Consider the following 121,896-nt stretch of genomic DNA (forward strand, 5'->3'; position numbering starts at 1 on the left):
AGAGTGAACAATGGGGGGTGAAGCAAGGAGGGTGAGGGGCCCTGGAGAAGGGGCAGGCAAGGGGAAAACCTTGGTGAAAGGGTGGGGGGAGGTTCCTGAAATTCTTTTAAGTAAAATGGGGGTCCTTGGCGTGTTCAAATCTGAAAACCCCTCGTTTGTAACAGTCAGCAGCGTGCAGGTGAGCAGTGCAATGAAGGGGCCAGTAATACCCACGGCAGTTCTCTGCTATGATCTGTCAGTGTGCTGAACCTGGGGCACTGGAAGTGCAGCACCAGTGTTCCCTGTAAGTTAAGCACTTGATTGGCCACCCACTGTTAGCCTGAAACAGTTTGATTTCAGTGGTCAGAAGATGGGCTTCCTGCAGTGCCCGACCCCCTCTGCATCTATTGTCTGCGTTTAGTGTAGTTAAGATGCAGGCAGGTTAGGTTAAAACAACTAGACCTTTATGGAATAGCACAAGAAGAAATTAGGCCTCCCTGCAACATAACAATAGTGGCTTAGATGTTAGCACAGATTTTACTGTAGGGATGAACCCCAGAGCCCAGACCCTTACAATAGGAACCCAGGTGAAAGGGAGAACAACACCATGTCCTGGAGATGCTGGGATGACACAGGAAAGGACACAGGAACACCAGGAACTGGATTCCAGGAACCTCTAAGACTGGGAAGTGGACTTCCCTCAGCCTCCAGTCTTCTAACAGAACAAATCAGCAGCCATGTACACTTTAAAGAGTAACAAAATAATTTATTACATGATGAGCTTTTGTGGGACGGACCCACTTCTTCAGATCTTCACTTCTTCTTTTGTGGGTCTGTCCAATAAAAGTTCATCACCTAATAAATTATTTTGTTAATCGTTAAAGTGCTACAGGACTGCTGTTTGTTTTGTTAGAAGACAGACTAACACGGCTACCTCTCTGTAACTATTCTCCTGTCTTGTTTCATCTATTCTTGACACGCCGTCCTGCGTGTGGTCTGTGGACACTCCCTATCTCATTTGTGTGTGGAGTAAGCTAAACGGCCCCTTCTAGGTGTCATCCCCTCTGGCTCCAGCTTTCAGCAAAGCTGGCTCTCTGTAGGAGGTCTCTGTGTGCCACTGGGATGACTTGCTTGCACAGCATCCAGAGACACAGAACACTGTCTGTGACAGACACTCCCCAGGGCAGATTTGCTGTCACATGACACTCCATGGCCCCACCCTTCCCTCTGCTTTGGTGCCCAACTGGAAAAAGGGCACCAAAAGCCTGGAGAAGAAGGGGCACCAGGGTGGAGGCCCGGTTGTCCTTTTCCCCATTTAAGATGGCAACCTAACCAAAATAGCAACTGTATCAATCAAACATGCATTTAACCTCTTTCTCTCCAACACCAGTAGAGATTTAAATGCTGTCCAGCTGATAGGCAGAGTGCTCACAATGTCCACAGCTGTCAGTAGTGTTTGTACGGGTAGTTCATGTCCTCCCATGCCTTGGTGCACATAACAAAATTTATTCCACACTTAGATGGAAGTAGTTAGAGGGAACATTGAGCAGCGCCCCTGGGATGAAGTGGTTTCCATCACATACAGGGTTTGCAGTTTTGTTCGGTGGCTCTCAGCACGCCCACTATAACAACCATTCCAATGCCACTGCTGTAACTGCCATTTCCTAAGGGGCCAGGAGAGAAGCAGCTCCAGGCCCACTGCTGGGCAGGGCAAAGGGGACAACCCAAAGGGGCTCAGGGTTCCCAGATGCTGCTACTACAGCAGTGACAGTGGCCAGAACCCAGGGCCCTTTAAGTCACTGCTAGAGTGCCGCTGGAGTGCTGCATTGAGTGCTCTGGGCATCTCTGAGGGCGGGAGGGACATGCTGTGGTCCAGACAGCGTGGAGGGCTGCCGGCTACTGGCTCTGCCCTTTCCAGGAGTATGGGGCAAGGCTCCCCCAACCCTTGCACAGGGCCCCGATGTGGCTGTTGGTTCCCCTGAGCAGCACTTTGCAGGCTGAGCGTGCCTTCGCACAACACTCAGTGTCTGAGCTCAGCTGTGACCACCAAACATAACTACACCCAAGTGCCTTCCCCTTTATAACTCCCAAATATCCTTCATGAACCAGAGCCAGGACTGCTTGTCGCAGTGTTGCTGGGACCATAAGGCTCCTCTGCATAAGATGTGTTGAGCAGCACAAGTCTTCACCAGGATCTCGGAATGAATTTTGTAGAACACAGGTAAGTTGTCTTAAGAACAAGCTCCATCCAGCCTGTCTGTGCAGCACGTCCCACCTGGCACTGTTGAGCATCTTGAAGAGTGGTGCCAGTGGTCCGCCCTAAGTCATTCAACCCATCTTTTGGAATCCAATTCATTTGGTCCTTAGAGATCCACTCTGCTTTTGAGCAACTGAAAAAAGCATCTCCTCCAATTAAAAAAAAAACATATGGTGCGATTCATGGTTCTACGTGTGGGGGCTCTAAGCCAGCAGAACTTCTCAAAAGTGCATCAGCAAGAAAATTACATCTTCTTTTGCTATGTTCCAAATTAGTCATTTGTGCAAATCTATGAATGATAATTTACATGAAATCTGACTGGCTGATGAAAATTCCAACCCTTAAGTGATATCCAGGCCTAGGTACCAGAAATAGGGGTGCCATCTGAGAGGGACTGCTGCACGAAGGGTTTTCCGTCTTATGAAGGCTTTACAGTATGATTCAATGGTTCTCTGCACCCTCACTATACAAAAGGTTCAAGCACCCCTGGCTCCTGGTCAGCATTCTTATAAGTATCATGTACCCGCATACCCAACCAGTCAGTTATGTCATTGTGCCCTTCCATATTTTTTTCAGTTTGTTTTTGAATTTATTGGGTTCTAGTGGTAGATTTTTGTAAATCTTTTCAGGAATAGTAACTAAGTGAAGCTAATTCCATAAGCATTTTAAAAGTAGAAAGTGCTCATGATCCAAACCATACGATTTTGCTGCTCCTCCTGACTTTTAGATCATCATCAAATTAAAAGGTGAATCAAATAAGCCAGTGACCAAATTAAGAGAGAAACTGTAATTGAAATGTAAGGAATGTGCCAGCAGGAGCTCAATACTGCTGCAGGAATTGGGAAATGTGTCTGTCAGTGATCATTTCATAAAAATGCAAAGGTGTGCATGCGTAACGCCTTGTAAACAAAACCTGATGGGGGCGGGCAAAGCAATGAGTTGTTGTCTATTGTAAACAATATGTTATTGTAAGGTCACAATTTATGCTATCACCCAGTGTAAGAACTGTGGAGTCTCAACAATGCTTGAAGTTGTTGTGGGGATACAGGGCAGCCATCACTACTGTGTAAGATATGGATTACAGAGGGCTCCCTCCTTCTAAGTATTGTGAGGGTGAAAGGGAGGAGGCATAGTGGCTGGACCAGCTGGCTGGAAGCCTTTTGGATATACAGCTGTAAGACTGGTTTGACTAGTTCTCCCCACACTTTGCAGGCAAACCTAAGGATGGGTCTATAGTTATTCTTTGAGACTCTACCCTGGTGGATACTGAGATACTGTGGCTAGGCCCAGAGCTGAATACCACTATGAGCTAAAATCACTGAGAGTTGGAATCACAAGGTTTTGCCTCCAGCAAAACCCACAAGATAGCAACAGGCAGGTGGCTGGTGGGAGGAGCAGCAGACAGATGGCAGGCTCGGCGGGTGGGAGGAGCAGGGGACGGACAGCAGGCATGACCGGCGGCCAGCCGGTAGGAGAAGCAGTGGGTGGCCAGCAGATGTGACCAGTGGGCGGCTGCTGGGGCAGCTGGCAGGGAGCAAGCAGAACCCAGATCAACGCAAATGTGGTATTGCCTCAGGTTCAATTAGGGAATGCATCAGGGTGATGTGTCAGGGCCTGCACAGACGGGACTGAGTTGTAAGTGGGGCATCTGAAAGTGGGGTATGAAGAAAGTTTGAGTGTGTGGATTGGCTGTTTACAGTATTGGACTGGTGAGCCTGAGAGGCAAAGGAACTAAGGACACTGCTCAATCCATTTGAGCTGGGACAGTTACCTGAGGATTGGTTATGAACTCTGGGTGTGGTATTTTCCCAAGCTTATGCCATATTACTTTTCTGCCTCTTTCATTAGAAGTTTCTTTTCTACACTCAGAATCTGTGCTTGCGAGTGGGGAAGCATTGACTCTCCAAGGTGCCCGGGGTGTGTGAATTTCTCAGGCTGCTGGGTGGGGGCTCGAGCCAGTTCTGTGTGAGATGGATGAAAAGGAACCCCTAGATGTTGAACCCGGCCGTGGTTGCTGCTATCTCCTTTAGGCAGCAGGGTTACAGAAACACTGGAAATATTGCTTGTTTCACTGGTTTCTGGTTACTCTGACAGATTATGCAGTAGAACCATGTAAGTTTCAAAGGTTTACCCTTCCTTCCTAGAATTAACATACCATGATGCCATTCATAGATTCTAAGACCAGAAAGAACCATTCTGATCATGTAGTCTGACCTTCTGTATGCCACAGAACATAGAACCTCGCCTGGTAATTCCTGAGGCAAGTGTATAACTTCTGGTTAAACTAGAGAACAATACTGAAAAAGCTCTCTGGTCTTGATTTAAGGACTTAAAGTCATGGAAAATCCACCATGTCTCTAGGAAAGTGGTTCTAATGGTTAATCACCCTCACTGTTACATGCAAATTTTTGCCTTCAGTTTCCAACTATTTAATTTTCTTGTGCCTTTTTATGCTAAAGAGCCATCTACCAGCAGGAATCTCCTTGCCATGTAGCTACTTACAAAATGCTTCTTACTTTCTCTTGTATAAGCTAAATAGGTTGAGGTTCTTAAGTCTCTCACTATGAGCATCTTTCCCAGACTGAATCACTCCTGTAGCTCCTTTCTAGGTTCTCAGCAATTAGTGGACTCCACTAGATGGGATTCAACTAGCTCAGCTATGCCCAGCCTATGGACTGGGACCCAAACATGGGTTCCAATTGGATTTGGTAAGAGTTGACAGTTGGGTCACTCTGAAGCACAGGTGGCTCTTAAAGGAGTCATTTGAGGCTCTGCCGCCACTCACTTCTTTGGCTCCCAGCCCTGCCCTGCCTTGCCATGCTGAAATAAAACTCAATTTAATTGGTTTAATGGCCGGCAGGAGGGATCTGGCCATTAAAGCAATTAAGTTGAGTCCCATTTCAGTGCAGCAGGGCAGCGAACGTCCTGCACTGCAGGGGGGGGAAGGGAACAGGAGGTCTGGAGGGAGCTGTGCAGAGGAGGATGCAGTGGTGGCACAGTGAAGGAGTACTGTGGGGCGGCAGTGGCAGTGTGCAGAACTTGTGTGAGGTAGGTGGGCTGAGAGGTGCTTAAGCCTTGGGATAGACAGGGGCTGAGAACCAGCTAGGGCTCCCTGCCCCAGCCAGGTCCCAGCCATGGAGCTGTGGGGTACCTCCCCCGCCCCACCCGGCTGGGGATCCTGCAGCTGGCACTGCCGACCAGGGCTCCACACCCCAGCCAGCTCCCAGCCGCAAGGCTATGGGGTACTCCCACCGCCCTGGGCCAGGGATCCTGCAGCTGGCACTGCCAGCCTGAGGGAGGTGCATTTTGTGTCTGAGAAGGGTTTACACTGGCAGCGGGGGGAGTGAAAGGGAAATGCATTTTTCCCAGGGGAAACCCTCCCCATTTTGAATTGGCTTGGGGTCACTAAGTCTTCCCAAATTGTCAAAATCAGTCTCTGGCTGCATCTACACTACAAAATAAATTCGAATTTAAGGCAGTTAGCTCGATATTACCACATGACAATCTTCACTGTAAATACCATTAGCTTGATTTTGGGAGCACTAATATTGAGATTAAAAACTGCAGTCAACTGATGGGTCTAGCAGCAAGCTCAAATTCAGAAATTTGATTAAAGGCCACTGTGGAAGCGCCACATCTTAAAAGTGAATTTATTAGCCTGTGTCTTGTATGTAACTCACAATGCCCCTCACTACTCCGCTCTGGCCGCTGCTGTGCAGGTGTACAGGAATTAGGTAACAGGAAAACCATGAATTGCAAAGCTTACCAGCAGCTGTGAGGTCATGTTTATATGAGAGCCTGAGAGATGCCTTTCTTCCTTTCTTTCTTTCTTTCTTTCTTTCTTTGCAGTTAGTGCTGTGAGTGCATCTGCCCATTACAAATATCCCACACAGGGAGAGGTTAAAGATACTGGGACTTTTCAGTTTAGAAAAGAGGAGATTGAGGGGGGATATGATAGAGGTGAATAAAATCACGAGCCGGGTGGAGAGGGTGAATAAAGAAGTTATTTACTTGTTTCAATAATATAAGAACTAGAGGACACCAAATAAAATCAATGGGTAGCAGGTTTAAAACTAATAAAAGAAAGTTCTTTTTCACACTGTGCACAGTCAACTTGTGGAACTCCTTGCCAGAGGACCCTGTGGAGGCTAGGACTGTAAAAGAGTTCAAAGAAGAGCTAGATAAATTCATGCAGATTAGGTCCATAAAAGGATATTAGCCAGGGGGTAGGACTGGTGTCCCTGGCCTGTTTGTCAGAGGCTGTAGATGGATGGCAGGAGACACATTGCTTGATCATTGTCTTCGGTCCACCCCCTCTGAGGCACCTAGCATTGGCCACTGTCGGCAGACGGGATGCTGGGCTAGATGGACGTTTGGTCTGACCCAATGGCCATTCTTATGTTCTTATGTTCTGTCTCTACACTTTTTTTTTTTTTTTTGCACTGCCTGGCAGCAGCTGCTGCCCTGCCGCACTACATGACAACAAGAATGTTGTGAGGGGTCACGCTTGCATAAGATGCCAATAAACTTCTTCTCAGTAGTTTACATTTGTGCGCAAACCCCCTTCCCTCCCCACAGGCACCACACAGTCAAGTCCTTTCCCGCACTCAGCTGCATCATGTGGGTAGTTCCCAACCCAATAAAAGGATGTGCCTGCCATTTGGTGCTGACCATGCTGCCAGGCAGTGCCATGTCCTAGCTTGCACACATTTAGGGCTCCAAGGGTGAGAAAGATATTCGGGGGCTTGCTGCCACTGGGGGGAAATCTCTCCCGGTGGCTAAGATAGTTGGGGAGGACCACTTCAACTGCCCCCCCCCCACTAAACCTCCCCATACCCATAGCATAGGACCACTGGGTCTTGCAGCCACTGGAGGGAAGTCTCCCTAGCGAGTAAGATACTCGGGGGCAAGCTGCTGCTGGGGGGAGGAAGTCTCCCCCATTGGCTACTATAGCCAGGGGAACTACTTCAGCTACTTCAACATTCCAAGCAGCCCTGCAGCCACAGACCACAGCACCCACTACACACTGCTCCAAAAATATTTTCAGGGCTTGCTGTCCATTGCAGACACCTGCTGCTTTGATCTTTCGGTTATAAAATCTTTTTGCTAACATCTCCTATTTGTCTTCATGCTTTGAGCCCCTCAGAAACATGGGGTGGGCGGGGAACTAGTTGAGATTCCTCTTTCCATTAGAAGTTCAGTGTATGAGACTTCACTGCCATCCCTTGTGTTGGCAATACCTGTGTAATGAAGAGGGAAGTCAAATTTTTTTCCTAGACTTTTCTATCCTCTTTCTTCTAACTTTCAGAATACAGTCCACGTCCCTGTATTACTTTCAGGGATCAGATGTTATCATGGGATGGGGGGACACTCAGTGGAAGGCCAGTTGAGAATTCAGCTACAGAAGAAACTTTTTTGCTACCTCTGTGGATGCCTTACTTTTCCTTCCTTCCAACAGGAAAAATGGATGTTTGCTTGTCACAGGAGGGGAATGAGGAAAATGCAACTTGAGAAGATGATCTCAAAGACCAGCGAGCATAAAATGCTACAGGGATGAGGGAACTGTGGGACAGGTTCCCACAGTGCACTGTTGCAACAGTCGATGTTTGCCATTGAGGGTAGCAGCAATAAGTTGACTTTGGGAGGAGCACGTGGGGAGCTCAGGATGGTCAAATTCAAACGTACTCATTCCAGAATTACAAAATCAATATCAATAAATTCAAATTTATCTTGTAGTGTAGATGCAGCCTCTGTCTTGAAAAGATTGGGAACCTCTGAACAAGAGAAAATACACAAGTAGGATAGACAATTAGTTATTTACCTGGACATTCAGGGAGTGTAGGGGAAGAGGAAGAGTTGTGGTGTGCTATGTGAAGAGGTGACTTCTACTGAGATGTTTTCTGGGCCCATCATTTATTGTGCAAAATGGTGGACTATTCTTGGAGCACACCAGCCTTTGCTTTTCACAAAATGTGTATTTTTCTCAAATCATTATCATCTTTTGAGGATGCAATTTCTGATGGTCATTCTTGGCTCAGGAGGGCTAGAAGAACTAGAATAGAAAGCTTCTGAACAATCGGTTTTTCCACTGCTCTGACTCTAAACTGGAAGATGAGCATGTTGCGACTGTTACAAAATTTTTCAGACTTGTTTCTTTGCACTTTGAACTTGGATACTGCTTTGAACTGCTTCTTATATTCAGCTCACCTTTCAGCATTTCCTCCTCCCAGATTAAAAATATTTCATAGATGTAGCTCCATTGATCATTTATAATCCTCTCATGTGTATGGGCTATCAAAATACTAGTCCTTCTATCATCCATTCTGGTTGTAGAAATGTACCATTTGCCCAGCCAAGTATTCAATTATCTCTATAACACAACTAGGCTGATTGCTCCTGAATATCTAATTTTCAGAGCAGATTTATAAGCACAAAGGAAGTTTCTCCTTTCCACCACTGATGTCATTTTCCATAACCCCCTGCTAGGCATGTGCAGTGTGCCTGTGTCTCTAGACAGGAACTCACTGTCCTGTACGCACCAGGCTAATCTTTTGTGTGCTTACTGCTTGACAGTCACAGTGATGTGCTGCAGACTGATTGTCACCTCTCTGAGAGGACTGGATCCACATTTCTGTGTCTCATCCAGCTGGTGGCCGCTGAGGAGACAGTGGGTCCTAATGATTCCTAGTTCATCCTCAGCAGGGGATCACTGACAGGTGTGTCATACTGAGCACTTTGTAATGGTGTCATTCTGGTGTAGGGACCATCACAAACGTGTGTGTGTCTAAAGCACAAGTGAGCAAATGGCTTCAGTGCAATAGTCTCCAGGCCAGCCCTCCTGCCTTCTTAAGTCAAATAGGCCCCAGTGGTGTTCAGGAGGGAGCCCAGAAGTGACTTATCTCTGCTTCCTGAGCCCATGTGACATAAGGGATGTTGGACTAACTGATGACTGAGCAGTGGGGCTGGGGAGCAGGAGCGGGTGATTGGAAAGGGCAGCAGGCAGGTGGCTGTGGCAATGGGGTGGCTGATCTGGATGGGAGAGGGAAGGGGCTGGAGCGAAATGGCTGGAGGTAGTAGTGGTGGCAGGACGGAAGGAAGAGGGTGGGCGGGATGACACCTGCTGGAGGGAGGCGGTTGGGGTAGCTGGGCCCAGGGGGAGTGGCAATAATGGGAGGCGAAGGGGCTGGCTGGAGAGGGCAAGGACAGGAGGGGGAAGGGCGGGAGGGCTGGCGGGGCAGGCTGGGAGAAGAGGGAGCTGTGGGGAGTCGGGCAGTGAGCGGGGCCGGAGGGGGGAGGCTGTGGGCGGACAGGCGGGGGAGCTGCCGGGCTGCTGGGCGCGAGGGGCTGAACGGGCCGGCTCGGGCCAGCAGGGGGCGGCCGGGCCGCGGGGCCGGCGCCGGGGCAGGGGGAGGCGGGAGGCGGCGCTGGGGGCTGTGAGGGGCGGGAGGAGGCGGTTGGCGGCGCTGGGACCTGCAAGGCGGGGGCGGGGGGTCGGCGTCAGCCCCCCGGCCCGGCGCTGCAGTGCTGCGAGCCGCCGCTCCGGGCCGCGGGCGGGAGCCAGGCGCTGCCAGCGGAGGGCGAGAGCCGGGCGGAGGTCGGCGGAGGCGGTGCCATGCCCCGGCTGCCCGGGCGGCGGGGCGGCGAGCGGCGGGCGGGGCCGCGGGCCGTGCCCGGCCGGGGAGCGGCAGGAGCCCGGCGGGGCCCCGCGGGGCAGTGAGATGTTCTCCGCCGGGCGCGCGGCCCCCCAGGGGCGGGAGGAGCCCGCAGCTGTCCCGGCCGCGCTGTCACTGCCCGGGGCAGAGTCGGGCGGCCGGCCCGCCGCGCTCCCGTGAGCGGCGCAGGAAGGACCCGCCGGGCAGGACTCGCTCCGCAGATTCATGTGCCGGGGAGCCCGCGGGCTGCTGGTGCGCCGAGAGCCGCGCTGCCCCGGAGGCTGGCCATGGAGACCTGGGCCGGGCTCCTGGTGCTTCTGGGCTGCTCCGCGGGAGCTGCAGGTTGGTCTTCTCGGGGTCTCTTCCTTCCTCCCAGCCCGGCGCCTCTGCAGAGGGCGCTGCTGGGGAACGGGGGCTCGGCCCTGCACTCGCCGCGTGTTCCTCCTGCCGCGGTGAATAGACGCGAGCCGGGCGCCCAGGGCAGCGAGCGCCCTGGCGCTCGTTAGCCAGTCAAGCCGATCTCGGTCGCTGGGCGAACAAAGAGTCGCTCTGACCGTGCGCACCGCCGGGTAACAAACGGGCACCCCGCGCCTGGCCCTGGACAGGTGCCCGGCCCCGGCAGCCTCCCGCGGCGCGGGGGCGCGGGGGGGTGGACACTGGCTGTGCAGCCGTGCGATCGGCTCCGGAAGGAGCTCGTAAGAGGACAGGAGAGCCAGGGAGGGGCAGTGACTCCGGGGAGCAAGGATGACAGGAGAGCACGCTGGTTCAGGGCGCTGCGCTGCTCTTTAAGACTCAGCCCGTTGCTCCGGACAGGAGCTACCTGAGCAGGAGAGAGAATAAAGGACTTGCATTATTTTAGCTGTAGCCGGAAAAGCCCACGAAGGGAAGAGGCTCAGCTCTTCTGTTACCAGAGAGTGGTGCTTCTCCATACCCCGTAATGGGTAGGCTTAATCATATCCTATTTCATAGGCTGCAGCACTCTGCACCCCTCAATCCAATTTTCTTCATATGGGGAAAAATACTTATTTCACGATCAAGAACAGAGTTGCTGAGAAGTGGCCATTCAGATCTCAGGGGGGTTGTTTATTTAACGTGGGTGTTGTATTGATTCCTTGGACAGAGGTCCTCAAAGGGTAAAATGTTCTATGTTCAAGTCACCTTTCTCTCCACTCTTCACCTTCCTTTCCTGCGAGCTCCTGGACATACTACGTGTGTATTTCCCACCTCAGTTCTCCTTTTGCCAGCATGTATTTTCAGGAATGCAAATTACATTCCATATGGGGCAGCTTGTCACATGGCTCCCTGTCCAACTCTGCATATATAGGCACACCTGCAGTGCTGTGTCCATCTCCCCAGGCTCAGCAGTATGGGGAGTTTTTGAAGGCTAAAGGTACAGCCTGGCTGTGCAGAATCTTAGAGGAGAGGTGGTAACTGTCTGGAATTGCTCAGAAAGGGATATAATTGGGAGGTAATGAGAGTGGAAGTGCAGAAAGAAATATGTTAGTAGAACGAGAAAAGCTGCAGTTGCCCTGGTAGTGGGTGTCCTGATAAGTGTTTTCCAGCTGGGGTTTCAACCTGCTATCATCCCTTCATCACATCTGACTCTGAGGGGAAAGTCAGACTCCTACATTCTTTCTGAAGTATCTGCTACTTCAAGTTTGTGCACAAGCAAAGCGATCTAAAGATCTCAGATCAGATAAACATGCCTGGACTTCACTGACCCTTAGACCTGACACCCCATAGTGCTTACGCTCATGTTGCTCATAGCACCTTTACCTGAAATAAAGAGAAGATAGCTTTCCTTCACTCCTTTTGGCTGATTTATTTATTTAGAAGTTTCTTGGTATCTGGTTAGCGTAAGTACAACTGTGTGGCACTGAGATTGCTCCTTACTGCTTGTTCTGAGTCCTCCCGGCAAAGATCTACAAGATAATGTCAGTGTCAGTTAAAATTCTTGGGGTGTGGAAACCATTACTTCTGTATTGGAGAGGAGTGAGGAAAGCAAAATTCACAATGCAGTAAATACAAGTTTTTGCTCATGCTTATAATTATGAGAATATAAGAATGGCCATATTGGGTCACAGCAAAGGTATATCCAGATCAATATCCTGTCTTCTGACAGTGGCCAATGCCAGATGCCCCAGAGGGAGTGAACAGAACAGGTCATCATCTCTTGCCAGCCTCTGACAAACAGCTGAATTATTTTTACAGTGCTGATAGCAAAACAAGAATACAGGTAAACCAAAGCCTTTAAACCCCTTTCCTACTCTTGACAAATGTATCTTGTATAATAAACACTTTGCACGTACAAGGATCTCGAAATGCTTCACAATTAAGCTTTAATATTGTCAAAACAAAAATGCAGTCCAGGAGCACTTTAAAGACTAACAAAATCATTTATTAGGAGATGAGCATTTGTGGGACAGACCCACTTCTTCAGTTCTGACTAAGACCAGGAGCAGGTCTGTCCCACAAAAGCTCATCACCTAATAAATGATTTTTTAAATCTTTAAAGTGCTACAGGACTGCTTTTTTGCTTTGTGAAGATACAGATTAACATAGCTACCTCAAAAAAGCAGTCCAGTAGCACTTTAAAGGCTAACAAAATAAGTTATTAGGGTGGTGAGATCAGCTGCACCCAAAGACTGCAATGAGATGGGTACCGGCAGAGGGAAGAAGGAAGAGAGGCAGGCCACTCAAGACCTGGCGCACCGCATTTAAGGAAGACTTATTAAACACTGGTGTATCATGGGAGGAGGTGGAATTATTTGCAGCCGACCAAAATCGCTGGTGAGCACTTGTTGCCCAATGTGCCCAGATGGACAGGCGGACCTAAGTCTAAGTGGTGAGCTTTCATGGGACAGACCCACTTCGTCAAACCACACAAAAGCTCACCACCTAATAAATTATTTTGTTAGTCTTTAAAGTGCTACTGGACTGCTTTCTTGTTTTGATAGAATATAGACTAACACAGCTATCTCTCTGTTACTATACAGCTACCTCTCTGTAGCTACGGTTACACTACGGCGCTCTGTTGGCAGAAGTAACTGTCAGAAGAGATTTCCCAACAAAACTTCTATCGACTGAGTGAGGCCACAAGGAAAAGCCAATCAAAAGAGCCCTCTGCTTTGTTGACAGAGCTGCCGGACTGACTGGCCACTTTCTAAACAAAACAGGCATCAGGACGCACAGCAGACAGGGCTGCCCATTGTCCTGGACACAATATCTGTCTGCCAAGAGAAGGCCCCCCCAGAGCATCCACACAGCTTTAGCAGCATTATGCGCCTGGCTTTGAGGCAGAACACTGCCGACAAAAGTGCTGCTGAGTTTTGTTGACACAAATGGATTTTGTGTGTGGACGTTCCACCAGTTTTGTCAACAAAATTGGGGTTTTATCGGCAAAACTCTCAAGTGTAACTGTAGCCTGTGACTTTAATATTGTTTTATACAACCTCTTTATATAATGTTTCCTTGTAGCCTTTTTAAGCTGAGGGCTGATTTTCTTTTTGAACAACGCTCATTATCAGCTTGTTATGGAAAAATTATATAAACAATTGCAAGAGCGCACGTGAAGGGTTAAAAGGCAAGGGCACCCACTGAAAAAATGCTTACAACAGGAAGCAAATGATAGGCCTGGAGATTTTACAGGTGAGTCATGGTGTACCTTGTGTCCTCTTGTCCATTACTAATGATGGCTGTTCAGTGGCATGCACAGGATACAGGATATGAAATAGGATGTGATTAAGTGTAACCATTAAGGCGTATGGAGAAGCACCACTTTCTGGTAACAGAAGAGTTAATGTTAGTTTGTGGCTGACATTGTGAAAATCTTAATGCTCCAGTCTGTCAGTTTTGCTGCATTCTTGTAGCAAGCGGCACTAAGCCAGAAAACTGTCACACTGCACAAATTCCGGCACTCTGCACCCATCAGTCCAATTTTCTTCATTTGGGGGGAAAAAAGCTATTATTCAAAAGTTCTTTTTTTCTGCCAATGTAAGTGGCAAGTGCCTGAACCTGTCCCCATTGACTCCAATGGAAGCAAGATCCCACATGAAGAATGAAAACTGCAGGCCTGATGCAAGCCTCCTGGAAGTATAAGAGTTAGGCTTTGATGCTAGCAGGGGCTAAGCACCTCTGAGTATCTTCACCACCATGAGGTTTAATGGGAGTTATGTGTTCAGGGTGGCTTGGACAAGCTCAGATTTCCACAGGACTGAACTCTGAGGAGACAGGCCTACCAGAGGACTACAAAAAGTTTTGACATTAATCCATTTGTCAATTTACATATGTTGCATTTGCAGCTGAACAGTTAATGGAAGCTTCTCAACTTCCCATTGATTTTAGCATGGCAATGCTGTTCCCATTTTCCTCTATATATGATCCCATACAGAGCGCAAAGATAGAACTTGATCAATATGGATAGTAATTAAAAATCATTGGAGTTCTGACGAAGAACTGACATATTTATTGCCTCATAAAACTGCTTTCTATTAGAGGTAGTAATTTGAAGTATAATGGTGGGCGCGCACTGCAGGAAACATTCTTGTTTGTTTCATGGGTAACTTTACCACACTACTGTAGCTAAGTGGTGGGCAACCAGAAGCCCAAGGGCTGCAGGCAGCCCATTGGTGCTCTACCTGTGGACCCCTCGCTGACCCCCTTCCCTCACGCACCTCTCATGCATGGGGCCACCAGATACCCTCACTTCCTATGCCCTCCCAACACTTTCAGAGCAGCACGAATCGCCTGATTCATGCTCCTTCCTTGCTCACCCCCCTCCCTCCCAGAGCTGGAATTCTAAAAATCAGCTGTTTGTGGTGTTCCGGCTGTGGGAGGGAGTGGGGGGAGTGGGAATGGAGTTTAAATCAGGTGATTCCCACACATTCAGAACTGCTGGCAGGGAGGGGAGGAACAGGTAAGTGTGGGGCTCCAGTGTACGAGAGGTGTGGGGGAGGGGGAAGGAGGGCACACAGGGAGGCTGCAGGGCTGCAGATAGACTCTCTGTGGCCCACTGGGTGAAGGAGGGCCATTCATGCAGCCCACCCACTACTTCTGGTTGTCCATCCCTGCTGTCGCTAAACCAGGGGTGAGCACCAAAGGGGTGGGCCCCTTTTGGGGGTGTGTGAAATATCATAAGGGGGCGCGGCATGATCAGTTGCTGGGTGTCAGGCTCATCCAGCTCATTAAAAATGTTGAAATGTGTTACTTTTTATGTACGTGTACATTTATGTAACAATTAAGTTTTTACATTCTACATGCCTATTTTCTGACGTGCCAAAAGGGTTTTTTTCATACGAACATCACCAACATTTCCACCAATTTGATTTACATTAGACATGTTGGGGAGCCCTGCTAATTGCAGGGATGAAAAGTGGGGCCTGACCTAAAAAGTTTGCTCACCCCTGAGCTAAAAAATACAGGGAAGTGGCCAGCATGTAAATTAAGTCAGCCTATGGTAGGCCTATCTGATAAGGTACGTGGTAAAATACTTCCCTGCCACAGGAGAGCTGTGTAGAATAGTTTATGTTTGTACAGTGCTTTGAAAGGATCTCTATATGGGTTAAGTATTATTCTGTGAATTTTACAGTTAGATTTATTCACTGTTATAGGCATAAGTATATTTTGTAAATTTTGTAAATTTGGGACTGTGTTATTTTAGTTCTTGCATGAATGGTCTTTTTATTGCTCTAAATTTCTTATTCCTATAGGGGATTTATTTCCCAGGGGATTGTGATCACTTACATCTTTCCAAGATATTTTTTAGCCAATGCAATCTGCGCATTTGTAAGTGCTTTGTAATAAAGGTGGGAAAGCTGTGTTCCACTGCTTTCCTAAGTAATCTTATAAAAAGGCTGCATAAATTCTCGGTGTTGGAAATGGTGGGGGAAGGGGAGATTTATCAGATCACTAAATCTACCTCCTTGCTAAAATGGGATAGAACTCCAGTGTAACTGTGGGACGTTATACTAAAGATGAACAATTATAAGAGCCCCCAGGTAAATGATGTACTGGATATTAAACCAAAATGACACTTGTATTTCCCAAAGAGACCAAGAAAACACTATAATCTTTAATGCATAAAACTTACTGTGTGTGTTTGGCCCAGTGATAAAGAACACATTATGCGTCTCAGATGTTTTTGCACTCCCATTTTTAAGTTATCAGAGCTGTTTTGTTTATGTTTTAATGTTAAATGGTTATGGGTCATAAAATACAATCGAGTTCCTGTCAGACTGCCAGCTTAATTAATAGGTGGAAAGTTTATAATAAAAATTACCAAGCCATGACTGTAGCTTTGCAAAAGGTTTTATACTGAACTCCTGTGGTGATTTTATTTTCTGTTTGGACACTGTAACTGTGTGAGTTTTAAATCAACAAGACTTCTAGACAAACCTGAACAAAACCCACATAGACGAAATTGCAGGGCAACTTGCCAGCACCATTTCAACAGTGGAATTTTTTCTTTACACAGCATTAGTGACAACCTTCCAAAATATGAACCAGTGTACTAGCTAAATCCTGACCTCCGCAGCACCTGGTGGTTCAATGTTCCTACTGTGCAAGCAGTCTCAAGGTTCAGTAGGACCATTTGAAGCACCCCATTTTAATATCCCTGCACAACTCTCCTCCCTGTCTCCTACACAAAACGCAGCTACTCTACTGCCCTTACTGGGTATCTGCTGCCCTGGGCTTAGCGTAGCATCCCTTGCAGAAGGAGAGGGAGTTAGGCTGAGGCAAAGGGGTTGTAGGGCTGTTGTAAGCTCCCCCTCTCTTCCAGTGGAATAACCAGAGGCATAATGGAACCAGGACAAAACATAGCTGGGTCAGGCCTGGGATCCAGGTATTCACTGAAACAGGTGCAGTCCTGAGGGCTGCTCAAACCTGCAGCAGCTCCCTTCAGCCCCTGATTCCGAGCTTCTTTCCCTGTTTTCTGTGTTGGCCAGTGCAGAATTTAGCTCCATTTTTGTGAGGGTTTCACAGGGGACTGGTTTACATGGCAGAATGAATGCAGTCGTCTGAGAGCAATGTCGTTCATGATAGGTTGCTTTAGGTTAACCCATATTTTCCTCTGCCTAGGACTGAGCAGTGTTGTCGGAGTTGGATCCCACTGCGCAAAAGCATGCAACCCTCGGATGGGAAACCTAGCCTATGGAAGGAGGTTGTGGACAGATACCTCATGTGGGCACAACGCCACCGAATTTTACTGTTCATACAGTGAAAATGCAGACCTGACATGCAAGAGGCCCAAGTGTGACAAATGCAACGCAGCTCACACCCATCTGGCTCACCCGCCCTCTGCCATGGCCGACTCTTCCTTCCGATTGCCTCGCACTTGGTGGCAGTCTGCTGAGGACATGCCCAAGGAGAAGATCCAGCTGGATCTGGAAGCTGAGTTTTACTTTACTCACATAATCATAGTTTTTAAGTCACCAAGACCAGCTGCCATGGTTCTCGAGCGATCCCAGGATTTTGGAAAAACGTGGAAACCTTACAAGTATTTTTCCACTAACTGCTCAGCAACCTTTGGCCTAGAAGATGATGTGACAAAGAAAGGAGCAATTTGCACTTCAAGATACTCGAGTCCCGTTCCTTGCACTGGGGGAGAGGTAAGTTCACGGGCATTCTAAGGGTTACTGTCAGGTAATGCTGGCCCCACATTCAATCTGTTTATAATCCTTACAACCTTTGCACCATAATTTATATTTCATGTCTTAAAGTGCCCCTTTCAGACTGAAATCTACTTAAGTTCAATAAAAGAGTTAAAAGTAGTTGTAAGTACTGCACCTGGCCTTGACTCCCTCCACCAATCTTGGTGGTTTTATCACATGTTCCTACTTTTAAAAATGTTTCTCTCTCCCCATTTACTTGGTGAAAGACCTGGCAAGCAACAGGGGAATTGGCTATACTGGTATCAGAGAGGTAGCTGTGTTAGTCAGTATCTGCAAAAACAATGAGAAGTCCTGTGGCACCTTATAAACAGACAGATTTTTGGAGCATAAGCTTTCATGGGCAAAGGCCCGTTTCGTCAGATGCATTTGCTAAAAGAAAAACGGCAATATTCAAAAGAGTTCATCTTCACCATGACAGACAGCAAAAAAGAGAGAACATAGCTCTGATACACAGTCCACTGTTTTGGTTTTTGCTCACATTGATAATGCAACTAGCGGTCTGAACTAATACACAAATTAAGATATTTTATGTTGCTGTCTCCGGGTTTACACTTTCGTTAGTGATGAGGTATCCTCAGTGGCCTGCTGGTAAGATCTGCTCCCTCTAGTGGTCTTTCAAGAGTTAAGTGATCAGTTTACAGTGCTTTTCAGAGGTGGTTTGTTTGCTAAATTAGGCTTTAGATTTTACCTTCGGAATAAAAGAGAGAATAGGATGAGTTAGTAACATGAAGAAAGATCAGTTTTATTCTGTTAGACCATGTTGATTATTTTGTTTGAAATGAGGCTTCTCATAACCCTGTGCTGAGGATTAATAAATAAGGGCTTATCTACACTACAAAGGCATTGTTGGAATAGCTATGCCAGCAGAGCCTTCATGTGTACATTTAGTGTACACAGCAGGAGGTTTTTGCTGGCATAACAACACCACTTCCCTGAAGATACTAGTGATGTCGAGAGAAGCACTCGTATTGGCATACTTGCATCTACCCTGGGGTTTTGTCAACATAGCTATGTCAGTGGAGAGTGTGATCTCTCCCAACCCCACCATACCGCACACTTTTAGCCAACTTAGCCATGCTGGAAAAACTTTGTGGTAAGGATTAAGCCTCAGTAAATCTTCTGTTGATATAGAGTATCTCCTCAGCTTCCCACCATCCCAGCAGTTCGTGATTCAGTTCATAGACATTTAGGGCCAAATTTCCACTCTTGGGCTACATCTACACTGACCGTGGAAGATCGGCTGCCAGGTTGCTTAATGACTTCTTTGTTTCAGTCTTCACTGAGAAGTCTGATGAAGGAAGGCTCAACATAGCGAATGCTAGTGGGAAAGGGGTAGGGTTAGATGCTGAAATAAAAAAAAGAACAAGTTAAAAATCACTTAGAAAAATTAGGTGTTTGCTAGTCACCAGGGCCTGATGAAATGCATCCTAGAATACTCAAGGAGCTGATAGAGGAGGTATCTGAGCCTTTATCTATCATCTTTGGAAAATCATGGGAGACAGGAGAGATTCCAGAAGACCAGAAAAGGGCAAATATAGTGCCCATCTAGAAAAAGGGGAATAAGAATAACCCAGGAAACTACAGGCCAGTCAGCTTAACTTCAGTGCCAGGAAAGATAATGGAGTAGGTACTTAAAGAAATCATCTGCAAGCACTTGGAAGGTGGTAAGGTGATAGGGAACAGCCAGCATGGTTTTGTAAAGAACAAATCATGCCAAACTAATCTGATAGCTTTCTTTGATAGGATAATGAGCCTTGTGGAAAGGGGAGAAGCGGTAGATGTGGTATACCTAGACTTTAGTAAAGCATTTGATACGGTCTTGCATGATATTCTTATAAAAAAACTAGACAAATACAATTTAGATGAGGCTACTATAAGGTGGGTGCAAAACTGGCTGGATAACTGTACCCAGAGAGTAGTACTTATTGGTTCTCAATCCTGCTGGAAAAGTATAACAAGTGGGGTTCTGCCGGTGTCAGTGTTAGGACCGGTTCTGTTCAATATCTTCTTCAATGATTTAGATATTGGCATAGAAAGTACAATTATTAAGTTTGCAGATGATACCAAGCTGGGAGAGGTTGCAACTGCTTTGGAGGATAGCGTCATAATTCAAAATGATCTGGATAAATTGGAGAAATGGTCTGAGGTAAACAGGATGAAGTTTAATAAGGACAAATACACAGTGCTCCACTTGGGAAGGAACAATCAGTTTCACACATACAGAATGGGGAGAGACTGTCTAGGAATGACTACAGCAGAAAGGGATCTAGTGATTATAGTGGACCACAAGCTAAATATGAGTCAACAGTGTGATGCTGTTGCAAAAAAAGCAAACATGACTCTGGGATGCATTAACAGGTGTGCTGTGAACAAGACACAAGAAGTCATTCTTCTGCTCTACTCTGCGCTGGTTAGGCCTCAGCTGGAGTATTGCGTCCAGTTCTGGGCACCACAATTCACGAAAGATATGGAGAAACTAGAGAGGGTCCAGAAAAGAGCGACAAGAATGATTAAAGGTCTAGAGAATGTGACCTATGAAGAAAGGCTGAAAGAATTGGGCTTGTTTAGTTTGGAAAAGAGAAGATTGAGGGGCATCATGATAGCGGTTTTCAGGTATCTAAAAGGATGTCATAAGGAGGAGGGAGAAAACGTGTTCTTCTTGGCCTCTGAGGATAGAACAAGAGGCAATGGACTTACACTGCACAAGGGAGGTTTAGGTTGGACATTAGGAAAAATTTCCTAACTGTCAGGGTGGTCAAACAGTGGAATAAATTGCCAAGGGAGGTTGTAGAATCCCCATCACTGGAGATATTTAAGAACAGGTTAGATAGTTGTCGATCAGGGATAGTTTAGACAGTACTTGGTCCTGCCATTGGGGCAGGGGGCTGGACTTGATGGCCTCTCGAAGTCCCTTCCGGTCCTAGTATTCTATGATTCTATGATTCCAAGGTGCCGTTTCATGCATGTGCGAAACAGTGCATTCCAAGGGTCAACACTGACCCCAGAACTCCTTGCAAGCTGCAAGGATTAAGGAAGGTTGATGGGAGGAGTGCTTCTGTCAACCTTGTGCCATGAAGACAGGCATGGAAGTTAATGGTGGAAAATTGATTTTAGGTATATAACTGGCATGCCTAAAATTGCATATCAGCCACCAACCATCCAGGTGAGTATAAACACAGCCTTGGATATGTTCATAGAATTCACACAGAATTCACTGAGAATTTTGCCAGTGGTTCTCACTGAATTCAGTGCAAATCACATCTAGATATCCCAGTGTAAATGCAATTTTTAAATGAAAAGATCAAATATGAATCAATTAAGTTGTGATTTAATTTTGCTTAAATTTTGCATTCAAAGGGAGGATTCTTTGTACAGTTTCCATTTTATGTTTGTTTTGTTCACAGAGAATACATTAGCTCCATAGAAGGGCTTTGATAGTGTTTGAATGTAAAGGGCCAGAACCTAAGCTGGCACCCATAGGTATTGTGTTATGCTGGTTTACCCCAGCTGAGGATCCAGCCTACAAGCAATTACCTTGCTGAAAGCAGTTACCTTGCTAAATGGCCATAAGGAGTGTCACTATTAAAAATTAACAGTACATGTGAAGAGTCAAACACTGGAGTTATTTAGAGTCAGATCTTTCCAAGATTGGTTCCCAGTTTGGTTAAGAAAAGAGTAAGGAGTATCTGAGTAAAGAAATACATCAGTCTGTTCACTAATGTGCACCCTCTGTAAAAAGTCATGGCTGGCAGCAGCTGTTCTGTTTGAAAACAAACTTTTCAGCGCGTTCTTTTCACTGAAGGAATGAAAGCCTCTGGACTCACTGGAGAGGCCAGTATCCTTAGCAGTTACTTTATTAATCTGATTAAGAATGAAAATAAGGGGACCACAAGGGGCAACTGCTTCCTGCTCCCCTTCCTTTGATAAAAACAGAGAGAGGCCACGTCTACACGTGCCGCTTACTTCGAAGTAGCAGTGCCAACTTCGAAATAGCGCCCGTCACGGCTACACATGTTGGGCGCTATTTCGAAGTTAACATCGACGTAAGGTGGCGAGACGTCAAAGTCGCTAACCCCATGAGGGGATGGGAATAGCGCCCGACTTCGATGTTCAACGTCGAAGTAGGGAACGTGCAGTCGTTGCGCGTCCCGCAACATCGAAATAGCGGGGTCCTTCATGGCAGCCATCAGCTGAGGGGTTGAGAGACACTCTGCCCAGCCCCTGAGCTCGATGTTGTCCACGTGCAGCGGCCCCTTAAAGCTCCCTGCCCCCTGCCTTCCTGTGCAGGAAGCTGAGAGAGCATGCAGGCAGCAGCATTGCCACGCGGCCAGCCTGCACGCTCCCCCGCAGCCACCCACACCCACACCCGACGCGATGGCCACCCCGCAAGGGGAGCCAGGGCTCCCAGCCCAGCCGCCAGGTGGGGAAGCAGCAGCGGGGCCCCTCCTGGACGGAGGCCGAGCTTCGGGACCTGCTGGGGCTCTGGAGTGAGGAGGAGGTGCTCCAGGTAATGGGGAGCAAGAGGCGGAACACGGATGCATTCGCTCGGCTGGCTGAGGGCCTGGCCGCCCGGGGTCACCCTGCCCACACTCTGGATCATGTCCGGAGTAAAGTGAAGGAGCTGCGGCAGGGTTACGCCCAGGCCCGGGATGCGGCCGGCCGATCTGGGGCCGCCCCCGTCACTTGCCCCTTTTACAGGGAGCTCAGGAACATCCTGGGTCCCCGATACACCTCCTCCCCTCCAGCCACGCTTGATACCTCGGCTGACGAGCCCCAGCAGGCCCCGGAGATGGAGCCCGCCCCGGAGGCAAGCCCCGCACCCTGGGGGCCGACCCAGGAGCCCACCCCTGGGGCACTGGAGGAGGAGGAGGAGGAGGAGGGGGAGTCCTCCTCCAGGAACGCCGGCCTGCGGATCGCCATCCCATCGCGGAGCTCCAGCCGGGTGTCCGCCCACCGGTTGTCCCTGACCGTGGGAGTGGACCATCAGGTATGTACCCCCCCGGTGCACACCCCCGGGGTTGAGGGGCGGGGGTAATAGATATGACCATGGCCCCAAGGACAGCAGTGGCATGTCCCTCAGAAGAGTGCATCAGCCCCTGCCCCCCAGCATGACAGTGCCATGCCCCATCCCCGGGGCTGGGGGGAGCGGAACCTCTAGGGTCACCCGGGGGAACGGGGTGGGACACCCATCAGCAGCAGCATCTCCCGGGCACAGGGATGGGGAACCTGCAGCACAGGGATGGGGGGACAAGGGCCACGGCTCGGGGCCCACACTAACGGCTGTCTCCACTCTTCTTCCCCCCCGCCCCGTGTTCCGCAGCTGCACCATCGGAAGGACCGGAGAGCACCGACGAGGTGTCAGTGGTCCCGGACAGCCCACCGGGTCCATCACTCCAGGCCAGCCCCTCGGCAGAGGACCAACCAGCCCCACGGCGGGGAAGACAGCGGACCCAGCACCACCACCCGACAGCGACGGGCCCCCAGCTGCTGGCCATCCATCATCGGCAGCTGGAGGTTGCTGAGCAGCAGCTGCAGGTGGAGGAGCACCGCCTCCAGCTGCAGGAGCGGGCGCTGGCCTGGCGCCAGGAGGCATGGGGGGCCTTCATGCGGACCTTCGACCGTATCGCCGACTACCTGGCCCCCCATGCCGCGCCGGCTGCCACTGCGCCCGCCCTGCCTGCTCCACCCGCTGCTCCACCCGCTGCGCCGTCCGCCGTTGCACCGCCACCTGCCACCGAGGGCCCTTCCGCTGAGGGGTACCTGGGGCCAGCTGACACCCGCCGGCCATATCTACCGGTCCACCCGGCCCCCAGCCAGCCCCGGCTAGGGCTGAGGCCGAGGCGTGGGTCACGGCTGCCCACCCCCAGCGCTGGACATTAGGCGGTGTGGGGCCCAGGACGTGCCCCCCCCCGCTTTGTATATATTCCCCCCAGTTTCATGTAATTTTGTAAATAGTTTTTGTATGAGACCCCTGTTGTTATGCTGATCCTTGCCCCCCCATGTACATAGTTCTCCCCTTCCTTGTCTTCCCCTTTCATCTTATCCTTATTTATAATACATATATATATAAGTTTGATTTTGCCTGTAAATAGTTAGTCTTGATAATAATAATGAATTCAACAGATATTTGATTTGATGAACAAATGTCTGCTTTTATTTACAAGAAAAGTGGGGGGGTGTGCTCTTGGGTGCTCTGTGGTGTGGGCGTAGGGGCAGGGAGTGTTGTGGAGGACGTGGGGCGGTGCAGTGGGGGGCCTGCCAGCGTTCACCCCGCGGCCTCGTTGAACTGGGCCCGCAGGGCCTTCCGGAGCTGGGTCCCTTCGGGGTCCACCTGGCGACTGGGGGCAGCGGGTGGCTGCACATCAGCCCTGCCGGCCTCCAGAGCCCAGCCCTGAAAGAAGGCCTCCCCCTTGCTCTCCACCAGGTTGTGGAGGGCGCTGCACGCGCCCACAATCTGGGGGATGTTGGTGGCGCCCGCATCAAGGCGGGTGAGGAGACACCTCCAGTGCCCTTTGAGGCGCCCAAATGTGCGCTCTACCACCTGGTGTGCGTGGTTCAGGCGCAAGTTGAAGCGCTCCTGACTGGCTGACAGATGGCTCGTGTAAGGGTGCATGAGCCAGGGCCGGAGGGGTATGCCACATCTGCGATGACGCAGAGGGTCATGGTGGTGTCCCCCACAGGGATCTCCTGCTGGGGGATGTAGGTCCCCGCCTCCAGCTGGCGGCACAGGCCCGAGTTCCGGAATACCTGGGCGTCGTGGGTGCTGCCAGGCCAGCCCACGTAAATGTTCAGGAAACGGCCCCGGCTGTCCACCAAGGCCTGGAGGACCACTGAGTGGTAGCCCTTCCTGTTTAAGTAGCATCCTCCACTGTGCTCCAGGGCGCGGATGGGGATGTGAGTCCCATCCAGAGCCCCGAAGCAATTGGGGAAGCCCAGGGTGGCAAAGCCCGCGATGGCGGCATTCGGGTCCCCAAGCCTCACGAGCCTGTGGAGGAGCAGGGCGTTGATGGCGTGGACGACCTGCAGAGGAAGCACATGGGAGAGCACCAATGAGGGGTGTGCAGGGTGTGTGTAGGCCTCCCCTGCCAGGGCCTCCCTCCCCTCCCCTCCCCTGCCAGGGCTACCTCCCCCCCCCCTCCCCCCATGGGTCCTCTTACCTCCATGAGGACAGCCCCGACAGTGGCCTTGCCCATGCCAAACTGCTGGCCCACGGATCGGTAGCTGTCTGGAGTGGCCAGCTTCCAGACAGCGATGCCGACCCGTTTCTCGACGCTGAGGGCACGCTGCATGGCGGTGTCCTGGTGCCTCAGTGCGGGGGTGGGCCACTGGCATAGCTCCAGAAATGTCTGCTGGCTCATGCAAAAGTTCTGGAGCCAGCGGTCATCGTCCCACTCTCCAAGCACCAGCCGCTCCCACCAGTCGGTCCTCGTGGGGTAGCTCCACAGCCGGCGGCGTATGAGGCGGGGGAGGGGGGTGCTGCAGGGTTGGGGGTTGCGTCCTCCTCCCCTGCGGGCAGCTCCTCCTCTGTGGCAAGGATGTGCTCAGCTGCCTCCTGCATGGCATGGAGCAGGGTGAGCGCTGCTCCTGCAGGGGCGGCTGGGTGGACCTCTGGCTGCTGCTGCTGCTGCTGCTGCTGCTGGGGGTCCATGACTGCGTCGCTCGAGGTGTGCGTGCCTATGGCTCTGCAGACCGTGTGCTGTGCAGGCTGTGTGTGTCTGGGAGGGGCCCTTTAAGGGAGCGGTTAGCTGTTGCCCCGGAAGCGCTAGTCCGCCCTGTGACCCTGCCTGCAGCTGTTCCTGGCACCCTTATTTCGATGTGTGCTAGTTTGGCGTTTACACGCTCCACCGCAGCGCCTACTTCGATGTGGTGCTGCCCAACGTCGACTTTGAACGTCGACGTTGCCAGCCCTGGAGGACATGTAGACGTTATTCATCGAAATAGCCTATTTCGATGTCGCTACATCAAAATAAGCTATTTCGATGTAGCGTGCACGTGTAGACGTAGCCAGAGAGAGAGAGAGAGAGAGAGAGAGAGAGAGAGAGAGAGAGAGAGAGAGAGAGAGAGAGCGCTTCCCTTCATGAGGGGGCTGAGGCATTCTAAGCAGGGGAATCAGCAGAAGAAGCCTCAGAAAGAGGTGCCAGGCTGCTTCTGAGGCTCTCAACAGCTCTGCTAGCTGTGTCCCCTCCTCTCAAGGCTAAGTAATGCTACAATATGTCATAATGTTGAGCTCTATGGCAATGGGCTTAAATTGCAGCAAGGGAGATTTAGGTTGGACGTTAGGAAAAAATTCTTAATGGTCAGGTTGGCTAAGTACTGGAATAAATTGCTTAGTGTGATTGTAGAATATCCATCACTGGGGATATTTAAGAACAGGTTGGATAACTGTCTAACAGGGATGATGTAGATGGTGCTTGGTCCTGCTGTGAGAGCAGGGTACTGGACTTGATGAGCTCCTGAGGTCCCTTCCAGTTCTAGTGTTCTGTAATTCTATGAATAGCCACATCAGGATCACCACTCCCTTTTAGTCTGACCACAGGGTAGTACGATTTATGTGCTCTCACTTGTATGATCCCTTCTTAATCTTTCTACCAGTGATGCTCAGAGTGAAGAAATTTAACCCTAACTTCAATAGGCTTGCAAGGAGTGTAAACCAGGGCAGGATTTGACTCATCTGAGGTTGATTCTGTAGCTATTACGTGTATATTCAGTTCACACTGAAATAATCCCAGTAAAGTGTGTCCACATACAGGTGTGCAAATCCAGGCTTTGACTCAATCTGCGTGCAAGTCAATGGAATTTTTGCATGTGCAACAGCTGGGAGATTGAGCGACCCCTATTTGGATACAAAATTTTATCCACCCATGATCTGCAAACATGGTCCGCAGCTATCTGAAGGTTTGCAGAGCTCTAGATAGAAAATTTGGATCTGCATCCATCCACTGATGTCTGCAGATATAAAGTGGATAACTGCAAATTTTCAGGGTTCCAGAGATTGAAACCAGTACATTTAGAAATTAGTAAATACCTTATATAAAGGAGGGAATTCGGTATCATTCAGAGTAATTGAGATAGCATGCTACAAAGCAGTCCTTTCATAGAATGGCCTTATTGTTGCAGTATCTAATATGCTGGCTTCATTTGATTGTCATTTGTGATAATTGCAAAGAAAGGAGGTCTCCAATTCCAAATTGTCTTATTATTTCATGTTTGAAAACTAATGTTGAGTCTAAGGGGCTGGAGCCCTAAATCATTTGGGAGTTTATGCATATGGCACACTTCAGTTCCTGGCATTTAAACACCACTTGTATTTACGTGCAAAGTAATAACAGAAACCCTCTGGCAACCAGATGGCAAACCTGCATGCTTAGCATAGATCACATTTAATTTATTACAGTGTGCTACATTCCATCAATTACTTCTAACTGCCAATAGCAATGTGTATCTCACCTAAAGCAACACCAGAGTTTTGTGTGCTGTTTTGAATTATGCACTGCGGACTCCCATTAATCGTAGCACCTAGTTTCAGACATATGGAAACGGTTTCAGTTGAAACGGGAGTTTCAAATATGCAGCTGTCTTAAAATATCCCGCTTGAAAGGGTATTATTTAATTGCACCTAAGTTGTCCCCGTATTCTTTAAACCATCAATGGAAAGGCTGAACTGTTAACAGGTCTCTTTAATATAAGGCAACTACTGTATAGGATGACCACCAACTGTGCACAAGCCCCTTGGAGCACCACTCAAAAATGTTTCAGTATCATATATAAAAGTCAAGGTACAACAACCACAGGCTGCATGTGATTGTGTAAAAACAGTGTGGTCTAAACATGACTGGAAGTCAAGGTTCTCGTTCTCCTGAGGCTTGATGGAGGCCAGAGGTTGGAACCCGGGTCTTCCAGCAACAAATAGGCCATGGCATTCAGATGCACCCGCTGGCTCAATTGCTAAAATGGAACAGCTTCAGCAGGAGGGCTTGGGTGCTCCACCTCAGGCTAAACAAGTGGTGAGGACACTTCTGCGGGAGGTGCAAGATCTGTGCTCAAGGCCCTATCCAACTTCAGTCAAAACAGGGATTAAAATGGGAATCTCCCACATTTGGGACAGGGCTCTATACTGTGGGCTACAGCAGAAGAGGAGGCTGGAACCATAATTTCACTCTCTTTCTTTTGTGTGTGTGAGAGAGAGCAGCTTAGATATCTAACTCCAAGGATTCTCAGCTATGAATTTTAATTTCATTTCCTTTTGGGTAGGTTAGGTGGCTGTCTGCCCGTAGCCTGGTCTTTGTGACTTCCATTCTTAGGTGTTTAACTCTTCAGTCCCCATGCACCTAACTTGAGCATTCCAATACCGAGCCCAACATCTCTTTGCAGCTCTAGCCTTTGGGAACTAGAGGTAACAGGGATGTAAGATACTTCATAGTTAAGCTTGGTAAGAATAGCTTAACTGAAGATGGAAAAATCAACAAGCTTTTCAACCCTAAGCAGGATGGCAGAAGGGGAGGATGAGAGGGCTAGATGGAGAAGAAAATCAAGATCAGGCCTGGCCCAAATGGATTAGAGAAATTACATTTTAAATGGAGATTCAGTGCACTTCCAGGCTACGTAAATAAAGGACTGTGGCTTTCCTCTACACTCCTTTACACAAGTGAAAGCCTCCTCCAAGTTAATGACCAGAGTATAAGCCAATGTCCTGAGTATAAGCAGCTCAAACCTTTGCACACTCATTGAATGTACTCTTTTAAGGAGACTGAGGCAATGAATTTGGGCCAAAATACAGGTTTTTTTAAAAGACAAAGGTTTATGAATAAAAATTAGGCTGCTAGCTGGTCTAGCCTGATTCTTATGTCAGAAAATCTCCTTTATTGCATCTTTACCTTGGTGCTGAGTCTCAGAGATTTATGGCACCACAAGAGGCAAAGTGCCAAGTGTGTGAGTTCACTTTTAAGGCACAAAGCTCAACTTTTATGGAGAAATAAGAGATATTGAATTGGCCCTGGGAGCTGCCTTTCATCTTTTTCTTTAATAGAGCAGCTTTGTATTTCCTATTCTGGCACAGCGACTGGGAGCTGAGCATAGGAATGTTGAAAAAGGAACAGGGCCAAGAAAAGGCCGCTAGGTAATGGATGTTGCTTCATTCTTTCCCAATCCCAATCCTATTCTTCACTCTGATGTGGCTACTTGTCTTCCAGAGAGAGGACCACAAACTCTTCCAGCCTTGTACTGTAATACACTTCAACTACACCAGCCAATAAGCCTTGCCACCAGTCCCTGCTCTCCCAGTTTTGCTGCTTTTTCATTTATTTTCCACAATTGCATCTCCAATTATCTCATTTTAAGCCTTATCTGTATATTCTCTTGCTTACCTTCCACTCGAGCATTTGCAAAGTCCCTGTGTCTAACTCTCTGTTATTTTTCATCAAGTCAATTAATTTACCTCCACTCTGGAGAGACAAGGAGTGGGATGTTAGGGAACAAGTTGGAGAAGAAGAGATGAGATTGGAGAAGAAGAGGGCAGAGTGGTGTAAAATAAAGCTGATGAGCATTTTTTCATTGAGATGCAAAGGTAAGTGACTTTTCATCAACAATGAAAACTCATAGAATTTTCATTTTTGACTTTCTTCACAAAAAACTGAAATTTTCAGTAAAATCTTTTAGTTTTTAAAACCAAGCATTTTAAACAACAGATGAAAAAAAATTTAAAAAATTATCAACTGTAGACTTATTATTATTATTATTATTATTATTATTATTATTATTATTATTAAGAAACCAAAGACTTCTGCAGGGAATTTCAGAGGAAATGGGGAAACAATTTTTTTTAAATTTCCCGTGAAAAGGACTGGTATATTTTTATCTAGCCATAATATAAAATGAGTAAGTGGCAAATTCTAATTTGGGAATGTCTTATAGTCATCGTTCTTTACAGCCATGCACAATGAACATAAAAAACCACCAAACCAGAATTCTCCATTCACACTCGCATGGCAGCATTTCACATCCATTTTGATCCTCTTTGCACAAATGACTCCTCATGGTGCAAGGTAGCAAAGAGTCAGATCCTGACCCTTGGAGATTTTCCATGGCGTCTCCTGCTCCCTTTCCAATCTTAGCAATTCCTTTTCTTCATTTTGATGCCTGTTCTGTCAAGGTACCAGTCTCCCATTCTTTTTCTCCCCACATGGGTGTAACTGGCAAAACAAGGTGCAGACAATGAAGAATCAGCTCAAGCACAATTCAGAGAGGTGTGTGCATTGAATCATGAGCACAGCCACTGATTTATACCTTAAGGAAGTACAGCATGTGGCCAGTTTAGAAAGTGACAGGTCACTGGCTCTCTCTCCTCCGCATCCCAGTTCAGGTAGCTAACACTGGTCTGACACAGTCCTTGCACGCATATAACCTGAAAAAATTATAAACCTTCCTTTGTGCTGGGTCTCCCTTAGGGGTCATAAATAGGGAAGCTCTGTACTCACAGACTCCTTTGTAAAGCAGCTGGCCATGGTCTAACACTGTGTGATTTATAGGAACCTATGTAGTTTACTCCTATTTGCACATGTAGACTGTGATTAAACTGAAGTGTTCTGTGATGCTGTTACTGTGAAGCAGGCCCACTTTGTAGTCAGCCAGTATACAAGTGCACACCTGAAAACCACCAAGCTGAGGGAAAGCAAGACAGAAGATCTTGATCCTAATTCTAATTCCAGCCAATGCAGAGACGTTGCTCTGCAGACCTTCCATGACAGGAGCCCTGGAAGGGCATTCCAGGGTGAGGTATAGTCCAGACATTTTGACAGAAGTAGAATGAAGAGGAGGGACTGCAAAGGGAGTTCTTTTGCTGGGAACAGAAGCACAAAATATTATTAGTTATTTCTGTTTCACTCTAGATGTGCATGGTGACAAATCAGAGATGAAGTCCCCAAGATGAGAAGTCTGTGGATATTGTTTTCACAGCATTAATGTGCCTCCATCTTGTATCCAGTTACACAAATGTCCAGAATTTGACCCATTCACTGTGTTAAGTTACGGCTTGTAAAATGGTTCTCAGTGAACTTCTTAGGTCTTCTCCACTGGAGAAATTAGCACCAAGGATCTGACTCACAGTCAAACTCCAGCATATGCTATACTATGGCCCCTTTTCATCTTGAGAGACAGTGGTTAGCAGCAACGGTGAGAATTTATGGGCAGTGTTTGAGCCTGCAGCTTCTCTCATGGCTTATCCATCCAGTACTGGATTTGCACAGTTGATTACAATAACTGCATGTCAGTCTATTCACGACTTCTTGAGTCTGAGAGTTTTTCCTTCTAAGACAAAGTTCTTTTGTGTGGCTTGCACATATACTATCAAAGGATGATGTGCCCTGTCATAGCAGTTGTCACCAGGTATTTCTGTCCGATGATGTAGATTCCCAGGATTTTGGATCAATGTTGAATTTTTTCATGGCATTTTTGCATGTATCCTTGAATCTGAGCTTCGGTCTTTCTCTTGTTCACAACCCACATGACAGTTCACCAAAGAGGATTTCTTTGGGAAGATGTTCTTCGCCCATTTTTCTCACATGACCAAGCCATCATAGTCTTCTGCTGTTGAGGATCGCTGTGAGGCTGGGTATGCCTGATCTTGACAAGACATCTGCATTTGAAACTTTATCTTGTCAGTTGATATTCATAATTCTGCGGAGGCAGTGAAGACGGAAGCTGTTCAGTTTTTTTCTCTTAGTTCAAGTAGGTGGTCCCTGCCTCAGAATCATATAACAGGATACTCAAAACACATGCCTGTTAGATTAGTATCTTTGTTTTCACTGTCAGCTTAGGATTGTTCCATGGTCATTTCATAAGTCTGCCAAAAATAGTAGCTGCCTTCTCAATTCTGATGTTCAGTTCTTCACCCATGGATAGGTTTGTGGTGACAGTAGATCCAAGGTAACAGAATTGTTGAACCACATCTAATGGGCTGCTATCCAGAATGACATTGGTTCGCTGAGGTATACCTTGAGCAAATACAACAATTTTCCTTTATGCTTATGTAAAGGGAAAACAACTTGCAGGCTCTGGATAGAGAATCCATCGGTGACTATAGCATGTCTTCATTATGAGCAATGAGAGCTGCATCATCTGTGAAGAGGATTTCCCTAATGAGGACTTTCTTGACCTTAGTTTGGCCTTGAGTCTTGCCAGGATGTAGAGAGAGCTATATAATCTTGGGTGGAGAAATACATCGCTGCATGAGTTTTGAAATGCACAATTTAATAGAACTGAGAAGAATATGCCAAAGAGAGTAGGGGCAAGAATACACCCTTGTTTGATTCCACTTTTCATTGCAAATGGTTCCGATGTAGATCCATCATATTGCACTGTTGCTTTCATGTTTTCGTGAAAGGATGTTACGAGCTTGAGTAGGGTCAGTGGGCAGCCAATTGGTTAATGCTCTGTACAGTCCTGAACTACTAACTCTGTCAAACGCCTTTGTTAAGTCTACAAATGCTATGAGTAACAGCCTTCCTTGTTCTCTGCAGTTTTCCTGTAGTTGTCGAAGTGAAAAAATCATGTCCATTATTGACCTTCCAGTCCTGGAGCCACATTGTGTTTCTGGATAGGCTCGATCTGCGAGTTTTTGCAGGCGTTTGAGAATGACACAGGCAAATGCTTTATCTGTGATGCTCAGTAACAAGATGCCTCTGTAGTTGTTGCAGTCATCCTTGTCACCTTTGTTTTTGTAGAGAGTGATGATGTTTGCATCCTTCATGTCATGTGGAACATCTCCTGCTCTCCAACATTTTAGGAGTAAATGATAGAGGAAGGGGAAAAGCACAGCCTAGTTTTCCTTCAGGACTTCAGCGGGGATTCTGTCGTTTCCTGGTGCTTTTCCACTGGATAGAGCATCAAGAGCTTGAGAAAGTTCCTTCTCCTTAGGCTCTGCATCTAACTCAGACTTTTCTGGAAGAGTTGGGATGAGGTTGTCAAGTTCAGGTTGTATTGTACACTCGTGGGAATAAAGACTTAAGTAGTGTTCCACCCATCTGGACATCTGCAGCTTTTTGTCTGTGATGAACTGTTCATTTAAATTCTTCAGTGGGGTGACTTTGATAATATTTGGTCCAAGTGCTTTCTTCGGTCTATCATACATGGTTTTCAGGTCACCCAAATCAGATGCCTTCTGAATATTAGAACATAGATCAGCACAATACTTGTTTGTACAATGCCTGGATTCTCTCTGAAGAGCAGATCTTGCATGTCAAATTTGATCTCTTTTGGTTTGAGATGGATTCTTTATGTTATTCAGGTGTGCCTTGTGTTTTTCTTCAAGAAAAGGCCTAAGAATGTCAGCATTTTCATCGATCCAGTCTTTGTTTGAGAATTTACGTGTTCCAAAGGCAGATTTGGCACATTCATAAATTGCATCTCTCAGCATGGACCATGATTCATCTACAGTTTGTTGGTCAGATTTGTGTTCCATTTTTCAAGTGAAATCATCTGCGAAGACAGAGCATTTCAATGCATCTCTAAGGTGGACCTGGGGGCACTGAGAGCAGCTGGGGGGAGAGGGGCCAGTGCAGTGAGGAGGGCGGACATGGGAGCAGATGGGGGTAGTGGGTTGGGGAGGGTCCTATAGTGATGATAGCTGGGGGGAGGGGTGGTGAAAGGCGGGGAGGAGGGTCCTGGGGATATGAGGTCATTGCTCTGCAGGGAGCTATGGTGACTCGTGGTGACAGAGAGGTATGAAGTAGCGGGATCCTTAACCACATTCTCCACACCCCACTGCCTTGTGGGTTATCCTGGGAAGGAGCAAGGCTAAGGGAGTAAACCCTGACAGAAAATCCGGAGTGGAGTCCGAAGGCGGTTCGGTGTCAACTTCTGGCACTGTCCCGGCAACTCCTGCAGCTGAGCTGGTACCAGACGTGGAGGTTATCCTCTCCTTTGGACTATATCAGTAAAGCCGAGAGGGGGACACTGGTGTCTGGGCAGCCCAGAGTCTCCATAATAAGTGCCCAGGCTTGCGCCCGGAGAGGTACTCCGGCATCGCTGAACAGCGTTGCATCAACACGGGAGGCAACAGATACCAGTTATAAGTTCTTGCTCGATTGGTGTAGAGAACGAGCACCAGGGGTTGCCTTCGACGGTGGGAGAGATCCTCGCATCTCACTGGACAGTCACCGCCTGCCTCAAGCTGGGCACCCCTGGCCAATAGGGTACTGTTGCACCACAGTTCACCTGCCTCGCTGGGTGCATGAGGCTTAAGGTTCCTGAACCTGACAAGTGACTGAAATTTGGGCACCAGGCAAACCAATAAGAAAATCAACAAGAAATGAGAAACATCAACAATTTAAGCTTGCTTGCTGGAATGTGCAGACCATGCTGACTGGCTTGACTGAAGATCTTCAGGCCATCAGTGACACCCGCAAGACCGCTGTCATCAACGAGGAACTGAAGAGGCTCACAGTTGATATCGCTGCACTGCAAGAGACGCGACTCGCAGATTTGGGATCTCTAAAGGAAAAGGACTACACCTTTTTCTGGCAGGGTAAAGCCCAAGAAGAACCCAGAGAGCATGGTGTTGGCCTTGCTGTCAGAAACACCCTTCTACAAATGGTTGATTTAGTCATGGGCGGATCAGAAAGACTTCTTCGGATCACGCTTCAAGCTTGCGCCGGTCCCGTCCACCTGATCAGCGCTGATGCTCCAACCCTGTACGCCACACCAGAAGTAAAAGACAAGTTCTATGACGTGCTTAGCGTTGCTGTAGCACAAATACCTGCTCATGTACAACTGTACATCTTGGGTGACTTCAATGCAAGAGTTGGAGCTGATTGGGCCTCATGGCCTTCCTGCTTAGGACACTTTGGTGTGGGAAAAATGAATGACAGTGGACAGCGTCTCCTTGAACTGTGCACGTACCACAATCTGTGCATCACAAACACATTCTTCCAAACGAAGCCACAGCACAGAGTGTCCTGGAGACACCCACGCTCGAAGCACTGGCATCAACTAGATGTGGTCATCACTAGGCGTAATAACCTCAAAAGCATCCTTCTGACACGCAGCTATCATAGTGCTGACTGTGATACAGATCACTCGCTAGTTTGCTCCAAGCTCAAGCTGAGACCCAAGAAGCTGTACCACTCTAAACCTGCTGGAAGGCCCCGCATTGATGCCAGAAAGACGGCAAACTCGGAGAAAGCTGAAAAGTTCAGAGAGACCCTCCAGGAAAATCTGCGCAGCGGCCCTGGGGTTGCCGATGCGACATCCAAATGGCAACATCTGAGGGATACAGTTTACAACACGGCCTTGTCGGTGTTTGGAAGAAGAGCTAGAAATACGAACGACTGGTTCGAAGCTAACTCCAATGAGATGATTCCAGTCATTGAAAAGAAGCGCGCTGCACTCCTGGAGTACAAACGCTCACCGAGCCAGAGTACCCAGGAAGCACTTAGAGCGGCCAGAAGAACAGTACAGCAGACAGCCAGGTGCTGTGCCAACAACCACTGGCTCCAGCTATGCAGCAGCATCCAGACCTGTGCTGACTTTGGTAATCTCAGAGGAATGTACGAGGGTATGAGGAAGGCATTAGGACCCACCCAGAACAAGATGGCACCTCTGAAATCCAAATCTGGTGAAGTCATTGCTGACAAAGCCAAACAGATGGAGCGCTGGGTTGAGCACTACTCCGAGTTGTACTCACGCGAGAACGTTGTGGTTGACGCAGCCCTACCAGTAATGGACGAACTGGACCAAGAGCCGACTGTGGATGAACTGAAGAGAGCCATCGACAGCATTGCAGCTGGAAAGGCCCCTGGTCAGGATGGTATACCACCAGAGGTAATCAAGTGTGATGCAGACACACTCCTGGAACCCATACATGAGCTACTGTGCCTGTGCTGGAAAGAGGGTGAGGTTCCACAGGATATGCGCGACGCTAACGTTGTAACGTTGTATAAGAACAAAGGAGACAGAAGCGACTGCAACAACTACCGTGGAATCTCCCTCCTAAGCATCACTGGTAAACTGTTCGCTCGCGTCATCCTTGGCAGACTCCAGAAGATTGCTGAGAGGGTGTACCCCGAATCACAGTGTGGATTCCGTGCAGAGAGGTCTACCGTTGACATGGTCTTCTCTCTAAGGCAGCTGCAGGAGAAGTGCAGGGAGCAGAGAAAGCCACTATACATAGCCTTCATCAACCTGACCAAGGCCTTTGACTTGGTCAGCAGGGATGGTCTGTTCAAACTGCTCCACAAGATAGGCTGTCCTCCACGGTTACTCAAGATGATCCAGTCATTCCACGAAGACATGAGAGGAACCATCCAATATGACGGTGCATTATCAGATGCTTTCAGAATCAGGAGCGGCGTCAAACAAGGATGCGTGCTTGCTCCGACATTCTTCGGGATCTTCTTCGCACTCCTCCTGAAGCATGCCTTTGGATCTTCAACAGAGGGCATCTTGCTGCACACAAGATCTGATGGGAAACTGTTTAACCTTGCAAGGCTGAAAGCTAAGTCTAAGGTGCGAGAAGTCCTCATCAGAGACATGCTGTTCGCAGACGATGCTGCTGTAGTGTCTCACACAGAAGACCAGCTTCAAAAACTACTGGATCAGATCTCCAAAGCGTGCAAGGACTTTGGGCTTACCATCAGCCTAAAGAAGACAAACGTACTCGGTCAGGATGTTGCTGAATCCCCATCAATCAGCATTGACAACTATACGTTAGAGGTCGCCCACGAGCTCATTTACCTCGGGTCCACCATCACTGTCATTGGAGACTGAGCTAAATAGGAGGATCGGAAAAGCAGCCACAACTCTGCCCAGACTCAGCAAGAGAGTGTGGAATAACAACAAGCTGTACACTCACACCAAAATGCAAGTCTACAGAGCCTGCATCCTCAGCACCCTCCTTTATGGCAGTGAGACTTGGACCCTGTATGCCTGCCAGGAAAAGAGGCTGAACGTCTTCCACTTGCGCTGCCTCAGGTGCATCCTTGGAATATCATGGAAGGACAGAGTGACCAACACCACCGTCCTCGAGCAAGCTGGAATCCCAAACATGCACACCCTCCTCAGGCAGCGTCGGCTCCGCTGGCTTGGCCACATCCACAGGATGAATGATGGAAGGATTCCAAAAGACATCCTGTATGGTGAGCTAGCCTCTGGCAAAAGACCTCCCGGATGCCCCCAGTTGCGCTACAAAGATGTCTGCAAGAGAGACCTCAGAGAGGTAAACATCGAGCTGGACAACTGGGAAGAACTAGCAGATGACCGCAGCAGATGGAGGCAGGGGTTACACAAGGGCCTTCAGAAGGGCGAGATGAAGATCAGACAGCTAGCAGAGGAGAAGCGAGCGCACAAAAAGCACAATAAGGACTTGCCAGACACCCACTACATCTGCAAGAGATGCAGCAAGGACTGTCACTCTCGTGTGGGTCTTCATAGTCACAACAGACGCTGTAAATGAAGTCCTCAACTGAAACTTTAAAGGGCGTGATCCATAGTCTATGCAGACTGAAGGATGCCTACTACATTCCTTTGTCATATAGAGTTTCTTTGGGATCATTTTCACTCTGCTGATTATCAAGGAGTGATCAGTGTCACAATCTGCGCTGTGATACATGCGTGTAAATTTGACAGCACTGAGATGTTTCCTGTGTACCAGTACAAGGTCAAGTTGATGCCAGTGACTGGATCTGGGGTGGCACCATGACAGCCTTTGACATTTTTTCAAGTTAAAGGGAGTGTTAGTGATGTGGAGCTGATTCTGAGAGCTGAATTCAAGAAGCCTTTGACCATTTTCATTAATTTTCCCAAAACCACGATGGTTGCAGCAGACAGGCCAGAACTGACGATCACGTCCAACTTTTGCATTGAAGTCACCAAGGATGCACAGTTTGCCTGTTGGAAAGGAGTCAATAGCTTTCTGAAGATTATAATAAAAGAAGTCCTTGTCTTCAGTGCATGATGCAAATGTGGGTGCATAAGCACTGATGGTGTTGACACATCCTGACTAGGTACAGAACTTCCAGGATACAATGCATTCTGATTCAGCTGTGGGCATATTGATAGATTTCAGCATGTTGCTCCGAACAGCAAATCCAACTCCATAGAGGCGGTGTTCCTCTGAATGCAAGCCCATCCAGAAGGAAGTGTAGTTGGTTTCTTTCACTTACCCAGCATCTGACAGCCTGGTTTCCTAGAGAGCAGCAATGTCAATGTGCTGTTTGTGTAGCGGTTAATCTATGAGTGCTGTTTGGATATTGAGTCACTGTTCATAAGGTCATGGGCAGATTCAAGTCCTAGACACATGGTCTACACATTCCAGCTACGAAGCCAGAGGCAAATTGATTTATTATTTCATTTTTTGGTGAGTATGTCATTTACATCTACTTTTCAATTTTTGGTCTATCCCCATCCATCCATTGAGGAAGGCAGATGTGGCAGGTCAGCACCTTATTGACCACAGGCTGCCCAGGATGAGGTGGGTGGTGGCTGACCAGTGGAGTGTGATGACTCCTCCCACCAACAAAAGTGACCTGTGGCATCTTTCTGTTCGCCACTTGAGGGCTTATAACCCATAACTGCCACTTCCCATGTTGTTTACATGCTATCAGCAAGGATTGAGTGTTCTTTCTGTTTGGCACCCTCTTACACGCTGCATTGTCTAGGCTAGTGTATGGAGTAAGTGTGTTGCCCAAGTGGCATTATTTCCCTCATGGTCACCCCAGTTGAATCCAAAGGAAGGACAGAAGTCAGTACATTTGGAACTGAGATGACTGCCAGGAGATGCCGGAAAGCAGGTTTGATGAATCATCCCTGCTAACCAGCCACCTTAGGGTCTCCATTCCTGATTTTCTGTCTGGGTTTACTCCCCTAGCCTTTGGATCTCCTGAATATACGCATAAGGCGGTGAGGAATCTCTGACAAGGTTGTCTTCCTTGGGATGATGTAAGGAGTCATGCTCCCTTGGATGCCGGTGACCAAATCATGGTTCATATGCCATTGGATTATCCAAAATAATCCAGAGACCAAAGTATCCCAGACCCTCATCTCATGCAGAATGAGGGGGCACAAGCTACTCAGTCCATCCACCTGCCACCATGCTCGGGGATCTGTGATGCCCCCATGGCACTCGCAGGCTGCTGGCGCTGCTGCCCCTGCTCAGGGCTCGCAGAGGACCAAGGGAGCAAGAAGAAATTCTTCTTGTTCAAGCTCCAGCATATAAATTTGCTTATGATGGGTCGAGGGGTGAGTGTGGGAATGAGGAGCACATATCATAAGCCTAATTGTTCCCATGACAAACACAGTAATTTCCTGAAATTTTCTTGAAAGACCTTGCTGTATTATGTGTATGTATTATTGTGGGCCAGGTTGTATGTAACCATTCTAGGGGGACTTACAAGAGAGGTAAGGCTTGGGGGAGTTCAAAAGAAAATGTGCCTGACAGATATGGACTTTTGGCATAATAAGTGGATTTCTCATGGAATTCTTAGTGGGGAGGGTTAATGCAAATGACCCAACTCTAGTTATACAAAACCCCAGCCTTTAGAAACTATCCCAGAAGGGCGGCTCCTTATCACCTGATTATCTGATACAGAAGTCCAAGATCAAAGGCTAGAGATATATAAGAAATGGCTGATCCTCCTAGTCTGGGTTTGGGTTCAGGATCTAAGACAGATGAACCTGTAACTGGGAGGAAACTCAGTGGTGTGTCTGAAGGCCTAAAATCTTCCAGAGTCTTAGGCTGGAGTGGGGTGAACTCTGATAAGCTTTTTAGCATGTGTGTAGGTTCTTCTGTTGTTTCAGTGTTTTGTGTGGCCTACTTTTACCAAAAAAATAAATGTGCTTACTTAGAAGGAGCTGCATAGTATCTCACAACTGCTGCAGTACACTCATCATAGCCCTCCCAGAGAAATCAAAGCATGGGCACTAGCCTTTCAGGCCATCTGGCTTGTGGGAGATATCACAGATGAAGGCAGGGAGCTCAGCCCTTTTAAAATCTGTTGTCAGGACTCAGGAGGGAGAGAGATAAGTGTGTCCATCTAAGAGTGGTGATACCTAAGTTGAGTGCCCTTGGACCACAAAGGAAAATACAAGTACAGCTGCCTGAAACTCTGATAGTCCTTGCTGTCTCTTACTTTTCTTGCTTTACATGGGGGTAACTTAATTGATTCCTGATATGCATCGTTTTAAGCACAAGGAGAATTAGGTCCAAGAAGTATGGTCTACAAAGAGGAAAACATTTGGGGCTTAATTATGTTAATATGGCAACGATGGAACAGATTTCCATAACAATGGGACAGCAGCCTGAATAATGTTAATATCTTTTTGTCAATTAATTATTGTATGTCTAGCAATCACAGTTTATACAACAGAATACTCCACAATGTACACAAAGGATGCACTGATGCATTAGAAATAGGGCCTCACAATTAATAGTTAGCCATTCTTAAAATATTACCTTTAGGAACATTAACATTTGAACAAATTTTGACTTAATCTTCAGAGGAGTATATTGCATCTCAAAAGCTGGAATCAAACTGCCAGCAAGTTCAGTTTCTTGTAAAGAGTCATTATTAGGCATTTTATTGTTGTCATGATGCAGTTTGCATTTTACGGTTTAGTTGCTTGCTTGCAACGTATTTGCATGGGCTTTGTATAATGTCTCATTGCTCTATGTTGCTTCTGCTTGAAAAACTATCTGCTGAGTCTGAGGGCTTGTTTATACTTAATCACAGACCCCAAAGAACATGTAGTACAAAGGAATGCAAATCCCATATGGACTGATCCATTATTCTTCAACATAATTTACCATGTAGCAGCCTTTTTTTGAGTGTTGACATGAAAAAGCTGTCTTCTTTCTTCTGGATAGTGACAGACCTTTTCATACAAGAAGTATATATTAATAGTTTAAAGGGATCTGTTGGTAAAGGATGGAATTAAGCAAATATTGCTTTTTCTTCATTTTGGTTCCATCCTGCAATAAATGAGACCCTTTTTTGTGTGTGTAAGTATTAAAAAACTCTTAGAATAAAGCCTCACAAAAATGATAGTGAATGGAGGGCTTTTATAACCAAGTTGGTATAAGTCCACTGATTTGGAACTCACTGATTTCACTAGCTTAGGGAGTGGGCATTTGAGAAAAGCAGTAGCTCTTGGCTGTGAAAGTGTGATAATTGTGGAGACCCTCATTGATTAGCTCTTTGTGCTAAATATGATTGTTGAAATAAATAAAACCTTTTTATTGAGCTGTAAAATGATAATGAATCATTATCTAGTGAAGGCAGAGGGTGTATTCTGATCTCATTGATATCACTGTAAACAACATAACACCAGTAGAGTTAACTGAGTGACAGTGGAATCACTGTAATGTAAGGTCTGGATTCAGCGATACACATAAACACATGCTTAACTTTAAGTGCATGTTTAAGTACTTAGTTGAATTGGAGTAAACTTAAGCACACACTTAAGTGCTTTGCCCAACTGGGTTTTAAGTGAGAACAGAATCTGGCATCCAGTTTGGTAGCGTGGGTTTCTCTTTTCCCACTTCAGTCTGGGCTCAAATAAAGCGGAATTATTTCAAGGGCAAGATAAAATAGTGCATGCACCTGTGAGCCAAGAGAAGTGTTTTAACCCCTTCATAAAGAGAAAAGACTGGAGAGATCCAGAAGTAAGCAGTGGCAAGCTTCTGTGCAGAGTTCTCAGATCCTCTCTCTTGTGTTCCCTGTGCAGGAACTTGTCTCTGTTTCAGCCCTTGTAGTCTTCCGGGACTTTTGCCTGATTAAAAATGGAAGTCCAGGTTCTCCTCAACTGTAGGGGGAGTTTTTTGGGCCATACGATTATTGTGCTACCAGTGAGCAAGAAGAGAGGAGGAGCCCCTGTACACCTGGTTTGGGCTTCTGTCAGATTCCAGAAGATCTGCCAGTTTAAAATATCAAAACTTTAGTTGATGCTGTGGTGGTGCAGATGGCAATCTCTGTCCCCAGCCTGGAACAATCTGGCTAAACTCTGTGTGTGGAGGAAAATCTCTGCAGCATTTGTAAGCTCTGATCCCATGGTCTTTTTTTTTTTTTCCCATGGGAGTAGGGAATGTGGCTGTGGTAAAGTGGCCAAGTTTGGCTGCATGCTTTAATCGTAATAAGATTAGCCTAAGGAGCCAGGTTTTAATTTCAATCATGCTACAGGCTCAGCCTCTCTAGTCTGGCACCCTTAGGACCTGAACAGTGCTGAACCAGAGAATTTGCCAAACCACAGGTCAATATTGTCTAGTAGCATTATTAACACTTCCACTGCTTCCTGGGCTCATAGGAGACATTTAGGGGTAAATTAAAACTAAATAACAGCACAGAACACTGACAGCCAGGACTGGAGGCTGTAAACAAACTTTATAGGACCATGGGAAACTTAGCCACACCATAATAACTGGAAATCCAGCCAAGTAAAATTATGGCAGATTAAGGATGTTGCTCAACCAGAGAGTGCCAGACTAGAAAGGTTCATCCTGTAGTATGTTGCAAATCCAGAGTAACTTCAGTGCCTTTATTCAAGCTGCTTCTCAGTCACCTTGGTGTAGTGGGAATTGGACACAGATGCTACCATTAGAGATAGTAAAATGCAAATTAAAATGGTATTTCCCAAAAGCTGGAGACATAAAATCTTTCCACTGAATGTTCAGGTTGAAAAACCTCCTCTAGTGCAACTGGACGTCTTTCTCTTTCATTCCTCCCACCCTCCCTGGCTCATATTAAAGCTGCTTAATTATGGTCCACATCTTAAACTTATCCTAGTCCAGAGCTCAGCATTAAGATAAAAGGCGCCAATGTAGCTGAGTGCCCTCTACCATGTTTTAATGTCTAGCCTTTAACTGTTCATAAATTCAGGATGATGCTTCGACAATCTTATTCATTGTCACTATTTGCTGTTGATAGTCTCCTTGACACTGACGCACTACGCACCTTTTCCTGGTGTGTTTGTGCTTTTCCGTAGTTGATTAATATTATTTGCTGTGGCGGATTAGTCTTCATTTACCTCCAGAAGTGCCCAGTGGCAGAGGCTGGGCTATGCCACACTTGTGGTGAGCAAGCTGCACCATCCAAAGGACAGTGCAGCCTGCCCAGTGTGCCTTTGCCGTGGGCTCCTCAGAAAGGGATTAGGCTTTGGAGAGGCACAGCCACTTGCTAAACTTGGCTGGGAGCAGTATGACTGCACTGCACCCTCCCTAGGCCACTGGCTAAATGCCCCTGACCCTTCACAGGACTGCCCAGCTGCAACTTCTGCTGGACTGGACTGCAGAATGGTCTTTTGTCCTATTTTGTCCCTGGGTTTTCTGGCAGGCACCTATGTTTATGGCTGTTGGAGTTTGGCTCTTCACCTTCCCAGCTGTTGAAATGCAGCCATCTCTGGGATGGAGCATGGCAAACGTGTTAGGCAGCAGTACCCCGTGTAGAACAGGAAGTGAAGAACATTGTATCCAACTGAAATGAGCCCTGATCCCCAGGCTGCCATTGACAAGTAGCTTGGAATCATTTAATGACTAAAGAAGTCAGGCCCTTGATTTGACATCTCATAGATAGCACTTCTAGCAACCCTGTGCACAGTGGTCCAGTATTAACTCATAGGGAAGACTGACTCCCCTATTCAGCTTTCTATAGCACACAGGTTCAACATGGAGGGCTCCCACACTGGGCTCTAGTAAGATGATAGCCCAGATAACACTGCCGATTCCCAACAAGGTCCCTGGTGGGCTGACATAGGACCCTATCCTGCCACCAAACTACATGCTAAACTCCCAGGTTTCTACTTCCTGTGTCACACTGTATGTCCGAAGGTAGGAAGATGGTGACTTCCCACTTCTTCAATACATTTCAATTTTTATTCTGTCATTTAGATTTAACATTTTTTCCGTTCCTGTATTAGATGTCACCTGCCATCAATGGAATGACTCTCAGACTTGCTTTAATCCTGCAAATTACAGACACGAAACTTTTAGTTGCATGCATTGACATTCTTTATGATATTTTCCAGACCTGAAAAAGAGCCCTGGGTAAGCTCGAAAGCTTGTCTTTCTCACTAATAAAAGATATCCCCTTACCCACCTTGTCTCTTTAATATCCATGGCCACAAGAACACTGCTTGTTATATGAACTAGCATATTCAAAATATTTTGGGAAAACATATTACGCTTGGGCTACAAAGGAATTCCCTTGATCCCCTGGCCCCCTTGCAGGTGTTCTCACTGGAACTCTCTAACTGAACACCCTGTCTTGCAGGCTTGTGAAGTTGTGTGTCATGCTCGGAGGATATTCTGTGGTTCTGGGGAGCGAGCCAGCTTTTTTGATGGCACTGCTTTTGAACAAGCAAGTGCAGCTCTCTATCTGTCTCATCCTTGGGATGAAGCTCCAAGATTAGTTGATTTTACATACACTAAACAGGTACTGCAGGCAGGCCAAACTTGAGAACATAAATTTTACTGGGGAAGACTGGGGGGAGACAAAGTGGCCTAAGGAAAGAATATTTAAATATCATGTTTCTTGCCAGCAGACCAAAGGGGTTCTTCTGTGATCTGTTCTTTTCCCTATGCCATACGGTGCAGCCTTGCAAATTTTAACTTTGGAAAAGAGGAATCATGATTAAAGGACTAATTGAAATGAAAACTTTGCCTTTAATAAAGCATATCTGATGATGCTGTAAATCTAAAAGGGTTTGCAAGCCAGGAAACTAAACCAAAGTGTATGTATATGTGTTTGATGTAGTCTTACAACAGTTACAGTATAAAGATCCAAGTTTTTATCTATTTATTTTTGATAATTTTCACTTTTTACTTTTTTACTTGGCGGTCACTTGAAAACGAGTAGGACGTCTTCAGGTTACCCTCCTATTTGTGAGTCCGATGATGTCTAAACAGCCCAATTCTGGAGCCACAAAGCTTATCACAGAAGAGACAGGTGTTGGTAGCTGTTGAAGAGGTACAGGGCAGTTTTTAATGATCTTTTCTTCTCCTCCATCTGTCCTCGCTTGCACTGTGGCAGGACCTCTCAAATTGCACCACACCCTCATGGATTACCATTCTTCAGTGGGGACAGTCTTGGACAAGGTTCTCCCAAGTGTCAACACTGATGCTTCAGTGTTTCATGCGCGACGTTAGCATGTCCTTATATTGCTTCCACTGCCCGCCCCCCCACCAACGCTCCTCTCCTTCCTCCAACTCAGAAAACAGAATCTGTTTTGGGAGGCACTGATCAGACCTCCGACCCACTTGACCAGTCCAGCAAAGTTGTTGATGCTTGATAACGGCTTCAATGCTGGTCACATTCGATTCTTCCAGGACGCTAGTGCTCATGCACCTATCCTCCCAAGAGATATTTAGTATTCTCCTGAGGCAGCATTGATTATATTGTTCAAGTGCCTTCAGATGACACTTGTATGTTGTCCAAGTTTTACATGCATATGTTGGAACAACCACTGCCAGGTATAGCATTGGAACAATAACTTGCATGGTATACAAGGAGCTTTGTCCTGGGATAGATGTCCTGTTTCTCAAAGACCCTGTGTCTCAGGGGGGTGAAAGCAGAGCTTGCATGGTTCAGATGATGCTGGATTTCTGCATCAATGTCAACTTTAGTGGAAAGATGACTTCCAAGATATGAGAAGTGCTCCACATTTTCAGCTGTTCTCCAGTGACTTTGATAGAAGATGCATGACATTGTCCTGTTGATGAAGGTTAGCGGAGCACCTTGGTCTTTTTGATGTTCAGTGTGAGGCCAAGATTCTCATATGCTTTAGCAAAGGCACTTAAGATGGTCTGAAGGGCTGTGGGAGAAAGAGCAACAACCATATTGTCATCCGCCTACTGGAGCTCCATGATCGAGGTTGTGGAGGTCTTGCTTTTAGCCTTCAGTTTCCTGAGAGTGAAAAGCTTCCCATTTATTCTGTAGATAATCTTCACACCCTCTGGAATTTTAACATCAATGAGGTGAAAAGTCATGGCAATGAAGATGCAGACCAGTGATGGGGCAATGACACAGCCTTGCTTGACTCTTGTTTTGACCTAAAAGGGTCACTTTGGGATCCGTTGTTGCTCAATACTGTGGCAGTCATGTTGTCATGAAGCAGCCTTAAAATTCTAATGAATTTTTGGGAGCAGATGATCTTTGAGAGGAGGGTTCACAGGGCAGTACGACTGACTGAGTTGAAAGCTTTGGTCAGGTCAATGAAACTCAAAGGCTTGGTTGTGTTCATGCCATTTTTCTTGCAGTTGCTGGGCCATGAAGATCATGTCCACTGTTCCTCGGAATGGTCAGAAGCCAAACTGGGATTCTGGGAGAATTTCTTCTGAGTGGCAGGTATCGGTTTGCAAGGGTTTGAGCTAAGATTTTCCCTGTTGCTGCCAGGAGGGAGATGCCACAATAGTTTCCACAGTCCAGCTTGTCACCCTTCTTGAAAAAACTGACAATCAGTGTGTCTCTGAAATCTTGTGGCATCTGCTCCCTATCCCAGGTATTGAGAATTGGGAAGTGGAGCTGTTTGTGGAGCTCTGGCCCACCTTCTTTGAAGACTTTGGTGGGGACTCCACCTAGTCTGGTTGCCTTGTTGCACTTCATGACTTCAGTGGTAGCTTGGACCTCACTCAGAGTAGGAAGTGTTGGAAAATCATCTCTAAGCAGTAGCTGAGGTATTTGGTCAACGGATTCTAGGACCACAGTGGAGAGGTGGTTCAAGAGCTCATTATAGTGCTCCCTCCAATGACAAGCAATAGTTTCATTGTCTTTCAAGAGTTGGGTACCATCCGTTGATCTCAGGGGATAGATTTCATGGTTTCTTGGTCCATAAACAGCTTTGGCAGCATTGAAGAAACCTTTTGGATTGTTAAAGTCTGGGAGATGCTGAAGATCTCGCGCCTTCTCAGTCCACCACTGCTTTTTCAGTCCTTGTTTTATATTGCACTTGTGCCTTGGCCTTGACATGCACTTCTCTCTCTGTCATGCAATTGATGTTGCTTTGCCAGGCCCTAAAGGCTTTTCTTTTTGCCTGAATCAAGTGTTAAGTTTCCACATCGTTCTCATCAAACTAGTCCTGATGCTTCCTGGTCCAGCAGCCAGTGGTTTGTCCACAAGCTGAAATTATGGGATTTTTCAATTGACACCAGTGTTCTTCCACATCTTCAGGGTGCACTTTTGGCAGCTTCCTTTTGAGCACTATCTGGAAGTCCCTTCTTCTAATTGGTCCTTTAAACCTTGTACATTGATCTTTCGTTGGATTGGTTTCCTCTGACTTCTCCATTTGGTGACAACCCTAATCATCACTGTAGATTGAATAAGGCAGTGATCAGTCCAGCAGTCATCAGCAATAGTCATTGCACATGTGGGAAAGACATCCTGCGAATCCCGAGCGTGGATGATGACATAGTCTATGAGGTGCCAGTGCTTCGATTGAGGATGTTGCCATGAGGTCTTAAATTTGTTTTTCTGGCAAAATAGGGTGTTCGTGATGACTAGATCACGTTCCACACATTTTGTAAGGAGGAGCACTCCATTAGAGTCGCTTTTGCGGACTCCTTCTTTCCCAATGGTAGTTTGCCAGAGAAACACGTCTCTTCTGACCCTGGCATTGAAATCCCCCAAGAGAGTAATCTTGTCTTCTTTGGGTATGTCTTTCAGGATTGTGTCCAGCTGAGTGTAGAACTTCTCCTTCACATCATCTTTGGCATCTAGAGTTGGTGCATAAGCACTAATGATGGTTGCCTGTTTGGTTTTTGGCAAGCTTCAGGTGGAGAGTCATGAGATGCTCATTGATGCCGACAGGGACTTCAGATAGGATCTTTGTCAGTTCATTTTTGATGGCAAATCCTACTCCATAAATTCATTTTTACTCCTTTGGGGTTCCTTTCTAGAAAAATGTGTCCCCTCTGCCTTCTTCTCTTAGCTGTCCTTAGTCTGGTCTATGGGTTTCTGCCAGGGCAGTGGTATCGATGTTGGTTTGTCTTAGCTCGCGTGCGACTATTGAGGTGCTCTTTTGAGTCTCTCACTGTCTGGGATGTGCATTAGAGTCCTAATATTCCATGTTCAAAGTTTACTGTTCAATTTCTACTGCATGGAGGTGAACCCACTGGACGTGGTTATCCAGTCAGGGGGACTGAGGTGGACTATGTTGAGGCACCTTTTATAGGCCTCTCCCCATGGGAGTGAGCCGAGTGGATCGTAAATAGGGCTGCTCAGTCATGGATTCAGCAGCTGGACCATTCTACCACCTCAGTCCTCGAAACAGAATGACTGATACATACATCCATGGCCTATATGCTGCTTCATGACTAAAAGCTTCCAGATTTCATAATCCTGCTCCCGTTGCCATTTGCCAGTTGCTGTAGGGCTTAAGTTTAGGAGAGTAATAGTGTCCTGTGGGAAATTCTCGATTAAGTGAAGGAAGCCATTTTGGGAACAAACTCTGAATTTGTTAGTCTCTCAGGCACTACTGAACTACTTGTTATTTGTGAAGCTACAGACGAACACAGCTACCCCTCTGAGACTCTTTGTTCAAGAATCAAAATCCTAAAGTTTTGAGTTATCTACATTAAAGTGATATTTCTATGGTGTGAATGTTGTTTTATATGTGTAATTACTGTGGCAGTGTCAATCCCAAGCTGTGAGAGAGGCAAGGTAGGTAAGGTAATATTTTACTGATCCAGCTTCTGTTGGTGAGAGAGATAAGTTTTTAATCATTCAGAGCTCTTCTTCATGACAGAGTCCAGAAGAAGGTCAGACAAGAAAAAGACCCCTATGTACTCTTCATAGATTGTCTCTCTTGCCCACAGAAGTTGGTCCAATAAAATATTACCTTTACACATCTTGTCTCTCATTTATTGGTGTAGGATATGAATGAAGACTAGCATGATTTAGCAGTGTGCTATACTAAGATTGTACCAACAAAGCATTGTGGTCTTGAAAGGAAGGAGTGAAGAAGCTATCACCTGATTATACAGGTTTCTATGGAATCATTGAGGTTTTGTGTAACTTTCACTCATGCTTTTCTCAGGCTATTATCTGACCAAGGTTCCCCCTAAATTTTTCCAGTACATAAGCAGAATAAATTTCATGTGCACCAAGGCATGTGCAGATGTACATTGTTGGCTGTGGGTGCTCTGCTAATCAGCTGGCCAGTATATAAATAATCTTTGGCTGGCCTCCCAAGCGCGGCTTACAGGGAATGCTGTACCTGATCCCTACATTTCATACTCTTTGAGGCTGAAAGTACGTTGAGTTTCATGAAGCACATATGGGGTGGGTGGTCCCTGGTATGAGTTGCACATCCGATGAAAATGTTACATGTTGTTACTACCCATGTTGTGTTATTATTACTACTACATGTTGTTACAGCTCCTGATTGGCTCCATTGTTGACCACCTACAGCGCTGCACAGCTCTGGAAATATGTTATGACACAGAGCATCTATGACCCTAGATATTTATTGACAAAGTTGAGATATGTTAGTTCCTTGAAACTATGAAAACAAATTCAAACACTCTAACTAAATACTGTAATGGAATAGTTTGATCAGTTTTATAAAGCCACCAGAAAGATCAGTTATTTGAAATTTATGGAATTTGCATTTGATTTTTGTTAAAATTGTTAACATTTTAATTGTGATGAATAAATTGTGGTTAGTGGTTAGAAACTGTTTGCCTAATTTTATCTCTGTATCATAAGGGTTACCAAAGGGATTGATGGGAATCATCTACTCTGAATTGTCATCTTTGTCACTGGAGTAAGCAGTCACCTGTCTTAAAGACCACAAAATGCATCATCTCTAGTGTGTTTCATTGATGGATTCTGATGAACTGCCTTTGGTCATGCACAGCAAAATTCCTATTGCTACAAATAGGGGTTTCCTGCAGAGATCTAGTGCTCTCTATAACCCATAGGCTACGTCTACACGTGCAGCCAACATCGAAATAGCTTATTTCGATGTTGCGACATCGAAATAGTCTATTTCGATGAATAACGTCTACACGTCCTCCAGGGCTGGCAACGTCGATGTTCAACTTCGACGTTGCTCAGCCCAACATCGAAATAGGCGCAGCGAGGGAACGTCTACACGTCAAAGTAGCACACATCGAAATAGGGATGCCAGGCACAGCTGCAGACAGGGTCACAGGGCGGACTCAACAGCAAGCCGCTCCCTTAAAGGGCCCCTCCCAGACACAATTGCACTAAACAACACAAGATCCACAGAGCTGACAACTGGTTGCAGACCCTGTGCCTGCAGCATAGATCCCCAGCTGCCGCAGAAGCAGCCAGAAGCCCTGGGCTAAGGGCTGCTGCCCACGGTGACCATAGAGCCCCGCAGGGGCTGGAGAGAGAGCATCTCTCAACCCCCCAGCTGATGGCCGCCATGGAGGACCCAGCAATTTCAACGTTGCGGGACGTGGATCGTCTACACTGTCCCTACTTCGACGTTGAACGTCGAAGTAGGGCGCTATTCCTATCTCCTCATGAGGTTAGCGACTTCGACGTCTCGCCGCCTAACGTCGAAGTTAACTTCGAAATAGCGCCCGACGCGTGTAGACGTGATGGGCGCTATTTCGAAGTTGGTGCCGCTACTTCGAAGTAGCGTGCACGTGTAGACGCAGCCATAAGGAGATATATATGTACCTAACATTAATAATGCCAAAGTGCATGATGTGAATGTGTGAATACAGGTTATGTTAATACTTTTCACTGGAAAAAGGGAGGTATCTCTCTTGTAGAGTCAACTTTATCTGACAGACAGGCAAATAAATCCCTTATTAGAGAAGAACTCTGTGAGCAATACCTGCCCACTTTAAGCTTGCTGAACTTCCCACATTTTGTTAATCACTGACAGCGTCTGCCAGTATTTTTTAAGCCAGAGCATGATGTACAATGCATAAGGTTCTCTTTTAGTGGCATTTAAAGTTCAGGTGGATGTGCCAAGTTAGATAAACCTTTGGTACTGCAAAGAAAAGTTAATTGCTTGGGAAATATTATAGGTGTTTTATTGCTATTGCCGCTATTAATGAGAGCAGAAATTTGTGAGGTCATATTTTTGCTAAGACAAAAATGGCTTGATAGGAGAGAACTAAAGAATGTAAAATTAAGCTGTTGAGAGCAGCTGTCAAATTAAATTCAAGGTCTCAGCCCTTATCTTCAAAGCACTCAATGGTTTGGGCCCAGCATATCTGAAGGTTTGCCGAACGCTCTGAGGTGACAGTTGTGGTTGACAGTTCCTCTCCTCAGGCCCAATGGAGATCCCAGCCATAAGGGAGCAATTTGTCTGTGCAGGTAGCGGGCCCACTGGAACTCCCTGCCAGAGGATGTTATGAAGGCCAAGACGTAAACAGGGTGCATAAAAGAACTAGATAAGTTAATGGGGGATAGCTCCATTAGGTAGGAATGATGTCCCAAGCCTCTGTTTGTCAGAAGCTGGAAACAGTTAACAGGGGATGGACCACTTGATGATTATCTGTTCTGTTCATTCCCTCTGAGGAACCTTTCAGAAGACAGGATACTGAACTAGATGGATCTTTGGACTGAATCAGTGTGGCTATTTTTATGTTCTTAACTGTTTACACGACAGAGGACAGACTAAAGAAGTGCACCTTGGAGTAAATTATGCTAACATCTGTGATGGTCCTTAATTACTGGGGGACTTTGTTGCACAGTCTCAGACTGGTCCTTGATATTGCTGTGTTCCACTGACTGTCCTCGGTCCACCAAGTTCTCTGATGACTGTTATATCAATAGCCTCCTTCAATACGAGGCACTAGCTCACCCATCTTATTATTTACATTTTTAGCGTTTGTATATAAGCACTTTAAAAACTTACCACTGTTTAGCTGTCTGCCATTACAAGATGAGTTTGAATGGGACTCTTTTCCGCATGACTGTGTTTTAGCAGATCTAACCTGTATTTTATCGTCTTCCGTCCTCTCCTCCTTAGTAGGACATAGAGAGTCTCCATTAATATAGCCTCCCTTAAGAGATATCTCTCTTCATTCCATGCGCTCCTCTGCACCTGTTAGCTTTCTCCCAGCCCTGAGTTTAAAAACTTCTGTATGACCTTTTTAATTTTAAGTGCTGGCAAGCTTCTTCCAGCCTATCACTCCTATATGCGATCCTTTTTTCCCAAAAGTTTATCCAGTTCCTAATAAATGTAAACCTCTCCTCCTTACACCATCATCTCACCCATTCATAGAGACCCAGAGTTTCTGCCTGTCTATCTGGCCCTGCGTGTGGAACTGGAAGCATTTCAGAGAATGCTACCATGGAGTCCCTGGACTTCAATCTCTTACCTACCAGCCTAAATCTGGCCTCCATTACCTTTTTCCCATCCTTCCCCTTGTTGTTGGTACCTATATGCACCACAACTACTGGATCCTCCCTAGCACTACACATAAGTCTATGTAGATATCTGCAAACTTCACAATAGGCAGGCAAGTCACCATGCAGTTCTTCTGATCATTGCAAACCCAGCTGTCTAGGTTTATAATGATCAGATCTACCAATACTATCTAATACCCATCTCTTCCTAATAACTGGAGTTCCCTCTCCTGGAGAAGTATCCTCAGTGCAAGATTTAGCCAGTATGTGCCTGCTAAAATACCCACATCCTTCCAGAACAAAACACTTACCTCTGAATCCATGGTGCTGAGGACCCCTTTGTAGAATGTTGGAGGAAATAATTTGGCTGCCAAGTGTCATTTTGCTCTAGAGTTCAGAACAGAAGACTGGCAGTCAGAATGCCTGGGTTCTGTTCCTTGACTTCCAGTGCAGTGTAACTTTGGGCAAGTCACTAAACTTCCATGTCTCAGTGTACCCATCAGTGAAAAAGGGAATGATCATCTGTAGTTCACAGAAGTTCTGTGAATGATAACACATGTGTGCTGCTTGGATGAAAGGTGCTCTGCATATGTACCCATTACTATGGGTTATTATTACAATGGGAGTCTGGCTCTTGAGGACAGGAGTGATGCAGCAGAACTTGGAAGTCACTGGGATGGGAATTTCCTGAGTCACTATCGGGGCTCGTCTGCATACTTGGCTTAATCTAATTCTTGACCTTCCCCCCCGCACCCTTCCACTCTCTGATTTCCTCTCCTTGATCATTTTTTTCTGATTTGTCCTCCTTGATTACTGTTTTTGGTTCTCTGTGCCTTAAATATTGAGTCTGTTCTGGTCTGGCTGTGGTCTGAAGAAGTGGGTCTGTCCCACGAAAGCTCACCTAATAAATTATTTTGCTAGTCTTTAAAGTGCTACTTGACTGCTTTTTGTTTTGATAGTATATAGACTAGCACGGCCCCCTCCCTGTTACTGTTTACAGATGATGTCAGGATTTCCATTTCCTTTAACAGTTCCAGCTGAGACTACCATAGGCTTGCTCCTAGGAACATAGTTTACCCCAGCTATATAGTGACCAAAGTTTGTATTTTGTGACTGTGGAGATGTGTCAATCCCCAGTTGTGCCAAGGCAGAGAAGTCGACAGTTCTGGACACGCATGGTCAAGAAGGATGCATATAACCTGGAACAGGCAAAGAGAAAAGCTATTAAGACGATCAGGGGAATTGAAGGTAAATGAGCTCGTTTAGTCTAGCCAAAGGATGTTTCAGAGGGGATAGGATTAATTTCGGTTGCTGGATGCTGGTTCTGGGTGATGCTGATGACCTGTGAGATACAGGAAATCAGACTAGATGATCTGATGGCCTGAAACTCTGACTCTCAGTTTCAGTTGTTGATTACCCAGAGATTTCCCACCCTTATTTACACCTGTTTAGTTTCACTTTTGTCTTTTATTAATGTGCTGGTGGGTCTATGTCATAATTACTATGAACAGGCAGGTGCAGATAGGGGAGTATAGAAACTGTGAAGCTATTTTGCATCTTCACAAGAACTAAACAAGAAGCACAGATGTGAGGCCAAACCTGCATTTTAGGTTTTCTTGCGGGGGAGAGGGAGGGCTCAGTAGAGAGGTTGGGAGCCTCTTTGAAGTGGGACTGGATGGCTGGGATGGGTTTCCACAGCGTTCCCTCACCATCATGGCTAAGTTTACATTTTACGTTGTATTTTAAAGCTCGATTAAGTCTTTTTTCTTTTTTCCTCTCCCAATCCGATTTTCTTGGATGAAAGTTGAAAGCAGCCACTGCTGCAGGCTCACATTAAGGAAAGTCCCCATCGGCACACAAGTTGCACCAAAACAATTACCAGTTCTACAAATCACCTTAATTACCAGCTGGGAGATTTTCTATCCACTCACCCAGGGAGGTGACTGCTTTTAAGTTTTACATCTCTTTTTATAAAGAGAGTTTAATTGACCCAATAAAATCTCCTGTTTCAGCTTTTTTAAATAAGAAAACTAAAGGTTGCAAGCAGTTGCCACTGTGGTCTGTTGCTAGAAGAGAACATGCTATTGGAAGATTAGCTCTGGGCTGGGAGGCTGGCCGGATCTGTGGGGCTGTAGGAGCAGAGGAAGTAGTTTGTAGGGTTTGCAGAGCACTGGGAACCTGATTTTCAGAAGATCTGAGCCATGTTAGTACCCTTGTACCACCAGGGGAAAGTCCTGCCTGACCAGTCTGATTAGCTTCTGTGACAAGGTAACAGGCTCCATGGACATGGGGCAGTCAGTGGATTTGACATACCTTGACTTCAGCAAAGCTTTTGATACAGTCTTCCACAACATTCTTGCCCACAAGTTAAGAAAATATGGATTGGATCCTTGGACTATAAGATGGATAGAAAGCTGGCTTGATGGTTGGGCCCAATGAGTAGTCAGTGGGTCAGTATCTGGATGGCGGTTGGTTTCAAGCGGAGTGCTGCAAGGCTCGGTTCTGGGGCCAGTGTTGTTCAACATCTTTATTAATGACCTGGATGAGGGACTGGATTGCACCCTCAGCAAATTTGCAAATGGCACAAAACGAGGGGGAGAGGTAGATACGTTGGAGGGTAAGAACATAAGAACAGCCATACTGGGTCAGACCAAAGGTTCATCCAGCCCAGTAGCCTGTTTGCCGACAGTGGCCAGTGCCAGGTGTCCCAGAGGGGGTGGACTGAAGACAATGATCAAGTGATTTGTCTCCTGCCATCCGTCTCCAGCCTCTGACAATCAGAGGCCAGGTACACCATTCCTACCCTTGGCTAATAGGCTTTTATGGACCTAACATCCATGAATCTATCTAGCTCTTCCTTAAATTCTGTTATAGTCCTAGCCTTCACAGTCCTAGCCTTCACAGCAGAGAGAGAATCCAGAGTGACCTGGATAAATTGGAGGACTGGGCCAAAAGAAATCTGACGTGGTTCAACAAGGAGAAGTGTAGAGTCCTGCAGCTGGGGTGGAAGAATCCCGAGCATTGGTATAGGCTGGGGACCAACTGGCTCAGCAGCAGTACAACAGAAAGGGGCCTGGGGTGGATGAAAGACTGGATATGAGTAAACAGTGTGCCCTTGTAGCCAAGAAGGCTAATGGCATACTAAGGTGCATTAGGGGGAGCATTTTGAGCAGATCTAGAGAAGTAGTTGTTCTGCTCTGTTCGGCACTGGTGAGGCCACATCTAGAATATTGTGTGCAGTTTTGGGCCCCCCCCAGTATAAAAAGGATGTGGATGTGCTGGAGCAGGTTCAGTGGAGGGCAACAAAAATTACTAGGGGGCTGGAGCACAAGAGGTATGGGGACAGGCTGAGAGATTTGGGCTTGTTTGTTTACAGAAGAGAAGACTTAGGGGAAATTTAATAGCAGCCTTCAACTTACTGAAGGGGAGCTCTAAAGAGGAGGGTGAGAAACTGTTCTCAGTGGTGTCAAATGGCATAACAAGGAGTAATGGCCTGAAGTTGAAGAGGGAGAGGTGTAGGTTAAATATGAGGAAAAACTACTTCACCAGGAGGGTGGTGAAGCATTGGAATGTGTTGCCTAGAGACATGGTGGATTCTCCATCCCTCGAGGTTTTTAAGTCCCAGCTGGACAAGGTCCTGGCTGGGATGACTTAGTGGGGTTTGATCCTGCTTGAAGCAGGGGGCTGGACTAAATGACCTCCTGAGGTCCCTTCCAGCCCTATGATTCTATGACTTGTGAAGCCCAAGGAGACTAGGGCTGGTTATTTATGGGATTAGCCTCAGGAGGAGTGGACCAAGAAATTGGTTTTTGGAAGGCACCTATGAATTACAAGAGGTTACTAAGAATTATATGGAAATACTCAACTCACTTGCCAGGACGTACTGGGGTATCATCTCTGCTGTACATTTCCCATCATTCCCACTATTGATGGTAGCTCTACTGGTGGGAACACTCGTATGGAAGGTGCCCCAGCAGAGCACTGACCCTGTAAGCCCCATTTTATCTGCCCTCATTCAGAGTAGGCCTGTCCCCCATGGTAGTTACAGTGCTGATGGTTGCTTATGGCCTTAGCGGTTGCTGGCAGAGGCAGCAGCGGGAAGTGCAACAACTCCTAGTGTCGACCAGGCCATGCCATCCTCCACTGTTTTTATGGAGCAATTCTGCTGGGACCATCTAAACTACAAAGAAGCCTTGAATAAAAATAACAGCTTTACATAGGGCAAAGTCTGCCTCTGTGAATGGAGGACTTGGATTGCGACCACACTGCCCCCCTGCCACCAAGCAAGGCATGGGAGGATGCTGGTGTGCATTCAGGGGGCTGCACACCCATAAACTACAAAGCAGTGCTGGGGCAGGCCCAGAGAATGGACTGATGCACCAAGTATTTGCACTGAACTGTGAGCTGGGTCAAAGTGAGCCGTATCTTTTCAGGTTTGCACAGTCACAAGCTCACGCTTAGGGCAATGCACAGGCATAAGCTGCTGATGTTCACACCGCTACAGATCCTGTGGCCTGGGGACAAGGATTCCTCCTTCCCCTGCCCTGCAGAATTCCTTAGCCTGTGGCTGGCATAGTTACAAGGGCGAGTTAGGTATATTTATGCTTAATATCAGGCACCCACAAAACCGACAGATTTCTCTAATGTAAACTTTGTGATTTTTGCTAAACAATTTAGTGCACATTTTATTCCTTCTTCTTTATCTGTGTATGTTTCTTGTTTTTTACCTAAAGCCTAGTTTACAACTAAAACTTATATTGGCATAGCCACATCAGGCAGGCATGTGAAAAAATTACCTCTCCCCCAGTGACTTAGCTGTGCCAACAAAACCCCTTGTGTAAATGCAACTGCACAGTCAAAAGTATGCTTCTCTCTGCATAGCTGATGGCATTTGGGGAGGTGATGTTTGTACACTAGAAGAAACACTCCTGCCTGTGCCTGCATATGCTTCCCCCTCCCAGGAGACTATGCTGTCATAGGCTCTGTAATGTAAATATAGCCTCACTTTCCCATCTGAGAAGATAGCAAATCTTACATAGTTTTCCTGTTGCATTTTTTTCCTGTATTCATATAAGATACATGAAATGCAGTAATAAACAATGAAATAAAAAACTTAATGGGATCAGCATTCAACCACACCAAATGCCAAGGGTCCAACTGGGAAGATATTTAGTAGAACAAAGAGGTTTACATTTAAATTTTCAGCATGATTTTTGTCTACTATGTGGGATGAGTAAAATTACACAGACCTGGTGCTGTCCTGCAGCCTTTTGCATGCTGCAGTGTGCGCCTCCCACTGTATGTGAAATCCACTGATGCATGTGTGTACGGTCTCTCTCCGCAAAGTGCATATGTGCCAGATGAGTTATGAAGAGGAGGTGTCCCGAAGGATCATGCAGGTCTCTTAAAGTGACGAATCGTAAGATAGGGTATGGGCAGGCACAAACTCAGGGCCCCCATTTCCCCCAGTAGTATGTTAATCTTGTTGGTTTTGATGGCAGTCCCTGGCATCGGGCCAGGAAAGAATCAGGCTCCAGGAGGTCAAGTTAATGGAAGCTCTGAAGATCTAAACATAGCTAGGATTCATCTGGAAAGTCATGCTAGTTATGTATTGTTTGCTATTTTTGTTGATTTTCTTGGGTGACTGACTTCAGAACCTCTTTCTTGTGTTCTCAGTGCCCTTTCCCCTCTCTCTATAGATACATAAAAAGCTGCTCTTTTATTGCTACACAAGTGTAAACATAGTTGGGAACTTGCAATAAGACTTTTATGTATGTATAAATGGAGGGTATTAAGTTACAGGCTGGTTTCTTGAGTGCAGCACATTCTCAGACATTGTTTTATTTACATGTGGGGCTGTGTGGTCACATTTTAGTGCAAGTTGGTAAGGCTCTCTGTCCTTGAAAAAGATGAAATAATCATTAGATCAGTTGTCACCCATTCAAGAGAGTGAGGGAAAGGGCTGCATGTGTAAGCAGGGGAATAGTCCCCCTGTTGTGAGGCACTTTCCTGTATTATCCTCTGCCTTGGTGGAATTGGCTAGTGAAAGGATCTGAGTCCTGGCTCCCACTCCTTTTACCCAGAGGTTTGCCTGACCTCAAGGACTCCCTTTCATCTCCTGTGTGCCAGAGTCCTCGTAACAAGGCTCGGCCCAGGATTCTGTGGAGGCAGAGGGAGGACTCAACCCCCCACCCTTGTGGTCACTGAGGGCAAGGACTAGTGTGTACCAACTCCAGGATGCGCGCTCTGGTCTGGGCATTTCGATGAGCCACTGATGAGTGGGTAGAGTTCAAACAAATCTCTTTTATTAAGCAGCAACCAATTTAAAAAATAAGGAAAAAAATGGGAAAGGTTAAAGGAAACCATATAACCCTGCTCTGGGGCATGGGGGCATCACAGACGGCTTCTCTGGAATGTCAGGGCAGTTCATAGCCTATTCCCTCACCTCCCAGGCTTCCTTCCCAGGGATATGACACCTGCTCTGGCAGAGGCCATACGCTCTAGGTGGCAGGACCCTTCCTTCCAGCATCAGCCTCCCAATTTGCTGTTGAGGTTATAGTTCCCTCCCCGCAAGTCTGCCCTGCAAGGCCTATTGTCTGTGGGCGTCTCCCAGTGCTAGACCTGTTCAGGATCTGCCTTGCCCTCCCCAGCTGCTGCCCATGCTCAGCTCCAGACTGCTCCAGCTCTACTTTGCTTCAGAGCTGCTCTGCTTCCCACACAGCTCCATGGGCTGTTTCTCTGACCCCTCTGCCTGCTGCTGCTCTGTTCATCTCAGGCTGCTTCTCTGGTTCCCTCTGCCTCTCCCCAGCTCAGCACAGGCGCCTGCTTCCTCCTTAGCTCAGGCCTGCTCTGAGGGAGGCAAATCTAGGTGACATGGAGAAATCAGACCCCAGGCCTCCGGACTATTCGTTAGCCTGACTGCCCTGTCAATCAGGCTGACCTGAAGTGTTGGCCTCTTCCATTGCTCCTGGGGACTCTCAGTCTCCGGGTCATGGTTTCCTTTTGACCCAGCCCCTTCCTTTAGGTACTAGGGTGAGAGGGTGCAAGAGGGTGGAAGCTAACCAAAAACCCCATGATGTTTTAGTAAGGGCACCATTCCCCTTACACAGGAGTAGGGTTGCCAGCTGTCCAATAACACGCCTCAAACAACCTTGCTTCACTCCTCCCTGAAACCCCACTCCGCTCACACCATCCCTCCTCCTGCGTTGCTCACTCTCCCCGCCCTCACTCGCTTTTACCAGCCGTGGGCAGGAGGCTGAGGTTGGAAGGGGGCACTGGAGGGGCTCAGGGATGGGGAAGGAGGAGGTGAAGGATGCGAGCAGGCACGGCATCCGCAGCTTCCTTTGGCTGCAGTTGGTGGCTGATGGGAGCTCAGAGTCAGGGTTCGGGGTGTGGCAGTGTGCACAGATCTCCAGCTCTCTCCCCCAGGGACTTCAGGTATGTGCTGGCTACTTCTGAGAGCAGCACAGAGCCAGGACAGGCAACGAGCTCTTCTTAACCCCTCTGTGCTGGCGGGCTTTTAACAGTCTGAAACCTACCAGCATGGGCAGTGGCTATTGTAGGCTGTACCTCTCCAAACAGCCCACCATGGCCTTGCCCAGGTCTTGTCCCAAGGCCAGACCCCCTCCTACTGTTCCCAAGAACTATCCGGCTTGCCTTCTGCATAGAGGTCTGGTTCTGGGGCCTCACTGCCCACAGTGCCCCAGGGCTTTCCACCCAAGCACCAGGAGAGGGGGCTGCCCAGAGCATGGGTCTGAGAACGTGGTGACCCCACCACACCACCCGGCCATCTGGAGCACCAAGTCTGGGAGCACAGTGATTGCACAACCCAGCTGCCCAAAGCACGGCGATGGGGATGCAGGGTCTGCAGTCTGTCCATCCAGAGCTCTGGGGCTGGGACTGCTGTGGTTGTGCCATGAAGGGCTGGGGGCACTGAGGCTGGGGCTGGGGCCTCACTCCCACAGCTGCTCAGCACTGGGCCTGGGGTCCATGGTGCAGTTTCTTTGGGATCCTGCAAGGGAGGGCAGAGGGGATACACAGGGGGAGGGGCAGGGCCTTGTGCATAATGGGAGGGGCCAGGGGCTAGCTTCCCCAAGCAGCTGGGTCACTGGCCACCCATGTCTCCCACTTTGGCTTCACTAACCTCCAGAGGTTGAGCCCAGATCTGGGAGACTCCCAGCAAAATGGGGAAGGTTGGCAACAATGCACAGCAGACAGAAGAAACATGCACATGCACAGCCGGGATTTTCCTTAAAGGGACAGTGAGCCTAAGATCTGTATGATATTTGCTACCTTTTTTTGTGGGGGGCAAGTACATCGAACTGCAAAATAGGGCTGGTTGAAGAATTTCCACTGAAACGTTTTTCACAAACTGATTTTCCCACTAAACTAAGTTCTTCACAAAAAATATCTGCTTTCTGCAGAAATGTTTAATTTTTTTGTCTAAAGAATAATGCCTGAAAACCAAACCAGCTATCTGGAACCGTAATATTTGGATTCCAAAATTCTGGAAAATGTATTCTGGGAGTTGTAGTTCATATCCTGGTGCTCTGTTTCCTCTGTGTACTGGGCTGCCAAGTCTAGTTCACCTTGGCTACGTCTACACGTGAAGCCTACATCGAAATAGCTTATTTCGATGTAGCAACGGCTATTTCGATGAATAACGTCTACACGTCCTCCAGGGCTGGCAACATCGATGTTCAACTTCAACATTGCGCAGCACCACATCGAAATAGGCGCTGCGAGGGAACGTCTACACACCAAAGTGGCACACATCGAAATAAGGGTGCCAGGCACAGCTGCAGACAGGGTCACAGGGCAGACTCAACAGCAAGCCGCTCCCTTAAAGGGCCCCTCCCAGACACAGTTGCACTAAACAACACAAGATACACAGAGCCGACAACTGGTTGCAGACCCTGTGCCTGCAGCATGGATCCCCAGCTGCCGCAGCAGCAGTCAGAAGCCCTGGGTTAAGGGCTGCTGCCCACGGTGACCATAGAGCCCCGCAGGGGCTCGCGAGAGAGGGTCTCTCAACCCCTCAGCTGATGGCCGCCATGGCAGACCCCACTATTTCGAAGTTGCGGGACGCGCAATGACTACACGGTCCCTACTTCGACGTTGAACGTCGAAGTAGGGCGCTATCCCCATCTCCTGATGAGGATAGCGACTTCGACGTCTCGCCGCCTAACGTCGAAGTTAGTGCCGCTACTTCGAAGTAGTGTGCACGTGTAGACACGGCTCTTGTCACTAAAAGAGTGCATCTTGGGAGCCTTGCTTATAGTGGGGAACAGGAGCATAAAGCATCAGAATTCCAGATGCCTTGAGGCCCTTCAGCATTATTTCCAGATTGTAATAGTTCAGGCTATGGATGAAAAGTTTTGGGTTTTAATTTTTTGCTTAAACTTTTTTTTTTTTTTCATTTTAATTAAAATACTCCCTTAGGGATGGGAGCATTTTCTGACCAACTCTACCATGAGGTTTTTGTTTTGTTTTTTTCAAACAGGATCTTGATTGCACATAGAAGTTGCTCTCAGGAAGATGGAAAATCTCATCTGATTTTTAAAAGGCTGTTGGATTGACATTGCTTTCTATCTTATTTATTAGACTAGGGAGCTAACAGAAGTATTTCATGTGATGTGGGAGGAATGCATCTCTTATATAAAGCAAACACAGATGTTGAACTGACAGGTGCACAAGATTCATTGTTTTCCATGGAAATGCTCCAGATTTACCCTGGAGGGAATTCATAATCAAGCCCCACAACAGGACTGACACTCAGGCAGGAAAGACTGTGTTCATGACCATGGTGAAACGATGCCCCCTAGGTTTATAGATGAAGGTCGTCCAATTAACTCAGTTGCATTTGTTGCCGTTCTTGTTTTGGGGCCCAGGTAGACAGACTGACAGGTACGGTGAACGCAATACACTCATCCCTCGTTAAACCAGTACTTCACTTACGAGTACTCACTTAAACGAGGGACACATTTACTTACCGTAGTTCACTCTACAAGTGAACTCCCCCCACTAATAAGAGGCTAATCCCCTCCCGCTGGTTCCAACCTGCCCTAGTCTGCCCCCCCGCACTGGCCCCACAGCCCCTGCCCGCGGCAGCCTGACCCCCCAGCCTCCGCCGGGCCACAGCACCCTGACACCCCACCCCCGCCAGCCCCGCAGCAGCCTGATCCCCTGCAGGCCCCACAGTGCCTACCCTCGGTGCCTGACCCTTGTCCTCCACCAGCCCCGCAGCAGCCTGATCTCTTGCTGGCCCCACAGTGCCTACGCACAGCAGCCTGACCCCTGTCCCCTGGTCCTGCAGCAGCTTGACCCCCGCACCTCCACCAGCTCCAGAGCAGCCTGATCCGCTGCTGGCCCCACAGTGCCTACTCACAGCAGCCTGACCCCTGTCCGCCGGCCCCACGGCAGCCTGACCCCCGCACCTCCACCGGCTCCGCAGCAGCCTGACCCCCACCTGCTCTGCAGTGCCTACCCGTGGCAACCTAACACCCGCCCCCTGCTGGCAACATGGTAGCCTGATCCCCGCCCTCTGCCAGCCCCGCAGCAGCCTGAACTCCCCCACCGCTCGCCCCACGGCAGCCTGACCCCTTCCCTCTGCCAGCCCAGCGGCAGTCTGACCCCTGTGCTGGCCCCATGGCCCCAACCCATGGCAGTATTAACCCCCCCACCCCCTGCCAGCCCCACAGATTGACCCCATGGCAGCCTGACCCCTGTCTCCCCCCCTTACCCCAACAGACCACACACCCAACCTTCAGCAGCCTGAACCCCCCCACACACACTCCAGGGACCCAACCAGCCACCAGGTTTTAACCCTCCCTCCCACTCATACCCCTAAACTGCCTCCAGCCTTTAAACTCCCTCACCCCCCGCAAACCCAAGGCTCACTTACCTCCCAAAAGCCGCGCCACCTGCTGCTGCTCCTTCACCGAGCTCTAGGAACCAGTCAGAGACTTTACGTGTATTCTAATGAGAATTTAGTGTCCCTCTTGTGAGTTTTTGCCTACGAGCACAAAGTTGGGAACCAGTTGTAGTCATAGTGCGAGGGACGAGTGTATTGCCAATCCCAACTGTTCAGAACTCCTGAGTCAGGCCGAAAATCATACAATTTACTTAAAAATCAAGAGGTTTTTTTTTTTTATAAAAAAAGCAACCTGGGGTCTTCTGGGTTTTGAGCCTCTGGGGGGCACTCGGCTCACAATTCCTCTACAAACATGGGGGCTGGCAACTTCCTTGTAAAAAGAGAAAGTTGAGATTGTCACATCTCAGGAAGCTGAAAGTCTGAAGGAAAACACCTAAGCCGTGTCTACACGTGCACGCTACTTCGAAGTAGCGGCACTAACTTCGAAATAGCGCCCGTCACGGCTACACATGTTGGGCGCTATTTCGATGTTAACATCGACGTTAGGCGGCGAGACGTCGAAGCCGCTAACCCCATGAGGGGATAGGAATAGCGCCCTACTTCCACATTCAACGTCGAAGTAGGGACCGTGTAGTCGTTGCACATCCCGCAACATCGAAATTGCGGGGTCCTCCATGGCGGCCATCAGCTGAGGGGTTGAGAGACGCTCTCTCTCGAGCCCCTGTGGGGCTCTATGGTCACCGTGTGCAGCAGCCCTTAGCCCAGGGCTTCTGGCTGCTGCTGCTGCAGCTGGGGATCCATGCTGCATGCACAGGGTCTGCAACCAGTTGTCGGGTCTGTGTATCTTGTGTTGTTTAGTGCAAGTGTGTCTGGGAGGGGCCCTTTAAGGGAGCGGCTTGCTGTTGAATCCGCCCTGTGACCCTGTCTGCAGCTGTGCCTGGCACCCTTATTTCGATGTGTGCTCCTGTGGCGTGTAGACGTTCCCTCGCAGCGCCTATTTCGATGTGGTACTGCGCAACGTCGATGTTGAACGTCGACGTTGCCAGCCCTGGAGGACGTATAGACATTATTCATCGAAATAGCCTATTTTGATGTAGCGTTCACATGTAGACGTAGCCCTAATGACACAAAACTTGTGATGCAGATATGAGCTTTGGCAACACTCTGAATGGAAAAGTCTTTATAGAGGGTTATATTATGGGGCATCTCTTTATTGTTATGTTGCAGGTACTAGGTGCTGTACAGAACACAAACATAAAGGAAGTCCCTGCTCTGAACATCAGACAGTGCAAGGATTCAGTCCTACAAATGCTCTCTGTGCAGTATAATGCTTACAACCATGACTAGTCTCATTATCTTCACAGTAATGGCTATGTCTACACATGAACGCTACATCAAAATAGGCTATTTCGATGAATAACATCTACACGTCCTCCAGGGCTGGCAACGTCGACGTTCAACATCGATGTTGCGCAGCACCACATCGAAATAGGCGCTGCAAGGGAACGTCTACACGCCAAAGTAGCACACATCGAAATAAGGGTGCCAGGCACAGCTGCAGACAGGGTCACAGGGCGGACTCAACAGCAAGTCGCTCCCTTATAGGGCCCCTCCCAGACACAGTTGCACTAAACAACACAAGATCCACAGAGCCAACAACTTGTTGCAGACCCTGTGCATGCAGCATGGATCCCCAGCTGCAGCAGCAGCAGCAGCCAGAAGCCCTGGGCTAAGGGCTGCTGCACACGGTGACCATAGAGCCCCACAGGGGCTGGAGAGAGAGCGTCTCTCAACCCCTCAGCTGATGGCCGCCATGGAGGACCCCGCAATTTCGATGTTGCGGGACGCGCAACAACTACACGGTCCCTACTTCGACGTTGAACGTCGAAATAGGGCGCTATTCCTATCCCCTCATGGGGTTAGCGGCTTCGACGTCTCGCTGCTTAACGTCGATGTTAACATCAAAATAGCGCCCAACACGTGTAGCCGTGACGGGCGCTATTTCGAAGTTAGTGCCGCTACTTCGAAGTAGCGTGCACGTGTAGACACGGCTTAATGAGTGCTGTAATAGGATTTAGTATATACAGAATCAGAGCCTGAAAGACACACAAAGAGGGAGTGCCTGGGGAAATACAATGCTGGGCATTAGTTAGTGTTGGTTTGTTTGTGGGGTTTTTTTAAATGATAAGAGCCACTCTTGTGGACCTGACTGAATATACATTTTAAAGGAGTTTTGAATACCACGGCCATGCTTATTCAAAACCTCACCCCCTGAGTAAGTTTCACTGGAACCTACGGGACAAGCCTCAGAGCAAGGGACTGTTTGATATAAGAATGGTCTGAAGCAGCAGAAAATAGCTACAGTATACTGATGAATCTGGTCCTTAGAGTCTCCTGGGAATTACATAAAAAGAAATGAACCTTTTAGGAAACCGGATGAAATACTGGCTGCACTGAAGCCCATCTTAAAACTCCTATTGATTTCCGGGGAGCCAACATTTCACCTAATAGTAATACTTTTTTTTTCCCCCTTTTAATTTTTTTCCACCACCTAGTCAAGACTACGTTTGTAAATATTGACCACCTTCTTGGTTTCAAATGGGCTTGACTGGCAAGAGTAATTGAGAATGATTGGAACAAAAGCCATGCCTATATCTATGCCTAGAAGGAGTTATTCTCTGTTTCATATTTCCTTCACTACTCTGATCTGAACCAGAAAGGACTTTCACAAGCTATTTTTACTGGTCTTTAATCATGTGGAACCCAAAGTGTTAGTTTTTACTGAAAATTCTCAGCCTGCTTTCTCCATCTCCTCAGCAAAAAGGAAATGAATGTCTAGAACCTGGATGTTTTCCAGCCGGTTTTCTTTCCATATCTGAAGGCATCTCACGTTCATGAAGCCCCTAAAATGCTATTATTTAGCTTTAAATTTGGGTAAATAATACATCCTGGGGATTAGTGCAGGTCCTGACATTGGGATGTGTTTGTACCTGCCTGATTTATTTTTCTTTCTTCTGGAGGAGTATAAAAGAGGTGAGGTGTTATTGAAATAGAGACAAAAGGCCTTTTGAAGCGTGTAACTAATTATTTATACCCCTCATCCAAGACTCAACACTTTTATTCATGGTGAACACAACTCAGAGGCCTGTCCTCCCATTGCCTCTCCCATCCTATCCTAGTCCTTTTCATATGGTCTGTTAGGTAAAGGGAATTAGGCACTTGCCTACCTCTAAAGCTGCCATATAGACCCTCGGTGCAACTTGACACGAACGTGCTCTGGACACAGAAGCAGCACATTCACCATTGTTCACTTTGCCTTTGTGGAAGGCTGGCACGGTGGTGTTATTTGCTTTCTAACGTGCAACGTCAAGTACTAGGACGTCCAAATTGCTGCTGTCACTGATTGCTGCTGTCACATTTGGCAGGCGGACAAGGCTCACAAAGCAGACTGCCACTATTCAACTCAGAATTGTAAAGAGCTCCAAATCTCCTTCATCCTTCTGACAAGGCTTCCTCTGGCTGGAATTTGGCAGTTCTGGAAAAGTGCCAGGTAGTGAGCGTAGGCGGAGCTCTGGGGGTGAGGGAGCCAGGAGAGGCAACGGCACTAGTCTGGTCAGTTGGCAGTACCAGGAGCCAATATTAGTATTGCCTGCATATAGTCATTCTCTTCAAATCACAGTGAAAGCCTGATCAATACCCTTCGATAACAGCTGGGTTGGTTTGGTTTGGTTTGGTTTTTTAAGGCAGTGTTTTCCAAATAGTGTTCCATGGAAAGTGAAAATAAGGGTTCTGCAAGAATGATCAGAGGTCATCAACCTGCGGCTCCGGAGCTGCGTACCATTCAAAGGAGTCATTTGTGGCCCTGGATGATGATGCTGCTGCTCCTTACTCATCTGCGGCTCCCTGCCCTGCCGCCGCTGAAACCGTAGAACTAAATTTAATTGGTTTAACAGCTAGCAGGGCAGAGGGAGAGATCTGGCCATTCAGTGGTGGCAGGGCAGGGAGCTGCAGAGAGCCCCTCAATCACAAAGTAGCTGGTGCATGTGATATGGGGGCAGGGCAAGGGGAGCCAATGGCTATCCAGAAAGGGAGCCTGATGGGTTCTGCCATTCCTGCATCATCCTCACCTTTCATTGGCTGCAACTGGCCTCTTGCATTGCCATAGGGTGGCCAATGAAATTGGGCCCTCGGGACTAGAGTTGGAGGAGCAGCCGTGGTCGTGTTGTCATCCACAATTTTGGGTGAGGTAATGGGAGGAGCTAACTCAGATGGACTTTGGTCAGGCAGAGTTAAGCTGGGGGCCTCTTTGGGTGGATTGGTTAGTCCCTGGGGCTGGTTGGGGCTGAGGCAGGTTAATCCTGGGGATGGGGAGGCGGCTTTGGGGCTGAGGGGTTAATTCATATGTAAGACAGTTATTAGGGCCTCCACAATATTCTTTTGAGTTTAAAAGGGTGCTGTAGCCAGAGGAAATTGGGAAGCACTGTTTTAAGGCACAGCTCAGCTATGTGGCTCATTACTTTATTTCCCGACTATCAAGGATGGAGCTAAGGGAAAAGAGACAGGGGACCAAGGAAGAGGCAAAGGACTGGGGCACAGGGGAAAGAGTAAAATTTAGCATCTGGCCCACCTGAAGTGCTCCAGCTTAACTGCTCCCCTCGTGCACCTTGTACTCTGCCTCTTCTCCAGTTTCGTCCTGCTGAGCTCCACCACTGCTGGGTAATAATCACATTTGTGTTTACAGCCCACTCCAGACAAGGATCTCAAATTGCTCTATAAAACATTCACGTACTTAGACACCACCAGGGAGGTAGATGGAGTATGTTTTATGAACCCCATTTTACCACTGGGAAAGCTGAGGTTTGGAGAAGCTGTGCTTACTTCCCAAAAGTGACACAGGAAGTTTGTGGCATGGCTGGGAATTAAACCCAACTTTATTGAGCTCCAGCTGTGTGGGTTAGTTGTAAGGCCTCCTTGCCTGAGCCCTGAGAGAATCAAGAACATACGTGAAGGCACAACTAGGTTCTCCATCCTCTGGGTTTCCCTGTGTCTGACTTGCATGTCTGTCTAGTTTAGGCCTGCAGTTGGTGGTATGGGGACTGATAGCTACACTCAGCCATTGCTCCATTGACTTGAATGGGGGTTCCCCCAGGCTGACCAATCCATGTCCATAGGTGCTATCAACAGCAGGATCAGGACCTATGATTGTGAGGTTCTGGGTTGGGGAGTGTCTGTTGCACATTGTATCTTGCTCAGTTTTGAGCATATAGCCAACAGTCCATTAATGACAGTTAGTGGTCATAAGCTGTGTCTACACGTGCACGCTACTTCGAAGTAGCAGCACTAACTTTGAAATAGCGCCCGTCGCGGCTACACGTGTTGGGCGCTATTTCGAAGTTAACTTCGACGTTAGGTGGCGAGACGTCGAAGTCGCTAACCTCATGAGGGGATCGGAATAGCGCCCTACTTCAACGTTCAACGTCGAAGTAGGGACCGTGTAGTTGTTGCGCGTCCCGCAACATCGAAATTGCCGGGTCCTCCATGGCGGCCATCAGCTGAGGGGTTGAGAGACGCTCTCTCTCCAGCCCCTGCGGGGCTCTATGGTCACCGTGGGCAGCAGCCCTTAGCCCAGGGCTTCTGGCTGCTGCTGCGGCAGCTGGGGATCCATGCTGCAGGCACAGGGTCTGCAACCAGTTGTCGGCTCTGTGTATCTTGTGTTGTTTAGTGCAACCGTGTCTGGGAGGGGCCCTTTACGGGAGTGGCTTGCTGTTGAGTCCGCCCTGTGACCCTGTCTGCAGCTGTGCCTGGCACCCTTATTTCGATGTGTGCTACTTTGGCGTGTAGACGTTCCCTCGCAGCGCCTATTTCGATGTGGTGCTGCGCAACGTCGAAGTTGAACATCGACGTTGCCAGCCCTGGAGGACGTGTAGACGTTATTCATCGAAATAGCCTATTTCGATGTTGCTACATCGAAATAAGCTATTTCGATGTTGGCTTCACGTGTAGACGTAGCCATAGTGTACTAAGGATACATGTGTACATTTATGAACAGTTTATAAATGACTGTTATGAGCATGGTAGATATATATGGCTAGTATGTGTGATAGATGGTTATGAGTACATCCATCAAAGGCGGTTAGATGTTTATAAACAATTAATAAACTATTCATTCAAATATTATTTTTAAAATATTATCTATTATCCCTTTATAAGAGATTTATAAATGTATCCTTAATATAAAGTGTGACATCATACCAATTATAATGAATTAATTGATGTAATTAACATTGCATGTATTTGGTATCACATTGTGCAGACAAGTACATTCAGAAGTTCCAAATAAACCTCTTGAGGAAAGGTAATTATTTTTATCTAATGCTCTCCAGTTTAATCAATTTTTGCCTATTCAGTCCTACTGAAGTAGTATTTGCTTAACCTTAAAAGGCCCTCCACCCAGTTTTTCTTTCTTTCTTATCTCAGCCCTTTGGATTATCTTCTTGCTTTTATTACTGACCACACCTCATCTGTTTTACATGAGGAAGCACCCTGGGTCTGACATGAGCCAAATAGATGGAAATCACTGTTTTATTTGCCAAAAAATACACCCAGTATTGGGAGTGGGCATTAATAAGCAAATAGACAAAAACTTTTTTTTCATTCTTAGGGCCTAGTCAAGTACTGCTTACTTTTGAAATAAACCCATTGGCTTTAAAAATTGGGGGAAGGATAACTCAGTGGCTTTGAGCATGGGTCTTACAAATCCAGGGTTGTGAGTTCAATCCTTGAGGGAGCCATTTAGGGATCAGGGCAAATAGAGTTTAAAAAAAATCTGTGAAGGATGGTGATAGGGCCTGCTGAGAGGGTAGGGGATTGGACACAGTGACCTCTTGAGGTCCCTTCCGGTTCTGTGAGATAGGCATGTCTCCAGTATTGTTCATGGTAATGTATTATGCCAGTTTAGTAAGAGTGAAATGCTGGCCCTCCTGAAGTCAATAGAAATATTCTCAATGACTTCAGTGGGGTGAGGATTTCACCCTAAGGATTTGTCTACACCACAGTTGAACACCTGCAGCTGGCCCATGTTAGCTAACTTGAATTCATGGGGCTGTTTAATTGCAATGCAGACATTTGGTCTCAGGCTGGAGCCCAAGTTCTGGAACCGCCTCCCCTTTCTGGGGGTCCCAAAGCCTGAACTGCAGCCTGGGTCTGAATGTCTTCAGTTCAGTAAATAGACCCTTAACTTGAGCCCGAATCAGGTGGCGCAGGCCAGCTGTGCTTTTTAAATGCAGTGTAGACCTACTCGAAGGATTGGGCTCTGACTGTTTAAAAAGAAGAACAAGAATGCTTCACCTCTGGGTAAAACTGACTTTGCTGCCCTACTACCTTGCAGACAGGAGAAACCACGCCAGGAATCTCATTACACTCATCCCTTGTTAAATGAGTACTTACTTACAAGTTGTCGCTTAAACGAGGGACACATATACTACCCCTGTTCACTAGACAAGTGAACTCCCCCATCTAATACGAGCCTGACCCCACTCTCTCCGCAGACCCAACCTGCTGCAGCCTGACCCCCCCCACCAGCCCCACAGACCCAACCCGCCACAGCCTGACCCACACCAGCCCCACACACCCAACCCACCATAGTTTGATCCCCCCCACTGGCCCCACGGCCCCAACCTTCCACAGCCTGAACCCCCAGCCAGCCCCCAAGACCCAACCCGCTGCAGCCTGACCCCCTCGCTGGCCCCACGGCCCCAACCCACCACAGCCTGACTCCCCCACAGCCCCAACCCGCAGCAGCCTGAACTGCCCCCCCCACCCGCCCCATGGACCCAACCCACCACAGCCTTAACCCCCACACCCGCCCCATGGACCCAACCCACCACTGCCTTAACCCCCACACCCGCCCCATGGACCCAACCCACCACTGGCTTTTAACCCTTCCTCCCGCTCATGGCCCCAAACTGCACCCAGCCTTTAAACGCCCCCCCACCCAACTCAAGGTTCACTTACCTTTGAAAAGCAGCACCACATGCTGCCGCTCCTTCGCTGAGTTAGGAGCACTTGGAACAAATCAGAGACTTGTAGGTGCATTTAATGGGAATTTAGTGTCCCTCTTACGAGTTTGCACCTACGAGCAGAAAGCTGGGAACCGATTGTGCTCGTATAGCGATGGATGAATGTACAAGGTCCACCAACAGGGGAGCAGGGGAGGAGGCGGAGACAAGGGGATAGTTGCCACAGGGCCTGGTAATTCAAAAGGGCCCAGAACTCCTGACCGCCATTGCTGCTACTGTGGTAGCAGTGGCAGCTGCTGGACCCCTTGGCCCTTTAAATAGCTGCCAGAGCCCTGGTGGCACATTCTGGGAGGCACCAAGGGCTGGCTGGGGATGGGGATGCAACATGCTCTTGGCAGCACTGAAGGCTGTCTGCCTCCAGCCCGGACCCTTCTGCCTGAGGGCCTGCCGCTTCTGGGATTACGGAGTCAATCCCTGCCCCATCTTGCCCAGGGACTAGCAAATCTGTCAGTCCCACTGCTCATTATTTAACTCATTGCTTGCCTTCATGCAGCATGGGGGACAGGTGTTCCACAACATAACAGAGGGCCGTCCTTCCCCAGGGGTGATAAGCTCTAAAAACCTCATCACTTCTTAATGTCTTCTCAGTTCCAGATGTCACAGGCAGCCCTGTAAATCAAACCGGAGGCAAAAGGGTCAGAGAGTGCAGAGCTCGCAGACAGCACATTGCAACCCTTGAAAAAGGCTCCAGATCACATCCCCTGTTCTTCATTTCTGTGTCTCTGCTTTCCTTTGTTCAGGTTATATACCGAGCTCTGTCACCCCCTTACTCGGCTGAGGATCCATACAGCACTGAAGCTCAGGCACAGCTGAAGATCACCAATCTTCGAGTGCAGCTGCTTAAGCGACAGGCCTGTCCCTGCCAGGGCAATGACCTGAATGCAAAGCCTCAGCAGTTCCTACACTATGCAATCTATGATTTCATTGTTAAGGGGAGCTGCTTTTGTAATGGGCACGCTGATCACTGCGCACCAGTTGCTGGATTTAGACCTGTCAAGGCAGCAGGAGTCTTCCAAGTGGTATGTATGACCTGTATACGCGTTGCCCTAAAATAGACAAGAAATGCAGCAGTGCTATTTTCTGTTTGCTTGTTTTTACTTTATAATCATAGGTTCCAAGGCCAGAAGGGGCCACTGTGATCGTGTAGTTTGACCTCCTGGATAACACCAGCCAGAAGAATTCCCCAAAATAATTCCTAGAGCAGAGCTTTTAGAAAAACAACCAATCTTAATTTTTAAATTATCTGTGATGGAGAAGCCACCACAATTGGTGGTAAATTGTTCCATTAGTGATTAATTACCATCATGGACAAAACTGTACACCTTGTTTTCAGCCGGAATTTGTCTAGCTTCAACTTCCAATGTAATTTATAAGTATAACCCCCAAGGCAAATGACACTGCCTGAAATCAAAGCAAATTGACCCAAAGCAATGTTCTAATAGGGGATGGCTGAGTGGTTTAAGCATCAGGGGCCATAGTTGAAAACCATGCAAGGTCACTTCAGATCCGCATCCTTCCAAAGCAGCTAAGCCTGCAGTATGCCCTTCTACCTAAACCCTTAACTGGAAATAAAGAGGAAGTTAATACAATCCAACCAAATAAAACTTACCCGAAGCACAGGACAGAAGAGAGAGGGACTCCATGAAGTCTGCTGGGGATTTTGATTTGCTATTACATAGAAGGCACTCAGATACTGCAGTGATGGGTGGCAATAAAAACCCCAACACAAAGACAGAAGCTAGATGCTGGCTCTGTATAGACTTTAAAGTTCCCACAGCGCTTGTTGTAAAGAGTCACATTTGTCACTTTATTCTTCAGCAGGCTGCGCACCAGTTGGCTGCCAACCTCTGTTCTAAAGGTGGTTGCACATGTGTAGTTTGGGAGAGGCTCTGAGATCTTTTGCTATATTACCAACCAGTTTATATAGACTCAAGATTTTTAAACTGGCAGGTTAAAACATAAAAGCCTGTATCTGCCTTGCCTTTAGTAAAGTGGAACAAGGACATACTCAGAACAGGTGACACGTGAACCTGCAAGTCTAACTGGACACTTCAAATGTTAAGTGAAGGTTAAAGTAAATAAGATATTGGTCACCTGCATTCTAACTATCTTCTCACCCAATTTAATCTTAAACCAGTGACTTAGTTACTAGAGGGCTGATCCAAAGCCCAGGAAAGTCAAGGGGAATCTTTCCAGTGACTTTAGTGGACTTTCAATCGTGCCCTTACTGAGGATATCCTTTGCTGGCTTCCAACAGTACAACAACCTTCTCAGCAAGTACTGGCACAGGCATAAAAAGATTGGAGAAGGACAGGTTAGCCTGGTGCTGTATGTAAGGAAATCTATCATCTGGCCAGCTCCTTGGTGAAAGAATAGAACACTCTCATATGAGTTAAATTGTAGCTTCAAACATGAAGAAGATGGTGTTTCCCACACAACAGAGCTAATCGTGTGACATCTGAAGAATCGCTAATCTGAAAGCATGCCATGGTTTGGTAAAGTTTGTTTCAAACAACCATACCCTAGTTTTCATAGGTGTCTTCAGAGTGAAAGTCTTTGAAAGGATCTGTTTCCTTGGGATTATTTCTTAACTACACAGTTGTGTGGGATCATGCCCAAGAGCAAAGCTGAAAGTTTTTATGACAGAAGTGGCAGCCATACATACAGCAGTGCTTTGATTTACGTGAGGGTTCCATTCCCACACACCCTCAAGTAACTGGAATTTTGCCTAAGTTGCGGGGGCAGCTTTTTCCCCAGCGGACTGCACATTCTGCAGCTGGAGAAGCAGCAGGAGCACCCGGAGCTCCTTTTGAAAGGTAAATCCTGGGGCTGCACATGGGGGTGGTGAGGCAGAGCTGCGCATGGGGGGTGGGTTAAGCCAGAGCGGTGCATGGGCGGGGTGGTTGAATGCAGGGGGATGAGCTAGAGCTGTGTGCGGGGGTGGTGAGCTGGAGCCATGCTCAGGTGGGGAACCAGGCCACGGGGGGGTTGAACCAGGGGTGGTGGGATTGAGCTGGAGTCTCACATGAGAGGTGGTGAGCTGGAGCCAGAGCTGGGTACAGGGATAGGGAGGTGAGCCGGAGCCATGCGCGGGTGGTGAGCGGGGCCAGGGAGTGGTGAACCAGGGCCGGTGGGAGCAAGATTTTACGTTGCACATAACTTCACTTTAATGCACGTTAAGCTCAAGTAGAACTCACGCATTTCGAGGGTTTACTGTACTTTATATGTGACTATATTTGTAGAAATAATAGTGCGCAAGCAACCATGAACAATAAGGGAAAAACCAGAGGCCAAACGAGAAGCAGTGCCTCCACTCCAGTGAATGGGATTTTAAATAGAGAATTTAAATACACAAATGCCAGGATATTCAAATGACAAGTTCCTACAGCAAAGTTAAGTGAGGCAGATTGCGTGTATATGCTGCACGTTAGAGCCTAGTGTGCTAGTCCATTCCAGCCAGCACAGAAGCAGCCCCAAGGCTTGTGTCAGGCACTGTTTCAGCATCTAGCCAACCCTAGGAAGAGACTGACGAGTTAAAAAACAGTTTAGAACCACCCAGCTCTCTTCCAGTTCACTTGAGAATTGAGCCTCATGGACCAGATCCAAATCAGCTGAGTTCCAAGTACTTTAGTGGAGTTACGTTAGCTGAGGATCTGGCCTTATGTGTTTAATTTTAATATTTCAGAAGGGCTTTATATTGGAGACATTACCTTCTATGGGGGGAGGAGTGTAGGGAATGGGAGGTTTGTGGGGACAGAAGGGAGGAGAACTCAAAGAAATATCAAGAAAACAAATTCATGGAGAGGGAGCATTTCACTTAGAAATGTAGGTAGAAAGTTTAAGTAAGCTGTGAAAAGTTATTGTGCCAGATTAGAAGAGAAAATTCAGTCATTAAAGTTTGAACCAGAGGGATGTTATTCCTGCTTTCAGTGCATACCTTAACACAACTTTAGCCTCAGATTTGTCACTAACATCTGCATGGTAAAAGTAATTTTCAGAAGAGGAAATATGGAAGCTCTAGTTTACCAATAAATAATATTGCACAATTTGACACAAAAGCTACTTGTCATAGCCAGCACTCTCAAATGGGTTCCTGGAGTTAGAGATCGATAGCCATATTTCCAAAAAGTTTCCTCCTAAGATAAAACTTTCGTTGCTTGGATTCTAAGGTAAAGTTTTGTAGGAATGTGTCATGTAGAATCCATTCAAGCATCAACATGAGGGGAAATTATACTCTTGCTTTTAAATATACGACGTGGGCACGCATATAACTGCTTTAAATGGCAACATCTTAAAACTTCAGATGTCACATGAAGCTAGTACTCAATGGGGAACAGTCATTTGGCAAGTGTGAATTTTTGTTTCTTAGATAAAATTTTTGCATTATTTCTAAATTGCGCTGTTTGTGACTGCGCAGTAAACATATTCCAGTAAGTTTTTAGTTACATTTTGCATGACTTTATAGTATGCATAATATATGTACTATAGGCATGTGTCTGTACATATCTATAAATGTGCAACATACTACTTACAGTACTTAACATGTTTATGACATGCTATGCATCAGAGAGATTCACCCGTAACTGTGATTACTTTTAGGAAATTGTCAGTGGTTTCATCCCATTGCCAGCAAACCAATCCTATACAAAGTGTATTGATAAAAAAGGGAGAGAAACATTTCCAACATTTCAAAATCTAGGCTGTGTTTCAGCTCCCAGTTAATTATGGCTTTCAAAGCTGGACAGTGAAAGAGCAGGATGTGTTGCTGGCAGACTCAGTTCTGCAGGGCAAGGGAGTGAACTGAAGAATAACAAATGTGTGTGTTTAGTAGCTCAGGGTGATTCTGACAGGTCTCAGATAGATCTAGCAAAGCAAGCTGAAGTATTCCAGTCATGTCACACTCAGCAAGCTGGAAAAGGTGATACTACAGAGCTGAACATCAGATACGTGGGAAACTGGTGGATGAGTGCTAAGGAAGTTGGTGAAGACTAATATTTGTATTGGGGTGGGATTTGATATGGAGATGTAAGGACTATAATTCAGATTATTAATATTCCACTGTGGCTACACAGCTCCTCCCCAGCCCCTGAAAATCTGTTTTGTGGCCTTGTGTGTTGGGAGCCCAACTTTAAAAAAATCTCGTGTAGGAGTTGCGCTTTTTGGCAAGAAGCATGGCCAGAAGTTTGACTCAGGGCTGTGGAGGTGGGAGCAGACACTGTACAGAACCTGGGTCATGAACATGGACATGGACATGGTCATGCAGGGGTTATTTCACTCTTGGTGTGAGCAGATATAATTCCAGGGAATTTAGTGGGGTTCCAGTCCTTCCACTATGTCTGAATCTGAATCTGGACTCTGGGTCACTTTTCTACATCAGCCAGGCCAAGTGACTACCAAGACAGCTACTGTGGACATCCTATAAGCTGCTCTAAAAATACTTTCAAGTTTGTTTCTAGTATATAAAGCAGTAGTCAAGAATGATATAAGACAAGAGACTGTACTCCCAGGCATTAATTTTTTCTGTATGCAGAGATCTATATGTTCCCCACAGGCCACTCCATTAATTTTCACTGTTGTGGTAGCTATGAGCTTCAGTAATTACTTAATATGATTATGCATGCATTATTGGGCAGATATCTGCTTCTGCTTGCTCCTGTAGGGCAACCCCACAGGAAGCACTGTGCCTCTTAAAGATACCTTCATTTTGATCAGGAGATGGTAAACTTAGGTAAAAAGGTGATGGTGAAGGGCTTATGATAGATATACATAATAAATAAGAAATAATGTTGGATATGAAACTGCCAGGTTTGTGAGGGATTTAGAAACAGATTTATTTTATTGTCAGTACCAAGGACTGCTATGGCTTTGAGACATGTGGGTCATTATGATTATTTTGGTCATAGGACTGAGGCAATTGATTACTTAATTATTTACCTTTAATAAAACATTTGCTAAACTGCAGTGCACAGTTAGACATAATGTCAAATCTGTTTACATTATTATTGCATCTTGACTAATGATTATTTGTCTCAAGTAAGTGGCAGGGTTTTTTGGGTTTTTTTGGGTTTGTTTTTTGTGCTGATAATTCTTAGTTGTTCAAGTTGATCTACTGATTTTATGAATTACCTCAATGGTCTACACATTATTAAAGGAAAATTGTTCATATCCAGTGTGTACATTTGTTACTGCACCTGTGCTATTTTTACAAAGCTTCTGGAATTACATATAGCATAAATGCCCACTAGGGTTTTACCAAATAATCGTGGACGTTGGGGACAGCAGAGACTTGTTAGTTTATCTAGGTCAATTCTGGCCAATGGATGATTGCTTTTGACAGCACATTGAAGTGCTTGGCACAATCTAGTTTAAAATAATATAATAATATTTAGCTCTGTAGAGTGTTTTTCAACCACTGATTCAAAGCACTGCACAGAGGAAGTGAACTCAGCTCTGTATCTTGTAGCAGAAAGTTTCTCTGCCAGCTGGACCTGCTGTGAGAGCCAGGACCAGAAATTGGGCCTCAACGTGACAGATAATAAGCTGTGACCAGCATCCTTCATTGGTGCTTTGTGCTCTGCATTGGTTATCCTTCCACTCCTGTGTCCTGTTCAAGGTACAGGGGTTCTCATCTGCAAAGCCCTGGCTTTGTCTCCATGATCCAGCCCAGCAGCTGAGATTCCTGAGTGGCCTTAAGTGTTAGTCCAAGCTATCAGCTTCCACAGGCTGGGTTTTTGACATATAGTTGTCAAGCTGTCTGGAGTAGTTCACGACCAAGAATGCCAATATCAGGGCACTCTCCAAAACCAAGGCTGAAGCCCTAAGCTGGTGGTATGTGCTATAAGTAGATTTCACCAACCCTGTAGCAAATGTGAACTCCTGAAGCACTGTAAGTTTGGCCTGGGGAGCTCTGTTTTTGTATTTAGCTCTGGCCCTTGTGAGATTCCAAAAAGCAAAGAGGGAAATTTTGTATGTGTCCAGGTTTTATCCTCTTCTTCCAGCACTCAGGCTTTTGTGGGGTGGGAGGGAACTTTCGTGTGCAGGGCAGCTTAATGGGCATGATAGAGCTGTTTACCCCATCTTTGTATGATGACATTCAGCCATGGCCAGCTTGGTTTTGATAGTCATTGGTGGATGGAAACAGTGTCTCCTGCCCTGATTTGCAAGTTCAGAGCAGGCATTTTTACAGTTATAAAACAAAACTTATTGCCTTATAGCATGGGATACAAACATTGCAAATAAGATTAATGCATGCAGCAATTTATAAGCATTGTATGGAATTTAAACAGTAAATATGTCTTTATAAGTATATTGCCTGTCTTGAATAATGCTACTATACAAGTGAGCTAGTCTGGATTCAGGCTATGAATTTGCTAATGTTCAGCTGGAATCCATCTTCAACATGCATAACAAGAGCCGAAAATCAGTCCTTTTTGTGGAGTTGGTGATTTCCAAAGCAGGATTCCAGCCTAAATGCAGTTGTTGGAACCAGGTTTTGACCTGTATATTGCATAGCCAGGTCAGGTTACCGAGGAAATTTAAAACCATTGCAACCTTTCTAGACCCATCATCAGACTATGATACAGTCTGAATTAAAGGCTTGATACAAAAACTCACAAGGATTGCCCTCTGCTGCAAAACACTATTCCTGCTATGAATGATGCTATGCAATAGGTGGCTATGTATCCAGTTGGGAAACAAAATCAATTCTCCCCAGTTCTTCAACACTGGACTGCTGCAAGGCTCAGTACTTGCACTGACACTTTTTGGTATTTACACGGGTGAGATGCCTCCAACAAAGACACACAAGTTGGCATATGTGGATGATCTTGCCCTGGCAACACAGCCAGTCATGTTCCATGACATCAACTCCACTTGAACAGGGACCTGAATACTATGGAGACACGTTTCTGAAAACTGAGGCTCAAGCCAAATCCTCATGAGACAGCAAGCACTGCATTCCGGCTTGATAACAGGAATACTGAGCACACCCCGAAAGTGACCTTCTGTAGTAACACTGGTGGCAGAACCCCTCTCTGACCCATCTAAGAGTGAAGCTGGATTGCACATAACCTTCCAGGGCCAGCTGAAGAAGATAGCTAACAAGATGAAGACAAGGGTCAGCATGGTCCAGAAACCAGCAAGCACAAACCCTTATGTTACAGACATCAGTGATGGCCCTTGTGGACACCATAAACCTAGTGCTGTGCAGTGGTGTGGCCCAGAAGTAGCCATACTTGGTTTGTTGAGATCCAACTGAATACTGCAGTGTGGAGCATCATGGGATTCCACACATCGACCCCATCACCTTGGCTGCTAGTGCTGTGACACAACGCTTCCCACCCATTTGCCATGATTCCGCAACCCTTTGGGAATTCCAGAAGGTCATGGAAATTGAACATCTTCGCATCCACCAGGACCTTTAAAAAACATCACTCCCCACCACTTGCAGTTGCATAACCTATTTTGGACCCATGCATTTAACCTTCCCAAATGCACCTGCAACCTGGATGGAGCTTGGAAAGGCCAAATGGAGTTCACAAGAAGTCAAAAATAAATACTTTGTGAAAGAGCAAATGCAGAAGATCTCTGGGTTTGATCTCCCACAGAGCTCATGGGCAACTGTAAACTGCATCTGCACAACCCTTGATAATGCGAATATTTGCTGACCAAATAGAAAATTGAAAATGCTGCAGTGTGCAACAGTGGTCACCCAGAGCAGACCATGGAACATATAGTGACTTCTTGCCTTATTCACAGATATGAAGGTGGCATCACAGTGATACACTCTGCCACTCTAGACAAAATTCTCTGACTTAACAATGTGAATATAAAATGACAGCTGTTACTCTACATCTACATGAGCCATAATCCCAACCATGCACACCCTCCTCAGGCAGCATCGGCTCCGCTGGCTTGGCCACGTCCACAGGATGAATGATGGAAGGATTCCAAAAAACATCCTGTATGGTGAGCTAGCCTCTGGCAAAAGACCTCCCGGACGCCCCCAGTTGCGCTACAAAGATGTCTGCAAGAGAGACTCAGAGAGGTAGACATCGAGCTGGACAACTGGGAAGAACTACCAGACGACCGCAGCAGGTGGAGACGGGTTACACAAGGGCCTTCAGAAGGGCGAGATGAGGCTCAGACAGCTAGCAGAGGAGAAGCGAGCGCACAGAAAGCACACTGAGGACTTGCCAGACACCCACCACATCTGCAAGAGACGCAGCAAGGACTGTCACTCTCGTGTGGGTCTTCATAGTCACAGTAGACACTGTAAATGAAGTCCTCAATTGAAACTATAAAGGGCGCGATCCATAGTCTATGCAGACTGAAGGATGCCTACTACTACATGAGCCATAGGAAGAAGTGCTCAGTGGGTGACTACGGACAAAAGCTGGCATCTCAACAGTGTTCCCATTGTTCCTCCTCACACACAATTAGATACCCATTTTCCTGGGAGCCAGCATTATCCACTATGTTCACCCCATCCTGTAATTGCTGCCCATAATCGTCACGTTCCCTTGCATTGCAATGGGAGAACAAACAAGCAGGGTGTTCAGATTTGTTCTCTTATTGCTCAAAGAGGCAACACTCATAATGTGATACAGTATGTTTATATTTAGTCTTACTAAAAGACTTGAGAGATGGCCACAGGCAGGGGATCACAACAGAGTTTGGTTATAATCAAGGTGTTGACTTCATAGCTCTCCTTAATATGCTGAGGCACTATGTCGAGTCCCAAAAGACGTGTTTCATTTTCAAAGTTGAGCCAAGAAATTGACAGCATTTTTTGGCCTGTCAGTGAGCATAGCTTGGACACTGCCTGACCTGACAGCAAACGACATATAACATTCAACAAGAGCATCGAACTAGCACCCGCACAGCATATTCTGAGAGTGAGACACTAAGGACAGTCACTCATCTGGTGTGAGCTGGCTTATTTCCACTGAACCCACTGAACAAGTGGCTGCTCCTCTGCAAAAGGCTTTTTATTTCCTAGCAAGAAATAGGCTGTGGAAATCAGAGAAATCTCAGTACTAAGTTTAGCTGCTCAGGGCCAGGTCTGCCAAGGTGTATAGGCTCCTAACTTCTACTGCTTTCAATGGACGTTAGTACCTAAATACCTGCAAAGATCTAATCCGTGGAGCTTAGATATCAACCGTGTAGGTGACTTGCTAAACACTGAAAACAGGTACAAAACCAATACTGGGTCTCAAATCAGGTGCCATGGTGATGGCTAATTCGAGGACAGGGAATAACTTCAGTAAGGGAGCAGCCTGCAAAACTGAGTGGCATGCTAATTAGTGTAAAATGTACAAAAATAAAAGCTATGGTGGAGAATGGCCATGTGTTAAAATCTTTGCATCGGCACTTGCGTCTTGCATGCGTCATGCAAAAAAAATAAATGAAAATGCACATTTAAGAGTTAAAGAAAAGAAGCAGTTGTCAAAGTCATTTTTGCTCCCATCCATTATCTGTATTGTCTGTTTAGATGGGAAGATCTTTGAGACTACGGTTTTCTGTTCATTTTAGGCACTGTGCTGCTGGGGCTCTGGTCTTGGCTGCACACTCAGGAACTGCTGTAGGCACATCTACGCTGCAGAAAAAGGACCCATGGCAGTGAGTCCCAACTGATGCAGGCTCACACTGCAGGGCTCCCGCTTTGGGCTAGAAATAGCAGTCTAGACATTCCCAAGACCCACAAACTCACATCAGTTGATCCTGCTTCTGAGACTTGTTGCCAATGGTCTTTTTTTGCAGTGTAGCTACACCCAGAAATACAAATTAATGAATAACAAGTGACCTGACACATACATTACTTGTAGACAGCACTTTCTTCTCGCTCACTCAGTGAATTCTGGACTGTAATAAATCACACTGAAAGTATTTTATAAAGATTTACCAAAACACAAGCATATTTGCAATCTGAAAAGAAGCATGGGGTGGTATTAATTCAGCAACAAAAGGCAATGGAAGGGAACATGCCCTAGCAACTGTCTTTGTGCATAGAAATCAGTCGCTCATTTATCTTACACAAGTCAACTTTTGTAACACTGTTTGCATTGTATGGCATGACAAGTGACATTGCAGCAGAGCTGTCACGCTAAGAAGGGAAATAGAGTGAAAGGCCAGGACAGAAAGAAAATTAATGGGAAAAGGAATTTCTGGTTAAATGAACCAATAGCTGTGTGAGTGCTTGAAGCAGTGAAAGGAATCAAGAATTGTGTTTGTGTATTTAGCAGTGCTCCATCTTGATCCCAGATGGAAAAGGCTTATAACTGCAAATGTAAGTTAAAGGAAATGAAAAAAACATGCTTCTTTTGTCAGCAAGGAATATGGGCCAAGCGCTGCATTCAGGAGAACATGGGGCTTCCACGGAAATCACTGGGAGCCTGTGTGTGCCTTCAGCATCAGAATCTGTCTGTATCAGATTATCAGCTATTTGTTATTAACTTTACCTCTCTAACCACCTTTATACTCTGCTCCTAATTCCACAGCTGCTTTCCCATTGATTGTTGTATTATTGGTGACGGTAGGCTCTATCTGCCACATTGTATGTCATGTTGGTAGCATGCAGAATGAGCGGTAGGAGTTCTTCTTCCTCTAGCCATTTTCCTTTCACTCTGCTTCCCCTTCATTTGTTCTTTCTCCGCATTCATTGGCAGGTTTTAAAGTACCTCTTTATGATACAAATGCGTGTCCATGTTGTGTGTGTCTAGAACAAGCTGATTTGCAGGTGCTTAGTTCTCCAGCTGTTGCCACTGAATGAGAATCAGGAAGCACATCTGGAACAAGGTGTATGGTTTTGTATACTGAACTGAAAGTTGACACAGGCATGGGAAGGTGTTTGTAACTCCAGTGCTATCAGACAGGGAAGAGGGATGAGGCAGGAGGCCTCTGTTTATCTATAGAACCATAAAGCACAAGCTTCTCTCCACTGCCATCTATGCTCTGAGGGAGGATCTCAAAGGCTGATAAAGATCCTTAGGGTCTGGATCTTTCAGCTGAAATCCCTAATGGTGGTGCTAACTAGTGCCTGTTGTGTTGGTAGTTTTGGTTAAGCAGCCCTCTGTCCATGTTAATGTAGAGAGGGTCCAGCAAGCTCATTACACTCAAGCCCCCAAACAGCTATCTAGAGGTAACGGCTTCCACTCTCCACTGTCATGTGCTGGATGGTCTTGTTTTGGAACAGGGATAATGTGAGGGTTGTGGGAGAGTCTTACAAAGATGCTGATTCAACTCAGCAAGATAAGCCTTGAAAAAGGGGACTGCTTGGCAATATGCTCCTGATGCCTGAAGGAGGTCCCGAAAAGGGCTTACCGAGAGGAAATAATGCATTTACAATATGGGACAAACTCAGAACCCAGGGGCACAAATTGAGACTTAGAAGTGGGGAGATGTCCCCTGAATATCAGCAAAGATTTGGTGTGAGGTCTAGTTCACCTTGCCACATAGCAGGAGCTGATATAGTCCAATGGAAGTGGCACAGGTGAGCCAGGGCAGTGTGTGGTCCTGCCTTACCTGTGATCAAAGCTAACAAGTGAGCTCTGCAGAGCCTGAGACATCCTGTTTAGTTCTGTAACACAGACACAGCAGCAGTGTGGCTGGAACAGCAATTCCATTCCTCATTCTTCCTTCTTCCTTTCTGCCTTTTCCCCATCCTGCTTGATGGCTCCCTTGTACCCTGCCTCACCCCAGCACTCAGGAACATGTTCCCTCTCTTTGTCTTTGCAGTCTTGCAGCTGTTCTGTTTACAAGCCAGTATCACTCCTGGCTGGCTGCAAGCAGCTGGCCAAGATTGTAACCTCTGACTTCCTCCTCCTATGGAGCTGCTGGAGTGTTTTGCTGCTGCTGCTATATAAGCCAATGCTGTCACTACACAGGCCCATGCATCAGTTGTGCCTGTGTGGCTAGTTAAACTCCAGTAAACACACGTACAAACTCCAGTAAGCACACGTACGGTGCTGTGATGCCACTGAATGAATCAAGCAGCAGCAGGAGTCTTGCAAGAGAAGAGAGAGCCTCCATCTCTGGTTAATCAGAGAAAGTGCTGTCAATGCATATCAACCCTCTTCAGCAATTAAGCCTTCCCTCTGTTATTGAAGTTCTAGGTCTGTCAAAAGCTACTAATCCTACATAGCACGGTACTCCCACTACATGCATCAACCCACCCCCAGCCTTTTTGTTTGCAATTGTTTGGCGTTATAGTTTATCACACAAGGGATCCATGCCTTAAAAAGTCACAGAGGAGTCATGCATCTACTCTGCCACTTTGGAGTTGTGCCAATTAAACTACCTCAGGAGCTGGCTTTTATGGGGTGCTCATCACCCTAGCACCTGAAAGATCACAGAACATCATCACAGCAGTAGAAATGCCCTCACACTTTCCCCTGCCCTTGATAGTTTAGCCCTAAAAATAGTAGGTTGAATATTCATTGAGAACCATTGTCAGCACGAGTGCAAATAACATAGTTAGTTAAGTCATTCAGAGAGCTCTTCTCAACAGTGACTGTTCATCACTATGACCCCAACTGTGTCTCTCTGTGTCTTATACCTATCTTTGTTTTATGGCTACTCACACGTTTCTCCAGAGGTCAAGTATAAATTAAGGAAGTCAGTTCAAAATTATTCAGTGGCTGACATTCTTGCAAGATATACCATATTAATGGGCAAGACCTGAGACACACAACCCGCACTATTTATCTCTGCCCCTTCTTCCCGCATGTCCTGGCAGTACAGTGGAAAACGTTATAAGGTAGTAACACATACAAATCATTGCAGAAATGGGGGGCTACGCTTTAGGACCGTGTGACCTTTCATGTCCATGTTAAAATATGTTTCTGTTTTTATGTGTGTCATCACATTTATATATATATGAAGTTTTTACATTGTACAGACTTATTTTCGTACACATATGCAAAAGAGGCTTGTTTGTTTTTTCCATGTGAACATGACTAAAATTTCAGTCGGTTTGGATTCAATTAGATGGGTTGGGGGGTCCTTGCTAATTTCAGGGACAAAATGGGGGCCTGACGTAAAAAAAAGTTTGCTCACCTCTGCCCTACAGCAGCGCAGCTGCTGCTCAAGGAGGATGGTAACAGAGGCAGCCATGTTAGTCTGTATTCTAACAAAACAAACCAGCAATCCTGTAGTACTTTAAAGGCTTACAAAATGGTTTATTAGGTGATGAGCTGTCATGGGACAGTGGGTCTGTCCCTCAAAAGCTCATCACCTAATAAACCATTTTGTTAGTCATTACAGTGCCATAGGACTGCTGGTTTGTTTTGTGAAGGAGGAAGTGTGGAGCCAAGGCTGCACTCAGTCCCCACCCACTCCCTGATTGCTAGACCCAGGGAGGTGTGTGCTCAGACTACCCTGCTAAGAGGTAAGGGTGGGGAGGAGGTTTACACCTTACTGGCCTGTGCAGATATGCAGTTCAAGTCACGACCTAACACTAAATAAGTCATCCTCATGCAGCATGTGTTTGTAAAGCTCTGTAATGCTAGCTCAACAGTGCTCCAGCCAAACTGTGGCATCGTGGCTGCAAAAACCCTACAGATTCATCATGCAACGAACCTAATCCTAATTCAGACAACACTGTTCCTTTTACCATGGCCACAGAACAGTGTCCCTAATAACCGTGTCAGTCACATGGGAAGTGCCTCTAAACATGCGGAAGGATTTCTTTGACACAAAGATGGTCTAAGAAGTTAGCTACGTAAGTGCCAAACAGCTGAAGTCTTACACAATACCCAGCAATATAAATATCATTGAAGTGTTTCATACCACTGTGGGGCTGGACAGCTTTGAGATGAGTATTTATGTAAAACCTGTTTGCCCATTCCATCTGGGTGTGTGCGTGTTTGTACCAAGGAGGGGTTGTTTACATCATGTTCAAGGCCTCTTGCTGTTTACTTTTTTTCAGGAGTACATGTTTACAGGAGACCCATGTGTACTTACATTTTTTCTGCAGAATCTTTTTTTAATTGAGAGGCCCCATGGCCAACAGTGCACTGAGAACTACAGTTATTAAAGCACAAACAAGAGAATTTAAGGCACCATTTTACAGCAGTAATTAAAAACCTGTCCAGATATTAAGCTCGATTCAGCAGCAAACTTTGGTTGCTTTCAGTTGCTCCTGCAGTCTAAAGCAGCCATAAATCTGGCATAACTAGCTGGTCAAACTGGCTTTGCAGCTGCTGTGCAATGTTGAAGCCGCACAAATCAACCAGAGAGGACCAGCGAGTCCAGCTCATTATTTTAATAGGAAGTAATCTAAGCAAGCTTGTTTGATTTATTAGCTCCTGTTCTATATAATTTTAAGTGTAGCTGGAGAAGGGAACAAGTCAAGTAATTAGGTGCTGTTCAGCTCTCATTATGAGCAAAAATGAAACACTGAAAGAGCTTTTGGTCTTGGATAGCAGTCAGATATCTAAGGAAAGACTTTGAATAGTGTTTGGCATTTATCTTTGTACTACTGCCCTTGGTTAATTTTTCATTTAAAAATAAAACACCTCTGTTTGGTCAACTCAATTTTGATGGCAGAAGGCCTGTACCAATTTCGTCATGTGGAAGTTAAAAGATAGTTGCAAGCACTTTGGAGGATAGGACTAGAATTCAAAACAAACTGAACCGTCTGGAGCAGGGGTGAGCAAACTTTTTCCATCGGGTCCCACTTTTTGTCTCTGCAATTAGCAGGGGCCTCCCAATCTGTCTAATGTCATCCAAACCGATGGCAATCTCGTTTATGTTTATATGAAAAAAACCCTTTTCAGCATGTATAAGAGAATAAGTCTATAGAATGTGAAAACTTCATAAGCGGTATATAAATGTGAACACACAGACATAAAAACAGTAACATAGTTCAGCATTTTAAGGTGATGGATGAGCCTGAGACTCGGCAGCCGATTATGCTGCGCCCCCCCGACTTATGAAATTTCATGCCTCCCCAGGAGGCTGGCACCCCATTTTGAGCTCTTCTGATTTGAAGAACTGGTCTGAAATCAACAAGGTGAAATTCAATAAAAACAGCTGCAAAGTACCACACATAGGAAGGAAAAATCAAGTGCACAATTAATTACACGATTGAAAATAAATTAGCTAGGTGGTAGTCTTGCTCAAAAGGATCTGAGGGTTATAGCAGATCACAACTTTAATATGAGTCAACAATGTGATGCAGTTACACAAAAGGCCAATACCGGAGTGTAGTAAGAGGAATATTGTGTGGAAAACAAAGGAGTCGTCTTGTACTAGGCACTGGTGAGGCCGCAGCTGGAGAACTGCGTTCAAATCCTCATGCCACACTTCAGGAAAGACGCGGACAAATTGAAGAGAGTCCAGGGACAGCACCAAAAATGATAAAAAGTTTAGAAAACCTGACCTATGAAAAAAGATTTTAGAAACTGGGCATCTTTAGTCTTGGGAAAAGAAGATTGAAGGGGAAACCTGAAAATATTCTTCAAATCTTTAAAGGCTGTTATAAAGAGCTAGTGATCCTTAGTTTCCAAAGTCCACTGAAGGTAAGAGAAGAAGTGCTAGATTTAATTAGCATCAAGGGAGAGTTAGGTTAGATATTAGGAAGGCTTTCTGAGATCATTAGTATAAAGATAACTAAACTCTGGCCTAGGCTTCTCCCATATTGGAGGTTTTTAAGAAAAATTTGTACAAACATGGTCAGGGCTGGTCTAATTTTATTTGGTCCTACCTCAGCACCTGGGCTGGACTTGATGGTCTCTCAAGGTCCCTTCTGGCCCTCTGTTTCTATTCTTCTAAATGCTCCAAACAGTCAGCATTGATTACAATAGCAAAGTCTTCATTAAAGATTTTTGATCACATGGGATAATTGAGGAGGTTGCTTCCCATATTAGGAGGTGTGCCTGGTAGACCTGCAATCTCTTGCAGGTCATCTTTGATTCATGCCCTGGTTACAACTGAGCACCAGGCCACATTTTCAGTTTGCAGGTACTTACAGAGCTCAAGGCTCACCTAAGATGTATCTGGCTGCAATAATCCTCAAGGGGCCATACTGAGAATAGCCATAGTACAGTCATACACTGGCCCCACCCACTTTTCCTGGGTCATACGAGGGGCTGGAAGAGTGCTGGCTTGACATCCCCTGACAGTTCCCCTTGCACTAAGCTTTCCAGATGCTATGCACCACTGCCCATCTTTAAAAAAAGAAAGAAGGACAATCCAGGGAACTATAGACCCATCAGCCTTACCTCAATCCCTGGGAAAATAATGGAAGGAATCCTCAAGGAATCCATTCTGAAGCACTTGGAAGAGGGGAAAGTGATCAAAAGTAGCCAACATGGATTCACCAGGGGCAAGTCCTGCCTCACCAATCTGATTAGCTTCTTTGACAAGGTAACAAGTTCTGTGGACATGAGGAAGTCAGTGGATGTGAAACACCTTGACTTCAGCAAGGCTTATGATATGGTCTTCCACAACATTCTTGTCCATAAGTTAACGAAATATGGATTGGATCCTTGGACTATAAGATGGATAGAAAGCTGGCTTGATGGTCGGGCCCAATGGGTAGTGGTCAATGTCTCAATATCTGGATGGCGGTCTGTTTCAAGCGGAGTGCCGCAAGGCTCGGTTCTGGGGCCGGTGTTATTCAACATCTTTATTAATGACCTGGATGAGGGACTGGGTTGCACCCTTCAGCAAGTTTGCAGATGACACAAAACTAGGGGGAGAGGTAGATATGTTGGAGGGTAGAGAGAGAATCCAGAGGGACCTGGATAAATTGGAGGACTGGGCCAAAAGAAATCTGATGTGGTTCAATAAGGAGAAGAGCAGAGTCCTGCACCTGGGGCAGAAGAATCCCAAACATTGTTGCAGGCTGGGGACCGACTGGCTCAGCAGCAGTACGATGGAAAGGGACCTAGGGGTTATGGTGGATGAAAGGCTGGATATGAGTAAATAGTGTGCCCTTGTAGCCAAGAAGGCTAACGGCATACTGGGGTGTATTAGGAGGAGCATTTCGAGCAGATCTAGAGAAGTAGTTATTCCTCTTTATTCAGCACTGGTGAGGCCACATCTGGAATATTGTGCCCAATTTTTGGCCCCCCAGTATAAAAAGGATGTGGATTTGTTTGAGCAGGTTCAGCAAAGGGCAACAAAAATGATTAAGGGTCTGGAGCACAAGACCCATGAGGATAGGCTGAGGGATTTGGGCTTTTTTAGTTTACAGAAGAGAAGACTTAGAGGTGATTTAATATCAGCCTTCAACTTCCTGAAGGGGAGCTCTAAAAAGGAGGGTGAGAAACTGTTCTCAGTGGTGTCAGATGGCAGAACAAGGAGTAATGGTCAGAAGTTGAAGAGGGAGAGGTGTAGGTTAGATATTAGGAAAAACTTCTTCACCAGGCAGGTGGTGAATCATTGGAATGTGTTGCCTGGAGAGGTGGTGGATTCTCCATCCCTTGAGGTTTTCAAGTCCCGGCTGGACAAGGTCCTGGCTGGGATGACTTAGTAGGGGTTGATCCTGTTTGAAGCAGGAGGCTGGACTATATGACCTCCTGAGGTCCCTTCCAGCCCTCTGATTCTGTGATTCTGAGAAAGCAGCCTGAAGGACTGGTTCAAAGCGTGTACTGAGACTTATTGCTTTCATAGAAAGGCACATGATATAAAACTATGGCAAACAAGAGGGTATGCTACTGAAACTGCACTCTATTATGCAATCTATCTGTTTTGGGATTTTATACTGCTGCCCATCACCATGGTAGCTGTGCACCTTCCACATTGAATAATAGCAACACATCCTTAGTGGATTTCATAGTGTCTGGAGTTCTTCTCCCTTTGCTGGATGAAAACTCTGCCTCTGTACGTGTGTGTGTGTGTGTGAGAGAGAGAGAGAGAGAACGTGTGTGTGTGTGTGTGTGTGAGAGAGAGAGAGAGAACGTGTGTGTGTGTGAGAGAGAGAGAGAGAGATTGGTTAGTCAGTTGAGTGCTTGATAATCTTTTCAGTTTTTTTAATTTATTTTTATTTCTTTTTACTTATTTTGGAGGGCTAGATGGCTGGGGTGTCTGTGTTGTTAGTGCCATTCTTACTGTGGGGGAAATACTATTTTTTCAAAGGAAGGTTTTGGAGTCTTTTCAAAAGACAGATTTTGGTTTTACCTAATCTTCTCTGGAAGGTCCTCAGCTAATAATTCTTGGGGAAGCACAAGAAGAGTTTGGGATGTTGTATATTTGTACATATGGCTGAAAGCGTAAGTGCAGACTATTTACCTATTTAACCACAGTAGTGAAGCAGGCACTATGCAGGCACTTTTTCTGTTATATGTTATTTAATATTACAGTGGTGCCCAGACGCAAGGGCATGGCTCCACTGCACTGAGTGCTTTACAAACACAAAAAAAGACACAGTCCCTGCTCCCAGAGCCCTTGCAGTCTATGCCCTGAATGATCCTTGTTCTGTTTTCCTTCCTAGGTCCATGGAAGGTGCATGTGTAAACATAATACAGCAGGCCTTCACTGTCAGCACTGCGCTCCACTCTACAATGACCAGCCCTGGCAGGCTGCAAATGGCAAAACTGGAGACCCAAAAGAATGCCGATGTAAGTAACCGGTTCATGACCATGCCTCGAGACTATCAGCATAAGTGAAATTCCCTACCACATACTTTTCTCTGATATTTCAAAAAGGTGGCCAATAGCCAGACAACAAACAGCTGTCTGTGAAGTAACTTAGTGAGTAGAGAACTGACGTCAGCACCCACTGCGTGTTTAAACATTGGTAACTGCCCTGCTTACAAAGCTGCTAGCATGGAAATTCTACCAAGAACACGTTAGGTATTTGCTTGGCTTTCTTGTGCAATCAAAGCACAAATGCTTGAGATGTTGGGCTTCTGCTACAGGCAAAATGCAGCTCAGCAGAACGTATTGAACACTGGAGGAGAAATAGAATTACGGATAAAGAGTTAGGACAGCTTTAATTTTCTGGCTTTTCAGTAAAAAGTAGAATCAGCCACAGCTAACAACCATTCGGGTGATATAGTATAAATAAATGAAGATATATATTTGTTGCAGTGGGGATTGTTTTGTCATTTTCAGTATTGTTAGAAGATTTTAAGGCCAACGTTTTTAAAGTGTCCACTAATTTGGTGTGCGGGAAGTTCTTGGTGCCTCACTTGTCATTTTTAGGACTGTATTTCAGAGTTTCTAAGCATTCATAATTCCCAATAAAGTCAGTAAGAGTTGTAGGCATTCAGCAACTCTAGAAGAATTAGCTCTGAGGTGTCTTAGGTGGTCACAATATGTCCACAACTCTAGTTTCTATACACTGGGTGTTCTCTAGAAAGGACTCAGGACTTTGGAATGCCATCCTGCCATCATCTGAAATAGCTCAGATTTGCCATTTTCCATGTTTTGCTGAGGCATTAGGCGAGAACGAAAAACACTTGCCCATATGCTGCTGTGGTATTATTTGTACATAGAGCTGCTCCTGAAAAAGGGGTGAGCTGAATGCAACTTACATTTCATTTTAGAATATTCAATGGTTGGAAGAATGCTCAGAGCTTGTCTGTGTGTAACCCTGGTGTTTTATTCTGCAGGAGTTTATTTCTCAGTTCAAAAGTAATCCTTCTGCCCATGAATCACGTCTCCCAGTTACACTTTTATTTATGTAATGCCAACAGGCAGAACTGAACTGGGGACCTCTTTTGCTTAGAACATGAGCCTCTACTGCTTGAGCTGTAAGAGAGACTTTCTCTTTGCAACTGGTCTAGGTGTCATTACCCAGTACAGTGAACCATACCCAACAGGTAATCTCAGAGAGGTAGCCATGTTAGTCTGTATCTTTGCAAAAAAAATCAAGCAGTCCTGTAGCACCTGAGATACTAACAATATTATTGACCAGGGATGAGCTTTTGTGGGAAAGACCCACTTCTACAGATTCTGGAGCAGAACCAGTAAGTGTGTGGGTTATATTCATAACATTTTCTGCAGAGCTCTGTTTGGCTCACAGCTATGAGACAGATTATATAAGACCCGCCTGAGCATAATGATGTCTTTCTATGAAGATTTAAGAAATCTACAGAGTCTGTTCAGTAGCTACTACATACTTGAATGTCTCCGGCCATTCCTAGCTGAGTCTCTGGCTCTGCTCTGGCCCCGCGCAGGGCCAAATGTTGGAAAAAACCCTCTGTGAAGACATCTCTTCTTCCTCGTGGAACAAGGATGTCAACAGAATGCTCCCAACCAGTAGATCTCTTCCCACAGAAATTTTGTGGACAGAAGCCTGCAGTTTAGACATAGCTCTAGTTACCCTGGAAATGCAAGTGCTGATATAACTGGGTACTTTTTTAAAGACAAGTATCAGAGAGGGAGCTGAGTTAATCTGTATCTTCAAAACAACAAGAATCCCTGTGGCACCTTATAGACTAACAGATATTTTGGAGCAGAAGTTTTCGTGGGCTTATGCTCCAAAATATCTGTTAGTCTATAAGATGCCACAGGACTTCTTGTTGTTTTTTAAAGACATCTCCTACTCTGTATCTACATTTCACTTACTGCTGTATATGCATTTTTCAGTATTTGCACTAAGCTTTTATACATGCCATAATCATTCCATTTTTAATGAGTCTTTTTGTTCTCTGTGGCTTGATCCCAGCCTGTAAATGTAATGGGCATGCTGACACTTGTCATTTTGACATGGACACATGGCTGGCCTCAGGGAATCGCAGTGGTGGAATCTGTGATAATTGTCAACACAATACTGAAGGACAGCATTGCCAACGTTGCAAGCCAGGCTTCTACCGAGACCTCAGAAGGCCTTTCTCTGCCCCAGATGCCTGCAAATGTAAGTCACTGTCAATTAATTAATAAGCTACCTACTGAAACTTCAGGGTTAAATACTGGAAGACAAGATCCTCCCATCTGTCATTTGTGCTGCTTTAAGAGATGACTGTAAGCTCTCAACATTATAATAACTTCTTCATCTATGGGTTTGTTTAATATTGTTTTTTAAAAAAAAAGTGGAGCTTGCCAGACTAAGGGTCAGCAGATGCCGTTGACAAATCAGCATTCTGGCAGCCCATAATTTAGTATTACTTATACACTGAAAGGGCCAACACCAGCCTCTGCGCTTCAATGAGGATTCTCCTGCTATTTCTGGAGACCAGATCTCCGTATTGGCACATGTTCTGCATTAGTGTTGGCAGAAGCCCTGCAATGGGTGGTTTGGTCAAAAGTGGATGGAATTAGGAGAAACCTACAACTCTAATTTATCTGACTCTCGGAAGCAGGTGGATCTGAAGGGAGGCATTAGAGTGTGAGTTAGCATTAGTCCAAGAAGCAGAGGTGAAATTAAGCAGGTGTGCCCTGGTGCACAGGTCTGGCAAGAGCTGGCTGACCTGTGGCAAAAGCCAACATGGAGGTATTTAAAGAGCTGGCAGAGACCTGGTTTGCAATAGGACAGTACCTGCAAGAAATTATAAGTTACTTTTGCCCCTGCCAACAAGCTTGACTCTGAGGAGACTTCTGAGCTATGTAGTCCATAGGGAGCTCCTAAGGCAAAAATCCCCCAGGAACATTCCGAGGATTTGTGACTTGTACAAACTACACTGAGTGCATTACAATGAAAGAGAAAATTAGTGAGCTAATTATAGCTACAGTCTCAGCTACACAGCTACAAACCTCACTGACTTCATTGGCACAAAAGAGCATAATCTGCTGCAGTCTGCTCATATGTGGCAGGCAGAGTCGCACTCCTATAATGCTGGTGGCTACATCTACAAGAGAAGCCTTTGTTGACCAAAAGTCACTGTTGGAAGAGATTTCCCAGCCAAACTTCTGTCGACTGATTGTGTCCACACATAAAAGCCAGCTAGGGCTGGCTAGGAAATTATTTTCACTAGCCTGTTAGAATTTGAGATTTTACATTTTTTTTCTCTCTCTCTCTTCCAGAAGAGTACAAAAATCAAAATCTCAGAACTTTTCACATGCTGATAAGCCATATAATGAACTAATTAAGTAAATAGATACATAGGCAAACTTGCATTGGATGAATAGCAACATTTTGTTTCAATAATTTTGAAGCATGTTGTTTAAATTTTGACCTTTTAACTTTATTTTAGTATAAACTACAATTTTGAAACAAAATCATTTTAGACAATAAATGATTCGTTTTGAAGCCATGGAAATATGGGGCATTTTGATCATTTTGAAACTTTTTTTTAATTGAGCAGGAAGTTGGTCAGAACTGACCCTTTCTTGCAAATAGTTTTTGTTTTGGTGAATCAATATTTACTGATAAAAAATGCTTCTGTGGAAAACTCCCAGTGGCAACCCCATCTCAGTGACTCCTTCGAAGTGATATTGGCGAGCCCTCCATTCTTGTCTAGATTTCTCCATCCCACCCTTATAAGCAGCTGTCTTCATCTGTGCGGAGCCCACAGTACCGTAATGAGGAATGGGAGTCACGGAAAATGTAACGTTGCAGGTGAGACTGGTATTTCTTGTATGGAAATTTTCTGGTACCCCAAAGGTTTTTCAGAGTCTTCCTCATACAGGCTTAGTGGTATTTTGGATAGCTCCAGCTGAACGGCAAATGAATGAACACTCTTAGCTGAACCTACATAATTCTGATTATAGTCTGTGCATGAAATGTTTCAAAGTCTTGGTCGTGCTTGATTTGTAGTAACAGGGGACATGTCTGATAACCTTTTATTCTTACAGAAAGGAATGTCAAATGCTTCATTTAGCTCAAGTCAACGTTATTGCCCAACCACAAAATAGCAATGAAAATTAAAACGGCACCAAGGTCAAAGTAAATAAAGGAGTTATTAGGCCATAATCTTTAAAGATACTTTTAGGTTAGCAGTATCATATTTGCTCAGGAATAGGTGTGTACCAGATAAAACAGGGCATTCTACCATTGAGCATAGCAATCTGTCTGAAGGTAACTCCTTCCCCCGCCAACCTCCTCCTCTAGCTCCAGTTTTATTTTATATCCCCCATGGATTTTAAAATCCCAGCTACATTATAACCAGGCACAAGAAATCAGGTTTCACAATTGCTGCGTTGACTTTTGCTTTTACACTCCAGGATCTTAAGGTGGAGATATTTGGTGTTTCCAAAGGTAACTGACAGTTCCAGAAACCAAAACCTTTATTAATAACACAGAGCTAGGGAGGAAGTACGTGACCTCTTTGGAGTCTATGGGAGTTTTCAATGACTTCAGTGAGAAAACACCCACTGGCTTCAGCTGGGTCAGGATTTCAGCCTAGGTGTTTCCCCACACAATCACAGTCCCATGCAGCAACTCTAAAGCATAGACTGAAGCTGGTTAATATTTGCACTTTGTAGATACTAAGCTCCAGGGCTGATGATAGAAAAGGGAGAAGGGACAGCTGCCCCAGGGCCCAGTGATCTAAAAGACCCAGGGTTCCCAGTCACCAGTGCTGCTACTGAAGCAGCAGCCAGAGCCTTGGGCCCTTTAAAGTGCTGCTGGGGCCAGCATGGCACAGTCCAGGCAAGGATGAAGGCTGGCTGTGGGAGGCTAGCCCCCTAACGCCACCCCTTCTGGGAGCCCTGAACCCAAGCCACCACACAAACATCGTTCAGGCCTCTGACAAGTGTGTTGCTCTCCCTGTTGAGCTCTAAATATTTGTAGGTATTACACTGCATGTTGGCATCTCAATGCCATCACATATGACTGGGAGGACGAGAATGCTCTGTCGCCTGGTGAGTTTAATCATAGCTAGCCCTGAAGCTCAGACTGACAGTCTAATAGCCTCTTCCCTTTCATACTTCCAGACATCTATGGCCCTTGGCATTGTGCACGGTAAAGCCACATTCTACCTGTGTGATAAGAAATCCCCTGAACCTTCTCTCTAAGGTTATAAACATGTTCTCGAAGAAGTAGCACTCCATCTACCTATGCCACAGATTTTCACTGCTCTAGTGGCCTCTGCTGCTTTATTGTTTTCCCCGCCTTCTTCAGGGGGCTTCGAAAGATGTTGTATATAGGGACAGGATCTCTTGGTTGAAGAACACAGAGTCCAGAAGCAGCTCTGAGAGGAGCAGATCATCAGGCCACAGACAGAAGTAGCTATAACTGCCAAGCTCCCAGGCATCGGTCCTTTAGAATTAATTTCCTGCTGTGTCCTGACCTTACACACACTTAAACATTTCTTCCTTTCACATGACGTTCTTGAGGTGTGTGGGTGTTTAGTTATGTGTTTGTCTCTGTGCTGTGGAGGCCCTATTGCGTGTATTCTGCACAGTTGTGGGAGACAATTTATTTCTTTACAGTGTTTCACAGTAGGCGCCTACCGTAAACTCCAGTCATAAATGCATTACACACAGTGATCATATTTTCAAAACTACATGCAAAAATGTCCACCTGAACTCAGCATCAGCCTTTCAGCTCCCCCAGTATTGCAGCCAGCTGGAAACTGGTTAGGCTCTTAGTGTCACACAGAACAGCCTCAAAGGACCATCTGCTCTTGAAGCGTTCTGAGACATAACCTGCACTAGAAAAAGTGGTCCATCCTGGGAAGTCTGCCTCGCATAGCCATGCCTTATTCCAGCAAAAGATGGCTTTAGCTAGAGTCACTTGTGCCAGTTTCCCAAACATGAGCTGTACCAGGAAAAGCACCTTTTGGCCAGTGTAAATGCATGCAGATTAGGGAGTTAGCCAGTATAAAAACACCATAAAAATCACCTTCCAAACTGACATTGATATGCCACCAAGCAATCAGGGGTACCCCAGAATGATGGGACAGGACAGCCACATTCTCTTTCCCCCATTCACATCCTCTAGGCTGGGCCCCAGGACAGGGATTGGTGCAGTGAATCCTGCAGGTAGTTAGCTAAGAGAGTTAAAGCCCCTTTCCACTACTGGTGTGGTGGAAAGGGCCCATAGCAGGGCCAAGGATCAAATCCAGCAGGTGGGGCTGAGGACAGAAATACAGGGCCTCTAAGAAGTGGGGGGCCGGGAGAGGGAGTGGCTCTGGGCCCTCCCTGAAGGGGCAGGGCTGGGGCTAGCCTACTCCAGCCTCTTTCAGTGCAGGCTGTGACAGCAATTTAAAGGTCCTGGAGCTCTGGCTGCTGCTGTGGCTGCAGTGGCAATGGCAGTGGCTGGAGCCCCAGGCCCTTTTAAATTGACAGACCCAGGTCAGCTGCCTGCCCTCTTTGCTTCCCCACCCTGCCATTGGCAGCCCTGCCGGCAGGTGTGAAACAAACATTGCAGCCACGCCAAGGAGGCGGAAGTTGTATCTTGAAAGGTAGAGAGGAAAGCAACTAATTACCTACCTCTATTTTGTCACACGCCTTCTTGGTGCTTTGCCTGATAACCCACCTGCTTTTTCTTCTTGGCCCTATAACTTACACTTATTTTTTCCAGCTACTGGGCCAGATCCTAGGGGCCAGTTTCTGTGCACCCGGGACATCCCAGGAGCAAAAAGGGTACAAAGGGCTGCAGGGCACTGGGATGGATGCCAGGCATAACAGAAGTCAGCCTCCAAGGCCTTTCCAGCCAATCACAAAAGTGTACTTGTATTCCAGCCACTGGCAATGTGAATTGCTCTATGGGGAAAATTCAGGCGACCTTTCAGATAGAATTGGTAGCTGTTTCACACCGGTACAAAGCAGCCTTAGCAGATATAAACCTGATGGTCTGAATGCCAGTTCAGTGGACTTTATACCCCATTTTCCTCCTTACATCATTTTCTGACCATATTACATCAATGTGTAGCTTTTGCACAACAGTTTGCATCCTCCGTGGAATTTGACCCGACAGCTTCCTAGGGAGTTGCATCCCATTAGACCAGCTCTGGAGCACTGATCTGATCATCCTAGTGAAGATTATCAAATAGGGTGAATTTGTTTGAATAATCTTTCTGAACCTTTGTCTCTAGGAATTTAAAATGTTTCCTTTTTGGGGGAGAAGAGAGGTTGATATCTCATTTGAAAGACACCTTATATCATTTGCCCTGCAGCTTTGCAACTTCCCAAGGCAACTCTGACCTGTCCAAAGAAACTTTGCAGATACTCCTGCCTCAAATTGCTGAAGGAAAAATGATTCTGCAGTCAAACTATACTTCTGAGCTGCAATGTCAAGAATATTTGTGAATGCTAATTTTAGGGACAAATTGCCAGGAGCTACTTCTAGATCTCAAAATATAAATGCACAAAAATGTACGTGAGCAAATGTGAGGATGAAAATGGGCTGTTACTGGCTGTAAAATGGAAAAAATAAAATAAAATCAATGAAATGTGCCCCTCTGATTCAGTTCCTTCTTACGCTCAGACTGGATTTTTTTCCTAAGAGCTTTCATGGGTTAATGTTAGCTAGCGGTCATGATATTGCAAAACCCATCAAGCTCTGGGACTTGGGTCTCCAAACAACAGCTCTGAGGAAAAAGTGGAGAAAATGTTAGCTAAAATATAACCTGCTGAACCAGATTCATCCCTGGCCTGAGGCAATCCAATTCCATTGACTTCAGCAGAGTTGAATCCATGTATGTCACTGGTGAATTTAGCCTACTCAGTGCATAAGACCAGAAGAGCGTAGGGTACTTCATTACCCCTTAAGGGGGTTGAGAAATGCCATAAATATCCATTGCGTCGAGTAAGAAAATAGCATGTTTGGATGCGTGTGTCAAGTGTAAAATACCTGACAGCCTTCAGGAGAAAGGTATGCATGCCACAGTGAGCACTGCTGGAAACTATGCTATTAAAGGTACTAGAGTTGATTGCCTGCAGCTAGTTATGCAGTTTGTGCAGAGGATTTTTAATCTTATTTTCTATAATTATATTTGTTTGGGAAGAAGGGGCTGCAGTGGAGAGGGGGTTGTTTTGGCATTGTTGGGTTTTGGCCTTTTTTTTGTTTTTTGAAGATTCTGAAACCACAGTCAACATTAAGAGAACAACGAGAAGTGTTGTGGCACCTTATAGACTAACAGTTATTCTGGAGCATAAGCTTTCGTGGGCAAAGACCCGCTTCATCAGATGCATGAGTGATGATACCATACTTCTGTATGATATCAGCACTCACGGTCCATACTGTGAATTGACTGCCTCTATTAAAGGCTGATGTAATATGTAAAAACTGCAGTTCAAGTACGTCAAACCCCAAAAACGTCAGAGATCAGAATCAAAGCTATGTGCCTAATAATGAGTGTTCTAAGGTAAGCCGTGGCTGTGTGCTGTGTAGTGCGTTGCCTTATAGTGCCTCCACAGCAGCAAAGGAAAATTTCTGGACGGTTGAAAATGTTCCGTATATTCTCCCTTTTTTGGCAGAAATTGCAGTTTCAGCTAAATGAAAGTTTTCATTTCCTCTTCAAAACGTTGATTTTTTTTTTTTTTTGTCAAATAAAGAATGCCTGAAAACTGAAATACTAAGATTTGGAAATGAAGCTATGGTGCCCAGTGGATTGACTCAGGTCTGCATTCAGCTATAGGGGCTGGGATTCTTGGCTGAAATACATTTCCCTTGATGCACCACACTCAGGAACTCGCAGGATGTACAGTCTCCCCTCTCTATAAAGATTGTAATGCATCATGGGAGATGAGCACTGACCAGGGAGCCGCTGCCTATAATGAAGAAAAAGGGCTTGAGGCACCCAAATGACAGCTCCCATGAGGCACCTAGCTAGCTGTTTCCACATCAAATTATTTTGGTTTTCAACCTATTTTTGGAGGGTATTCAAATTTACAAGCTCTGAAAAAAAAAAAATTTCAGCCCTTTATATGTTGGATGCCAACGGAACCAAAAGGAGGCCTAGATTTCATATGGAAAAACATGGTCAAGGAGAGAAAAATTCCAAATTTTACCACGTAGCATTTCCTCCAGATTTTTCCACTCTGGTATGCGGGATTTGTCTCTTTGTCCCATTGTCCCAACTGCCTCCTCTCTTTCCCCAAGAAGAAAATAGTATCACCTTGCTGTCTGACAGATATTTTGGAGCATAAGCTTTCATGGGCAAAGACCTGCTGATAAATGATAGGGCATCTGGGGTTTCCAGGTCTGTGGATATTGGGAAGTAAATAGAATAATCCAGGTTGGGGCTCAGATGGTGTGTCTGGGTGAATGAGGTCCTGAGTAGCAGCAGGGAGTTCCTTAAGTACTTGTTGTAATTTCTTTTGGAATTCCAAAATGGGATCAGAGGAGAGAAGTTTGTAAACTGTGGTGTTGGAGAGTTGTCTGGCTGCCTCCTGTTCATAGTCTGACTTATTCATGATGACAACAGCACCCCCTTTGTTGGCTGGTTTGATTATAATGTCTGGGTTGTTTTTGAGACTTTGGATAGCATAGCATTCAGCATAGTTGAGATTGTGTCTCATTTGGTATTGTTTGCATATAATGTCCAGTTATGTGGACTCCATCCACAAACCCTATGCCACCAACACTCCCAGCTATCTCCCAGATACCACTGACTTCCTGAGGAAATTACAAGACATCAGAAAGGTTCCTGACAACACCATCCTTGCCACCATGGATGTACAGGCTCTGTACGCTAATATTCCACATGAAGACGGATTACAAGTGATCAGGAATACCATCCCTGATGTCACCACAGCCAATCTGGTGTCTGACCTCTGTAACTTGGTTCTCACCCACAATTATTTCCGATTTGGGAACAATTTATACCTCCAGATTAGTGGAACTGCTATGGGCACCTGCATGGCCCCACAATATGCTAATATATTTATGGCTGACCTGGAACAACAATTCCTCAGCTCTCGTCCCCTATTACCCTCCTCTACTTACAATACATTGATGACATCTTCATGATTTGGACCCATGGTATAGACACTCTTGAAGAATTCCACAGAGACTTTAACAATCTGCACCCACCATCAACTTATGCCTCGACTACTCCATGCAAGAGATACATTTCCTGGCACTCCAGTACAAATCAAGGATGGCTTGATCAGTACCACACTCTATGGAAACCCACTGACCGCTATACTTACCTATACGTTTCTAGCTTACATCCTGCACACACAACTAGATCCATTGTTTACAGTCAAGCCCTTAGGTACAATCACATTTGCTCTGATCCTACTGACAGAGACTGAAAACTACAAGATCTTTACCAAATATTCATAAACCTGAATTACCCACCAGGATAAATAAAAAGCAAATTGTCAGGGCCAGACAAATACCCAGAGACCAGCTACTCCAAGATAGGCCCAAAAAAGCCAAGAACAGAACACCACTGGTCATTACCTACAGCCCCCAACTCAAACCACTGCAACACATTATTAAAGAACTACAACCTATCCTTAATCAGGATGCCAGCTCCAGAAGGCCCTAGGTGACAGGCCTGTTCTCTCCTATAGACAACCTCTCAACCTCATGAGGATCCTCACCAACAGCCACAGTCTATAGCCCAGGAACACCAGTCCTGGAACTTTTCCTTGCAACAAAGCCCGTTGCCAACTTTGTCCACATACCTATTCTGGAGATACCATCAGTGGACCTAACCAGGTTATTCACGGAAGCACGGGCACATTCTTATGTTCCTTAACTAACATCATATATGCCATCATCTGCCAACAACGCCCAGATGCTTTGTATATTGGACAGACTTCAAACTCTCTTAGACAAAGAATTAATGGGCATAAAACAGACATAAAAACACTCCTGATTCACAAACCTGTCAGCCCACACTTTAATGGAGTGGGCTGAAAGTTTGCGTTATACTGAAGAAGAATTTTCACAGCAGTTTGGAAAGAGAGACTGCTGAACTCTCTTTTATATTCAAATTTGACATATTAACATGTGGTTTGAACCAGGATGGGAATTTTCTAGCTCATTATAGGGGCTCTTTTGCATACTTGGCTTTATCTAATTCTTCACTCCCCCGACTCCACTTTCTTCCCCTCTGCTCTCTGATTTGCTCACCTTGATTATATTTTTTCTGGTTTGTCAACCTTGATTACTATGTTTGGTTCTCTGTGGCTTAAATATTGAGTCTGTTCTGGTCTGGCTGTGGTCTGAAGAAGTGGGTCTGTCCCACGAAAGCTCATCACCTAATAAATTATTTTGTTAGTCTTCAAAGTGCTGCTGGGCTGCTTTTTTGTTCCAAAATATCTCTTAGTCTATAAGGTGCTACAGGACTTCTTTCTGTTTTTGAAGATACAGACTAACTCAGCTCCCCCTCTGATACTTGCTGTCTGACAATCCCTGTGTCTGCCATATTGACCAACACGGATGGTCTTAAAAAAGAAGCCGCATCTTGATCTTTCTGTCCAAAGAGAAAGCTTCTGTTACGTGAGACTGTTAAGCAGGGAGGTGGAAAATGGAAGAAGAGTGAAGAGGACTCTTTCCTTGTTCAGTGATAACAATGAATCTCTTCAGTTTTCTGTCCAGACAGCTTTACACAAACTCAGAACAGTCCACGTTTCAGGATCCATAGGAGAGCTTGATGGCGTTCGTTACCAGTGCCCTCACTTTTCATTCAGCATTTCAAAATAGCCATTTTGTTTTTAAATGCAAGAGAAGGACTAAATTTTACCCATCACTTATTTAAATTAAATTGACTTTTTCAAACCTGCTTGCATCAAGAGAATTAGGAATTGTTACCTCAGAAAGCAGGTGTGTTATGATTCTCCTTTGTAGAATGTACAATAATTATCCAATTTCTGGTTTGACAAACTCCTTCAGTGTGAACTTTAAAGTTAGGCATGTGCTTAAGTACCTTACTGAATTGGGGCTCTGAAGTTATAAACTGACTACTGTAATATTTTTCACTTTTGGCAAAATGTTGTCACTTTTCACAAACCCAAGCTGGCGTGGCTAATTACAATAGAAGTCTTGTCATTTCTAGAGGGAATTCCTCCAGTTGGGTTCCTACAGGTAAAGAGAATAATATCCAAAAACAACATCATCATTATTTAGAAAGCTGAAGATTTGGCATGCATGTTTCTCACATTATTTCATGCAAAATTTTGCTTTACTGTCAGGTCACCCTTCATATAATGATTGGAAAATGTCTGTGGTGTGCCAGTCCAGCAGCTCTGGGTAACTCCTCCTCCTCACCGTCCCAGTAATGTAGAATAATAAGTATGTCCAGCTCAGCCATGTGTTGTGTGAACTAATCTGTTTATTCTGCATTCCCATCTTGCATTGCTAGCTTTCCATCCCAATTACACTTACATGATGTACTTGCTTTCTATGGCAGTGTGTTCCTGCCACCCGGTTGGATCAGCCACACTTCCTTTCAGCACAAATATCTTCTGTGACCCCAGCAACGGTGACTGTCCCTGCAAACCTGGAGTGGCAGGTCCTCAGTGTGACCAGTGTCTGGTGGGGTACTGGGGCTTTGGAGAGTATGGCTGCAGACCGTGTGACTGTGCCAGAAGCTGTGATCCACTCACTGGTGACTGCATCAGCAGGTGAGTGGATGGACAACCTATTGGTTGAGACTCACAAGTACAATCAGATCATGGACCCATATCCCAGATATGTTAATTATTGTAGATGGACTTTATTGTTCAGATTGGTGCTACAGAAAACCTGATGATACATAGTATATCAATGGGCAGATGTTGTCGTTACTGGGCCAAATTGCCTTTCTCCCATAGAAAAACCTGTTGGAGAGAGTCAGTGAAGACCAAGAGCTCCATGTCATTACCTGGCACCGTGTCCTGCAAAACATTTCAGGGCTTTTGATGGGAGAGCATTTGCTGACCACAGGGCTAGCGGTGGGATGATACCTGCCACGCCTTCAGACCTAGAGACTGCCCAGAGAAGGAGACACCTAGGTACATGGAAGAAGGGGCTACTTGCATAGATGGCTGCTCTGCTGTGTTTCTCTGCTGTCCCAGCTGTTCCCTGGTGATAGCAGTGCAGCAGCTGGAGCTGTGCTGTCTTTGTCAGGGTTGTTCTGCAGCTGCTCTGTACCCGTCTCAATGCAGAGCCAGAGAATTAGGAGAGCAACACCGAACATGAGTGATGTTGTAAAACTCAGCTGATCCTCCATTCCTTGGTGTCCCCCCAGTGCCCCGTTTCCCGTGTCCAGGTTGACCACAGAGGCCAGCCAATTCGGAGGAAATCCATCCATCCTCACTGCGCTGGCCCTGCCATAATCATATTTATTATACTGTTGGGCTTCAGAGTTCAGCCAGTCGGACGTTTAGCTGAAGCAGGAGCTTGGGTTAGTAATGCATTTAAGTAATTAACAATAATGGGTCAAGGGAATGGCCCATTTTCTTACAGTACAGCAAACCCTCAATTTAACAGACTAATGGAAGGGAGGGGTGTCCACGATTCCCAAAAGTCTGTTAAAAGTGAGGGTTTAGTGCCCACCCATGCCCGCCAGGCTCCCCCAGCCCCAGCCCCCCTCCCCCCCAATAGAAAAAAACCCTGTCGCTCACCAGAGCCGCTTGCCACTGGAGGACTCACTGGACCCTGCTGCGTGGCTGGGACCCCGCTGGCGCGGATGGAGCCGCTTCTCCAAGCATGGCTGGAGGCACCCCGCCAGGTGGCAGGAAGTGGAGGCGCTCCACTGCACAGCCTGGAGGAGCCACCGCCGAAGTCACCACACGGTGGGCATATGCAAGTGCCAGTCTGCATACGTATGCGCCTCTACCCCAGTGGGAGGAGTGCGTGGTGGCTCCAGCAGAGGAGGTGGTGGCTCCTCCACGCCGCAGCAGCAGTAAGTCTCTTAACTTTTTTGGTGGGGGGCGATTCTACAGACCCCAGCAGACTTCAGGAATAAATGGGGGGGCACATCCGTTGTTCCCAAAGACGGGGTCCTTAAAATTGAGGCCTTACTGTAGTACTGCCCCTGACTGCCCCTTCCGGGTATCTAGGCATTTAGTGCTGGTACTTTCAGGGTCTTTCCATTGTCTGGATTTTTTCCTCACACGTTTGAAAGAAGATTGAAGGGCTCATTCCTGTTCCCACTGAGGTCATTCCCAAATGTCCTATTGACTTATGTGGACCAAGCTCATGCCCTCATTTACTGGATGCTAGAGAAGAACACATTTTAAATCAAACTGTCTAAAGCTGTGTCTACACGTGCACGCTACTTCGAAGTAGCGGCACTAACTTCGAAATAGCGCCCGTCGCAGCTACACGCGTCAGGCGCTATTTCGAAGTTAACTTCGACGTTAGGCGGCGAGACGTCGAAGTCGCTAACCTCATGAGGGGATCGGAATAGCGCCCTACTTTGACGTTCAAGGTCGAGGTAGGGACCGTGTAGACGATCCGCGTCCCGCAACGTCGAAATTGCCGGGTCCTCCATGGCGGCCATCAGCTGGGGGGTTGAGAGATGCTCTCTCTCCAGCCCCTGCGGGGCTCTATGGTCACCGTGGGCAGCAGCCCTTAGCCCAGGGCTTCTGGCTGCTGCTGCGGCAGCTGGGGATCCATGCTGCAGGCACAGGGTCTGCAACCAGTTATCGGCTCTGTGTATCTTGTGTTGTTTAGTGCAACTGTGTCTGGGAGGGGCCCTTTAAGGGAGCGGCTTGCTGTTGAGTCCGCCCTGTGACCCTGTCTGCAGCTGTGCCTGGCACCCTTATTTCGATGTGTGCTACTTTGGCGTGTAGACGTTCCCTCGCAGCGCCTATTTCGATGTGGTGCTGCGCAACGTCGATGTTGAACATCGACGTTGCCAGCCCTGGAGGACGTGTAGACGTTATTCATCGAAATAGCCTATTTCGATGTCGCCACATCGAAATAGGCTACTTCGATGTAGGCTTCACGTGTAGACGTAGCCTAAGGGAGCAAGGTTTCTAGTTACCAACTCTACGCCAAGGTGGCTGGTGGCTGGCTGGCTGGGCTTGCCAACATTCTCAGAGTCTAACCGATCACCATATATGGGGTTTGGAAGGAATTTTTCCCCAGGACAAAATTGTCAGAGATTGTGAGGGGGGGTTTGCCTTCCACTGCAGCAAGGGGAACAGGTCACTTGCAGGTTTAAAGCATTGTCAACCATGGGATCTCTGTAACTTGAAGTCTTTAAATTATGATTTCAGGACTTCAGTAACTCAGCCACAGGTTAGAGGTCTGTTGCAGGAGTGGCAGATGAGACTCTGTGGTCTGTAATGCTCAGGAGGTCAGACTGGATGATCATAATAGTTCCTTTTGGCCTTGAAGTCTGTGAGCTGTATAAACAGATCCCCCTGTGGACCTTGTATATTCACAGAGATTATGTATCACATACAAGTTACTAAAATGTATATTTTTACCAAAAATCCTTAACACAGGTCTAAGAATTTTCAGTGACCAAGTCATTCACCTTATAAAGCTTTTCTCTTTTGTGTGCTTTACAATACCAATACATCTGGTAAATTTCTGACAAAAGGACTGTTGATAGCAAGTGTGATACTTTGCTTGAAGGTATGGTTCCTTAAAAAATGCCTCTCAGTTTCCCTTTATTACAACAGTGCAGACATAGTCTGGAATCACGAAATTCCTGAGTTCCACTCTGTGTTTAATGAGAGTGAGCCAGCATGGGGATGGGAGGATGAACAAGGATTCTCTGCTCTTCGGCATTCAGGTGAGAGGGCTGATTCAAACATATTTCTCCTCTCCCTTCCTGTTACTAAGAGATTGTTCCTAATGAACAAGAAAAGGGTCTTTTAAAGTGATTTGTAAAAACGCCACCAAGCTTTGTTTTGACATATTGCCGTGGCAATGGCAATAGAAAAGAATGTAATATCTAATGTTCAGTACTGTTCAACTATTCCCCCAAAGCATAAAGAGCATTAAAAGACTGACTTCAACCCACATACACAAGGATGTTTAAAGTTGAGGCAGACTGTTTTAAAATCTGATCCCACTGTGTATGGGTTGAAAACTTGAGTATCAGCCTGAGTTTTCACCCTGAGCTCAGAATTCTCAGGCTTGTGCTCATTTACATCAGAATAATTTGAAATGTGCTTTTGTTTTACTTTGTTTTCATAAACTCCTTTGCCCAGAGCTGTTCCATTCCATTGAGTAACTTGATGGTAATGTTGTTTAAGGAGTGTGGTATGATATCACCCTGATAAATTAGATATAGAATTGTTTCTAAAACAAGAGCGACAACACCATAGTTTTCTGAGGTTATTGTACCAAGTTTGGAAGTTGTTGCGGTTTGTGACATGGCTGCAGAACACCTCTTAGGCCAGCTCTAATTTCAAATTGAGAGATTATTTTTCATTTGGCCTCCTAAAAGTATTGTGCAATATTGCTAGTGCATATGATTGCTAGTGGCCTGATCGTACAGTTCTTTATTAATGAGTGCTTACTCACCTGAGTAGTCTTAATGACTTAAGTGCAACTACTCATGTGAGTAAGCATTCAGCAACAGAAGGGTTCCACATCTGAGGCCTTTGTGTTTTCCAGGCTCACTGTACACCTGTTTCCTGAAGTTATTCCATCTCCTGAAGTCAGTCCAAGTGCCATTTTCTGCACGTGCACTAAATTGTATGATAAAAATCTCAAGGACACATTAAGTGGGGAATAAGAAAAAACCCTAGTGTCTATCCAGGAGGCTTTTAAATAGAAATTGTAGTTCCAAGAACACAATAACAATCTGCTTTATAGAATGACCATTTGCAACATCTAGTTTTAAGCACATTTTGACTGGTGGAAGTGCAGAGAGAGAATCAGAAAAGACTCACTTCTTATCTTTGTGATTTAACTCAACAGAATAAGCCGGGGTCAGCTACCTTTCCAAGGCAGAGTGCCAAAATTTGACCTTTTGACCTCTATGTATGGCTCAAGGGCTGGTGATACTTTTTAAAGTCACTAATAGTCCTACTTACAACAGCTTCATTAATAAATAAAAACACAAAGCTTTACTGTTTGGGAGGCGGTTGGTAGCAATAGCTGGTCATTGGTTAATCCACAGGCAGCACGGCTTTGAGCAAGCTCCCAGCTGCATGCGGGAGGAGGGCCAGGGCTGAGCTCCTGCCTTGCATGCTGATGAAAATCAGCTTGTGTGCTATTCTTGGCAAACATGCTGGGGGTGTTGCTGACCCCTGTAATAGAGGCCTTTTCTCTTGCTCCCTTCAGATTTTGTACAAAAACGTTCTGCTGGGGCTAAGATCTTGTGAACATATCTTCAGGCTGGAGGCCAATTTTCTGAAGATAGGTAGCTTGTGTGTTCTGAAAGACAAGCTTGTGCTTCGGTCATGTAGAAGTACTCTTCAGAGTTGAGAAGATGGGCATGTAATTGGGAAACAAATGCTTAACTGTATCTTGCCTAGTGTCCTCGGGGTGTTTTCAAACCTCATCATGGGCACAGCTGTGTTAATGAAAACGCAAGTAATCATTTGCCTTTATCGTCTTCATGGAGCTGGCATTTGGTTACCATTGTTTGTGTCCCCTGCATTTCCACTCCTGGTGATGGTTGTGGTGAATTGTTCCCTTAAGATTCATGGAGGTTAGGTCCGTCAACGGCTATTAGCCAGGATGGGGTAGGAATGGTGTCCCTGGCCTCTGTTTGTCAGAGGCTGGGAATGGATGACAGGAGAGGGATCACTTTGGTGATTACCTGTTCTGTTCTCTCCCTCTGGGGCATCAAGCATTGGCCTCTGTTGGACGATAGAATACCAGGCTAGGTGGACCTTTGGTCTGACCCAGTGTGGCCATTCTTAGGTATGTTCTTAAGTTCCTGTGATGCCTACTGGAAAGTGATGGAGCCCTCAAAAACCTTCTCACCGCAACCACTGAATAGGTGGCAGTCATTCGGTAATGACCTTGTGGGCCTGATTCTCCCTTTACTCATATGTAAAGCGAAGTAATTCAATGGAGGCTAGTGCGAGAGAAGACAGGAGTGAATCAGGCCTCTACAAAGTTAACCACAGAATTCTCACTCACTTCAGTGGGGCAAGAATTTTAGCTCAGACCCTGTCTCTACCCACTCAGGCTGACTTAAACCAGCAGTACTGGAATGAAAAGCTGTTAATCCCACTACCTGACCCCCCTGTCTAGATCCTCCCCTGCCTTTGCTGCATGTTTCAATATTTGGGATACTATTCGCAGGACACTTTTGGTTTGGTTTGTTTCCACAGGTAAATGTGAATGCAAAGAACAAGTTTTAGGGAATCCCAAGGTCTTCTGTGAAATGAAGTACACATATGGTGAGTTACAAGGCAAGCATATTCTTGCTGGATTGAGTTCTTGTTAGCAGATACAGGGCAGTTTGAAGCGTTGGTATGACAGTGTAAGGGTAGCAGAGCTGGTGCTGGTCCTATGCCATTGATTAAAGTAGCAAAAGCTGAAGAAGGGATGTAAAAAGCTTAGCTCTTTTACTGCAGTTTTACAGGAAGAGCCAAGTGTCAGAGGTGGATTCCCATGAACACTCACTACGCATGTCACTTGGCTGATACTCAGTTTGCCTATTTTGTGATTATGCCCAAGATCATTTTCAAGGAGAAATTATAAAAAAGGCTTAATTATTCATAAATGTGGAAGCCTTTCCTGCACATCTTGCATCTCCGAGGCCCCCCTGGATTTTCAGTGGGAGGACTGGGTGCACAAGAAGTGCAGGGCTCAGCCTTGCAAGTCACCACAAGTAGTTAGGCAATGTGCAAAATACATAATTATAAACACACACATAGAGGGGCACACCATGCATCATGGCCAAACATAATCAAGTGTCCAGCCCCGTTATCCACCCACCAACCACTACAAAACCCCCTGGGCTCAAGGACTAATACCAAAAGAAAGACCTTGTCCAAAGGGTCCACCCTGCACCATTGCCTACAAGCCACCAGCTCTGTGTTCTGATGATTCACAAGAGGAAATGGGCGCAGGGCATTCACTGAGAACACAAGAACCCTTAAGAATTTGCTGCTAAGGACTGGCACCCTGTTAAGCAGAATTAACCAGCTGGAATGGGGTGGTGGTAGAGCATTTTCATGTTGGGAGTAAGGGGAAAGCTTTGTCCATGCTGAGCATGCAGCCTGTGTGCCAGTGGGCTGTCTCATGCCATGCAGGGGAAGGAATTTTCTTTGTATGACTCTCCCTTCATCTCATGAGCTTTCAAACTTTCTTGCACCTGCTCTGTCTTGTGCTGGAGTTTAAAATGCATTGAGAGATAATCCATGCCATTACAGGCTGCGCAGTGACCCACAAAGAGAAGTTCAAGGGGCCGCATGTCATTGAAATATGGGCCTGGCTTAGCAGTATTAGGAAAAAAAATCCCACTCTGCTTTGCTTTGCTTCCTGGCTGCGATAGTGACAGTGTTTAATCTAGCAAAAGATAAGAAATAAAAGCAAAAAAACAACTTCATAAATCTTATCTGACGTATACTCAGGCCTCCCACCCTTTCATTGCTCAGTTTTACATGGTGTCAGTTAAATTACAGACAACAGCTGAATTGTAGGGTCATTAGATGCTTGAAGTGAGGGGCTGCAATGTAGAAGAAGAATCTTCTTACATTTTTAGATGCATTTTAAATCAAGACACTTCATTAAAAGGTGTTAAATGCCTTCACCATCATCATCACTGCTCTCTCAGGCTGTGTGTAGACTGCTTGTGTATTTTGAAATAATTTATACAATTTGCATGAATTATCTTGAAATAAGTGTCTATTCCAAATGTTCCATTACCCCTCTCATGACAAGGGGTAGTGGAACTGGAATACCATGCTCCAAATAGCAGTGCCACTGGCATAGCCTTAGGGGTCTATATGCCCCAGTCTCTAAATGACCTCCTTGAGGATTGAATGTGCAACCCTGGGTTTAGCAGGCCAACGTGCAAACCACTGAACTATCCTTCCCCCACTAAAATGTAGTTGGAGATACACATCTCCTAGAACTGGAAGGGACCCTGGGAGGTCATCTAGTCCAGTCCCCTGCCTCTTAGCAGGACCAAGCACCATCCCTGACATCTATATGCTATTTGCGTAGCATGGCAGCAGGATTATATGGGTATGTATGCCAGGAGCAGGGTTCTCCCTAGTTTTTTCCATCCATGGCTACAATAAATTTTGTTATGTGCACCAATGCATGTGTGGATGTGTACCACCAATAGAAACACATACTGCCAGCTGTGGGAGGTGGGAGGCAGCTCCTGAATCTCTTCTGGGCAGCCACCAAAGCACTCAGTTTACTGGGAGCACTGAAGAGATGGAAGTAAGTGGGTGTGCCCTGGTGCACAGCTCCAGCAAGAGCTATCTGAGCTTCCGCAAAAGCCAGCAGGGAGCTATTTAAAGAGCTGACAGGGACCTTGTTGCAATAGGACATCACTGGAGATGTAGGTGTAATTTTCCCCTGGAGTAGCTGTACATGAGTGAGCTTTGGGTCTGAGCTGCAGTCACACTCTGCAACTTCCGTATAGACCAACCCACACAGGCTCAGTCTGCAAATGCAGACTTTCTGGCTAATTCTGCAAACGTATACTTACACTGATCCTTAACTGCATTACTGAGAGCTGCATTAGAAAGAGAGGTGGGTATAACCATTTTATGCATTCCTTTTCTGCTTTTGAAATTGTGCCCTGCCAGTGGTAAAAGCCAAGATTTTATCAGCCCACGACAAAGGCTCCCATGCAGAAGTAAATGTGAAGATCAAGAAAGTGCTGAAATCAACAAAGTTTAAGATTCTGCGAGGAAAGCGAATTCTCTACCCGGAATCCTGGACTAACCGAGGCTGCACTTGTCCAATTCTTAATCCTGGTAGGTATTTGGCTTTGGCTCTGTGAGAAGTAGGTCCCCAACAAACTGATACTGATTTTGTCCTCTTTCTTCCTCTTCTATCCTCCTATGTATTAAATTTATAGTCCTTTATTCAGACACTGGAAGTTACTCCAGCATCTAAAGCCTAAGAGTAATCGCAGTGGAATACTCTTATTTGACTTAGAAAATCCATATTCATTACACGTTTTGGGCCGTGAACCCGCTATTTGTAAAGCAGATTTACAGTAGCACAGCCTTACATTGCGAACCCAACAGTTACTTACCACTCACACTCCTGGAAGCAGCTGCATGTAGAGCCAGACATCTACAAGATAGATTTCATTTCACATCTAACTTTGCTTTAGATCCATAACAACGCACTTAGATTTTCAGTTCTAGCTCTGGTCACATTACTCGTCTGCTGTTATAACTGTCTCCCAAAAGAGTACATGCTGAGAATGCTTTCTTCAAAAGTAGTATTGAATTAACTCAATTAATGTTACAGAAGAAGCTCTTTCTCTGGCTGGTGGGTGGGACACCTTATCTACTTCGTCTTTGTCCATCTTCCAGTGAACAGGTGATTAGATTTCAAATGAAATATAGTCAGTGCTAGTAAAACAGTGCATGTGACCTTAGTGATCATTGCAGAAACCAAGAAGTTCAGAGACAAAATTTTTCAATAGAGAGAAACTAAAATCCTCCTAAGCCATCTTTTTCACTAATAACAAGCAGTACTGTGCTTCCTTAGAAACTGAAGAAATTATTAGGTCATGAGTTTTCATGGGGAAGACCCACTTACACACAAAAGCTCATGACCTAATAAATGTGTTAGTCTGTAAGAGGCTACAGGACTGTTTATTATTTGTGAAGCTACAGACTAACACAGCTAACCTCCAGGACCCTCTTTTTCACTGTTCTGCACAAATAAGCAGCTATTAGCTGAAAAAAATATTGTCTTCCTGCTCTACTCTATGTAGGTTTTTGTATCATTTATAAAACATTTTATAAAATGCTTTCTTCCTCCACTGTTTACATATAATTTCAGGATTTATCTGAACAAAATGTGGATTCAAATACTGAGATTTCCTTTACTCATTTAGGAATAGGAAAATTCTTCTGTTAGTGAGTCACTTGCATGATTATTACTGTAAGACATCAGATCATTCAGAACAATTACCATTGTGGAGGTTTTTGTAATGTTTTGTTATCTTTAGAAATAGTGCTCAGTGTTTGGCCTTAAATCTAACCTACAGAAGATAGAGCTCATGTACTTAGTAATGAAGGGTCCTGTGGCACCTTATAGACTAACAGAAAAGTTTTGAGCATGAGCTTTCGTGAGCACAGATTCACAGGTCTTGGAAATCTGCAGGGCACCACTAGCCATCACCTACAGTCCTCAGCTAAAACCTCTACAGCGCATTATCAGGGATTTACAACCCATCCTGGACAATGATCCCCCACTTTCACAGGCCTTGGGAGGCAGACCAGTCCTTCCCACAGACAACCTGCCAACCTGAAGCAAATCCTAACCAGCAACTATAGACCGCACCACAGTCGCTCTAACTCAGGGACCCATCCATGCAACAAACCTCGTTGCCAACTCTGCCCACATATCTACACCAGCAACACCATTACAGGACCTAACCAGATCAGCCACACCATCGTGGGTTCATTCAGCTGCACATCTACCAATATAATTTATGCCATCATGTGCCAGCAATGCCCCTCTGCTATATACATCGGACAAACTGGACAGTCTCTGCGTAAAAGAATAAACGCACACAAATCAGACATCAGAAATGGCAATATACAAAATCCGTAGGAGAGCACTTCAATCTCCCAGGCCACACAGTAGCAGACTTAAAAGTAGCTATCCTACAGCAAAGAAATTTCAGGACCAGACTCCAAAGAGAAATTTCTGAGCTACAATTCATCTGCAAATTCGACGCCCTCAGCTCTGGCTTAAACAAAGACTGCGAATGGCTGGCTAAATACAGAAGCAGCTTCCCCTCCCTTGGTGTTCACACCTCCAGATCAACTGCTGGTAGTAAGCCTCACCCTTGCTGACTGAGCTAACCTTGTTATCCCCACCCTTGCTCTGGCTTATTTGTACCTGGCCCTGCAGATTTCCAAGACCAGCATGTGATGAAGTGAGTCTGTGCTCATGAAAGCTCATGCTCAAAACTTTTCTGTTAGTCTATAAGGTGCCACAGGAGCTTTTGTTGCTGTTACAGATCCAGACTAACACGGCTACCCCTCCAATACCTGGTGTACTTAGGAATTCTTTTTAATACACTTCTCATGATAAAGGGATTAAGGCAAAACAGCACCCCTGTGTTCGAGTTTATTATTTCAGCACATAAGACATGGATCATTGCAAAAATCCATGGATACTGTAATGCAGTAGGTACAGGTTCTTAATGTTCTCATTTGAAAAGTAAAAGCAAACAGGAAGGGCCAGATTCTGGGCTCAGCTTTACTAGTATAATTCTGGAGAAACTCCATTAAGGTTGAATAACACAGACTATTGTGAGTCAGAGTCTCATCTGATGTAATACCATGAAGATCTATTGACTTCGGAGAAACTTTATTAATTCACACCAGCAGAGGCTCTCGCTCCATATTTCACAAAGTTTATAGCCACTTACAGAGTGAATTAATATTGCCGTTCCTCAAGCTACATCTACGCTACCACAGAAGATCATCCTGCTCAGGGTCGATCTTCCAAGGTTCTATTTCGTGCATCTAATATGGATAAGCAAAATTGATCTGTCTGGAGTCAGCAGTCGACCTCGGTGTTCACGAGACATGAGAAATAAGGGAGGTTGAAGGGAGAAACTCTCCTGTTGACCTCCCTCTGTACAGACAGACAAGTAAGCCAAGCAGATACACCGATTTTAGCTAGGCAATTGGCATAGCTAGAATTGTGCATTTGTGGTCGACTGTCTTAGTCTAGTATAGACATAGCCTTAGACATCTAAAAAGAGCTGAAGATGAGATCTCTGGAACAAATATGCCAAAACTTGCATTTGACACATGTCACTTGTAAATTGATGTCATTGTGCTTACCTTAGTTTTCAACAGGTGAAGCTTAGTAGCACTTAAGCTGCTGCAGGCTGAAAGAAGAACTGAGAAACATCTGCTCAGGCTGAGGATGTGGCCTGTCAGGGAAAACTGTTAGAAATACGCTTCTGTCACCACTGATACCACATTTACTTAGCTATACTTGTGCTCCTTTTGTGTTCAACTTTATGGGAGCCTTTTCCTATCAAAAATGTTAGTGAAAAGCAAAAGGAGTGTACTCTCCTGCCATCTGCTCATGGTGCTTTAATTTTGGACACACACATATTTCTACATTCTTCCATGCAGGGATAAGGGCCAGTTCTGTGATTTATCTGGCCAGTTGCAAGCAACATAGCTCATTGTCAATTTTGTGGCCCTGCTCCACCATTTTTCCACTTCACTTTTATGCAGCTGGAGTAACACAATGACAAACCATCTGCTATTGGAACAAACTTTATGGGACCACAGAAAACTTGGCCTCACTCAGGCTGAGTGATAAAATATTGTTGGATTATAGATTTTGCCAGAAGAGAGAATTAAGGGTTAAAGACGTTGAACCTTGCAGTGAATTTCTAGACCTCAGAGTAATGGCTAAAAGTTTTACGCATGAACCAAGTGCACCATTCAACCCAAAACTAGAGGACAAATGAAAAAGAGCTCCAAATTGAATTGTTGGCCAATTGGCAGTGCTATATTTGTAAATTAAATAGCCCATTTATTCATTTCTTAGAATAGAAACTCATAGCATTCTATCAATTAAAAAATCATGAACAGCAGCACCCAAAAGTCAAAGCAGATATTAAATGATTTCCTCACACATAACTGCTCTGCAAATAACATCTCCTTAAAACATGGACAAGATCAAAGAGAAAAAAATACTGTAAAAGTATCTTGTGTTCACTCTGTCCCAGCAATACAGAGCAAGGGCAAGGATCTTGAGCTTCCAGCCAGAGAAATCTAAAAACACTCATCAAATTACATCACCGTGTTGTTCAGATGATAAGCTCTCAGAGTTCTTACAAGGCATATTTCCAACACACACATACACAAGTGAAACTCTAAGAGGCCAGTAAACATAAAAGATTTACGTATCTTAATCACCTTTGAGGAAACAGACTCTGCTTTCTAATCACAGGGCTCCCAAACACCGGAAAAGAAAACAGCAGTCATGTAGCACTTTAAAGACTAACAAAATGCTGGATTGTTTTGTTAGAATACAGACTAACACGGCTACCTCTCTGTTACTACTGGAAAAGAAGAGCATGTCTCTTACAATTAAAAGCAAGGAATTTGAGATGGAATTCACAACCCTGAAGACCAGAATCAGACAATTGAGGGGCCTTGTTAGTTTTATTTTTGTAGTTCCATAAAGGCATCTGAACAGAATTATATTAAAAAAAAAAGTCTACAAAATCAGTAGCTAATTAAAAAAAAAACTGCTTCCATACTGAGAATTTCATGCCAAGCTGCCTCATTGAGAGAGATGTTATGATCCTTTGAAAAAATGATGTTTCTGACAGAAATGTTGATTCAGCCATAATGAGTGTGCTGCAGATAGCTAAATTGTAATATGTAGCCTGTGGTTACTTTATAGCAAGATGATGGTGTGTGCCCAAAAACTCAGATGAAACATGCAGTAAATTGTATTGAATGACATACATATCTATATGCCAATTACTTGTGAAGTTGGTTCTTTTAAATTTTCCTTCCCCTGTTAAGAAACTACAACCTATATTGGTAGAATAAACGTACGACAACCTAAATCCTGAGCTGTACCTAGGGGGTTGAAGCACAAAGATGACTCTAAGTCATCTTTCTCTTGTCCAGATCTTGAGATTGGCTGAGGCAAGTTAGAGCAGCCACACTCCTGACATGTTACCTATGGAACATCTCCTTGAATAGTCAGGAGAAGCGAGAAGGCTCCAGTCCAGAGGCCACTATGCCATCTTCATACCAGCTGTGACTGTCGAGCACAATGGGGCCCTGAGCTTGGCTGGAGACTGGGTGCTATCATACTATAAATAGTAAGACCCATCATTCCCTGACTTCAGAGGAATCCTCAGCTGCCCACCTAGGACGGCTTTCAGATTCCTCTGTGCCATCTAGCCCAGTGTTTCTTCACATAACTTGCAGCCATGTATGAAATATTTAGGGCCTCATTCTGACCCCCACTGGCCTTGGTACTCAGGTACTCTACGGTACTCAGAAAGCATGTGCTTAACTTGAAGTCTGTGCATCCCTGCACTGATTTCAGTGGGACTGGTGGGCCAGCAACACTTCCATACATGGCCACGAGTGTCTGTGGTAAAATTTTTGAGTTCTGTGATAATTCTTCAAAAAAGTGTTGAATGATTGAATGACATAACCCCCACACTCTCCCCAGTGTCCATCACGAAGTATGGTAAATTTGTCAAGTGTCTGTAGCACAACATGGTGGTGCCAACCTCACTGCTCCTGTGTTTAAAGAGAGGCACTGGTTTAAGTACCTTCCTGAACCAGTACCAGTCATCTGATATAAACTAAGCAATTCCACTGCGGTGAACAGAGCTACACCTGTATAAAACCAGCAGAGTTCAGAATCAAGCTTGTGGCATAAAAGCATATGATGGAGCCATGTGCAGGATTCTGTGTAGCTGCTTTGTACTGTCTTGTGGAAATATCTAGAAATCGGACCAGATTTTTGAAGGATGCTGCTCACATATCTCTGAACTGTCTGGGTGCGGCAGAATTTAATAAAGCATGTTTTGGTTTGAATGCAAACCCTCAGGCACCCTCCAGGTGCTCATTCCAGTTCTTCTAATAGCCACAGTGCCTCATTGGAGAGTGTCCTAGCTAATTGTGTTCCTAAAGGCATTTAACCTGCAGCTGTGGATTTCCATGACAGGCCAGAGCTACATATGGCACTTGCCTTTCTGGCCTGCAGCAGATCCTGTATTTTTCAATATCTGAAGCTCAATAGATAAATTCATTATTGGTGCAAATGAGTGCTTTGCTAGGCTACATTCTCCTAGTCTGTTTACAATCTGAACCTTAATTCACCGTCAGCCCCAGGGCAAAAAATAGTGACATGGAAATATTTGCAGTATTCCCTTGCATATTTCATGATTTTCCCCTTTAGGGCAATCCTTAGAGTATGTGTGTACACACGCACATGCCAAACTGTGCACACACTATGCCAGTTGTACATGCACAACTGGGGCTCAGTGGAATGACATCTGCCCCTGTGCAGAAGGTCAGCATGAGGCCTGTGGATCATTTGTGTACCGTGTGCGCCCTAATTTGAGCATTTAAGTGGGGTCTTGGTGGATGCATAAGCACAGAAGTGGATTTAACCCAGAAGCTTCTTTTAAAGACTGTAAGCAAAGAGTATGAAATGTGTATCTTTTAGAGACCCTTCTGCTCCTCCACCTCCATAGCCCTTCCCTTGCTTGTACAGAGCCCCCCCAGATTTAGAGCCTGTACACAGCATCTCACCCCAATCTCACTGTCAGCTGTCTCACAGGGCTGACTCTGATGCAGCTCTCTCTAGATACAGTATTTCTACACAAATGCCGGGTTTCTTTTTCCTTCAGAAAAGCTGCTCCTATTAACATGCAGTGATTTAAGCACCCTTTTTAGCATTCTGCCATACAATTCCTGACCACTTTGATGATTTTCAGGCTTGGAATACCTTGTCGCAGGACATGAGGAGGTACGGACTGGGAGACTGATAGTCAATATGAAAAGTTTTGTCCACCAGTGGAAATCAGCTCTTGGAAGAAAAGTCTTGGAGATTTTAAAAAGAGACTGCAACTAGAAGTACACAGCCAGGTATGGCATTTCTTTAAGCTCAAAATGCAAACAACACAGCTGGAAGACCTCTAAAATAAAAACTGGAATGTCAGAAAAGAGTGCTCAGATGTGTAGCATGGTCTTCCCGTTATAGGCTCTGTCTAGTTCAACACGTGCTGGTCCATGTTTGCGTACTCGCCTGGATCTTCTTCGGAAGGATGTTCGTGGGATCCAGTGCTATGAATGGCTGACAAACCCAGGTCATCGGCAGGAGGAAATGTACCTGTGACCTCTGGGGCTAAAGCCTTGTGCCTGGACAGCATGAGCTAAAAGCCTACTGGCCCTCAGCTGTAGAGACTTCACTTTCCCTTGTTAGTGGTCTCAGCACCTCTGGGGTTACAGTAACACTGAAAAAGCCATAAGAGCCTGATTCTCATCTCATACAGCCCAATGTAATTCTGGAGTAACTCCACTGAATGCAGTGAAGTTACACCGCTTTAAAATTGGCATCCATGAGTGGAAAATCATCCCCATGAACTAAGGAGGACGGACAGAAATTTTCTGCCAGTTACCCACCAGTGTAAACCCTGACTACCTTCAGTGAACTTGAGGGCACACCCTGTATTTATTGGTAGAATAAATGTACTACAACCTAAATCCTGAGCTGTGCCTAGGGAGTTGAAGCACAAAGATGGCTGTCCTCAGAGTGTATGGCTTGACTGCAGGCATTGGGAGCGATTGCCACTCAGGCGAAAGCACACAACTAGCTTTCATCCCCAGAGCACAAAGCCTGGGCCAGTGAAGCTGAGGCAGCTCGTGCTTTCACACAGGCTGTACAAACCTCTCTCCAACCCTGGTTTTGCCAGGCTAATGACACAGAAGCCTACACAGCCGTGGCGTCACTGCTGCAGGACTTGAGCTTGTGAGATTAGAGCTAGGTTGGGTACATCAGCTCACGTTGTGATCACACCCCCAGGCTGCAGTAGAGCCATCTCCTAAGGTCAACCTTTAGCTCAATACTAATAGCTTTCTGTAGAACTGGAGAATAGGTATGTATCAGTGGGAGAGATCTGTTGGCAACAGGTCATTTACAATTGCTCTGTTATAGCCCAAGGTCTGACTAGGATGTGCCATCATTAAAAGGAGTTGTGTGCTGCATGCTTTTAAAGGCTTGTGTAAGGTTTCAGACTGGGCACTTAAAATGATGGGCCAAACTGTTTTCTTTTTTTGGTTGTTTGTTTTTTCAGTTACACCCGTGTGAACTTGTTGAAGTCAATGGAATGACTGTTTACACCAGCATAACCATGAGCCAACACCAGCCCTTTACCAGCAACTGTTGTTTTACTAAAGATGGGCAGCGGGTGTGAAGTTTTGTCCACAAAGTGTTAAACCTGATCCTATCCAAATGTAAATATTTCATTGTATAAAGCACTTTACTACCTGTCATTTCATGGTGTGGCACGTTTAATTTTTCTGGAGAGAAAAAGTGGGGTGATGAGAACCTATTAAAAAAAACCTATTGAAACAGAAGCACTCCAGAAGACCCCCCTAAATGTAGACAACATTAATGGTATAAAGGGAATAGTCCTCTTCTGGTCTTGGCACTGACCAGTCAGAAAAACCAAGGATGCAATCTGAAAGATAATGTACTTGCACTGAAGTCCCAGTTTCAGACCAGAGTTTGGACCTAATGGGTATTGACTATAATGAAACTTCACAAACAACACAGAGAATGAGAGACTAAAAAGCAGGAATGCAGTTGCCAGAGGATAAGCACTCTGCCTGCTAACAAAGACATCTACATTTTAAATAAACAGCGTTCTGTTTCACATACCCCAGCCCCGTAATTCATGGCAGACTTAAAGCTTATTTTATTTTCAATGTTAATATTTAAAAATAAACCTTAAATTTGTTTTCCACTGTGTTTTATTTAGAGTGTATACAGCCATTCTCCATTTTAACACCAATTTATGGGTCAGAACACTGTTATTGCCATTTTCAGCATAGAGTGTACCTTTTCTGTAACCCATCTATAAATTTCAGTTGAGAGCGCGTATTCCGTTCATGAGCACGAGGGGAAAAAAATAGGAGGAATTGCAATGCCATAAACAAGTCTGCCAATCTACTTCCTCAATGTATTTCTTTTTCAGGGGCCTGCTGGCTCACAAAAATGACATTGTTTTGGTAACTTGTTTTTATATCTCATGTATGTAATAAATATGCTAAGATTTCAACAGTCTCATCTCTCATTCCTGTTTATATGTCTGGCAATATTATTCTGACACCTACAATGTAAGGAAAAAAGAAAGCTGTTATACAGCAGAATTTTATTCTTTGGTGAAATTCAGCATATGTGCCAAGAATCAGCAAAAGAACTAAGGACTATGTAATTCACATTTTTGTCCTATTTTGAGGGGCAGGGCTGTCCCCTGGGGGGGGGTGCAGGGCCTGGGATGGAACTGAAGTGATTTTTAGGACTGACCTGTCACTTCCATGACCAACTGCACTGGCCAATTGTACCAGCCCACAGGGCCTCTCAAAGTGGGGGCCGAGAGCAGAGAGTAAGGGTGGCTCTGTTGAGGGCTCTCAAAGGCAGGCCCTCTGCACAAAGACAATTTCATCCTTAATGTCCTTAGCTTTGGCCATATTCTGAAGAAGATGAACATACTGTGTTGTAGAGTGGCTATACACAATGAGATAAACCCGGGCCCACAGCCAGCTAGAGCACCCTGTGGGAGGGGAGCTATACAGGCAGCTGGGTGAGTCCTTTTATGTTTTCCCAAGGACTAAGGCCCAGGAAGGAGCAGCCTGCCACACCAGGGTAAGCCAATACCTGGGGCTAATTAAGCAGCTGCAGCTAATCAAGGCCTGTGGAGTCCTTGAAAAAGCCCCCCCCCCCTCCCCCCAGAAGGAGGAGATACAGGGTAGACCAGGATTGTGGAGAGAAGAACTCACAAGGGAGAAGAACTGCAGTTATCAGAGGAAGGTACTGAGAAAAAGGGGGTCTGATGGAAGTGGCCTAGGGAGGGAAGCCCCTCCTGTCAGAGCTGCCTAGGGTCCTTGTGCTGGAACCTGGGATGTGTGGGAGGGGACTAGGTTCCCCCTAGACCACCCCATGCATCAGCCCAGCCCTAGAGGGGCAGTGGGGGAGGAGTGAGCCTCCTACCTGAAAGACTGGATCTGTGGACTAGCCAATAGTGAGAATGGCCAGGTCATGGTGTGAACCAAGCCCCTGCCAGTACAGGAAGCAGAGCAAGGGACACAAAAGGCCTTTGAGGCTGCTTTTAAACTGCCATGTAGTGCAGGGACCCACAAGGACAAGCCTGGGGTTGTGCTATAATGAATATCAAGCCCATGATGGTCCAAGTCATGCTGACCTGTCATCCTTTTAGCTCTCATTTGAAAATGAAAATGAAAGAGGCTGCAGGAAAATGAAACCAAACCTTAAGGCTTACCGCTAACAAAAGTAAAATCATTGACAGGTGCTGAAAAGAAATGGGCACAGCTGGTGGCCTATGATTATAATTAATACCTATTCTGTTTGATATACACACCCTGGGTGTATGTAGCCTGTTAATCAGTAGCCCAGGGGTTAATTATCTCAGAGTGGCACTGATTTAGCTCCCTCCCAGCTGCCTGCCCCCCCCCCACCCTATCCCCAATGAT

At 46.0% G+C, this 121,896-nt stretch overlaps 2 protein-coding genes across 3 annotated transcripts; both read left to right on the plus strand.

Annotated features, from left to right (window-relative positions):
• The first annotated feature begins 9,716 nt into the window (after window positions 1-9,716).
• NTN4 (netrin 4) lies at window positions 9,717-120,464 on the plus strand. 2 transcript variants are annotated; one of them, XM_075011628.1, is made up of 11 exons: window positions 9,717-10,230; window positions 16,966-17,495; window positions 71,560-71,838; window positions 90,258-90,384; window positions 92,438-92,626; window positions 102,963-103,176; window positions 106,171-106,283; window positions 108,787-108,855; window positions 111,226-111,396; window positions 118,119-118,269; window positions 119,478-120,464. In XM_075011628.1, exons 1-10 carry the CDS (start codon window positions 10,176-10,178, stop codon window positions 118,253-118,255), a joined length of 1,884 nt encoding a protein of 627 aa, XP_074867729.1. In that variant the 5' UTR covers window positions 9,717-10,175; the 3' UTR covers window positions 118,256-118,269; window positions 119,478-120,464. The 2 variants fall into 2 exon arrangements, with proteins under 2 accessions (XP_074867729.1, XP_074867738.1); XM_075011637.1 differs by lacking the exon at window positions 9,717-10,230 and adding an exon at window positions 12,039-12,124.
• On the plus strand, window positions 22,261-23,454 carry LOC142022128 (uncharacterized). Its single transcript, XM_075011648.1, has 2 exons — window positions 22,261-22,545; window positions 22,879-23,454. Exons 1-2 carry the CDS (start codon window positions 22,348-22,350, stop codon window positions 23,383-23,385), a joined length of 705 nt encoding a protein of 234 aa, XP_074867749.1. The 5' UTR covers window positions 22,261-22,347; the 3' UTR covers window positions 23,386-23,454.
• Window positions 120,465-121,896: the final 1,432 nt, after the last annotated feature.

The sequence above is a fragment of the Carettochelys insculpta genome, chromosome 1, assembly GCF_033958435.1.
Source record: "Carettochelys insculpta isolate YL-2023 chromosome 1, ASM3395843v1, whole genome shotgun sequence".
Classification (NCBI taxonomy): domain Eukaryota; kingdom Metazoa; phylum Chordata; order Testudines; family Carettochelyidae; genus Carettochelys; species Carettochelys insculpta.

Excerpts from the sequence above, each read along its gene's own strand:
- NTN4 (XM_075011628.1), top strand. The coding sequence starts at position 10,176 with ATGGAGACCTGGGCCGGGCTCCTGGTGCTTCTGGGCTGCTCCGCGGGA. Across the intron at positions 10,231-16,965 it reads CTGCTCCGCGGGAGCTGCAG|GACTGAGCAGTGTTGTCGGA; the intron begins GTTGGTCTTCTC and ends TCCTCTGCCTAG. Across the intron at positions 106,284-108,786 it reads CTCTGCTCTTCGGCATTCAG|GTAAATGTGAATGCAAAGAA; the intron begins GTGAGAGGGCTG and ends TTGTTTCCACAG.
- LOC142022128 (XM_075011648.1), top strand. The coding sequence starts at position 22,348 with ATGGAGCCCGCCCCGGAGGCAAGCCCCGCACCCTGGGGGCCGACCCAG. Across the intron at positions 22,546-22,878 it reads CCGTGGGAGTGGACCATCAG|CTGCACCATCGGAAGGACCG; the intron begins GTATGTACCCCC and ends CGTGTTCCGCAG.